Here is a 144,179-nt window from a genome sequence, read left to right as displayed (position 1 = left end):
AGGACCCATTACTTATGTACAGATGCTAGTTTCTAGCAACTATATCAATAAGCTCTTGAGCCTCTTCAATAGTTTTCCTCATGTGTATAGATCCACCAGCTGAGTGGTCTAGGGACATCTGAGCTCCTTCTGTAAACCCATAGTAGAAGATGTCTAATTGCACCCACTCCGAAAATATTTCAGAGGGGCATTTCCTTAGCATCCCTCTGTACCTCTCCCAGGCATTATAAAGGGATTCATCATCCTCTTGTTTAAAGCCTTGGATGTCCAGCCTTAGCTGTGTCATCCTTTTTGGAGGGAAATATTGATTCAGAAATTTGTCTGATAACTGTTTCCATGTCCTTATGCTTGCTGTGAGTTGGTTATTTAACCACCTTTTAGCTTGATCTTTTATAGCAAACGGAAACAGTAACAGTCTGTATACATCCTGATCTACCTTCTTGTCACGTACTGTGTCAGCAATTTGCAAGAATTGAGCCAGAAACTCAGTAGGTTCTTTCTGTGGAAGACCGGAATACTGACAGTTTTGCTGCACCATGACAATGAGCTGAGGATTCAGCTCAAAACTGCCTGCTTTGATGGGAGGTATACAGATACTACTCCCATATGCAGCAGTAGTGGGATTAGCATATGATCCCAGAGTCCTTCTGGACTGTTCATTTCCACTTAGATCCATAATGAAGAAAGGGAGATGATGCGGATTGCAAATAAATTTTTTTTTGAAAACCGAAATTAAAATAAAATAAAATAAAATAAATAAAAAATTGACTATAATTTCGAAAATTTGAAGAAAAAGAAATAAAAGAAAATTGAAAACTAAATTAATTAATTAAAAAGATTTGAAAAAGATGTGGGTGAGGATTTTCGAAAAAAATTGAAGAGAGAGAAATTGGTTAGGAAGTTTTGAAAAAGATATATCTTAAAATTAAAGATACTTGTAAGAAAATAAAATAAAATAAAAAAAGAAAAGATATGAAAAAGATTTGATTTTAAGATTTGAGATTAGAAAAGATAAAATAAGCTAGGTAAGAGAAGATAAGGAATTTAAATTAAAAAGTTTTGAAATTTGAAATTTGAAATAAAAAATTTTTAAAATTGAAATTTGAAAATTGAAATTTGAAAGTTGAAATTTGAAAATTGAATTTTGAATTTTCGAAAAAGTCAACAATATAAGATAAGGATCTAAAAAAGATTTAAATTTTGAAAAGATTTTATTTTTAAATTTGAAAATTAGATTTTGAATTTTAAATTTTGAAATTTAAATTTTTAAATTTTGGAAGTTGAAATTTGAAATTTGAAATAAGATAATATAAAATTTTGAAAAAGATATGATTTTTTTTGAAAAAAAATAAAATTTGAATTTTGAAATTTTTAAAACTAAGATAAGATAAAATAGAGATTTTAAAATAAAAATCTGAACTGTTTTTGAAAAAATTTCGAAATATTTGCTCAAAAATAGTTAGAGAAGATATTTTTTATTTTTGAATTTTATGATGAAAAATAAAAACACACAAAAGACACACAACTTAAAATTTTTAGATCTAATGCTCCTTGTTTTCGAAAATTTTGGAGGAAAAACACCAAGGAACACCAAACTTAAAAATTTTAAGATCAAAACACAAGGAAGACTCAAGAACACTTTGAAGACTCACAAGAACAACAATAACATGAAGAAAGAACACCAAACTTAAAATTTTTAGAAAACTAAAATAAAATTTTTGAAAACTAAAGAAAAGTTAACAGGAGAACACCAAACTTAAAGTTTGGCACAAGATTTATTCAAAGAAAAATTATTTTTGAAAAAGTTTTTAAAAAAGAAGAGAGCCAATTACCAAGAACATAAGCACAACGCTCTAGCCAATTGAGCTATAAATTTAACGTATTTTAATAAGGCATTTAATAAATTTTTTTTTTTTTTGAAAACTGATATTTTGAAAAAGCAAAAAAAAAAAACAAGAAAAATCACAAAACAAGAAAAACTAAAGATCAAACAAAGAAAATAAACAAGAACAACTTGAAGATTAAGAAAGAACAATGAACACAAATTCGAAAATTTAAAAGAAAATAAAAAACATGCAATTGATGTAACACCCTAACTACCAAAGCTCACACTTCCGGCTGCGTAACTCTGATAGCTCGAACATTACGACAACACTTATACTATTTAATACTAAAATATGAGCCTGTTTAAAACTTTAAACCGCAATACCGCTCCCAAAGATACTTTCGTTCGATAACGTACATTCATAAATACCATACAACTTACAAAAACTCATAAAGAGTACATCCATATATATACATAAATATATATAAATAATATTACAAACATAATACAATACAATTCCTATCCCTCTTACAGATTATATCAAGATAAAGGCGAGGGTGCAGTAAACCATAACTAAAACAATACAGAGCATCACAACAACAATTAAATAAGCTCTTCGTAACTTCTGCGCCCATATCCTGAAAGGGGAAAAATGTAGGGGGGTGAGAACATCATCCTCGAAAGGGTTCTCAGTAGAGGGTTTTTGGGAATTACTGTAATAGGATACGTGAAGATAACCGAACCAGTGATTAATAACTGTCTTATGCCTCTTTTCAAAAACAACAGTTTTCAATAAGGTAAAGTCGGAAATCTTTTCTGAAGGAGGAACCGTTCAATTCTCAAAAACACCAAAAGCCTTTCAAAAAGGTTTATCTATACTGAACCAAAATAGCCTTTTATATTTTTCCAAATCAGAAACACAAAACCGAAATCAACCATCGGTCCATCTCAATCCAACCACGGCCCTAGACCCAAACAATCCAACCATCAACCAAATCACCACAATCCAACAGAGTCCCAGATGCAAACACAGATAGGAAGTTCAAGCACAAACAAATAGTTATTACAAGTAGAACAGTTAGCAATTAATCACATAGGCAAACCAAGTATAATATGCACACCCAACCAATGTCACACAAATGCATATGATGCATGCCTGTCCCTAGTGGCTGATGATATCATCTGTCGGTTATAGAGCCAACCCGACAAGTCCTGGTAGCTAACCATTGGACTGTCCCTCTGTCGCGCATCCCCAACTCGAGTTATACTCAACATAAACTTGATCATAATCATGATCCATATCCATCACCTTCACTGGTGAATATTTACGGGGGCGAGCTCATCCGGGGCTTTCACAGTGCCCGGCCACACTTATGACATAGGGTCAACAGAGTATCAAGTCTCAACCTGGAGCACGTGGTGGCTAGCCACTGCTACTACCCAGGGAAACTCGTATCTCAGATAGTGGAAGTGCAACATTCACATTTATCAATGATTCAGCATAAACATGCATTCAATCTCATCCATGGATCAACATCCATCTCAGCCATCCGGCTCACGGTTCATTCCAGAACCAGCCAATATTCATATCATACACAGCCATTCCGGCTCACGGTTCAATCCAGAACCAATCAATATGTATAAACATACACAGCCATTCCGGCTCTCAACAAAACAGCACTTCCACATTCAAAATCATCAACTTCATGAAATCGGCATTCAAGCCATAAATCATTTTCTCAATTCATTTCACTTTGAAATCAAGTTTCAACTCTTTTCAGCCTTGGCTTTAAAGATCTCATTTCTCAAATTATCTCAGGCTCATAAGCCACTTTTACTCAAGGTAAATTCCCCTTTTAAAACAATGCCACTCTCGGCATCCTCTTTCCAAAACTTCCATAATCATGGTAAGTTAAAAGCCTCTTTGAGATATTCAAAATCACTCATCCAACAATGGGATTTTATAACAAAGGTTTCTCGGCAGAGTCCCAAGTCTTTAGGGGAGAATAACATAACTCATTTCGCCAAATTCATTTAAAATCATTAAAACATTGGCTTTCCGATTTAAGTAATAAAATAGGATCTAAGCCAAACCGAGTCACGTAATTATTTACTTCTTTCAAAGCCGTTTCCTTTACTTAGGCAAAACCAGCTTCAACCCCCATGATAAATTCTAAAGCGTTTCAACTGTTCAAAATTGTTTTAGTCTTGCAAAAGTTCAGAGTTCAAAGAGTACTTAAAACCTTTCTCAAAACATTTCAAAATAAAACTTGTCAATAGACATTCAGGTTCTTTCAAAGTCATTGAAACTTCTTTAATTGAAACCCCCAAGTCAAATTCAAAGGCATAAACCCTTTTCGCATTCAAACAGCTTTAAAACACAAGTTTCATCTAAATAACTTTCTCTTGAAAGAGATACAATGCCTTTCTTAAGAAGTAAGACTAAATCACAATTTCCTCTTTACTAACTCATTTTGAAAGCATGAATCATCCTTTTCTTGATAATTCAAATAAAATAGCAGAAGTCTTTAACTCATCATTTTCCAGACAACATTTCAATAAAGACTCAGACTTTATAGAAATTTCGGCAGCACCTCCCCTAAAACTTGGACTTTTGCCACCCGGTTCGGGTCCCAACTAAACCGTTTCTCATTCCTTTTCAACAGCTCAAAACCAGAAATCAATTTAAAAGCAAGCTAAATCCAACAGTCGCCTCAATGGCATACCTCAAGGAAACCATTTCAAAAATCAACTCAATATCAACCAATTTAACTCATTTATAAAGCTTTAAAGAATCGGTTCCGCAATAAATCATTTATCAAAACTAGAGCAATTAAAGCAACCCAGGCTGGATTTCAAGAGCATTCTATCTTTCACATCATCAAATAATTGACTCAATTCAAACCAATCCTCAACTGATTAAACTCATTTCAAATATTTAAAGAACCAACTTCAAACATTACATTTCACAAGCCACACAACAATTCAGCCAAGCCAACATCCATAATCGTTCGAGTCAATCAAATAATACATAAGGCAAATACAATCACTAATTACACCATATCTCACATCAGTATCCATATGTAATAATTCCAATAATAAACTGTAGTTTTCGGAAAGCGCCCCTACCTCAAAACGCAATTCCATAATCCAAGCGCCTCCTAAGTTCTTTTCACCTCAACTCAAAATCAAAGGCAGCTTCAAAGCGCAGCCCCACACATTTTCGCAGCAGCATAGACAGCTCTAAATTACAACAAGCAACCTCAGTTACTAACTCTAGGAACATTAATACCGTAAAGGCTTTAATACACGTACGGGACACTAATGTAGGGCTTTTGAAACATAATTTCTTACCGGAATTTCAACACGAAGCAGCTGCAATTTTGAACCGGCCCTGGCAACAGCTCCGGCGGCGGCCAGAAGCTCTGGTGGATCAACTATAGAAACCACGCAACATCAAAACCTTATCAAGATCCAAAATGACCGAAACAACAAATTAAAATCCTTACCGACAGAGTTCTCCGGCGACTGAGCTACATTCTCCGGCGGCAGAGACGGCGGAGCAGCTCGAACAGCCAGCTGCAGTGACGGCGCTAACCAGCACCAACATCCACCACCGTTACCGCCTACCTCTCCGATTAGATCCAACGGCCGCAACTCAGCCGCAGCAACGATGAAACGGCAGCAAAAAGGGTTAGCCCCAACCCGCGACGATGGTTCTCCGACGCGACACCAGCCACAGCAGGAACGGCGGCGGTGAGACCCCAACAGCGACGAGTTTCCCGGTGACAGAACAAGCAGGACTGTCGACGGCGTGGCTCACTCACCCATCCCTGTCGCGTTCATCTCTTCTCCCTTAGCTCAGGTCGCGAACAGAGAAGATCCATGGTGTGATGATGACATGGCGACGCGGCAACGTGAGCTTGCAGCAACGGCGCCCAGATGAGGCGGCGACAGCGTAAGACAGCGTCTTTTCTCCTCTTCTCTCGCGCCAGCTTCGATGGATCGACAGTGGTGGAGGCGGCGCGAGTCCTCTCTCACCTTCGCGATTCTCCTCAGGCGACGAGACTGAGTGCCGGATGGAAGAACTGCGACTGGGCAGGGACGAACGACGCTCCTCGTGTGCGGCAGTCCGTCGGCCACGGAGGCAGTACCCAACCGGCGGCGCCAAGCCCTTTCCCTCTCTGCTTCGTTCTTTTCCTTTGTTCAAGAAGGGAAGCTGTGTACGTTTAGGTTAGAGGGGCAGCAGCTTCTGCTGCTGGTTCAGGGAGGGGAAACATTGCTGCTGCTGTGCACCGAATTGGAGAAAGGGGGAGAGTGTGTTGCTGATGGGGAAACTGGGTAATCGGGTTAGGGTTTTAGGGTTTCATTTTGAAAATTAGGGTTAAGGGCATTGTGGTAATTTCACATAAAATTGGGAATAATATGGTAATTGAAACCCAAATTAAATCCAACACTAGATGTATATAGAAAATACTATTTGCTCATCAATTTTACAAATTACTTTCAATAAAATGCCCAAATCAAATAATTAGAAATAATATACTTAATTTCTTCATTTTTCCAAAATAGCAATATTAATATTTAAAATATTACTTATCTAGTCCAAATCATATAAAATCCTTATTATTTCATAACTACCAGCCTTATACCTTAAATATAGAAAATAATCCAATAATTATAAAATTGGATAATAATCATAACTTATCTCAAGTTCAATAAATCAAAACTTGCCTTAATTATCTTTAATAAAATAATCTCTGAAATTAAGGCTATAAATAACTATATGATTTGAGACTTGATCATAATAAGACTTTTCAAAAGTTCTGGATCTTACATCCTACCCACCTTATAAAAATTTTCGCCCTCGAAAATTGATACAAAATGAAAGAAATTCCATAACAGTTCACCCTTGAACACATTTAAGGAAGAAGCAAAAACATCTCACAATATAATCATATATACAATTTTCAAATACTTTGATTGTCATATGCATAAGGGTGCAAAGGTAGGAGTGTGATTGCAAAGCAAACGTTACAAGGTAGGCTCAATGCAAGAGATAACATGGGTCAATCATGTGATAGAAGGGCAAAGCATCAGAGGCTATAAAACAGGATGGGGTTAAAATGACGTGCTTAACATCCGCACACTAATCTCATATCAACCTCAAAGCTTCAACTTTCCAACTCCATCAAGCACTTTACAATTCCCATATCCGATCATAAGCCTAACGATCGCAAGCTCGTTTGCAAGGGACAAAACACCCACAACTTATCATAACGTCACACACCTACCGCTTCACCTTCTATATACACATATCACGTCTTAAAGAACTAACGCGTCGCGTTACTACATCTACAAGTCGCACGTGATATCAAAATAATTCTCGAGTCTACTCAGAAGAATACGAGGTCTAAAAAAAAAGAGACAAATGTCAAGGACAATACTCATAGATTTGAAGGAATATATCCAATTCCAAATGAACAAGGATGTTCAAACAATGAAGTTTGCTAGAAATAGATCAATTGACAACTTCAAAGATAACCCTTGGATCAAAAAAAAGTTCAACAAGATCAATAGGAAGAAAACCAGCGCACCAGTTGTGAAACAAACTCAAGCCAAGTCGAAGAAGTATAAGGTTTACACAAGAGAATATTTCAAACCCAAGGCAAAGCTCACAGAACTCAAGAGCACAATTACAAATACTTTCGAATACATTGTTCATGAAGGAACCGAAACTTGCGGAAAAATCACTTCGCAGTCTAAAAGAAAGGTTAAGTGACAAACATTCTCCAAGAGAATAACAAAAGCAATAACGTGGCTTTGCTGTAATACAATTTTATGTTGAAACAGATCATGTAGAATTCTAAAAACAAGGTGCACACAAGTTTGGCTAAAAGCTAAAATATTTCCTCAAATATTTTAGAAAGATAATTAGGTGCACAACTTAACCAAAGGCAATCATAAAACTCAGAAAAGAAATCAAATGCTTGTTCAAAAATTCCCAAAGTTCACATTCAAACAAGCGTGTATAAAATCATGGCAAAGACGAAAGAGAAAATTAAACTCTTTTTAGAAAAGAAACTCCGAAGTAGAAATTTGCTTACAATTTGGTAAAGGAAATAAGTGGTGCGTTACAAACGAACAGGTTTCCATTAAACCACGAAGCTATTCAAAATTTCATTTAAAATAGCACATGCCAACTTAAAATCAACTTTGTCAAAATTGAACAATGGTTTCAATATCCATCAAGCAACAGAAAATAAATTCCGTTTAATATTTCTTCAAAGATGATTCAAAACCCATTTAACCAAGGCTCAAAACAAGACTCCAAAAGTGTTCTTGAAATCACAATCTCAGAAGAACATCCAAATAGTTTAAGATGTACTAAAAAGGAGTCAAGCCATACTAGAAAGGATCTTAAATTAAAGTAGTTCAAACAAGAGCCATTAGACATGAAACATCAAACAAGTTTTAAATTGATCCAAAAGAATACAAAAGTCATAGAAAAAGACAACTCAGTCATTTGTAATTTCTCAATGATAAATCTTTGACTAAAAACTCTTGTAGAGATAATGGGAGAATAAACAATGCATAAACTTGAAACGAATTAAACTGACCCACATAAGGATGAGATTCACAAGAGGGGACAAACCAAGATCAACGGTAATGTTCACAAGATGTAAAAGATCAGTCAAAAACAAGGTCAAACATGACATTCATAGAGATGGAAGATTTAATAGAGAATTTAGTCCGTTCATAGGAAGAAAGCTATGAGTCCAACATTTTCAAAAGAACAACAATGGCATAAGCCATGTAGTATGCTAAATCAAACTCAAATCAAAATGAATTGAGTAAAGTTTATCAAACGAAACTCAACCGAGACAAAAGTGGTAAATCCTTTCTTTTCAAAATTTTGAAAAATATCCAAATACATAATCAAATGAAGATGTGCACTGGAGCTATAGTAGAATTACTAGAAAGTCAATTTACCTTTAAAATAAGTGCAGTTCCGTAAACCAGTAAAAGTACATGCGAGGTATTAGAGATAAATAGTTATTAAACTGTATAAGAAATCTTCAAATATTCATATATAGATAAGTACATATCTAATCAACAGCAACTTTATAAAAATCTCAAAATTGGCTTTAATTCACTGTCAAATAAGAGGAAAACTGAATCAACAAGTTCTCTAAGAATGAACACGGAACCCGGAGTTAAAAGTCACAGCACATTAAGACAAGTTCAAGACTATATCAAAAAATACTTGAATCAAGAAGAACTCAAACAGAGGAAGACAGATGCATCAAGGATTCCAAACAAGCATATGCAACTGAGGTCAAACAAGAATGCATATGAATAGAGAAATAGAGTGGAAACATCAAATTACTTTTCAAGAGGAGTACCAAACAAGAACTTCAAGTTAGGATATGAAAGAACAGGTAGACTCGAACAGAATTCAAGACACACAACTGAATAGCCTCGAGAAAAAGTTTCTAACGTTCCCCCAACCCACGATTCACTTTACTCAAAACTCGTATTTCATCTATGATAACCCATCAGTGCTTCCATATACATAATTCACTAGTATTAAGCCGGCCAAACTTAATATCAGGAATTATGCAATGCAAGACTAACAGCGTTAATCAATAGACCGTCATGTGCATAAAGCTCTAATTCTCGTCATTCAACAAGACCTAATACATGACAAACGCTCAAAGTATGCAACTGAAGCATAGTCAGTCCATTCCTCAGGCTCTACAGGAAGAACTGCTCTGATACCATAATGTAACACCCTAACTACCAAAGCTCACGCTTCCGGCTGCGTAACTCTGATAGCTCGGACATTACGACAACACTTATACTATTTAATACTAAAATATGAGTCTGTTTAAAACTTTAAACCGCAATACTGCTCCCAAAGATACTTTCGTTCGATAACGTACATTCATAAATACCATACAACTTACAAAAACTCATAAAGAGTACATCCATATATATACATAAATATATATAAATAATATTACAAACATAATACAATACAATTCCTATCCCTCTTACAGATTATATCAAGATAAAGGCGAGGGTGCAGTAAACCATAACTAAAACAATACAGAGCATCACAACAACAATTAAATAAGCTCTTCGTAACTTCTGCGCCCATATCCTGAAAGGGGAAAAATGTAGGGGGGTGAGAACATCATCCTCGAAAGGGTTCTCAGTAGAGGGTTTTTGGGAATTACTGTAATAGGATACGTGAAGATAACCGCACCAGTGATTAATAACTGTCTTATGCCTCTTTTCAAAAACAACAGTTTTCAATAAGGTAAAGTCGGAAATCTTTTCTGAAGGAGGAACCGTTCAATTCTCAAAAACACCAAAAGCCTTTCAAAAAGGTTTATCTATACTGAACCAAAATAGCCTTTCATATTTTTCCAAATCAGAAACACAAAACCGAAATCAACCATCGGTCCATCTCAATCCAACCACGGCCCTAGACCCAAACAATCCAACCATCAACCAAATCACCACAATCCAACAGAGTCCCAGATGCAAACACAGATAGGAAGTTCAAGCACAAACAAATAGTTATTACAAGTAGAACAGTTAGCAATTAATCACATAGGCAAACCAAGTATAATATGCACACCCAACCAATGTCACACAAATGCATATGATGCATGCCTGTCCCTAGTGGCTGATGATATCATCTGTCGGTTATAGAACCAACCCGACAAGTCCTGGTAGCTAACCATTGGACTGTCCCTCTGTCGCGCATCCCTAACTCGAGTTATACTCAACATAAACTTGATCATAATCATGATCCATATCCATCACCTTCACTGGTGAATATTTACGGGGGCGAGCTCATCCGGGGCTTTCACAGTGCCCGGCCACACTTACGACATAGGGTCAACAGAGTATCAAGTCTCAACCTGGAGCACGTGGTGGCTAGCCACTGCTACTACCCAGGGAAACTCGTATCTCAGATAGTGGAAGTGCAACATTCACATTTATCAATGATTCAGCATAAACATGCATTCAATCTCATCCATGGATCAACATCCATCTCAGCCATCCGGCTCACGGTTCATTCCAGAACCAGCCAATATTCATATCATACACAGCCATTTCGGCTCACGGTTCAATCCAGAACCAATCAATATGTATAAACATACACAGCCATTCCGGCTCTCAACAAAACAGCACTTCCACATTCAAAATCATCAACTTCATGAAATCGGCATTCAAGCCATAAATCATTTTCTCAATTCATTTCACTTTGAAATCAAGTTTCAACTCTTTTCAGCCTTGGCTTTAAAGATCTCATTTCTCAAATTATCTCAGGCTCATAAGCCACTTTTACTCAAGGTAAATTCCCCTTTTAAAACAATGCCACTCTCGGCATCCTCTTTCCAAAACTTCCATAATCATGGTAAGTTAAAAGCCTCTTTGAGATATTCAAAATCACCCATCCAACAATGGGATTTTATAACAAAGGTTTCTCGGCAGAGTCCCAAGTCTTTAGGGGAGAATAACATAACTCATTTCGCCAAATTCATTTAAAATCATTAAAATATTGGCTTTCCGATTTAAGTAATAAAATAGGATCTAAGCCAAACCGAGTCACGTAATCATTTACTTCTTTCAAAGCCGTTTCCTTTACTTAGGCAAAACCAGCTTCAACCCCCATGATAAATTCTAAAGTGTTTCAACTGTTCAAAATTGTTTTAGTCTTGCAAAAGTTCAGAGTTCAAAGAGTACTTAAAACCTTTCTCAAAACATTTCAAAATAAAACTTGTCAATAGACATTCAGGTTCTTTCAAAGTCATTGAAACTTCTTTAATTGAAACCCCCAAGTCAAATTCAAAGGCATAAACCCTTTTCGCATTCAAACAGCTTTAAAACACAAGTTTCATCTAAATAACTTTCTCTTGAAAGAGATACAATGTCTTTCTTAAGAAGTAAGACTAAATCACAATTTCCTCTTTACTAACTCATTTCGAAAGCATGAATCATCCTTTTCTTGATAATTCAAATAAAATAGCAGAAGTCTTTAACTCATCATTTTCCAGACAACATTTCAATAAAGACTCGGACTTTATAGAAATTTCGGCAGCACCTCCCCTAAAACTTGGACTTTTGCCACCCGGTTCGGGTCCCAACTAAACCGTTTCTCATTCCTTTTCAACAGCTCAAAACCAGAAATCAATTTAAAAGCAAGCTAAATCCAACAGTCGCCTCAATGGCATACCTCAAGGAAACCATTTCAAAAATCAACTCAATATCAACCGATTTAACTCATTTATAAAGCTTTAAAGAATCGGTTCCGCAATAAATCATTTATCAAAACCAGAGCAATTAAAGCAACCCAGGCTGGATTTCAAGAGCATTCTATCTTTCACATCATCAAATAATTGACTCAATTCAAACCAATCCTCAACGGATTAAACTCATTTCAAATATTTAAAGAACCAACTTCAAACATTACATTTCACAAGCCACACAACAATTCAGCCAAGCCAACATCCATAATCGTTCGAGTCAATCAAATAATACATAAGGCAGATACAATCACTAATTATACCATATCTCACATCAGTATCCATATGTAATAATTCCAATAATAAACTGTAGTTTTTGGAAAGCGCCCCTACCTCAAAACGCAATTCCATAATCCAAGCGCCTCCTAAGTTCTTTTCACCTCAACTCAAAATCAAAGGCAGCTTCAAAGCACAGCCCCACACATTTTCGCAGCAGCATAAACAGCTCTAAATTACAACAAGCAACCTCAGTTACAAACTCTAGGAACATTAATACCGTAAAGGCTTTAATACACGTACGGGACACTAACGTAGGGCTTTTGAAACATAATTTCTTACCGAAATTTCAACACGAAGCAGCTGCGATTTTGAACCAGCCCCGGCAACAGCTCCAGCGGCGGCCAGAAGCTCTGGTTGATCAACTATAGAAACCACGCAACATCAAAACCTTATCAAGATCCAAAATGACCGAAACAACAAATTAAAACCCTTACCGACAGAGTTCTCCGGCGACTGAGCTACATTCTCCGGTGGCAGAGACGGCGGAGCAGCTCGAACAGCCAGCTGCAGTGACGGCGCTAACCAGCACCAACATCCACCACCGTTACTGCCTACCTCTCCGATTAGATCCAACGGCCGCAACTCAGCCGCAACAACGATGAAACGGCAGCAAAAAGGGTTAGCCCCAACCCGCGACGATGGTTCTCCGGCGCGACACCAGCCACAGCAGGAACGGCGGCGGTGAGACCCCAATAGCGACGAGTTTCCCGGCGACAGAACAAGCAGGACTGTCGACGGCGTGGCTCACTCACCCATCCCTGTCGCGTTCATCTCTTCTCCCTTAGCTCAGGTCGCGAACAGAGAAGATCCATGGTGTGATGATGACATGGCGACGCGGCAACGTGAGCTTGCAGCAACGGCACCCAGATGAGGCGGCGACAGCGTAAGACAGCGCCTTTTCTCCTCTTCTCTCGCGCCAGCTTCGATGGATCGACAGTGGCGGAGGCGGCGCGAGTCCTCTCTCACCTTCGTGATTCTCCTCAGGCGACGAGACTGAGTGCCGGATGGAAGAACTGCGACTGGGCAGGGACGAACGACGCTCCTCGTGTGCGGCAGTCCGTCGGCCACGGAGGCAGTACCCAGCCGGCGGCGCCAAGCCCTTTCCCTCTCTGCTTCGTTCTTTTCCTTTGTTCAAGAAGGGAAGCTGTGTACGTTTAGGTTAGAGGGGCAGCAGGTTCTGCTGCTGGTTCAGGGAGGGGAAACATTGCTGCTGCTGTGCACCGAATTGGAGAAAGGGGGAGAGTGTGTTGCTGATGGGGAAACTGGGTAATCGGGTTAGGGTTTTAGGGTTTCATTTTGAAAATTAGGGTTAAGGGCATTGTGGTAATTTCACATAAAATTGGGAATAATATGGTAATTGAAACCCAAATTAAATCCAACACTAGATGTATATAGAAAATACTATTTGCTCATCAATTTTTACAAATTACTTTCAATAAAATGCCCAAATCAAATAATTAGAAATAATATACTTAATTTCTTTATTTTTCCAAAATAGCAATATTAATATTTAAAATATTACTTATCTAGTCCAAATCATATAAAATCCTTATTATTTCATAACTACCAGCCTTATACCTTAAATATAGAAAATAATCCAATAATTATAAAATTGGATAATAATCATAACTTATCTCAAGTTCAAAAAATCAAAACTTGCCTTAATTATCTTTAATAAAATAATCTCTGAAATTAAGGCTATAAATAACTATATGATTTGAGACTTGATCATAATAAGACTTTTCAAAAGTTCTGGGTCTTGCAATTGACACCAAATTTAAAACATGAAACTAAACTCAAACAGAAAAACTCAATTATCAGTTTATAAAATTTTTGAAAAATTTAAAAAGAGAAAATAAGGATTTAAAAAAAAGAAATTTCAACCAAAAACAATAATAGAAGACTCTAAACTAAAAAGAAAAATTTTTTCTAATCTAAGCAACAAAACAAATCGTCAGTTGTCCAAACTCGAACAATCCCCGGCAACGGCGCCAAAAACTTGGTGCACAAATTGTAATTCACACTTTTCACAACTCGTACCACTAACCAGCAAGTGCACTGGGTCGTCCAAGTAATACCTTACGTGAGTAAGGGTCGAATCCCATGGAGATTGTTGGCTTGAAGCAATCTATGATTATCTTGTAATTCTTAGTAAGGATATCAATTATAATTATCAGTTTGGATTGCGAAAGATAAAAGAGCATGAATTAAATACTTGTTATGCAGTAATGGAGAATATGTTGGTGTTTTGGATATGCTTTGTCTTCTGAATCTCTGCTTTTCCCCTGTCTTCTTCTTCACGCACGCAAGGTTCCTCCTATGGCAAGCTGTGTGTAGGTGAATCACCGTTGTCAATGGCTACCATCCGTTCTCTCAGTGAAAATGGTCCAGGTGCGCTGTCACCGCACGGCTAATCATCTATCGGTTCTCACTCATGCTAGAATAGGATCTATTGATCCTTTTGCGTCTGTCATTACGCCCAACCCTTGTGAGTTTGAAGCTCGTCACAGTCATTCAATCCCTAAATCCTACTCGAAATACCACAGACAAGGTTTAGACTTTTCGGATTCTCAAGAATGCTGCCAATGGATTCTAGCTTATACCACGAAGATTCTGATTAAGGAATCCAAGAGATATTCATTCAATCGAAGGTAGAACGGAAGCGGTTGTCAGTCACGCGTTCATAGGTTGAGAATGGTGATGAATGTCACGAATCATCACATCCATCTTATTGAAGTGCGAATGAACATCTTAGATAGAAACAAGCGTGTTTGAATAGAAAATAGAAATAATTGCATTAATTCATCGAGACACAGCAGAGCTCCTCACCCCCAACAATGGAGTTTAGAGACTCATGCCGTCAAAGAGTACAAAGTTCAGATCTAAAAATGTCATGAGGTGCAAAATAAATCTCTAAAGTTGTTTAAATACTAAACTAGTAACCTAGGTTTACAGAAAATGAGTAAACTAAGATAGTGCAGAGATCCACTTCTGGGGCCACTTGGTGTGTGCTGGGGCTGAGACTTGAGCTTTACACATGCCTAGGCTGTTTCTAGAGTTAAACGCCAGGTTGTAACCTGTTTCTGGCGTTTAACTCCAACTTGTAGCCTGTTTCTGGCGTTTAACGCTAGAATGCAACATGGGACTGGCGTTGAACGCCAGTTTATGTCATCTATCTTTGAGCAAAGCATAGACTATTATATATTGCTGGAAAGCCCTGAATGTCTACTTTCCAACGCAATTGAGAGCGCGCCAATTGAAATCCGGTAGCTCCAAAAAATCCATTCCGAGTGCAGGGAGGTCAGAATCCAACAGCATCAGCAGTCCTTTTTCAGCCTGAATCAGATTTTTGCTCAGCTCTCTCAATTTCAGCCAGAAAATACCTGAAATTATAAAAAAATACAAAAACTCATAGTAAAGTCCAGAAATGTGATTTTTATTTAAAAACTAATAAAAATATAATAAAAAGTGACTAAAACATATTAAAAACTACCTAAAAATAATGCCAAAAAGCGTATAAATTATCCGCTCATCAAGTAGCAAGGGTTTCAATCTACCCCTCCCCCTTTCTTTAATTTCCAGCGTGTGTGTGTGTGTTTTAGAGGGAAGAGAGAGCTGAGCTTTCTCATTAAATGAGAGTTGGTTGGCCCTTGGGCCCAACTTGGATCCGGTTGGCCCGGTTTGTCCCGTTCGGCCCAATCTTGAGCCGATTTCTTTAAAGTTTGTGTCAAAATTCTCGTTTTTAATTTCTCTATCACATTACACCATAAAAACCTCATTTCTCACTTTCTAGAATATATTTTAATGTATGGGTTAATTAGCCATTAATTAACCGGGTTTTACATTCTACCCACTTAAATGGGAATTTTGCCCACAAAATTTGAATTTAGTTAACTGAGAACAGGTGTGGGTAGTCTGCTCGCATCTCTGACTCAAGTTCCCAAGTGTGTTCCCCAACACTGGATCGACTCCATGCCACTTTCACTAATGAAACTTCTTTTCCGCGCAACTCCTTAATACTTGTGTCATCAATCCTGACCGGAGTCACCGGTAGAGTCAAATCTTCTCTTAACTGCACCGATTCTGGTTCTAACACATGGCTAGCATCAGGAGTATACTTCCGAAGCTGTGACACATGAAATACGTCGTGCAGGTTCGAAAGATGAGGCGGTAGAGCCATCCGATATGCCACCGGTGCAATTCTCTCAAGAATCAGAAACGGTTCGATGTATCGAGGGTTCAGCTATCATCTCGGGCCCTAAAAGACTCTCTTCCCCAGCTTCATACCAGCATAGGAGGGATTAACATTTCCCCCCATTCAAAGCCTCATACGGAGCCATTTCGATGCCCACATGGTAGCTATTATTGTACGCAAACTCCACAAGCGGCATATACCGATCCCAGCTTGCCGGCTGATCTAGAACACAAGCCCTCAGCATATCTTCTAGGGTCTGGATCGTCCTCTCAGATTGACCATCTGTTTGAAGATGGTACGCTGTACTTAAGCTCAAACGGGTTCCAAAAGCTTTCTGAAATGCACCCCAAAACCTCAAAGTGAAACGGGGATCTCTGTCGGAAATTATAGTCGTAGGCACACAATGACATCCCACAAAGTGAGCCGACTTTGTCAGCCGGTCCACAATTACCCAGACAACATCAAAACCGGTTCTAGTCCTCGGCAAGTTCCGGGTCATGCGTTGGGTAATTAACTTCGTGAGGTCTCAACTGTCGTGAGGCATAAGCCACCACATTCTGGTGCTGCATCAGCACGCACCCCAGGCCCTTTAGTGAGGTATCACAATACACCTCAAAAGGTTGATTCGGTTTAGGTAACACCAACACAGGTGCGGTAGTCAACTTTTGTTTCAACGCTTGAAAGCTCTCTTCACACTCAGAAGTCCAAACGAATGGTGCGTCTTTGCGGGTTAACTTTGTCAATGGCAAAGCCAAATGCGAAAAACCTTTGATGAACCTCCGATAGTAGCCTGCTAATCCCAGAAAACTCTGTATCTCAGTAACTGAGGTCGGTCGTCCCTAATCCATCACTACCTCCACCTTAGAAGGATCTATAGCTACCCTTGTTTACCCACTACTTGGCCAAGAGACTTCACTTTATCCTTGAAAATATTGTTCGCTCCATGAGTCTGCGTGAGTGGTTCCCTTCTCCACCTAGCCAATAGTCACTCGCGTTTTACCAATCTTTGCAGCGCCTCACCACTGAAGTCTCTCGCTTCCGCTGTGTCACTTTGATCGCGTTTTATTAAGGACCTACCTATTCATTTATGCTAGCCAAACCTTCTATTAAAATAACTTAGTGTCGTCTAGAACATATCATAATTATTCGACCATGTGTTATGAGTGAATACCAATCTCCAATATTGTCTAAAGTAGCAAAGAATTATGTTATCAGTTTTCTTATTACCTCAAATCTGAGGATCGGATCCGGCAGTACCTCGATCCCTCCTGTATGGGCAATCTTTGACCAAATGCCCTGATTTCCCGCAATTGTAACACAAACCCGAACCATAACGACACGGCCTATTTGGGTGATGACGTCCACATCTTTGACAGCTCAAAACATCTGAAGTAGCCGCTGTCTGTTTTCCCTTACCTTTTCCTCGTAAACCCTCGTTCGTCGCAAGGTCATTCCGTCCTTGGGGGTAATGCTGTGGGTATCCTCTTCTCTTAAACTCTTGTCCTCTTGTTGTGAATCCTTAGTTGTGCTCCCTGCGGTGGGATTCCCGATGGTCATACTCTGCCTCAGCAGCCTTCCTCACACATTCATCAGCGACACGGCTCTTGTTCACAAGTTTGGAAAATACTCTAATTTCCATCGGTCCAAGAAGTCCTCCCCCATACTTGATACACTTTCACTCCTCGAAGTCTCCCGGAACCCCTTAACACATGCGGGAGAATTTGAACAACTCCTCAAACTTATCCGTATACTCAGATACCGACATCGCACCCTGCTTCAGCTGCAGTAACTCCAGTTCCTTGGCCGTCCGGGCAGAATTCAGAAAGTACTTCTTGTAGAATTTCACCTGGAAGGCATCCCAGGTGATAGGATCATTGCCCTGTTGTATGAGACTTTGGGTTCCCTGCCACCAATGTGATGCTTCCCCAGTGATCAGATAAGTAGCAAACTCGACACACTGCTCTTCAGGCACCAGCTGTGCTTGCAGTGCCCGCTCTATAGCTCGAAACCAAGTGTCGGTCTCAGTTGGATTAGTAGTCCCCTTGAACTTTAGCGGATTGACCTTTAAGAAGGTCGCAAATGTCATTAGATCTTGAGTCCTGTTTCCACCATTCCCGCCATTATGGTTATTGTTGTTCATCTGCTGTCCAAGAGCCTCAGCAGTGGCCTGCATAGCAGTAGCCATATTTTGCAATGAAGTCATGAAGTCCACCGGATCATTCGGATTGGTTTCCGGCTCATGAGTGCCGGTACGTCCTCTCCCACGGCCTCGACCGCGTCCACGAGGCGCCATCTGGTTCCTATACATACCAAACAAGCGATATCAAGTTGATCAGTCTCAATATCGGAAGTCTAGTGCTCAAAGTCCCAAATGTATGCTCATGAATGTTTGTGCCAGTTATATCAGTCAGATATCCTAATAGCACAAAACACAGACACAGAGAATGCACAGAAGCATAGTCAGTCCGTCCCTCAGGCTCTATAGGAATGAACTACTCTGATACCATAGTGTAACACCCTTGATAAACCCATATTTTATGATATATTTTGTGCCTAATTTAAGTGATTTATTCAATCCTTCACTCACTTATTCATGTTAATTACATGGTTTTACTTTCCCTTCCTTATTATGTGATATATGTGAAATACATGTTTCCTATGCTTTAAAAATAATTATTTTAATTACTCTTTATTACCATTCGATGCCGTGATTTGTGTGTTAAGTAGTTTCAGATATTCTAAACGCAGGAATGACTTAAAGGATGGAAATGAAACATACAAAAATGGAAAGATAGCACAAAATGGAGTTTTTAAAGAAACTGGCAGCGACGCGAACGCGTGGACGACGCGGCCACATGCCCAGCGCGAAAAGACAGCGACGCAAACGCGTGACTGACGCGATCGCGCGCCACGAGCAAAACGCATATGACGCGGACGCATGACCGAAGCGAACGCGTGATAAGGAAAACTCCAGATAACGCGACCGCGTGACCCACGCGGACGCGTGACAGAGGCCACGCACCAGAAATTACAGAAAATGCTCCCAACGATTTCTGATGCCCTTTTTGGCCCAGATCCAAGTATAGAAAGCACAGATTATAGGTTATAAAGTGAGGGAATGCATCCATTGAAAAGAGAATCTCCAATTATTCACTTTTGATGATTTAGATGTAGTTTTTAGAGAGAGGTTCTCTCCTCTCTCTCTTAGGATTAGGATTTAGGATTTTTCTTGCTTTCTTGATTGTCCCTTTTTATCAGGTTCAACTTTCCTTTTTATTATTTTCTCAATTTAATTTATGAACTTTTCTATGTTACAGATAATTCTCTTAATTAATGTTATTTGAGGTATTTCAGTTTATGATCGCTCTCTTTTATTTATGTTACCGTTACTTCCAATCTGAAGATATTTTTATTCGAGTAGATTTACTTTTCCCCTTTTGGTCTTGGTTAAGAAATCAGTAACTCAGGAGTTATCAAACTCAACGTGATCGATAATTGTTATCTTTGCTAATTGAATTGAACTTCAATAATTCCAGTCCTTTCTTAGGAATTGACTAGAACCTGAAGATCAGACTAATCAATCCACTTGACCTTCCCTTGCTTTAGTAAAGGCTAACTAAGTGGGATTAAGAATCAATTCTAATCACCATTGATAAGTTTAATTAGGACAGGACTTCCAATTTCTCATACCTTACCAAAAGTTTATTTTACAATCATTTACTTATTTTAATTGCAATTGAAATTACTTACTCCTTACTTTCAAAACCCCAATTTACAATCTTCATAACCAATAATAAGAACATACCTCCCTACAATTCCTTGAGAAGACGACCCGAGATTTGAATACTTCAGTTATCAATTTTAAAGGGCTTTGTTACTTGTGACAACCAAAATGTTTGTAACAAAGGACTTTTGTCGGTTTAGAAGCTATACCTGCAACGAGGATTTATCTGCGAATTTCTAGACCACGCAAAAGTCTTCTCTTCAACCCTACCACACAGAGTCTTATGCTTAAGTCATGAAACAGAGGTGGCGAGGCATTAAGACCTATAAAAATAAAATTTAGTATGTATAGTATTGCAAGGATGTTCATAACTAGGAGCCTTTGAAGAAAAAGGGGTAAATTAAAACCGATAAATCAAAACGTGCAACACTCCGATCGGTAACGTAGATTAACAGATAGAGAGTAAGATGACGCTAAGAGATATACAAAAGAGTGCCAAAATACATATATCAAGACTCGGGACTCGGCTTGCGAAGATAACCGGTCCGAGCATATAAGTATACATACATATATATAAGAGAATTACCTAAACAACCCCAAAAGACAAAATACAAAACCTGCTTCTCCAAAATAACCTCTAAGAAGAGTAAATACAAAATACATATACAGTGGAGAATATAGTATCTAAACAAGTATATGATAACCAAAATAAAAACCCAAGATACTAAGGGTCTCTGCCAAAAGGAAGTCTCCAGCATGCCTTAGCGAGGAGCCTCATATCCTGCATCTAAAAACCACAAAATCCGCATAGGTGCAGCATGGTAACAGTGCCCAAATATCTAACATGTAATGTCATGGGAATGCCGAAGGCAATCCTAGAACTTCTAGATTATAATCAAAGCGTATAAACAAGTTTAGACCATAAGAATCAAACACAGGTAACTAACTAAGGGTCTCCAGTTTAACTACAAATCCCCATTCCAAGTCCTGCAAACCTCCCAACCGCCAACAGTAATTGAGAGGCAAACATAAGTATATCAAACAAAGAAATGCACAAGTAGGAAGCAGATAAGACAATTAGGCAATTAGCAAATAATGATGCAGTTAATTAGGCAATCCAGATAAATCACACATAATGCATATGATGCATGCCTGTCCTAGTGGCTGATGAGTCTCACCTGTCGGTTATCTAGCCAATCCGACGTGTCCGGTAGCTAACCCGGCCACAGTCTCTCTGTTGCGCGTCAATACCATTAGAGGAAATACGTGCCCTGTCACCGTTAGAGGGTATATGTGCCCTGTCGCCATTAGAGGGTATCTGTGCCCTGTCACCAATTTACCATTAGAGGGTATCTGCGCCCTGTCGCCCATTTACCATTCGAGGGTATCGGTGCCCTGTCACCCTTACAACCAGAGAGAAAACATACAAACATACTCACATCCAACCTTTTCCATTCATTGTTCATTTACTATATTATTCATGAATTACACATGCATATATCCTCAGCCATACTCAACATTCATCTCAGCCGACCGGCTCAAGTTCATAATTCACAATCAACCATAAACCATCATCGCACACAGCCATTCGACTCACATTATACTCAGCCTCTCGGCTCATATCACACTCAGCCATTCGGCCCATATCATATACAACACTCCACCATCCTCCTCAACAACTCATATCATCATCTTTCATTATAACTCATCATGACATCCCCTTTCTTCACCCACAAGTCACCCTCTTCCCTAGCTTACTCTCATTCACTAGGCATTCTATATTAATTTAAGATTAAGGGATGAAATTGGGGGTTTATAAGCCTGAAATAACATCTCAGAAGATTACGAGCTTGTTGGAAATGTGAAGAGCTTGAAAACAAAGGTATAGAAAAGAACTGGGTCGCGTGCGTACGCACAGGGGTGTGCGTGCGCACACCCATAAGTATTTTTAAACGTGTGCGTACGCACGGGCTTGTGCGTACGCACAGAAAGTAAAATCTCCAAGGTTCAGCACGCACACAAGGTGTGCTAGCGCCACCACCAGCATGCCATTCCCAACGTGTGCGTGCGCACAGGCCTGTGCGTACGCACAGCTCGCAATCCTTCATTGGTTTCGCGTGCGCACAGGGCGTGCTGGCGCTGCCACCAGTAGCCCAGTCTCTGCGTGTGCGTATGCACAAGGCTGTGCGTGCGCACAGAACCAAATTCTCACCGAGTGTGCGTGCGTACAGGGCTGTGCGTCCGCACACAAACTAGAAATTATAAATTCTGCAGAAGTTGCAGAATTTAGATTTTTTGCCCGAGCTTCCAACGATCATATCTCCTTCCACAAAATTCAGATTTCAAGCAAATTTAAACCATTTTAAAGCTTATGAAATTATCTTTTCATTGATATAAAAATCATCAAATTTTGAAAACAAAAGCTCAATATATGATCCGTTAAAGTTCATCAAAATCTCGATTTTACCAAAACTTATAAACTCCGCATTTTTAAACATACATTTACCCATTCCATATAAAATCAACCCAAAACTCATCCATTCCGATATCAAACATTTTCAAACCTTTTCCAATCAACAATCCACCAATTTCACCATATTTAACCAAACTTCAATTTAACAAGTTTCACCTCATAATCAACATTTCATAACTCAAGTTCCAAACAAATGTTCAATACATTAATTACCATATATACATACATATTTCAATATCACCCTTCAACACATGCTCACCAATAAATGCCTCAACATAATCATCAATTAAACACATTAATGCACATCACATACGACATCACATGCTTGCCCACCATTATCATCATAATTCACATATCCAATCCAAATCCAAATCACCCCACAATTACATCAACATTCCATAATTCATCAAATATATCAACATGTCACAACCCACCAATGTTCATGTATAACGACACAATTTACATCATTCATCAACTAACTCATTATTTCAAAAACCCTATCCTAAGGCCACTAGCCTACGTTTTTACACAACATTACATTTTAGATACAGGAAACCCAAACCATAACTTGGCCGATTCTCGTTCCACCCGGAACACTCTCAAATTCAACTTCCAAGGTTTCCAAAGCATCACCAACAAATTTCCCACACAAGGCTCCTTTCCAAACTTTCCAAAATCACCAATCAAGCTCCAAAACACACATATATAATGCCAAAGCCATAATATCACATAAAAACACAATAACTCAATCGCCAAATCACAAAATCTCAAGTCTTAAGCTTAGGATTGAAAATCTCACCTTACCCAAGGATCAAGGGAGCAAGAACAAGCATTCCCCTCAAGCTAATTTGATCCTATAACACAAAGGAGCTCAAAATCTCAACATTATTAACCAAGAAACTCGAAACTCAAGGCTGGAATTTTGAAGAAGAAAACATGGCTTACCTCAAGATTGTTTTTATGGGTTTTGTAAAGCTTGACGCCGCAGTCGTGTGGCCGTAAACGGTGCATCAATCGGAGCTCCGAATCAAAAGTTATGATCCATGGAAGTTTGAGGTGAATAGTAGCAAGGGTTTCAATCTTCCCCTTCCCCCTTTCTTTAATTTCCAGCGTGTGTGTGTGTTTTAGAGGGAAGAGAAAGCTGAGCTTTCTCATTAAATGAGAGTTGGCTGGGCCCTTGGGCCCAACTTGGGTCCGGTTGGCCCAATTTGGCCTGTTCGGCCCAATCTTGGGCCGATTTCTTTAAAGTTTGTGTCAAAATTCTTGTTTTTAATTTCTCTATCACATTACACCATGAAAACCTCATTTCTCACTTTCTAGAATATATTTTAATTTATGGGTTAATTAGTCATTAATTAACTGGGTTTTACATATGTTAATTGAAGTCTAATAAATGTATATCCTAAAAAAAGACAATCTATTTAAATAAAACAATTGGAGTTCATATTTATGCAAATATAACAATCTCAATCTGATTACATCAGTGTCCTATTTTATCTCTATATAAACTATGACTGGTAATAACGGTTTAGCATTTGGGCATAAACCGCAAGACCTTTATTGTGGTTTACAAAGAGCAACATTTGGGCATAAACCGCGATACTCCTACCGTAGTTTATAAAGAGGAGCATTTGTAGATAAATTGCGGGACCCCTACTGTGGTTTTCGAAGGCGGTAAGCTCTATATATACCAACTTCCAATACGTCATGATCATACTAAAAGTAAGGCGTTACTAACCAGTTTTCCTTACTAACTATTTAATATTGAGCCTTTAGTTCGATAGCGCGTTTCAATCTTTAAAAAAAAAAAGAAAATGTTTTCAACTCATTAAAAATCATACATCACACATCACCAAGTAATAATAATCACATAATTAATAATAATAAATCTTATACAAGTAAGTCAAAACAAAACTCAGATACAACACCTATCCCTCTGTATAAAATAAAAATTTTAAGCAACAAGCGAGGGAATTCTATGAAAGTAACTTAACTCATAAGTAAAGTCAATAATCGCCCGCAGCTTCAAATTGAGTTTTCAAACCTGTGTCACTGAAAGGGTAGAAGATATTGGGGTGAGAACAAACCACACGTTCTTTGTAGGGTCGAGAATACCATCAAAGCAAAGAAATACTTGCAAATTGAGTTATTTTCATTTTAAAAATAGTTTATCCTTGAAATAACCTTTTTAAAAATGCTTTATGGAAAGTATTACTTTGAAAAGCCGTAAAGAAACTTCTTTAGTTCACAAAATAGTACGGTTAATAGTTTAAAATTGAAAAAGACCACAAGCGTATCAAAAGGGGTTCTTACTCCATTCAAATCTGAAACCGGGTATAGTTACAACATACATTCTCAAGTTTTTACCCAACACTCCGTTCAGCCTATCTCTTTCCATTACCACAGTCTCTTAGCATATAACTCAGCAATTCAGCATTAAACTCAATTCTCAGCAAACATCTCATTATAAATATCAAGTACAACCCTCAGCATCACCACCACCAGCATGAGGGATCTCTCAGTTGTACAAACACAAGCAATACAGACAAGTAATACACAAATAGATTCAAGTAAGGTAAATAACACATAATCACATAGTATGGCATATACAATTAGGCAAACCAATACAATTAAGCAAACCCAAACAATTCAAACATATGCAAATGATGTATGCCTGCCCTATGGCTGATGATATCATCTGTCGGTTATCAAGCCAACCCGATGTGTCCGGTAGCTAACCCGGGCACAGTCTCTCTGTTGTGCCTTATTACCATTAGAGGAAATCCGTGCCCTGTCACCATTAGAGGGTATTTGTGTCCTGTCACCATTAGAGGGTATCGGTGCCCTGTCACCCTTACAACCAGAGAAAAAGCACAAGCATACTCACATTCAACATTTTCCATCATTATTCATTTACTACATTCATTCATTAGTCATATATGCATCTTCGACATACTCGCCACATGTTAAAGCTTCCTCAATCAATCATTATTGTTATCAAATCTCAAACATTAACCTGGAGCAAGCGGAACGAACCACAACCCTTGTGACTACCCAGGTATCACAAATACACATTCATTCATAATCACTCTTCAATATTACCAATTTTCAAATAATGACCCGGAGCAAGAGGGACGAACCACGGCCTTTGCTACTATCTAGGTATCACAGACATACATTCATTCAAAACTTCATAATTAAATTCATTTATCATAATTCTCCTTTTCCATCTCATACCCGGAGCAAGTGGACAACGCCACTGCCTACTATCCGGGCAGGTATATCTCACCATATCCCGGAACAAGCGAAATCACTCCACTGCATCTACCCAGGCAAGTGCATCATAATCAAAATCATATTCAATATCATTTCATAATCATAGTCAATCTCAATATTCAATCTCATTCTCGATCTCGTGTTCAATCTCATTCTCAATCTCAATATTATTAAACTCCCCTATCATCATCCTTCATCATCTTATTTAATTACTATTCATCGTCATAATCACTTTTAGTCTCAAGCATAACCTTCAAACTCACACTCCTATTCCCAAACCCCTTGAATTTATAATTAATTTACTTCTTAGTATCCTTGGCTAGTTAACCAAATCTCTTCTCATTATTATAAAAACCAAATAAGTTAAAATCATAAACCAACCAAATCATAAGAATCCGATCCTTTAAAATCCTTTAAAACATTTAAATCTTATCTCTTTTGATAATTAATTCAAACCAAACTCGGTTTTTAAAATCAAAACTAAATTAACTCCAAATTCTTAGAAAAATTTCAGTAGCACCTCCCCTAAAAGCTGGAGTTTGTCACCCATCACGGGTCCCTTCTTTTCAATCCTCAACACAACCAAAACCAGCCTTTCAATTTAACAAGTCCAAATCCATTACTCAAAATCGTTTATTATCAGTTTCTATCTAAATTCCAAAAATCAGTGCATTCAATCAATTTTACCAGAAGTTCAGGAATCAACCAATTCGATAACAAACACAACATATCAATCTCAATAGAAAATCATTTATATCACAGATATTTATCCATTTACATTAATCTACTAAACTTATCAGGTATTCAAAGTCCAAAATATTTTCTTATTAAAACAAACCCCTACCTCAAGGTCGAACCCCTTATAGGTTAACACGTCAAGAGTCCTCTTTCTATTCTTAACTCATGGCAGCAACCTTATTGATTCCCAGGCAATATCAACAGCGATAATCAAGGTTCACAGCAACGAAAATTTATCTGACGTAAAATTGAAATTAACGTGAAATGGATATTAAACGAAATTATAACATAATTGTCAATAAAGTATTGCGATAAAAAGGAACGGAACCAAATAGTCTCACCGTGAGAAACGAAGCAAGATGACACCGCATTGGCTTTTATTTTAATTATACAATTTTCGAAACTCGACCCTAGGATATGAATATCGCGAAATTCTCAATAATTTATAGCTGAATAATGGCGATAAGGGTTTCAAGGCTAGAATGACTCACTGCAGCTAAAGAGGAATGAGACAACAGAGCGACAGCAGCTCCGGCAACTACCTCGAGTGACGGTGGTAGCCCGAATCTCTGATAATAGCAGCTGTATGATAAACCCCATTTTTAGGGTTTATCTTGTATGGATTTTGAAGGTTTTATTAATGTTCTTTCACACTTATTCATAAAAAATGTATCGTTTTGTGTTTCCTTCCCGATTTTGCTTCATGGATGAAAACATGCCCCTTTTACACTAAATGTGTTATATTTGAATCCTCTTCTATTACCATTCGATGTCGTGATCTGTTTGTTAAGTGATTTCAGAGTTTATAGGGCAAGGATGGCCTAGAAGAGAGGAAGGAAGCATGCATAAATGGAAGGAGCATGGAAATTGGAGCTTTGGAGCTTAAGCAGCGACACGTACGCGTGCCTTACGCGTACGTGTGGATGCGCGCTACTGGGATCGGCACTAAGAAGCCAAAGCTAGAAGCCGGCACATTTGCATGGCTGAGCCAGAACCTCATGGACGCGCACGCGTGCTTTACACATGCGCGTGGATCGTAAAACCCCAGGGACGCGTACGCGTGCTGTACACGTACGCATCGGTGCCGGCACGTGATTTTTAAGTGAAATCATGTTGGGCAAATTCACAGAGGCTATGGGGCCCAATCTGAACCAACTATGGTGCCAAAACACTTAAGAGGACCAAGGGACGAAGGGATTTTCATTGATTCATACATTTAGATATTTTTCTAGTTAGTTTTGGAAGTTACATTTTGTAGAAAGAGAAACTCTAGCTTCTCTCTAGGGTTTTGCTTCTCAATTTGGAATTCTCTTGGATCCATTGGTGAGATCTTTTGTCAATTCAATTCTACATTGCTTCAAGTTGTAGATCTAATTCTCTTACTCTCAATCTAGTTCTTGTTACTCAAGTTACTTGTGGATCTTAGATTTGAAATTTTGTTACTTTGATTTTCATTAATGCTTGAGGAACTTTATGTTCATTGTTGCCAATTGTTTGATTGTTGTTAATCTCTTGTAGTGGATATCTTTGATTTCAAGTTTATTCTCAATTTTACAATGTCTTTCATCCTTGCTCTCCAAGTGTTTGAGAAAATGCCAACTTTAACTATGGAGTAGACTTTTTATTCTTGGCTTGGGGGTTGAGATATTGGAAACACTTGAATTATCAATGTCCTTTGTTGATTATAAATTAGAAATTTCTAATTGGTTTGCATGTCACTAAAGCTAGACTTCCCTAGGGTTAGACTAGGACTTGTGAATTCAAATTGATTACTTTTACTTGACTTTTCTTCATACTAGAGGTTAACTAAGTAAAGAAATAACTAATTGTGGTCACAATTGATGGAGATTATGATGATAGGAAGTTCGATTCTCACTTCTAGTCAAGGCTTTTATATTGCTTAATTGTCATTCATACTATTAGCTTGTTCCTTTCTTGCATTAAACTCCAAAACACCAATACAACTTCTAACCAATGATGTGCATCTTGGAGCACTCCTAGGGAGAACGACTTGGGACTAATACTCTTAGTTATTGAATTTAGACTATGGTGACACAATTTCTTTGTTTGATGTGGAATTGCGTGTCGGTTTAGACTATACTCACGATTGGATTTATTGATCAATTCTACACCGGCATAAAATCACTCATCACTATACAACCACGCAGTGTCAATAATCTTCCCGGAATCAAAAGAACAGTAACCAAACTCAAAACTCTTACCGACGGTGGAACTCGGCCGCGGTAGTGGCGTTTCCCAGCGCCAAAGATGCGGTGGCGCGGCTGATTTCTCCTCTGGGAATGGCTGTAACAGAATCAGCTTCTTCTCCCTTCATTCACAATCCCAACGGCAGCTACAGTGGTGGTTCTGGGCAGCTCTAGTGGCAGTGGGCTCTGGCAACTCGCATAATCCAGAGGCAGAGGCAGAACAGAGGAAAAATGAGCACTGACATGGATGAATTACTTCAGAACCAGAACAATATCCTCAGCAAGCTCTAACGACCTTTCCAGTGATAGCTACGGTGGCGCGGTGGCTCAACGATGGCGCTATAGCCCTTGTCGAGTTCTATCTTGCCATCTGAAAGAACGCTTCTCTTACAGACTTCAAACAGCAGATCCGGCAAGACACAACTCCACCGACGGCACCAGGAAGCACGATGATGATGACTTGGTGAGACGCGGCAGCGGCGGAGCATGATGACGGCGGCGACGACTTCGTGGTAGCGTTGCCCTTCACACACGCTCTCTCTCTCTCCTCTGTTCGAGGTTCACGGTGGTGGCAAAAGCTTCGTCAACGACGACGCAACAGTGGTGAGGGAACAGCGGTCTCTGACAACGAGCTCGGCGGTAACCAGGCACAACAGAGCCGGTGGCGTCCTCCTCATTGGTGACGGTGACAGACCTTTGTAGCGGCCACAGCAGGACGCGGACGAACGACAGCAACGTGGGCTCGGCTCCATGGACGAGACGGCGAGGACGTGCCGAGGTAGCCCACGAGGATGATGACGGCGGTGGCTCCATGGAACGGTGGTGACGGCGCAGGCAAGATGCGGCGGTGGTGGCGAACTGGACGACGTAGAGTGCGGTTCCTTCCCCTCCGATTCCGTGCTCTCTCTTCTTCCTCTCCATCTCTGCGTTTCTTTCTCTATTTTGTGTGTGTTGTGTGTGTTTGTTACGTTGAAGGAGGAGGGTGAGGCTGTATCTGTTAGGGTTAGGAATTGGAGAAATTAGGATTTAGGTAAAATTAGGTTTAAGGGTAGTTTTGTAATTTCAAATAAAAATAGGGATAATATAGTAATTAGAAATAAATTTTAATCCAATAATAATGTATAAAAATACTATTTGTTCATCAATTTTACAAATTATTTTCAATAAAATGTTCAAATCCAAGAATTAGAGATAATATAATTAATTTTTTTATTTTTCAAAACATCAGTATTAATATTTTAAAATATTAATTATTTAGTTCAAATCATATAAAATTCTTATTATTTCATAACTACTATCATTATAATTTAAATAGAGAAAATAACTCAATAATTATGAAATTAAGTAAAATCTTCATTTTAATTATCAAAACTTGATTTAATTATTCTTAATGAAATAATTTCTGAAAATAATATCTCTCATAAATAAATAAATTTGAAATCAATTCATAATAAGATTTTTCAAAAGTTCTGGGTCTTACGTTGCTGAAGCTTGGGGTATTTGGGACCAAGTGGGTGAAGAAGTTATTTTATAAGATCCATATTGCAGTTGTGTCAACTGGTGTGAAGTATGATACGCTTGTGATAGGATTGATAAAGATCTGTAGGCTTTGTTTTATTGTCGGAGAAATTTTTCGGAGGTCAAAACACACGAGTTGTATGCGAAGTTGGAGGATGGTGTCGACAGTTATGGGGCATCAACTCCAAATTCCTAGTCGACTGCCTTGGGGGATGCTTCTAGTTTGATACCTGTAGTTACACCGACTTGTCTGTTTGTTGCATCTCTATCCTTTGCGGTTGATTTGAACCGTATGGATGAAGATGGTTCTGGGGCATTGGAGAGCTGTTCATTCCGACAGCTGGCAGTTGAGATGGCTAGTTCTCCTGTCATAATTCTTGATTGTGTAGGTGATGCTGAACCTAATCAAGTTGGGAATGCAATACGAGAGGATGATTCGGACGAAGAACCTATCGATATAGTTGGGAACAGTGATGAGGATACAAGGAGTAATCCATGTACATAGTAGGGCCCATCCAGTTCTGGCACACAGCAATATCCTCCGCATTTTTCAACCCTAAACTTGGAGACTATAGGGCAACAGTCTGATGTAGATGCTGCCTTTGGGGGTCAAGGATTGCATCATGGAACCACTCCTACAGAATTTCAGATTGGGCAATCATTTCAAAGTAAAGAAAAAGTTATGCTGAGTGTGAAAGATTAAAACATCCATCGTAGAGTTGAGTATAGGGTGTTAGAGTCAGATCATCTTAAGTACCATGGAAAATACAAGAAATTCGACAAAGGTTGCACTTGGTTGATTCGCATCTCACTTTATGCACAAAAGGGTTTCTGAGAGGTTAGAAGGTATAATGGACTGCACACTTGCCTCACTACATCAATTTCAAGCGATCACCAACAACTTGATTACCACATCATTTGTGCGAAGATCTTTCTGTTGGTTAGAGCGGATGCTGCAGTTACGATAAAGGTGTTGCAAGAAGCAACAGAAGCAACTTATGGATTCAGGAATACTTACAAGAAGATTTGGCTGGCAAAACAGAAGGCAATAGCACAGACCTATGGATATTGGGAAGAGTCCTACGGCGAGTTGTCACGTTGGATGCTTGGAGTCCAGTCCACCATGGCTGGCACAATTGCTATGTTGAAGACTTCTCCAGTTAGATTTGGGGATCGGGTTGATGAATCTACAGTATACTTTCATCATCTTTTTTGGACATTTCCTCCTTGCATTGAAGCCTTTCGACATTGCAAGCCACCAGTGAGCATCCAAGGTACTCACTTGTATGGTACTCACTTTCAACATTGCGAGTCTCATTCGCATCCCCTGAGAGCACCCTAAACTTCTCATGGAACCATGTGAAGTAGATCGTCATTTGCTTGACCTTATTCAGTGGTGACAACTCACCGAATAACTCCTAAAACCACTCCCATGCTGGTCTCCCGTCCTCCATGAACTGTTTGAAGTCAGTGAGGCACCCACTAATGACCTCCATCAATGAACAACCCCAACCAATACACCACGTCTTGAAGTGTGATAATGCACTTTTCAAACAACATGTGGAAGGTGTATGTCTCAAGACGTCACCTCTTAATGAATGTGCCCACCAGAGGCTCATTCACCCAAAATCAATGACTATTCAGTCTAGCCAGGTGATACAAACCTAGTCAGCTGCATCATACAAAAAAAATTAAATTAGTACTAATCAAATTTTAGTAAAAGAAAAAAAGACTAACACCTAAATTATTTAAAATCAGATCTTTCACAGATAAAAGACTAACATATAAATTAATAAAAAAATTGATAATAATTAAATTTTAATAGAAAATAGACTAACACCTAAATTATTTGTGAACTAAATAATTCACAGATAAAATACTAACACATAACTTAACAAAAAAATTAAATTAGTACTAATCAATTTTAACAGAAAAAAAATTCACAGACAAAAGACTAACACATAAATTAACAAAAAAAAAGTTAAATTAGTACTAAAAAAATTTTAATAGAAAAAAGACTAACACCTAAATTATCTATAAATTAAATAATTCACAGATAAAAGACTAACACATAAATTACCAAACAAATTAAATTGGTACTAATCAAATTTTAACAGATAAATGACTAACATCTTCAAATTATTTATAAAAATACTCTAATCACACATAAGAGTGACAAAAGATATGAACAAAACAATATAAAAACAATTGATATATAGAGAGAACAACATATAAATAACTAACCTCTTCATTTATATTTCCGGCCATGTGATCAACGTCGTTCAATCGATACAAACGATTTTGTTCTTCTATGACCCCATCTAGCTAGAGTATCGCTGTCGCGTGATTCTCTCGCAAATCCTCTCAAGATTCTCTCACAAATCCTCTCAATACCAAACTAAACTCAAACACTAAATGAATGCAATCTGTCACTGGCTATCGCGGTTTTATAATGCCACTACACATAAATCGCACTAGAGGTCTCGCGGATTATGCAGAGTTCTTCTCCCTCCTAAATCGCTATAGGAGTATTGCAATTTATGGCCATTTCTTTTCCTGCATAAATCGCTACAGTTGTACCACGGTTTATGCTAATTTGGTGTTCTTCAAATACTGTTACAGGGTGTCGCGGTTTATGCTTAAATGATTTTTTCATAAATTGTTATAGGGGTTCCGCGATTTATGCTCAAATGCTAAAACGTTTTAGGCAGTAGCAGTTTATATATATTAGAATTAGGACACGAATGTAACCAATTTTAGATTGTTGTATTTGTGTAAATATGATTCTCAATTATTTTATTTGTGTCATTTGTTCCAAAAAAAACATTTTTTTCGCACTGGCTTTAGAAACTTACTAGTATATTTACCCGTAATAATATTACGGAAATATAAATTTTTTAAAACTACAGTCCACTTTGTCCTGACAGTATAGATTATGTATAGCACAAAAGATTTATAAAATCAAACTACTTTTACAAAAAAAAAGTCGTAGGTTAACAAAAATTTTCGACTAAGAAGACCAAGGTCTTTGTAGATAAAAAATCAAATAATAAGATTTATAGTTATTATTTTTATATGAAAAGTCTAATTTTTAATTAATAATTAATAATTAATTTTAACATTCGCTTAATTTTAACATTCATTATCTAAAATTTGAAATAATTTAACGTTTATAGTTTTACATTTAATTAGGTGTTTGATGAGCGCACAATTTATACGCTTTTTGGCATTGTTTTTAGTATGTTTTTAGTAGAATCTAGTTACTTTTAGGGATGTTTTCATTAGTTTATATGTTAAATTCACATTTCTGGACTTTACTATGAGTTTGGGTATTTTTTTGTGATTTCAGGTATTTTCTGGCTGAAATTGAGGGACTTGAGCAAAAATCAGATTCAGAGGTTGAAGAAGGACTGCTGATGCTGTTGGATTCTGACCTCCCTGCACTCAAAGTGGATTTTCTGGAGCTACAGAACTCAAAATGGTGCGCTTCCAATTGTGTTGGAAAGTAGACATCCAGGGCTTTCAGAAATATATAATAGTCCATACTTTGGCCGAGTTTAGACGACACAAAATGGTGTTGAACGCCAGTTCTACGCTGCAGTCTGGAGTTAAACACCAGAAACATGTCACGAACCTGAGTTGAACGCCAGAAACACGTTACAAACTGGCGTTCAACTCCAAGAATGACCTCTACATGTGTAAACTTCAAGCTCAGCCCAAGCACACACCAAGTGGGCCCCGGAAGTGGATTTATGCATCAATTACTTACTTCTGTAAACCCTAGTAACTAGTTTAGTATAAATAGGACTTTTTACTATTGTATTGACATCTTTGATCAGTTTTATGCTATCTTAGACTTTCATGGGGGCTGGCCATTCGGCCATGCCTGGACCATTATCACTTATGTATTTTCAAACGGTAGAGTTTCTGCACTCCATAGATTAAGGTGTGGAGCTCTGTTGTTCCTCATGATTTAATGCTCATGAACGTGTGCCTGACAAACACTTCCGTTCTACGTGCAAACAAGCTAGAATGAATATCTCTTAGATATCTAATACAGGGGACCGAGTCCGAGTTATTAGTATCTTCGTGGTATAAGTTAGAACCCATGGATGGCCATTCTTGAGATCCGAAAAGTCTAAACCTTGTCTGTGGTATTCCGAGTAGGATCTGGGAAGGGATGGCTGTGATGAACTTCAAACTCGCGAGTGCTAGGCGTAGTGACAGACGCAAAAGGATAGTAAATCCTATTCCAGTATGATCGAGAACCTCCAGATGATTAGCCATGCCGTGACAGAGCATTTGGACCATTTTCACAGAGAGGATGGGATGTAGCCATTGACAACGGTGATGCCCTTACATAAAGCTTGCCATGGAAAGGAGTAAGACTGATTGGATGAAGACAGCGGGAAAGCAGAGATTCAGAGGAACGAAAGCATCTCTATACGCTTATCTGAAATTCTCACCAATGAATTACATAAGTATCTTTATCTTTATTTTCTATTTATATATTATTTATTTTCGAAAACTCCATAATACAATTTAATATCAGCCTGACTGAGATTTACAAGATGACCATAGCTTGCTTCATACCAACAATCTCCGTGGGATCGACCCTTACTCACGTAAGGTTTTATTACTTGGACGACCCAGTGCACTTGCTGGTTAGTTGTGCGAAGTTGTGAAGTCATGTTTGGACCATGGTAATGTGCACCAGTTGTTGGCGCCATTGCCAGGGAGAGAACAAACAACAAATTTTACAACCTCAGCGTAACAATTTCGCATACCAAGTTTTTGGCGCCGTTGCCGGAGATTGTTCGAGTTTGGACAACTGACGGTTCATCGTGTAGCTCAGATTGGATAATTTTCTTCTTATTTTGTTTTCAAAAAGTTTTCAAAAAAATTTTTTTTCAAAAATATTTTCTTCTTTTTCGTTTTTCCCAATTAATATTTTCAAAAAAAAAATTTCTTCAGAATTTTTAAGAATAAATTCTAGTGTTTCATGAGGATTTGTTGAATCCTGGCTGGCTGTAAAGCCATGTCTAAATTCTTTTGGACTGAGGCTTCAACTAATCACTTCAATGCATGTAATTCCATACTAAAGCTTGGCTGGCCATTGGCCGTGTCTAGTGTTTTGGACCGGAGCTTTCATTGAAAGCTTGGCTGGCTAGTGAGCCATGTCTAATTCCTGGACTGAAGCTTTAGACTAAGTGGACAAGATTTCTGGAATTCATATTAAAAATTTTGAAATCCTTATTTTTCTTTTCCAAATTAATTTTTGAAAAAAAATTCCAAAAAAAAATTTAGAAAATCATAAAATCAAAGGATCCCTATTACATTCTGAACCCCCTCTTCCATCTGTGTTCGAATTTTCTCTTCTCCCTTCTTTACATTACATTCTTTTCTTCTTCTACTCACACAGGGGAACCTCTATACCTGGGTAAAAAGGATCCCTATTATTATTATTTTTCTATTCCCTCTTTTTCATATGAGCAGGAGCGAGGACAAGAACATTCTTGTTGAAGCAGACCCTGAACCTGAAAGGACTCTGAAGAGGAAACTAAGAAAAGCTAAAATACAACAATCCAGAGATAACCTTATAGAAATTTTCGAACAGGAAGAGGAGATGGCAGCCGAAAATAATAATAATGCAAGGAGGATGCTTAGTGACTTTACTGCACCTAATTCCAATTTACATGGAAGAAGCATCTCCATCCCTACCATTGGAGCAAACAATTTTGAGCTGAAACCTCAATTAGTTTCTCTGATGCAACAAAACTGCAAATTTCATGGACTTTCATCTGAAGATCCTTTTCAGTTCTTAATTGAATTCTTGCAGATCTGTGATACTGTTAAGACTAATGGAGTAGATCCTGAAGTCTACAGGCTCATGCTTTTTCCATTTGCTGTAAGAGACAGAGCTAGAGTGTGGTTGGACTTTCAACCCAAAGATTGCCTAAACTCTTGGGATAAGCTGGTCACGGCTTTCTTAGCCAAGTTCTTTCCTCCTCAAAAGCTGAGTAAGCTTAGAGTGGATGTTCAAACCTTCAGACAGAAGGACGGTGAATCCCTCTATGAAGCTTGGGAGAGATACAAGCAACTGACCAAAAAGTGTCCTTCTGACATGCTTTCAGAATGGATCATCTTGGATATATTCTATGATGGTCTGTCTGAATTAGCTAAGATGTCATTGGATACTTCTGCAGGTGGATCCATTCACCTAAAGAAAACGCCTGCAGAAGCTCAAGAACTTATTGACATGGTTGCTAATAACCAGTTTATGTACACTTCTAAGAGGAATCCTGTGAGTAATGGGATGCCTCAGAAGAAGAGAGTTCTTGAAATTGATACTCTGAATACCATATTGGCTCAGAATAAAATATTAACTCAGCAAGTCAATATGATTTCTCAGAGTCTGAATAGAATGCAAGCTGCATCCAACAGTACTCAAGAGGAATCTTCTGAAGAAGAAGCTTATGATCCTGAGAACCTGCAATAGCAGAGGTAAATTACATGGGTGAACCATATGGAAACACCTATAATCCCTCATGGAGAAATCACCCAAATCTCTCATGGAAGGATCAACAAAAGCCTCAACAAGGCTTTAATAATGGTGGAAGAAACAGGTTTAGCAATAGCAAGCCTTTCCCATCATCCACTCAGCAACAGACAGAGAACTCTGAACAAAATACCTCTAATTTAGCAAATTTAGTCTCTGATCTATCTAAGGCCACTCTGAGTTTTATGAATGAAACAAGGTCCTCCATTAGAAATTTGGAGGCACAAGTGGGCCAGCTGAGTAAAAGAATCACTGAAACCCCTCCTAGTACTCTCCCAAGCAATACAGAAGAGAATCCAAAAGGAGAGTGCAAGGCCATTGAATTAATTACCATGGCCGAACCTGTAAGGGAGCTTGAAGACGTGAATCCCAGTGAGGAAGACCTCCTGGGACGTCCAGTGATCAATAAGGAGTTTCCCTCTGAGGAACCAAAGGAATCTGAGGCTCATCTAAAGACCATAGAGATTCTATTGAACCTCCTTATGCCCTTCATGAGCTCTGATAAGTATTCCTCTTCTGAAGAGAATGAGGATGTTACTGAAGAGCAAGTTGCCAAGTTCCTTGGTGCAATCATAAAGCTGAATACTAATTTATTTGGTAAAGAGACTTGGGAAGATGAACCTCCCCTGTTCACCAATGAACTAAATGCATTGGATCAACTGAGATTGCCTCAGAAGAAACAGGATCCTGGAAAGTTCCTAATACCTTGTACCATAGGCACCATGACCTTTGAAAAGGCTCTATGTGACCTTGGATCAGGAATAAACCTCATGCCACTCTCTGTAATGGAGAAACTTGGAATCTTTGAGGTGCAAGCTGCTAGAATCTCATTAGAGATGGCAGACAATTCAAGAAAAGAGGCTTATGGACAAGCAGAGGACGTGTTAGTAAAGGTTAAAGGCCTTTACATCCCTGCTGATTTCATAATCCTAGATACTGGGAAGGATGAGGATGAATCCATCATCCTTGGAAGACCCTTCCTAGCTACAGCAAGAGCTGTGATTGATGTTGACAGAGGTGAACTAGTCCTTCAATTGAATGAGGACTCCCTTGTGTTTAAAACTCAAGGACATCCTTCTGTAAACATGGAAAAGAGGCACAATAAGCTTCTCTCAAAACAGAGTCAACCAGAGCCCCCACAGTCAAACTCTAAGTTTGGTGTTGGGAGGCCACAACCAAACTCTAAGTTTGGTGTTGAACTCCCGTATCCAAACTCTAAGTTGGTGTTGGGGAGTCTCAACAATGCTCTGAACATCTGTGAGGCTCCATGAGAGCCTACTGTCAAGCTATTGACATTAAAGAAGCGCTTGTTGAGAGGCAACCCAATTTTTATTTATCTAATTTTATTTTTATTTCTATTGTTCTTTCATGTTTTATTAGGTTCATGATCATGTGGAGTCACAAAATAAATCAAAAAATTAAAAACAGAATAAAAAATAACAGAAGAAAAATCACACCCTGGAGGAAGGACTTACTGGCATTTAAACGCCAGTAAGGAGCATCTGGCTGGCGTTCAACGCCAGAACAGAGCATGGATCTGGCGCTGAACGCCAGAAACAAGCATAGAACTGGCGTTCAACACCAGAAACATGCTGCATCTGGGCGTTGAACGCCCAGAACAAGCATCAGTTCGGCGTTTAAATGCCAGAATTGCATGCAAAGGCATTTTACATGCCTAATTGGTGCAGGGATGTAAATCCTTGACACCTCAAGATCTGTGGACCTCACAGGATCATCTCAGGATCTGTGGACCCACAGGATCCCCACCTTCCCTCCTAATAATCCTAGATTCTTCCACATCTTCTTCTTCTTCTTCTATTCCTTTCTTCTTTTGCTCGAGGACGAGCAAATATTCTAAGTTTGGTGTGGAAAAAGCATAGCTTTTTTTGTTTTTTCATAAGCATTGATGGCACCTAAGGCCAGAGAAACTTCTAGAAAGAGGAAAGGGAAGACAAAAGCTTCCATCAAGGGTCTATAGCTCAGTGGTAGAACATTTGACTGCAAATCAAGAGATCCCTGAGATACCTCAGGGGATACATTTTCCCCCACACAATTATTGGGAGCAACTAAGGGTGGAATATCAAGAGCACTCCATCATCCTTCATGAAATTAGAGAAGATCAAAGAGCAATGAGGGAGGAGCAACAAAGACAAGGAAGAGACATAGAAGAGCTCAATGAAATCATTGGTTCCTCAAGAAGGAAGCGCCATCATCACTAAGGTGGACTCATTCCTTGTTCTTAAATTTTCTGTTTTTGTTTTCTTTATGTTAAGTGCTTATCCATGTTTGTGTCTTATTACATGATCATTAGTATTTAGTAACTTTGTCTTAAAGTTATGAATGTCCTATGAATCCATCACCTCTCTTAAATGAAAAATGTTTTAATTCAAAAGAACAAGAAGTACATGAGTTTCGAATTTATCCTTGAACTTAGTTTAATTATATTGATGTGGTGACAATGCTTATTGTTTTCTGAATGAATGCTTGAACAGTGCATATGTCTTTTGAAGTTGTTGTTTAAGAATGTTAAATATGTTGGCTCTTGAAAGAATGATGTCAAAGAGACATGTTATTTGATAATCTGAAAAATCATAAAAATGATTCTTGAAGCAAGAAAAAGCAGTGAATACAAATGCTTGCAGAAAAAAAAAGCAAAATAGAAAAAAAATTAGCGAAAAAAATAGAAAAAAAAAGAGAAAAAGCAAGCAGAAAAAGCCAAAAGCTCTTAAAACCAAAAGGCAAGAGCAAAAAGTCAATAACCCTTAAAACCAAAAGGCAAGGGTAAATAAAAAGAATCCCAAGGCTTTGAGCATCAGTGGATAGGAGGGCCTAAAGGAATAAAATCCTGGCCTAAGCGGCTAAACCAAGTTGTCCCTAACCATGTGCTTGTGGCGTGAAGGTGTCAAGTGAAAACTTGAGACTGAGCGGTTAAAGTCAAGGTCCAAAGCAAAAGAAGAGTGTGCTTAAGAACCCTGGACACCTCTAATTGGGGACTTTAGCAAAGCTGAGTCACAATCTGAAAAGGTTCACCCAACTATGTGTCTGTGGCATTTATGTATCCGGTGGTAATACTGGAAAACAAAGGGGTTAGGGCCACGGCCAAGACTCATAAAGTAGCTGTGTTCAAGAATCAACATACTGAACTAGGAGAATCAATAACACTATCTGAAGTTCCTATAGATGCCAATCATTCTGAACCTCAATGGATAAAGTGAGATGCCAAAACTATTCAAGAGGAAAAAAGCTACAAGTCCCGCTCATCTGATTGGAGCTATGTTTCATTGATAGTTTGGAATTTATAGTATATTCTCTTCTTTTTATCCTATTTGATTTTCAGTTGCTTGGGGACAAGCAACAATTTAAGTTTGGTGTTGTGATGAGCAGACAATTTATACGCTTTTTGGCATTATTTTTAGTATGTTTTTAGTAGAATCTAGTTACTTTTGGGGATGTTTTCATTAGTTTATATGTTAAATTCACATTTTTGGACTTTACTATGAGTTTGTATGTTTTTTTGTGATTTCAGGTATTTTCTGGCTGAAATTGAGGGACTTGAGCAAAAATCAGATTCAGAGGTTAAAGAAGGACTGCTGATGCTGTTGGATTCTGACCTCCCTGCACTCAAAGTGGATTTTCTGGAGCTACAGAACTCAAAATGGCGCGCTTCCAATTACGTTGGAAATTAGACATCCAGGGCTTTCTAGCAATATATAATAGTCCATACTTTGGCCGAGTTTAGATGACGCAAAAGGGCGTTGAACGCCAGTTCTATGCTGCAGTCTGGAGTTAAACGTCAGAAACACGTCACGAACCAGAGTTGAACGCCAGAAACACGTTACAAACTGGCGTTCAACTCCAAGAATGACCTCTACACGTGTAAACTTCAAGCTCAGCCCAAGCACACACCAAGTGGGCCCCGGAAGTGGATTTATGCATCAATTACTTACTTCTGTAAACCCTAGTAAATAGTTTAGTATAAATAGGACTTTTTACTATTGTATTGACATCTTTGATCAGTTTTATGCTATCTTAGACTTTCATGGGGGCTGGCCATTCGGCCATGCCTGGACCATTATCACTTATGTATTTTCAAACGGTAGAGTTTCTGCACTCCATAGATTAAGGTGTGGAGCTCTGTTGTTCCTCATGATTTAATGCAAAGTACTACTGTTTTTCTATTCAATTCAACTTATTCCGCTTCTAAGATATCCATTAGTTCCCAAGAACATGATGAATGTGATGATTATGTGACGCTCATCATCATTCTCACTCATGAACGTGCGCCTGACAAATGCTTCCGTTCTACGTGCAAACAAGCTAGAATGAATATCTCTTAGATATCTAATACAGGGGACCGAGTCCGAGTTATTAGTATCTTCGTGGTATAAGTTAGAACCCATGGATGGCCTTTCCTGAGATCCGAAAAGTCTAAACCTTGTCTGTGGTATTCCGAGTAGGATCTGGGAAGGGATGGCTATGACGAACTTCAAACTCGCGAGTGCTGGGCGTAGTGACAGACGCAAAAGGATAGTAAATCCTATTCCAATATGATTGAGAACCTCCAGATGATTAGCCATGCCGTGACAGAGCATTTGGACCATTTTCACAGAGAGGATGGGATGTAGCCATTGACAACGGTGATGCCCTTACATAAAGCTTGCCATAGAAAGGAGTAAGACTGATTGGATGAAGACAGCGGAAAAGCAGAGATTCAGAGGAACGAAAGCATCTCTATACGCTTATCTGAAATTCTCACCAATGATTACATAAGTATCTTTATCTTTATTTTCTATTTATATATTATTTATTTTCGAAAACTCCATAATACAATTTAATATCCGCCTGACTGAGATTTACAAGATGACCATAGCTTGCTTCATACCAACAATCTCTGTGGGATCGACCCTTACTCACGTAAGGTTTTATTATTTGGACGACCCAGTGCACTTGCTGGTTAGTTGTGCGAAGTTGTGAAGTTATGTTTGGACCATGGTACTGTGCACCAGTTGTTGGCACCATTGCCAGGGAGAGAACAAACAACAATTTCGCATACCAGTGTTAATTCTGTTATACAAATAGAAATAATTAATTTTTATATTTGCTATTTAAAAATAATATTTTTTCTCTCTATGTATACAAAAATATAATTAGATATTAGCATAAAAAAATTATATTTATAGTTATAAAATTAACTCAAAATTAAATTTTTTTTAAACAATTGAATCTTGATTCTAACATTTAATTATAACATTAGTATTCTCTCTAAATTATATGTAATAAATATTTGAAAGAAGAGAAATAAAAATATAGATTAGAAAGATAAGCAGTAAAAATTTAAAACTAAATAAAAAATTAAAAAAATATATATATAATAATACCTTTTATTTAAATTATATTATTTTGTTAATTTTGTTTGCTGTAGAACATAAAAGTAGAAAAAATAGAGAATGGGAGAAAAGAGAGAGAAAGATAAAGATGAAGAATGAGAGTGAGAGTTTGTTAATTTTGGAAAAAAAATTATTTTAATTATAATAGAGTAAAAATGGTAGAAAGAAATAGAAAAATGGAGAGAGGTAGATGAGAGAATTTAGGAAGGGAGTTTATTAATTTTGGAAGAAATTATTTTTTCTCAATTTTAATAAGAGAGTGTCATGTGATACGCATTTAGTTATTAAGTTATATAGTAATATATTATACATAATATAGGTATATTTCAATTTCAATTTCAATATTTTAATTTAAATACAATTATGGAATGTCATGTTACACATTTTGATTATCAAATTTGTAATTAGTCATTGATAATGATATATAAAAGAGATAGAGTGGTTGAAAGAATAATAGAGATAGAGAAAGAAAGAGAAAAGAGGGAAAAATTCTTTAATTTTGGAAAGAAATATTTGATTTTAATTGCAATGAGGGAATGACATGTGACATATTTTGATTGTAAAATTAGAAAGAATGAGGGGAGAATTCATTAATTTTGGAGAAAAAAGTTTGATTTCAATTACAATAAAAAAGTGACATGTGACACATTTTGATAATAAAATTAGTAAAAATATATAATAGAAATATATAATAGATTTTTTAGAGTTTAATTTAGCCACTTATTTTGTGTTATTTAAATAAAAAACCTAATTAAAAATTGAAAACTACTAAAATACGTGAAAAAAAATAAAATAAAAGTAGAAACTAACCTTACCTGTTATATATTAAATTTGAGTGTGTAATCTAAGTGTTTAAATAGCATATTCTTTCCTAAAAATATGTAGATTTTACTAAAATAGTCGAATGATGCAGATATATTAAAAAACATCATATATTGTCACTCATCAACCAAAGACCAACTGCCATTTTCCATATTCTTTTAGTTAGGTAGGGTTAGAAGCCAAAATGGAACCAGCAAAATTAAACTCAAGCTCGGGTTACGAAAATTGAGTTTGCCTCACGACTCGATTTATTAGCATAATTGAGTCTATTTTTTTAAGCTCAAGTTTGACTCATCAAAAATTCACGAGTTGGCTCAAATAATAGAAACATATTTTATAATTCTATATCAATAAATTAAAATTTATATTTTAAAAAAAATTTTAAAAATATTAATTTTATATATTTTCTATCTATCAATAAATTATAAACTTTTTTTATTTATGTCCCACATCAAAATTATATATAAAAAATAAATATAAAATTTTAAATAATTAAAATTATTAATATATAATTATGTATTATTATTTCATATGTATATATATATATAATATTAAAAATATAAATTTTATAATATATATATATATATATATATAAATCAAATTAGCTTACGAGTTAATGAGCTGAATTTATTCAAAATTCAAGTTTGACTCATTTAATTTATGAGCTTAATTTTAAGTTTAAATTCAACTTATTATTTCACAAATTTAATTTATCGAATTATTAATGAGTCGAGATTGAATCTCTTGAACTCAGCCCTACATCTAGGTATCAATCAGGTTGAAAATGTAGATTCAGTGCATTTTTTATTTATTGATTAGATATGTTGAATTTTCATGATACATTTGTAACGTTCATAATGATAGGAGCCTAAGGTGATTTGGGAATTGGGAATGGAGGTGAGTGCGGTAGGAATAATATAAGTTAAGCGAGATTTTTTTTTTAATTTTGTAATTATTATTAAAAATTAGAATTTTTTAAATGAAAGCACCATTTTAAACGTTTATTGTAATGTTAAGAATAATTTTAAAAATAAAAAAATATTTGTTTGAGAATTAAAATAGTATTTTGTCATTTTTTATATTATCATGTTTATTAGTAGGATAAAAGTCGTGTGACTAAATAATATTTATAATTAAGTATAATTAAATATTTATAATTGATTTTTTGTAGGTTAAATTATTTTGTTAGTCTTTATAATTTTACTAAATTTATAATTAAATTTTTGTAATTTTTTTTTTAATTGAATTCTTAAACCATTTTATATATTGTAGTTGAGTTTTTAACGTGATAAAAACATTTAATTTAATAGAATATTCCATCTTTAAAATGAATTTATCATAACTAATTGCCTAAACTCTTATCTTATTTTTTAGAATGACAAAATAATTTTTTTTATCTTCTTTTTCACACTTCAATAAAAAATCTCTTCCTTCCTTATTTGAAATAATGTGAAAAAGAAGGAGAGAACTATTTTGTCATTCTAAAAAATGAAAATGAATGACATTTAGAACTTAGACAATTAGTGGTAATACCTTCAATTTGGAGATAAAATATTCCATTAAATCAAATATTTTTATAACAGTAAAAATTTAATTACAAAATATAAAATGATTTAGAAACTCAATTGAAAGGAAAAAAATAGGTACTTAAGTGCAAATTTGATAGAATTATAAAGATTAACAGAATAATTAAATTATCGGTTCTACTAGGTAAATAATGAAAGATGTAAACAACAACAATGGGCTACTACAAGCCCACTAAATATAAAAAAAAATATATTATCCATCCTTACTCCTAATTACACCTTTCTCCATTTTCATTACCCTATTTTCACCGCAGTCACTCCACTCCCCTCTCTCTCCTGTCACACTGCCAACAATGCTAGCAATGCCGGACTTTAGCGTTGCAATAAAAAAAAAGATCCATGTACAATAAAAAGTAACATCCATCGAATTTAAAAGAAACATCCACGGACAATAAAAATAAAATATCCATGTACAATAAAAAAAATCGGTAATGTACAACAAAAAGTAACATCCATCAGTCTTAAAAGAAACATTCATGTATAATAAAAAGTAAATATCCATGTACAATAAAAAGAAATATTTGTGAGGTTGTGCGACGTGATTGATGGAAGGTGGAGGGCGCTCTGCGTTGCGGAAGGAGAAAAAGAAAAAGACCGAGGATGGCGGAGGGACACGATTGAAGACGACGATGCGAGGGGTTCCGCAATCGTGTCATCGGCGCGACTTCTCCCTGCAATAGCAACGTAGAGCCCAACGATATAGTAGAAGCGGCATAGGGCAGAGACAGTCTCCATGGCGCGATGGAGGACGAAGCTAGGTTGTCTGCAGTGGCACGATGGAGGCGCGACGAGGCTGGGCTGCCTGCAGCGATAGGCGGGATGGAGGCGCGATGAGACTGGACTACGTGCGACAGCTGGTGAGGCGTGATGAAGCACGGATGCATGCGGTGGTTGCAGACTCATGAGGGAGCCAAAACGTGTGCGGTGTTTTGTGAGAGTCCGGTGGAGGTTGCGGAGAGCAGGGGTGGGGCGCGGTACAAGTGTAATGGAAAGGATTTATGGTTGTTGATGGGGGAAGGGAAAAACGTGATTATAGGTGGGTATTTTGCTAATCTTTGTTATTCAAAATGTATTTACTGTTGATTATTCAAATTTTAATTTTTAAAAAAATTTAAAATTATTATTAGTTGGTGTTGTTTATGTTATATATTTAATGGAAGTGTTGTTCCTCTACCATTTTCCTTAAACTATTTTTTATTTACCACGCGCTTTCCATCTAACTAACCACACACTCTTCTGCTTGTGTTTTCTCCTTCTATAACTTCTTTTCGCATTCCCTCATTTCCTTCTTTATCTCATTTTTTATTGCATCTTCTTTTTCTTTTATTTCTTTCTTTTTTTTTCTTTTGAATTTTTTAAATTTTATATAAAAAAAGAATTAAAAATAAGAGAAATTAAGCAAAAAATAAAGTGAAAAAAGCACAGTTTATTTTGTGATAAACATAAAAGTTTAGGAAGAGGAACGAAAAAAATACAAAACGATAAATGTATAAAATTTTTATGATAACTACCGAAATTTTGAAAAAAAAAAGCACATGAAGCAACATATTTAATATAATTATTTGGTTATATATATCTATTTTGTGTTTAGTTTTACAAATTCTTGTGTTTAGTCTTATAAATTTCTGTATTTTTGTTTTTAAAATTTGTGTTCTTCATTTTTTATTTTAGAGACAAATTTTTTTAAAAGAACATAGAAATTATTAGATGAAAATATAAAAATAATTTTACATTTTTTTTTATTTCATTTGGAGAAGCCAAAAAAAATAAAGCTCGAAAGAGAAGGAAGGGAGGAGAGTAAGAGTATAAGAAATAACCATTTTAATGAAAAAAAAAAAGGTACAAGAGTAAGTGTAGAGAAGACAATGCATACTGCATTTGAGAGTGGTAATATTTGATGGTTATTAGTGTTTTGGGTTATTGGTCTAATTTAAGTGTTTAACTGAATTTGATTAACAACGCTTGGTCATAGACTCTATCAGTATTATATATTTCAGATCTTTATTCTATGGTTTACTAATAATAAGGCCTAAGATGCCAACTTATGGGCAAACATGCATAATAAATTAATAATTAATATAAATCTTAAATACAATTTTTTAATTATTTTATTGTTCAAATAGATTGAACAACTTCTAATTTTAGACATTACACCATTATAAAATTATTCACGTTACATATTCTCACACACAACACTTTAACGATTCATATCCACTATTTGATCTGCAACATATTTAATAATTTTGATATTCTCTCTTCTCTAAGTAAGAAGAGTCCAAATTTAATGGATACAAATCTCTTGCAGAAGTAGACGAAGTAGTCCATGGATCCTCCGTTGAAATACTTTGATCTTCAAAACAATACAATCTCATTGCTTCCAATTTCTTCTCATCCAATGCCTCACTTGGCTTATCAAAAATTGGTTCTTGAACTATAATTTTGCCTTCTAACATACTTACCACTGAAGACATGTTTGGTCTAAGTGTTGCAGACACATTAGTACATAGGAGAGCCACCTTAATCATTATCATGGCTTCCTCTTTATCAAAGTTTGAGCCCAATCTTCTATCAACTAGCTCCATTAGATTGCCTTTCTCTTTCAACAAACGTGCCTGGTATAAATAATCATAAAAGAAGGTAGCTAACTTCAAAGTCAGTAATCAATTCGATTTTATCAAATTGAGTGATATAGAAGCAATTATAGACTTATAGTTGTGTATATTTATAACAAGTTGAGAAATTTTCGAAGAGTTTAAACCTCTAAATATTTTTATGGCAATATGCATGTCACATTTGTCCTTATAGAACCTCTAAAAAAAAGTTTGTTAGAAGTTAAAAACACAACATTAGTTTAGCAATTAATTATAGAAAGCTAATTATAAAACAACAATTTATTATATATATTTCAAATAACAAGTTATAATCTCAAAATGTTTTATATTTCTCTCCAGAAGAAAATGCAATCAGATTAATTCTATACAAACTCTTAAGAAAATACTTACCAGATCAAGCAGATAAATTACTTCTTCTTTCTGCCGCAGAGTAGTATTAGTCTTCCCAGTAATGATTTCCAAAGCAACAATTCCAAAACTATAGACATCTGCTTTGTCAGTTAAATAACCATGTATTGCATATTCTGGAGCCATATATCCACTACATAATAAATATGAAAAAGTTTATAGATTAATACATTGAATTTAGATACCTGCTGCATCTAATTCTATTTTTTGTTCTGTATATTAAACAACAACAGAAATAACCAAACCTAAAAATTATATTGCTTTGTTATATGTTACTCTATCTATTCCAAATACAAAAGCTCTTGTACTAAAAGCCTAGAACCTTATATTTAGAATAAAATTCAATTTATGTTTTAATCACTAGACGTTTTATCCATGATGACAAATTGACAATTGACAAGTTGGTTAAACTGAATGTCTTTCATATATATCATCACTATACAAGCTAATTGAGCAAGTTATATTTATTAGATAAATTTTGCAAGGAAAATTATTTTAAATATATGAATGTAACTCACTATGTTCCTGCTATTCGGGTGCTAATATGGGTATTGTCCTCTTCATCAAGTTTGGCCAAACCAAAATCAGATATCTTCGGATTAAGATCTCTATCAAGCAAGACATTTGTGGCTTTAATGTCTCTATGAACTATCTTCAATCTTGATTCTTCATGGAGGTATGCTAAGCCTCTAGCAATACCAATACAAATGTTCTGTCTTGTTGGCCAGTCCAATTTTATTTGGTGTTCCTTTGGACCTTTATATGTGAGTATAAAATATTATAAAATATTTGTCACCCATAAAATATTTATCACGAGATATGAAATACAAAAGTAAAAAAATACCCATAAGAACAATTTTTTCAACCCTAAATATTTGTCATAATATTTACAAAATTTTATTTTGACCAACATCATCATTGTTTAACTAAAATATTTCGAAAATGTTTATCAGTAAACTCCATCAAACAAGAAAAGATTGTAAGTGAAACGAATTCAAAATATGATCAATTAATAAAGATGTTTTTTAATCACATAAATAATCTATTTATATGTGTAATTAAAAATAGACATGTTTTTTGACCTGAAAGAATAATGTACAAGGTAGTAGACCAAAGTATTATAAGAATTACCAAATAAAGCACGAGCAAGACTATTATTTTGCATGTATTCATATACCAACAACAGTTGATCTCCTTCAACACAGCATCCATAGAGTTTAACGAGACAAGGATGTTGTAAAGCAGAAATCATGCCTATTTCATTTAAGAACTCTCGATTCCCTTGCCTTGATTTTGAAGAAAGCTGCTTTACTGCTATTACTATACCATTAGATAACTCTCCCTGTATATAATTTAAGTGTTGTTAAAAGAATATAATGCTCAAAAGTACTAAGCATGCATCTCATTACAATATAATAAAATCAAGATAGTGATGATTTAAAGATACCTTGTACACGGGGCCAAATCCTCCTTCTCCAATCTTGTTGGATATATCAAAATTATTTGTTGCTATTTTGATTTGGCGTAAAGAAAATAAACTTGTTTGGATATCTAAACTTGTAAATTCTGGAAATTAATTAAATCAAAAGAAAAATTAGAGAAATTATTTAAAAATTATAATGAAAATGACATATACAAAATGACACTTTGGATCAACAATCATATGATGAATGAAGAGAAAAAAGAAAGAAGGAAAGGATTTAAAGATTTTTCACTCTATCTTTTATTTTAAAATCACAGTCTTGTAAATTCACTTTAAAACTCTTCATAGCAAGTTATATAGTTAATTTAGAACATAATATGACTTGGTCACCTTAACTGAAAATTGCATTGTTTAATTTAAAAATAAAAATTGATGGTTCTAGTTGAACTTGAGAAGGGGGGGTTGAATCAAGTTAGCTTAAAACTTTAAGTTTCAAACTCTGTTTTTGCTGTTGCTCGAGTTGCAGGAGATTATTTGAAATAGTCTCATACGCAAAAAATTAAAAGTGCAGAGAAGAGGAGAAAGAGGCCAGCATGTATCCTGGTTCGGATTCTTTGTGCCATGAATCCTACATCCAGTCTCCACCACAAACCATGGTGGAATTTTCACTATAATTCTCAGGTTACATACACCAATACTATTGAATTACTCCCTAATTCAACTAGTATCTACCCCTAAGCTTTCTTCACCAAAGCTTAGCAACCCAAAGTGCTATCCCAACTTGGAAGGGGAATCTACACAGATTCAATTCTCACCAAGTGCTAACCCAACTTGGCAAGGGGAACTAATCCTAGTTCATAAACCCAAATTACATTAGAAAAATAAACAGTGGCTATTTCTGCATCACTCTTGTCTTTTCTCTCTTGGCTTTTGATCCTCACATGATTGCCTTTTTCAAAGCAAAGAATAACACAAGACAGCCATAACAATAAGTCAGAATTAAGCTTGAGTAGAAGAAAGAGATTTCAGCTCTATATTAGAGAAGGTGCTCTGAATTGGTGTGTGCTCTCTTTTCTTGACTTGAAATGATGGAATGAGTCTTCTTATATAATTTCAGCTAGGCTTTATTGTAGCTTCATCCTCTTTGCTTTTTCTTGCTGCCCGTTGGAGTGGTCCTTGATGGCATGCAGTCCTTTCTTCATTTTGCTCCACCTCCCCTGCTGTCCGAGGAGCTCTCCCACTACCTCTGCTGTCCTTGGTGTTTCTTTCTTCCTTGGCATGTTCCTCTTTTCCATTCTGCTCCATTTCCTTGCTGCTACTCTATGCAAGTTTGTGTTTTGCATAACCACGATCCATAGCAGTGCTTTTGGTGATGTCCTTGCTTGCTTTCTCAAAGCCACACTTGTCCTTGCATGATACAGCTGTCCTCATATTGCTTTTAGCAAATATTTACATAATCATTTAATGTTGCTGAATGTGCTATGAGGAATTGTTGGACTCGGTTACTTCATTAAGGAACAATGTGAGCTGCATTTCTATTTGCTTTGATGGGCTGCTGCAATATAAGCTAGTATGCTTGGGCCTGCCATAATAAAGCACACATTAAACACTATTGAGCTTTCAACCCAATTGAATGTTTGTCATCATAGTGTAACCTAAAATCAAACTAGGCTTAACAATCTCCCCCTTGATGACAAACATGATAAAATAGGGAAATTAAAGAAAAATTTAAATGAGTTAAGAATACTTCCCTTTGATGACATTCGGATTGTGAGTTGCTCCCCCTGAATGCTAGCATTGCTCCCCCTTGATCATGGCTTACATCTTTTCCTGAAAACTTGAAAGCAGCCAAGACCAATATATCCAAACAATATATCACAGTTATGGAAGCACAGAGCACAGAGCAATTAACACTAAGCACAATACTAGATAGATCATAGCACCACAAATCATTGTTCTTAACTATTACTATTAATCCCTAAGCCAAAACTAACATTCCTTTTCTTTTCTCCCCCTTTTGTCATCAAGGGAGGAAAGGAAAAAGCAACCTGTACAAAATTTGTTAGTGGCTGGTGCATATAGTTGAAGTAGCAGAGTAGTTAAAGTCTTTACAGTCATCCAGAATATTTAACAAGTTCAAAAGGAAACTAAGTCATAATCACAGATGAGATAAAATGAGCTAGGCATCAGAGTTGGATTCATCAGAGGTTCTATCGTCCTCCCCCTCATTGTCAGATGTGGTGAGGCCAACCTCAACATCCTCCACAAAGTCTCTCAGAATGCGAATCCTTCCTTTGGTCTTCTTAAGAGCATTCTCCTCCAAAACTTGATTCCTTTTGCGCTCAGCACCATGATGGAGAAGGAGGTCAGTCAGATTGATAAATTCTTCAAGCACATTCTTCAGAATGCGGGTCATGACCTTGATTGTAGTGGATGTGGAAGGGGGAATCAGAGGATCCTCATCAACAGAGGGAACATCAGTGCTGTCATCAGTTTGGCGACGCTTGGGAGCTGTTTTCTTTACTGCACCACCCCCTTTAATATATGAGTTACAATCTATGGCAATTTCAGCCCCAAAATCAACATTGTAATATTGAAAAATTTTTGTAAGAAGCATGCCATATGGTAACGCATTTTTGGTACTGACACAAGCATACATATGCCTTACAAGTAAGTAAGCAAAAGAGATGGGAATTTTTAAAAGCAGTGCATACAAAACCAGTGTGTCACAGAATGAGACGCGTTGAAAAGAGCCGCTCTGAGGCAAGATGACATGGTTCACAATCCTATGCAGCTGGGCACGGACTGGACCAAGAGACTTATGAGTTGGAGTGTTACCTTCTAAGAGAGGGATATTGATGCAGACAGTACTTAGGGCATCAAAGTATGAAACATTGAGTGTTTCGTCCCACTTACCAGAGGTGTAGACATCAGGGCCTCGATCCTGGTAATCTAGGGCTTTGCCTAGGTGATATTTGTCAAGAATAATCACTTTGCCTTTAACAAAAGAGGCGATTCTCCCTTCTTTGTAGGACATGTTGCTATAGAACTGTTTTACCAAATCAGGGTAAATTTTCTCTTTGATGGACAGTATGGATGTCCAACCTTGATATGCAAACAATGGGGTAAAGTTCAGGCCTTTCCTACGGAGTTTGTCAAGATTGACAAGCTTCGATGGACAGAGTTTACGCTTGTAAACATCTTTGCAGAAAAACAGATGGTTCATGAGAGATTGAAAACGACGACGATCAAAGGACTCATCAGGAAAATCAGCATAAAATGACTTGTAAGCAATAGGATTTGAGAGTCTAGGTTCAGCAACAGGACGGAGGTCAAAGCCAATGACTGTACCGCGAGTATGGCGATTCTGAGTGGGGCGAGTCTCTTCGTCTTCGTGAAGAGGCCTCTTTCCTCTGGAAGAGCTAGGTTTGGAAGAACTAGGCTGAGACATGTTTGGTGGAGGAGGAGGAGGTGTAGGGCGAGGGGCAACACCAGGGCGGCGAGCGGTGGTCTTCGTGCGGGCCATGTCAGGAGAAGGGTTTGGTGGTGGAGATGGAGAGGAATGAGTGGGGGAATGAGAGGGAGAAGAGTGTGTGTGATCAGAACGGTGGGTGCCGCTGTGGGAGCCTCTGTGAGCAACTCTCTTCTTTCGAGCCATATTTATAGAAGCACTGGTTCGGAGAAGATGAAAGAGTGGAGAGTGGTGAGTGTGGTGTGAATGGATGCATGCAGTGGGAAGTTATTATAAACTTAGAGAAGTGTAAAGGTTGCACCTTGAAAAAATAAAAATCCCAACTTTGAAAACGTATAGGAAGTAACAGCTGTAATTGTTGTACGTTGCAGATGGGAACAAAAGCAAAATAAAATTTGGATTTGAAAACAAATGTTAAATGAGGCCCAAAAACTTATTTTCAAAAAATGAAAAAGCAACTATGAAATGGGCTCAATTGGATTCAGTAAAGAAAGCCCATATGTCGAGACTGCTCCAGCACGTGATGTTCATCATTCAGGCTTGAATCCAGTAGGCTTCATAGTGACCCAATGAAGGTTACTCATCATCTGCCAAAGAAAATCTCACCGCGATTTATGAGACAAAATACAAAAGATCTCATTATCAGAAACATTAAGAAAACAGAGATGAAGTTAGAATGCCCAGTTCTGTTCTTAACTTGCAGAACCTCTCCTCTATCAGTGGTTTGGTGAATATATCAGCTAGCTGACCCTCAGAATTAACAAACTGAATATCTAAATTTCCATTTTGCACATGTTCTCTTATAGAATGAAAATGAACTTCAATGTGCTTTGTTCTTGAGTGCAAAACAGGGTTTTTGGAAATATTGATAGCACTCATGTTGTCACAAAATAATGGAATATTTGAGACATTCAATTTATAGTCAGCTAGTTGAGTTTTCAGCCATAATAATTGAGAACAACAAGAGGAGGCTGCAATGTACTCAGCTTCGGCTGTTGAAAGTGCTACCGTAGCTTGCTTTTTGCTAGACCAAACAATGAGGGATTTCCCAAGAAAATAGCACATGCCACTTGTGCTTCTTCTATCGATCTTATCCCCAGCAAAATCTGCATCACAGAAACCCACTAATTGAAAAGAATCAGTCTTAGGAAACCATAACCCATAATTAGTGGTACCAAGTACATATCGGATGATCCTCTTGACAGCAGAGAGATGTGACTCCTTAGGCTTTGATTGAAACCTTGAGCAAACTCCAACACTTTGGATGATATCAGGCCTTGAGGAGGTTAGATACATTAGTGATCCAATCATCCCTCTGTAACGAGTCTCATCAACATCTCTACCATGTTCATCCTTATCAAGCTTGATGTTAGGATGCATGGGGGTTCCCATAGGCTTAGCACATTCCAGCCCAAACTTCTTGACAAGTTCCTTTGCATATTTTTCTTGATGGATGAATATGCCTTCTGCAGTTTGCTTGATTTGCAGGCCTAGGAAGAAATTGAGTTCTCCCATCATGCTCATATCAAATTCATTGGTCATAAGCTTAGCAAAATCTGCACACAAATCCTCATTAGCCGAACCAAATATAATATCATCAACATAAACTTGCACAAGAATAAAATGATCATGATAATTTCTAATAAATAAAGTTGTGTCAGTGGCTCCTCTTTGAAAGTTATTTTTCAATAAAAATGAGCTAAGCCTCTCATACCAAGCTCTAGGAGCTTGTCTTAAACCATATAAGGCTTTAGCTAGTTTGAAAACATGGTTAGGAAAAGTTTTGTTTTCAAACCCAGGTGGTTGAGCCACATAAACCTCTCTATCTATTATGCCATTGAGGAAAGCACACTTTACGTCCATTTGGAACAATTTGAAACCACAATGAGCTGCATATGCAAGGAGCAATCTGATGGCTTCCATTCGAGCTACAGGTGCAAATGATTCATCAAAATCAATCCCTTCCTCTTGATCATATCCTTGAGCAACCAATCTGGCTTTGTTTCGGACTATGGATCCATCTTCACCCATCTTGTTTCTGAAAATCCATTTAGTGCCAGTGACTTTCTTTCCATTTGGATAAGGCACTAATGACCAGACCTGATTCTTCTCAAATTGCTGCAATTCCTCCTTCATGGCTAATACCCAAGATGGATCAGTAAGAGCTTCTTGGATGTTTTGAGGTTCAATCTTTGATAGAAGAGCAATGTTGTTGGATTCGGCTCTTTTCAAAGATGAACGAGTGGTCCTACCAGTGGAGGGATTTCCAATTATGAACTCTTCAGGGTAGTTTTTCAGAAACCTCCATTCTCTTGGTCTTCTTGACTGGTTTGAGGATTCAGATTCCTCTTGGTCAACAATGGTCTCTGCATCAGTATTTTCTGCAGAAACAGGAGATAATTCCAAATTGTCTCCTGCAGAATTGGGATTTTCGTTGCTAGCAGGTGCAGCTTCATGAGAACTTGGATTTTGTGGAACTGGTTCACTGTTCTTAGGTACTTCAACTTCAAAACCTGGACTATCATCAATGAAAACACTAGGAACAGAGTTAGATTCACAGAATGTGACAAGCATGGTTTCCTCAACGGTTTTGGAGTTCTTGTTATAAACTCTATAGGCCTTGCTATTAGTGGAATAACCAAGAAAAATTCCTTCATGTGTTTTGGGATCAAATTTTCCTAAATTTTCTTTGATGTTCAAAATGAAGCACTTGCAGCCAAACACATGAAAATAACTAAGATTAGGAGGATGCCCTTTCCAAAGTTCATATGGTGTTTTCTTCAAAAACTTCCTAATGATGGTTCTATTTAAAACATAGCAAGCTGTGTTCACAGCTTCAGCCCATAAGAACTTAGGGATTTCATATTCACATAACATAGCTCTAGCCATTTCTTGTAAACTTCTATTTCTGCTCTCAACAACACCATTTTGTTGAGGTGTTCTTGGACAAGAAAAGTTATGTGATATGCCTTGTTCATCACAAAAAGATTCAAAGTATTGATTTTCAAATTCTTTACCATGATCACTTCTTATTGAAATAATTTTTGAACCTTTTTCATTTTGAATCTTTTTGCTGAATTTTTCAAAAACAGAAAAGGCCTCATGTTTATGAGCAAGAAAGAACACCCAGCCAAATCTAGTATAGTCATCCACAATTACCATGCCATAACTCTTTCCTCCAAGACTTTGAGTTCTAGTAGGTCCAAACAGATCAAGATGCAACAACTCCAATGGTTTCTTAGTAGAGACATCTTCCTTGGGTTTGAAAGAGGTTTTAATTTGTTTACCCATTTGACAAGCATCACAAATGATGTCCTTATCAAATTTTATATTAGGAAGACCTCTAACTAAGCCTCTCTTTACAAGCTTAGAGATTTGGAACATGCTAGCATGTCCTAACCTCTTATGCCACATCCATTTTTCAGATTCCATTGAAGAGAAACAAGTTACATTTTGAACTTTTAGATCATCTAGAGTGATACCATAAACATTGTCACTTCTTTTGGCAACAAATAAAACAGCCCCTGTTTTCTCATTTATGACTCTACAATCAGATTTTCTAAAGGTTACAGCATATCCAAGATCACACAGTTGACTTATGCTCAATAGATTATGCTTTAACCCATCAACTAAAAAGACACTATCCATGCAAGTTGAAAAATCTTTGCCAACCTTACCAATGACAATTATTTTACCTTTACTATTATCTCCAAAGGTGACAAATCCTCCATTATACTTGTTGAGTTTAATGAAGAAAGTATCCCTTCCGGTCATATGCCTTGAACATCCACTATCAAGATACCACATGTCCATTTTTTTCTTGGATGCAAGGCAAACCTGTGTAACACCCTACCACACAAAGCTTTACGCTTAAGTCGTAAAACAGAGGTGATGTGGTATTACGACCTCTAAAATAAAATAAGTACATATAATAGCAGAAGAGTTATAATATGCTAGGAGCCTTGAAGGATAGGGAAAATAAAAATCACGAGATAAAAGCGCAACGCTCAAGGAACGAGTTAACTTGCATGCTAAGAAAACTGTAACTGTCAAACATAAGATAACAGAAGTAGGAATAGAGTGCCAAAGATACAAAATAACAAGCTCCTAACTCAGCCTGCGAAGTCAAGACTGGCCGGAGAATATTTACACATATATACATACATATCCAAAACCCAAAAGTACATACACACAATCCTGCCTCTCCATAAACCTCTAAGAGGATCAAAAAGGACAAGTTATGCGGAGAGAAAGCTAAGTACATATATATACATCACTGTACAACAAAACTATACAACAACACTATCCAGTAACCCCTCCGCTTTAAGAGTCCAGACGCCTAACGAGATGGCTCCCGACCTGCATCTGAAAAACAACAACATAGTATGGAATGAGAACCGGAGGTTCTCAGTATGGTAAAGGTGCCACACACATAATATATAAGGTCCTGGGAATGCCAGAGGCAATCCTAGAACGCCGACACTCAGATTGTAGAGCTTAAAGTATTAAACAGAAACCATAAAAGGTGGTTTCCTATAAATATTTAATCCTAACTTAACTTAACCTTAAATCTAAGTCCTATACTACCATTCCTCCATACCTCCAATTCCATCATGCATTTTCACAGACAAATAAACAGATAAAGGCAAACACAAGAAGGTTACAACTATTGCAGGTAACAAATACACATTTAGCATGGCAAATACAAATAGGCACACCCAATTAGAGCACAAGCAAGTAATTCAAGTAATATGCATATGATGCATGCCTGTCCTATGGCTGATGAGGCTCATCTGTCGGTTATCCAGCCAACCCGACAAGTCTGAATTGTCCTTAGACTGTCCCCCGACGTGCATCCCCAAGAGTCTATGCATAGATTTTTCTCAAATAATCAATATTGCTCAATGGGGGTAACATTCCCGGGAATTTATATAGTGCCCGGTCACACTTACGTCGTAGGGTCAACAGAGTATCGAGTTTTCAACCTGGTACACGTGGTGGCAAGCCACGGCACTTAATCCAGGGAATCTCGTATCTCAGATTATTCAAATTCATAAGCCATATAAATAATTCAATTATAATTCCTCAACATCCACATCATTCTCAATTGCATCTCATTCATCATCATACATTAAACATATTCAATCCTTATCCTTCATTATCACACCTCCCATTCCGTCCATAAATAGTTTCAATTCAAAACATAATTCATTCTTTTCTAAGAATCAAACTTCAAACTTAAAACATACTCACTTTCTTAATAACTCAAAATCAAACTATATAACATTTAAATCTAAATCTCTTTTAAATAATCATCTAAATAAAATCTCTGATTTTTTATAAAATTTCGGCAGCATCTCCTCTAAAACTCGGACTTTGCCACCCTTTTCGGGTCCAAACCTGCTTTCTTTTCAATTCAACATACCCTTCCTCATCATCATAACAATCACCACAATAAATCTACTTCAAATCAACAATTAAACTCATACAACATTCAAATCCAACAACCAAAATTCAACTAAGAATCATAGTTCACAAATCCTAGGCTTTTAACACAAATACCTCAAATCAATAATTCACCAAATCATTAGTTAATCAACAAGCACCAAACTAATCATGTTCATCAACAATAACATTCAACATCCAAAATTAATAACTAATTATCCAATAAACTTCAACCAATTATATTCATCGACAAATTACTAAATATTAAATATACACCTGCATTCCAACTTATCCTATGGTCATCTAGCCTAAGTTTTCACAGAACATTATATATTAAATGCAAGAAACCTAAACCATACCTTAGCCGATTTCCACGTAACGACCAAAGCTATTTATTCAACACCAAGACAGCCCCTCAAAACTCAACTAATCCGCTTCCTCCAAGTTCCAGTATTCACAATTTCAAGCTCCAATTATTTATTTTCAACCTAATACACATTCATAATACATATATACCCAATTTAATACTCAAAGCTCAAATTTAATGAAATTAAAATAGAATTATCGTATCCTCACCTTACCCAAGCTTCACATAAGCAAGAGTGAACGTTTCTCTCAAGCTAATTGGATCCTAAAACATCAGAAATCACAGAAATTCAATATTCCCACTTAAAATTCGAAAATTGGGGGAAGATGAAGCTGAGAGTGAAATAGCAAGTTACCTATGAAATTGTTCCGGTAGAAATGTAGAGCTCGACGCGGTGAACGCGTGGCCGCAAACGGTGCGGCGATTGGAGCTCGGACGGAGAAGTTACGGGGATCGGAAGTTAACGTAACAATTTTGACGTTCTTCCTTTCTTCTCCCTGATGCTCTTCGACGCTGCCAAAAATGGGGAGAAGAAGAACGTGGGTTCACTTAAAGGGCTGGTCCGGTTGGGCCCGGTTTGGGCCCGGTTCAACCGGTTCGGCCTGTTCGGTCTAATTTTGGACCGATTTCTTCGAAATTGGTGTCAAAATTCTCGTTTCGATGAGCTCTATCCTAATTTAATATAATATTCACATTTCTAATCTTCCTTATTAAAAATTAATTTATTGACTAATTATCTACTAATTTAACCGGGGTTTACATCCTACCCACCTAATAAAGAATTTTGCCCTCAAAATTCAAATCTAGTTACCTGAAAAGAGATGTGGATAGTCCTTTCGCATATCTGATTCGAGCTCCCAGGTATGTTCCTCGATACCAGCTCGACTCCAAGCCACTTTTACCAATGATACTTCCTTTCCGCGTAATCGTTTAATATTAGTATCATCAATTCTCACTGGAATCACTGGAAGTGTTAGATCTTCTCTCACTTGGATTGGTTCTGGTTCTAGAATATGACTTGCGTCAGGAGTATACTTCCGAAGCTGTGATACATGAAATACATCGTGCAAATTCGAAAGGTACGGCGGCAAGGCAATTCTATAAGCCACTGGTCCAATTCTCTTCAGAATCTCAAACGGTCCAATATAACGAGGATTCAGTTTCTTGGTCTTAATAGCTCTTCCCACTCCAGTGGTTGGTGTAACTTTCAGAAAGACATGTTCTCCTTCTTCGAATTCCAAAGGCTTTTGCCTCTGATCAGCATAGCTCTTCTGGCGGCTCTGGGCTATAAGCATTCGACTACGAATCTTCTTTATCTGTTCAGTCATTTCGGCTATCATCTCAGGCCCTAATAAACTCTTTTCTCCAGTTTCATACCAACACAACGGAGACTGACATTTTCTGCCATACAGAGCCTCATATGGAGCCATTCCGATGCTCGCATGATAGCTATTATTATAAGCAAACTCTACTAATGGCATATACCGGTCCCAGCTTACCGGCTGGTCCAAAACACAAGCCCTTAGCATATCCTCCAAGGTCTGAATAGTTCTTTCTGACTGACCATCTGTCTGAGGGTGATATGCAGTACTCAAACTTAACTGAGTCCCGAATGCACGCTGAAAAGCTCCCCAGAACCTTGATGTGAAACGAGGATCCCTATCAGATATAATGGTAGAAGGCACGCCATGCAACCTGACAATCTCTTTAATATACATTCGAGCCAATTCCTCCATTGTGCAACTTATTCGGATAGGAAGAAAGTAAGCTGATTTTGTCAATCGATCTACAACCACCCAAATAGTGTCATAACCTGATCGGGTTCTAGGCAACCCTATCACAAAATCCATTGCGATACTCTCCCATTTCCATTGTGGAATCTCTAAAGGCTGAAGGGTCCCTGATGGTCTCTGATGCTCAATCTTAACCTTCTGACACGTTAAATATTTAGATACATGCAATGCCACATCATTCTTCATACCTGGCCACCAGAACATCGCTTTCAGATCCTGATACATTTTAGTGCTCCCTGGGTGAATTGAAAACCCGCTCTTGTGAGCTTCCTTCAAGATACTTTGTCGTAGGTCTCCAACATCAGGCACAATAATCCGGTTCTTGAACCTCCATAAACCATCATGACCTTCTGACATTCTCCACTGTTTTCCCTGTTCAACTGCTGGTAATACCTTACGTAACGCTTCACTATCTTGATGAGCCTTCAGAAGTTCTGATTTAAAATCACTTGAAATCTGTAACTGACTCAAACACAAAATTCCAGATTCTTCTCTAACTCCCAAATTCAAACCTTGAAATGCCTTCAGTAACTCCTCCTCCCGTAGCATCATCCAAGCTGCATATAAAGACTTCCGACTCAAAGCGTCCGCCACAACGTTCGCTTTTCCTGGATGATAATTCAATTCAAAATCATAATCTTTCAGAAGCTCCATCCACCTCCTCTGACGCATATTCAACTCTTTCTACTCAAAAAGATACTTCAAACTCTTATGGTCTGAGAAAACATGAAACTTAACGCCATAGAGGTAGTGCCTCCAAATCTTTAAAGCAAACACAACAGCAGCAAGTTCTAAATCATGTGTCGGGTAGTTCATCTCATGCGGCCTTAACTGCCGTGAGGCGTATGCTACAACATTCTGGTGCTGCATCAAAACACACCCTAACCCTTTCAGAGATGCATCACAATACACTTCAAACGGTTCACTTGGTTCAGGTAATACCAATACAGGTGCAGTAGTCAACCTGTGCTTCAATGCCTGGAAACTCTCTTCACATTCCGGAGTCCAGATAAAAGGTGTATCCTTCCTAGTCAACTTAGTTAAAGGTAAGGCGAGCTGTGAAAATCCCTTAATGAATCTGCGATAATACCCTGCCAAACCTAAGAAACTCCTGATCTCTGTCACTAAAGTTGGTCGCTCCCAATTCATCACTGCTTCTACCTTAGCAGGATCCACAACTATCCCCTGCTTACTCACCACGTGGCCGAGAAACTTCACTTCACTCTTCCAAAACTCACATTTAGATAACTTAGCATATAACTTCCTATCTCTCAGAATTTGAAGCACAATCCGCAAGTGATCAGCATGTTCCTCTTCAGTCTTAGAATAAACAAGAATGTCATCAATGAAGACAATAACAAACTTGTCCAGATATGGTCGAAAAATCCTGTTCATATAATCCATAAATACTGCCGGGGCATTAGTTAACCCAAAAGACATCACTGTATACTCATAATGACCATAACGTGTCCTGAAAGCAGTTTTCGGAATATCCTCGTCTCTAACCCTTATCTGATGATATCCGGATCGCAGGTCAATCTTAAAAAACACACTGGCACCCTGTAGCTGATCCATTAGATCATCGATTCTAGGCAACAGATATTTATTCTTCACAGTGATCTTATTCAATTGCCGATAATCGACACACAGCCGCATACTCCCATCCTTCTTCTTTACAAGTAACACTGGCGCTCCCCACGGAGAAACACTTGGTCGGATAAAATGCTTACCCAACAGATCTTCCAACTGAGCTTTCAGTTCAGCCATTTCTAAAGGCGACATCCTATAAGGAGTAATTGAAATTGGACCGGATCCAGGTACCAACTCAATTGCAAATTCAACCTCTCGGTTAGGTGGGAATTCATTAATATCATCCGGAAACACATCTGGAAATTCACATACAACTGGAATTTGCTCTAAACTCAGATCATCACCTGATACTCCCGCAGTTAATAACATAATACCCTGACATTCAGTTCCAGAACAGTTTACTATCATAGAATTCAAATAGTAACTATTCACCACAACTGGTGCTTCTGACCCTTCCGGCATAAACTGTACTGACTTTTCAGAACAATCAAGTAAAACATGATTCTTGGATAACCAATCCAATCCCAAAATGAGATCAAGACCAGTCATAGGCAAACAAATCAAATCATGCACAAATTCACACTGTTGTATTCGAAAGGGAACTTGTGGACATTCTATCCTAGTCACCATAGCTTCATGAGTAGCATTATATACTTTCAAATCATAACCTAAGACCACCATTCTCAATCTTAATTCATGGGCCTTTTCAAATGCAATAAATGAATGACTTGCTCCTGAATCAAATAAAGCATTTAAGATTTTACCAGCCATTTCACAATTACCTCTAATAAGTGTCTCAGATCCCTCAGCACCAATGGTAGAAGTAGTGTATACTCTCCCCGGCTATTGCACCCTACCAGTCTCATACTTCTTCTTCTCAGGGCAATTACTGGATATATGCCCGGGCTGTCCACAGGAATAGCACACTCCAAGTCCTAATCTACACGGAACTCCAGGATGATATTTTCCACACTTCTGACAATTCAGATCCTGCTGTGGCTGCTTCCCAAACCTTTTTCCTTGATTAGCAGTAATATTCGGCCTTCTATAATTACCCTGACCCTGAGTCTGCTGCGGAACAAAGCCTCCACGCTTGAAATTCCTATCTCTCGGAGCAAAGTTCCTCCCTGAAGGCCTCTGAAAAGGCATCCTCAAACTCCCTTTCTCTGCTGCCGCCTTCCTCACACAATCCTCAGCCACCCTACTCTTATTCACTAATTCAGAAAACACCCTGATCTCCATTGGGGCAACGAAGCTCAGAATATCGCTCCGAAGACCTCCCTCATATTTAATACACTTCCATTCAGCAAAATCTTCAGGCGCACCTTGACAGATACGAGAAAAGCGACATAACTCCTCAAATTTACTGGTATACTCAGCAACAGTCATTTGTCCCTGCTTTAACTGCATTAATTCAAGTTCCTTGGCATTTCTAGCTGAATTAGGAAAGTATTTCTTATAGAACTCTGTCCGGAAAACCTCCCAAGGAATCGCAGCACCATCAGGCTGCAGGATACGTCGTGTTCCCTGCCACCAATACTGAGCTTCACCTTGCAACTGATAAGTTCCAAATTCAACCCATTGCTCTTCAGGAACCTGTTGTGCCTGTAATGCCCTTTCCATAGCCTGAATCCAACTATCTGCATCAGTGGGATTTGAGGTTCCCCTAAAAGTTGGAGGGCGAACTTTCAGAAATGTAGCAAGTGTCATAGGACCGTCCTCATCATTATTGTTCCCATGATTACCCTGATTTATCTGATTACCCAGTGCCTCAGCTGTTGCCTGCATAGCTGCAGCCATATTTCCCAAGGCAGCCATAAAGTCTACTGGATCAGTCCCTGTGGGTACAGGAGTAACGGTGCCTGTCCTACCTCTACCTCGCCCGCGACCGCGTCCGCGAGTCGACATCTGGTCCCTATACACACCAAACAAGTGATATTAAGTTGATCAGTCTCAATATCGCAGGTCTAATGCTTTAAGTTCCAAATGCATGCTCACAAACGTTTATGCCATATATATCAATCAGATATCCTAATAGCACATAAACACATATACAGAGAATGCACAGAAGTACAATCAGTCCGTCTTTCAGGCTCTATAGGAACGAACTGCTCTGATACCATAATGTAACACCCTACCACACAAAGCTTTACGCTTAAGTCGTAAAACAGAGGTGATGTGGTATTACGACCTCTAAAATAAAATAAGTACATATAATAGCAGAAGAGTTATAATATGCTAGGAGCCTTGAAGGATAGGGAAAATAAAAATCGCGAGATAAAAGCGCAACGCTCAAGGAACGAGTTAACTTGCATGCTAAGAAAACTGTAACTGTCAAACATAAGATAACAGAAGTAGGAATAGAGTGCCAAAGATACAAAATAACAAGCTCCTAACTCAGCCTGCGAAGTCAAGACTGGCCGGAGAATATTTACACATATATACATACATATCCAAAACCCAAAAGTACATACACACAATCCTGCCTCTCCATAAACCTCTAAGAGGATCAAAAAGGACAAGTTATGCGGAGAGAAAGCTAAGTACATATATATACATCACTGTACAACAAAACTATACAACAACACTATCCAGTAACCCCTCCGCTTTAAGAGTCCAGACGCCTAACGAGATGGCTCCCGACCTGCATCTGAAAAATAACAACATAGTATGGAATGAGAACCGGAGGTTCTCAGTATGGTAAAGGTGCCACACACATAATATATAAGGTCCTGGGAATGCCAGAGGCAATCCTAGAACGCCGACACTCAGATTGTAGAGCTTAAAGTATTAAACAGAAACCATAAAAGGTGGTTTCCTATAAATATTTAATCCTAACTTAACTTAACCTTAAATCTAAGTCCTATACTACCATTCCTCCATACCTCCAATTCCATCATGCATTTTCACAGACAAATAAACAGATAAAGGCAAACACAAGAAGGTTACAACTATTGCAGGTAACAAATACACATTTAGCATGGCAAATACAAATAGGCACACCCAATTAGAGCACAAGCAAGTAATTCAAGTAATATGCATATGATGCATGCCTGTCCTATGGCTGATGAGGCTCATCTGTCGGTTATCCAGCCAACCCGACAAGTCTGAATTGTCCTTAGACTGTCCCCCGACGTGCATCCCCAAGAGTCTATGCATAGATTTTTCTCAAATAATCAATATTGCTCAATGGGGGTAACATTCCCGGGAATTTATATAGTGCCCGGTCACACTTACGTCGTAGGGTCAACAGAGTATCGAGTTTTCAACCTGGTACACGTGGTGGCAAGCCACGGCACTTAATCCAGGGAATCTCGTATCTCAGATTATTCAAATTCATAAGCCATATAAATAATTCAATTATAATTCCTCAACATCCACATCATTCTCAATTGCATCTCATTCATCATCATACATTAAACATATTCAATCCTTATCCTTCATTATCACACCTCCCATTCCGTCCATAAATAGTTTCAATTCAAAACATAATTCATTCTTTTCTAAGAATCAAACTTCAAACTTAAAACATACTCACTTTCTTAATAACTCAAAATCAAACTATATAACATTTAAATCTAAATCTCTTTTAAATAATCATCTAAATAAAATCTCTGATTTTTTATAAAATTTCGGCAGCATCTCCTCTAAAACTCGGACTTTGCCACCCTTTTCGGGTCCAAACCTGCTTTCTTTTCAATTCAACATACCCTTCCTCATCATCATAACAATCACCACAATAAATCTACTTCAAATCAACAATTAAACTCATACAATATTCAAATCCAACAACCAAAATTCAACTAAGAATCATAGTTCACAAATCCTAGGCTTTTAACACAAATACCTCAAATCAATAATTCACCAAATCATTAGTTAATCAACAAGCACCAAACTAATCATGTTCATCAACAATAACATTCAACATCCAAAATTAATAACTAATTATCCAATAAACTTCAACCAATTATATTCATCGACAAATTACTAAATATTAAATATACACCTGCATTCCAACTTATCCTATGGTCATCTAGCCTAAGTTTTCACAGAACATTATATATTAAATGCAAGAAACCTAAACCATACCTTAGCCGATTTCCACGTAACGACCAAAGCTATTTATTCAAAACCAAGACAGCCCCTCAAAACTCAACTAATCCGCTTCCTCCAAGTTCCAGTATTCACAATTTCAAGCTCCAATTATTTATTTTCAACCTAATACACATTCATAATACATATATACCCAATTTAATACTCAAAGCTCAAATTTAATGAAATTAAAATAGAATTATCGTATCCTCATCTTACCCAAGCTTCACATAAGCAAGAGTGAACGTTTCTCTCAAGCTAATTGAATCCTAAAACATCAGAAATCACAGAAATTCAATATTCCCACTTAAAATTCGAAAATTGGGGGAAGATGAAGCTGAGAGTGAAATAGCAAGTTACCTATGAAATTGTTCCGGTAGAAATGTAGAGCTCGACGCGGTGAACGCGTGGCCGCAAACGGTGCGGCGATTGGAGCTCGGACGGAGAAGTTACGGGGATCGGAAGTTAACGTAACAATTTTGACGTTCTTCCTTTCTTCTCCCTGATGCTCTTCGACGCTGCCAAAAATGGGGAGAAGAAGAACGTGGGTTCACTTAAAGGGCTGGTCCGGTTGGGCCCGGTTTGGGTCCGGTTCAACCGGTTCGGCCTGTTCGGTCTAATTTTGGACCGATTTCTTCGAAATTGGTGTCAAAATTCTCGTTTCGATGAGCTCTATCCTAATTTAATATAATATTCACATTTCTAATCTTCCTTATTAAAAATTAATTTATTGACTAATTATCTACTAATTTAACCGGGGTTTACAACCTGCATGTTCTTCAACTAACCTTAGGTATCCAAATCCATTTGGATCCTTTGATGTGAAATCTTCTTGGTTGCCCAAGAGCATTAAAATCATGAACAACTTTATATAGCTTACTATCATTACCAAAAGACTTAAGAAAGATGAAACATTGAGGAGGATCATGACCATTTCTGTTGCACTTGTAGCAATGATTCTTGCTTACTGATTTTTTAGGTTTGCTGAATCCTTTAGGTTTGAAAAGCTTGGAAGAGGAGGCTTCAGATTTTTTAAAGTTTTGTTTGAAAACAGCCTTGTTTTCCTCTATGAATCCAAGTCCAGATTTTTCAGATCCAAACCTTTGACAAGCAAGTAGTTTGTTCAGATTTTGAGAACCTTGAACAAACTTTGCTAAGTCTTCATTCAAACTTTTTATTTGTTCATTCAGCCTTTTGTTTTCAGAAATCAAATCAGTGGAGGCAGAAACTTCATGCTTGAGTTTGAATTTTTCTAATTCAGTTTGCAAGACAATGTTTTCTTCTTTTAAAAACTTTTCATTGTCAGTTTCATTTGCCTTAACCTTTTTCAAAAGAAGATCATTTTCTGTCCTCAAAGTCTCATTTTCTTTCTTACATTTAGCATACTTATCCAAGAGTTTCTTAGAGCTCACAGAAATGTCTTTGATAATGTAGTGCAGTTCATCAATAGATAAGTCAGAGAGATCTACCTCATCTTCATCATCATGATCTGCCATCAGGCATAGTTGAGCTTCCTGATCTGAGCTTTCTGAGCTGGTGTCGTTCTCCAAGTCCTCCCATGTTGCCATCATCACCTTCTTTTTGTTTTTCTTGAAATTTTCGCCTTTCTTAAGTTGAGGGCAATCTGATTTGAAGTGACCAGGTTCCTTGCAGTGATGGCATGTGAACTTGACTTGATCTTTCTTGACCTCTTTGGATGAAGAGCTTCCTTTGCCTTTGTTTTTGTATCTTAGTAGTCTTCTCATTTTCCTTGCAAAGAGCACCATTTCTTCATCTGAGAAACTGTCATCAGATTCTTCTCCTTGGGCTGTCATTCTTGATTTTAGTGCTATACTTTTCTTTTTGTCATCTTTGTCTTGAGACATGTGAGTGGTTTCATAAGCCAGCAGTTTGCCTCTCAGCTCATCATAGGTGATTTTGATCAAATCATTCCTTTCAGAGATGGCTGTGCTTTTCACTTCCCATTTCTTGGTAAGACTCCTCAGAATCTTCCTTACCAAGGTTTCTTCAGAGTAGTTTCTTCCCATGGCGTCCAGATTGTTGATGATTATTGAGAACCTTTCGAACATTTGATCGATGCTCTCATCTTCCTTCATACTGAACATTTCATACTCCTTCATCAGCATGTCAATTCTGGTCTCCCTCACTTGCTTAGTGCCTTCATGAGTGAGTCTGAGCTTATCCCAGATTTCTTTAGCCGTTTTGCACCTTGACACTTTTCTGAACTATTCAAAACTAATTGCACAGTGCATCAGGTTGATTGCCTTGGCATTGAGTTCAACCTTCTTCTTTTCTTCTTCTGTCCATTCGCTGTCCTCCTTTGCCACAACTTCTCCATCAGCATTCTATTTGGTGGGAACGTCTGGACCATTGAGAATGATCTTCCAGATGTTGTAGTTGATCGACTGCACGAAGATTCTCATTCTCTCTTTCCAGTAAGAGTAGTTGCTGCCATTGAAGTAGGGAGGTCTGTTGTTGGACTGCCCTTCAGTGAGAGTGAAAGCCACGATGTTGGGATTCATGTTGTTGGCCATGGATCTTTACTCCAAGCTGTGAAGCTTGTCTTCTTGAGACCTTGCTCTTGATACCAATTGATGGTTCTAGTTGAACTTGAGAAGGGGGGGGTTGAATCAAGTTAGCTTAAAACTTTAAGTTTCAAACTCTGTTTTTGCTGTTGCTCGAGTTGCAGGAGATTATTTGAAATAGTCTCATACGCAGAAAATTAAAAGTGCAGAGAAGAGGAGAAAGAGGCCAGCATGTATCCTGGTTCGGATTCTTTGTGCCATGAATCCTACATCCAGTCTCCACCACAAACCATGGTGGAATTTTCACTATAATTCTCAGGTTACATACACCAATACTATTGAATTACTCCCTAATTCAACTAGTATCTACCCCTAAGCTTTCTTCACCAAAGCTTAGCAACCCAAAGTGCTATCCCAACTTGGAAGGGGAATCTACACAGATTCAATTCTCATCAAGTGCTAACCCAACTTGGCAAGGGGAACTAATCCTAGTTCATAAACCCAAATTACATCAGAAAAATAAACAGTGGCTATTTCTGCATCACTCTTGTCTTTTCTCTCTTGGCTTTTGATCCTCACATGATTGCCTTTTTCAAAGCAAAGAATAACACAAGACAGCCATAACAATAAATTAGAATTAAGCTTGAGTAGAAGAAAGAGATTTCAGCTCTATATTAGAGAAGGTGCTCTGAATTGGTGTGTGCTCTCTTTTCTTGACTTGAAATGATGGAATGAGTCTTCTTATATAACTTCAGCTAGGCTTTATTGTAGCTTCATCCTCTTTGCTTTTTCTTGCTGCCCGTTGGAGTGGTCCTTGATGACATGCAGTCCTTTCTTCATTTTGCTCCACCTCCCCTGCTGTCCGAGGAGCTCTCCCACTACCTCTGCTGTCCTTGGTGTTTCTTTCTTCCTTGGCATGTTCCTCTTTTCCATTCTGCTCCATTTCCTTGCTGCTACTCTATGCAAGTTTGTGTTTTGCATAACCACGATCCATAGCAGTGCTTTTGGTGATGTCCTTGCTTGCTTTCTCAGAGCCACACTTGTCCTTGCATGATACAGCTGTCCTCATATTGCTTTTAGCAAATATTTACATAATCATTTAATGTTACTGAATGTGCTATGAGGAATTGTTGGACTCGGTTACTTCATTAAGGAACAATGTGAGCTGCATTTCTATTTGCTTTGATGGGCTGCTGCAATATAAGCTAGTATGCTTGGGCCTGCCATAATAAAGCACACATTAAACACTATTGGGCTTTCAACCCAATTGAATGTTTGTCATCATAGTGTAACCCAAAATCAAACTAGGCTTAACAAAAATTACCTCTTGAAGGAGAGTTTTTGTTTCCTAGGTAGCCCTTCCACCAAAGCACACTTAGTACTAAGATGATGATGATAATTACCACTGCAGCAACAATTCCAATCACAGCCCCTGTTGATATGCTACCTCCATTTTCTAAGCGATGAAGTATATGTTTGCTTGATTGTTAGTAGACAATTATTATTCACCTTACACAATTATTATATATTATTAATTATTTTACTAATTTTACATATATTAAAATTATATATTTATATATATTATATATATACCGGACAGGTAGGGATAAATATTATCTAAATCCGACCCTACCCAAGATTTTGTCTCAATAAAAATTCGCCCTGCACTAGGATAGATAACTACCCACTCTGAACAGATAGAAACGGGGATGCATATCTGCAAGTTCGGATATTGTTGCCATCCATGCCCATATTAGTCCAAAAGGCATGTACTCCTATAACATAGATTAAAACTAGTATATCCAAACATAAATAATCTTTAAATGTGTTAATTTTTAAAAGAAACTAACCAACATAATAAAATTGAAAAAGAAATCCAAAGAGAATAACCCACCATTCTCCACAGATATGGCTGATATAAGAGGACCATACACTGATTTCTTTGGGATTATGGTTGTCCCTTTTCCAGCCCAATAAAATCGAATCTCAATGGTATTATTAATGACAGCTGCTGTGTAAGCTTTTATGATTGCCTTACCGACACCTCCTGCTTCTTTTGCAATATTAAAATCCTTCTCCACCAACGTTCCCTACAAAGTCATGAATCACATTAGTAAAGTGATATAAAAACACAGAACAAATACAGTTAGATTCTCGCTCGAAAAAGTAGCAATATATATACCTGAATGTAGATGTGAAATAGACGCCTTCCAAGGCTTTTATAGGTTTGATCATTGGTGAACATGATCTCAGCAAAATGGAGCTTGACTTTGTAGTTTCCATTATGAAGGCAAAATCCATAGTAAGTTAGAGAAATAGGAGAAACTCGTGCATCGTTGTATAGTTGGTGATAAGCATCATTGGAAGAGAGGGCAGAAGTGTCATTTAAAGAGGCAGTAGAATACTCTGCTTCTACATCCATGTAGTCACCGGTGGTGCTAACTGCCCAGTTTTTGTTTTGACCTCTGTCGAACAATGCTGTCCCATCACGTCCATCTTCATCATATGTGATTCCCTTCACTTTTACTGATGATGTTCCTCCACAATTTATGTGGATAGAATTGACTGACACAACAACCAGAATAGATAAAAATTATTACTTCAAAACAGACAGAAGCTCTTGCTTTTCATGCTATTTTAATTATTTTTTTAGAAATACCAAAGGGCCTAACTTTTTATTTTAGATAATATAACCTGAAAACTCACCTTTAGGACAACCAGAGACAGAGCTTCTCAAACAAGAAACAATTCCTCTGATAAAATAACGGAAGCAAAAAAATTGACAAATTAAATTAGCATAATATAACCTCATCAGGGTGAGATATTTAATGTAACAAGCTATGTGAATGAAATATAAAATTGAACAACTATTTTCAGAATTCAAAACTTACGAATTGTTAATTGTCGGAGAGCTAGCAGCAAACAAGTTCCTATGGCACGAAGTAAGAGAAGCTTATCACTAAATTAGTACTTAAATAGAATCTTAATATTCAATAACTACAACTACAAGTACAGAAATAATACTTACACTTTTCCATATTGACACTGCTGATTATCTTTGTTGAAGTTGTTATATGAAAGATCTCTACATACAAGGCATATAATGAGTTTCTCATCAAACACACACTGTAGCAATCATTGAAGAAGCAAACTAAAATGATAATTATAAAGTGAAGAAAAAAATGACATATAATATGCACTGTGTTTAATTAATCCAACCAATAAAAAGTAGCATTTGATAAAGAAGTTATTACAAGCTGGTAGCATCACTCTTCCATGAAGGCACTGATCCGTTGAGAAGATTTCCAGTTAAGAATCTACATTGCAAGACATGAAGAAGATAGATGATCAACATAAAAGAGTCTACATTATGCAAATTTCAATTGAATCTAATGGATACTATATAAAAATAAATTATTATATATGAATATGTAATGAAATCACTTTTTCTAAAGTTTAATTTGACAAGAAACGACATATAATGATTATATTTTTAATATACTTCTAAAATAAGAGTATTTTTTTTGAGTGAATTTTTGCATATTATGTTATAAAATCATTTCTACTAAAAATTTAAGTTGATTGATAAATAATTATATTTCTAACAAAATAGACATACAATTATTAGAACAAAAGTGTTATTTATACATACACTAACAGTTTAATTCATTTTTAATATATATTTTATATTTCAATAAATAGATACAATTATTAGAATGAAAAAATTATTTGTACACTAACAATTTAATTCAATTTTGTATTTATATTTTATACTATTAACTGATTTTGGTGTATACTTAGTATAATTGCTATTAGAAATACTACCTATATCCAAATTCCAACTAATTTATTTGTCCTTTAATTTCTTCATAGTAAAATTACAATGGAACCATGGTTAAGGTACATCCATTATATTCTAAATGTATACAGGGTGATTTTTTTTCAGAATAGATGTTAAGCCAATTGATCTATCATTATAATTTATAAAAGTATGCTCCAAATTAGCATTTATACTATCTCCAAGTATCAAGCATGATAATTTTAATTATTACATGTAATTCACTTTTATAAGCTCCTTATAGGAAGGTGGAATTGGTCCAGTCAATTTGTTAAAGCTGAGGTCTCTGAAAAATGAATAATAAAAAATGTGTTAAATGCTACTATATTAAAGATTACCACCATGACCAAAAAAAAAAATTCACCAAAAGTAAACATTAATAGTTCTTACCATCTTAAAGCATACTGATGTAATTGTACCAATTTGTGATAAAAATTAATAGTAAATTATTTAATATCATTTTAATTAGACAAGAGCCAAGAATAAATTAGTAGTGTGTCAGATCTTTTATATATATATATATATATATATATTGTTGTAATTATAAGCATACATTTCTACGTAATGCTATATCTAATAAAGAATTAATTCCTCAAATAGAATTAAAAGCTTCAAATTAAATGCAATTACAAGATTTGTGATATTTCTGTTGTTGAGAGGTAATCCTTTAGTGTTCCATGAATGTTGCAGTTCCTTAGAATCCTGGGAAATAATCAAATACTCAATCATGATGTTGTGAACAACTTTTCTTTTTTCAATTTCTTTTTTTCCATTATTTTTAATTTCCATTTTTGAAAGAGTCAAATGTATCAACTCACAGATACTTCATCGACTTATTACTAAGATCCGGAAAACTTGAAATTTCAGATCCACTCAGATCACTTATTCTCCTGCATATAAAATTAATTAGAACCAATGCTAATTAATTAACACATAATTCCTATAAAAAAAAAGAACCTATCAAAAAAAAATTAACACATACTTACAAGTCAGTTAAGTTTCTCAATTTTGAAATACCAGAAGGAATTGGTCCACTTAGTCCACTCCCTATAATATTTCTATAAAAAAGAATAGAACAAACTATTATTTGTAATTGAAGACTAATAGAAACGTTATTGAAAAAATAAAAAATTTAAAAGGTTCACACAATGCTTTGAGATTTGTCCAGCTTTCAATAAAATCAGGAATCTTTCCAGAGAATTGATTGTCCCCAAGTCGACTGCATAATTTAAGGAAAAAAAGAGAATCAATAATGTTCTTCCACTTTTCCATTTGTGATTATTTATTAATTAGTTTAATAAAGAAAAAAAAAAATCGAAGCTTACATATCCTGCAAGTTAGTGAGCTTGGCAAGTGTTGCAGGTAGCTCTCCCGTAAAATTGTTGGAGGAAAGTATCCTATATATATATTCAACAAAAGAGAGGAGCATCAGTCATCAACATCAATCAAGAAAATCAATTAGTCTGATTTCAATTAACATACACATATATATAGGATATATATTGTAAGTTTCGCATGAGAAGAATTAACAATATAATGAGTGAGAGTGGCCAAGATTATATTGGAGTCAATGAGTTGTTTGAGAGCGATTTGTTGTACATGCAAGTAGTTGTCTTTTGACAATGGCCATGGTTTTACCTCCCTCTAATTTTAGAGGTTTTATGTAATATTGTGTGTTAATTGTGCTCTTATATAGTATTATATTTTTGAGAAGAGTAAAGCTAGGAACCAAAAGCATATCAGCTAAAATCCAGCCAAATACCTTTGGATGAATTCAAAATCTCTACGAGTTAATATATATGGATGTTTCTTCTACTAAGTGCCAGAATGTTTCTTTTTCATATTAAATGGATGTTCTTTTATATATTTTTCGAATTTTTTTGTATTATAAATGTGAATGTCTCTATTTTTTTAAGAATTTTATATTTTTTTTAAATTTTATAGATATTTAATTATTTTTGTTAAAATATAATTAGATGTTTCTTTTGTTAAGTATTATGATTTTTTTTTTCATATTAAATTAATTTTTTTTTTATATTTCTATAATTATTCAAGGACTTCTTTTAGCTAAGATCAAGTATGTAGTTTATCAAAACAGCACCTAATATCCAAAAACAATTACGTACAAATTAGAATCTCTTCATACAATGTGATGAAATCTCAGAAAAGAGTGTGTCCAAACACAAAAGAACACATTCAATAGAAGAGAACTAGATCATAATAGTCAAGAAACTCCTAGAAGAACATAAAGAACCAAAAGAAATATGAATACAACCTCCCACATCACTGTCAACATCTATACCCTTTAACTACTAATATAATAACTATCCCTAGACCCTAATAAAAACAAAACCCAGTACACACGGATTCCAGCCCCTTCTCACTTGAAGTCGCATTACATTCTACTTATCACCAAACATGTAATGCTTCACATAAAACCTTGAACGCCACAGCCTCCCTTCAGCAATAACCATCGATAGTATCCATGCCACGTCCTATGATATATCTAAAAATCACACTCTTCTACCATGATTATCCAGTCCTTACGTTCCACAACATCTCCTTACGGTGGCGAATTCGACGAACCAGATGTCGGTGATAGAAGAGGAGTGGATCGCGGTGGGGAGGCGGAGAGGGCTGACGGTGAGAGAGAGGGGTCTGTGTGTGTGATTGTTAGAGGTGGGTAGGTTAATATGAGAGAGAAGAGGAAGGTTTTTATAGGTTTTAATTAGGTTTACTTAATCAATTTAAAAATTTTTAAATTTTGAATTTAAAAAATTTAAAATTAATTAATTATTAATATAAATTAATGTAGTTTTGTTTAGTTTTTGGCTGATAAGCTTTTGGTTCCTTATACTTTTCCTTTTGAGAAATAGCAAGGAGCCATCAGAATTAATTATTTTTATCTATTAATCTAATTTTTTTGTCTAATAATCTAAAAATATATTTTAACCCATATTTTTAAATTTGATAGCTAACTGTTAGCTAAAAACAATAAATTCTTATGTCTCTCAAGTATTTTTTATTATTTTTTGTTGTGAAAGTTAATTCTTAATAAAATCAAAATTGTAGAGTTATAATTACACTTTACTATATTTGAGTCAAATTCTCTCTTTTTTATGCAATTTTATTTATTGGTTTGTATTTTGTTCTCTAGTTGCAATATTTGATAAATAAGTTTTGATATTCATCGTGTTTGTAACATATTTTGTTTGAATTTTGTGTTGAAATACAGAATATTAACTAAGATAATATGCATCACATAAAGTTATAATGATTAGATTGAAACAATCTTGAAGTCATTAGAAAAAAGAATTTGATTTATATAGGAAAATAACTATTTGTTTTCATGAATTTTGCAAACACTGATAGATAAAAGTATTCATCAAATAAGGAAATTAAGGTTGTATCTATAAAAGATAGGTTCCATATGACAAAAGTATCATAATCCTAAATCTTTTGTTGACTTTTAATAAAATTTTCAAATTATCCTTACCCTTATCTTCAACTTCAACATTACCACCATCTCTTCTTTCTCAAATTCCAAACTTTCCAGCACCCCCTCTCTCTCTCTCTCTCTCTCTCTCTCTCTCTCTCTCTCTCTCTCTCTCTCTCTCTCTCTCTCTCTCATTGCATGATAGTGGAAGCTCCTCTATCTTCCATCGTTCTTCCCTCACACAGTGTTGCTGCCTCCGATCCTCTCACATCTCGGTTTTCATGAGCTAGTAACGGCAGCGCCGTCGATCTCCGATACTACCACCACTGCTTGCATCGCCTAGATTGGTCCTTCCACTATCTTTGCTCTTCGTACATGCTTCTCTTGGTCCGTTCTCAGCCTATTCCATGAGCACATAGTTCCAGGCCTGTTCACCATCCACTACTAGAAAAGTAGTTATTACAGACGGATATTTCTGACGGATTTTATCCCACGGAAATATAGACGGAATTTCAGAGGAATTTTTTGTCGGAAAATAAAAAAAATGAATTAGCATAAATTACAGACGGAAAAGAGAATCCGTCGATAATTCCGTCAGAAAAATTAATTTTTTTCGTAAGAAATAATTACAGACGGATTTTCCGTCTGTAATTAAATAGACAAAACGATGTGTTTTATTAAATTATTACAGTTTCCCTCGAAAATATTAAGTTAACCTAACTCACATCCTATCCTCTCGCGATGCATTCACACTCCACACTCTCCTTCATAGGAGCTTCTTCCTATCCTCTCAGAACCCATCCTCTCAGATCCTATCCTCTCAGAGCTTCTTCCTCTCTCCGTCCACGTTCTCTCCATCACAGGAGCTTCTTTCACCGCTGCCGCTTTCTCCATCGCTCCATCCACGATCTCATCACTGACAGCAACTGCCATTCGCTGGTCATCCTCATCCACCGGTTCAGGTATGATTTTGCATGGCTTTCAATTTTTGAATTCTTCTCATTTGAAATCATAGTTCCTGTGCTGTTCAGGTATGGCTTCAGGAATCGAAACCATTACACACTAACAAACCAACAAACCCTAGCAACAACATTATCAATCTTACTCTCACTTTGTAAACTTGTCTGTCTCTTCGAACCCTAGCTTTTCTTTCAAGACGACTTATGTATTTATTTATTTATTCACTCCCTGTTTCAATTTAATTTTGAATGATTTTTGTCTTCAGGAAGTGCAGCGATTAAAATCTTCTCTGGTTAGATTTCATTGTGGTGTATAAATGGTAGATGATGAAATTTGTACATTTGTGGTGGTCCTGCTTCATTGTGCTTCAAAATCTCCATCTTTTCCTGTTTACTGTTTGTGATCGATATATCATTCTTTCAAATAAATACTTGTTAGTTGTAATGTGTGCACCTGCATGGCTTCTACTTATTTTGATGGTGTTAACTTTCATGTTTATGTTGGAGATAATATTATAATATATTCACGTCTATCATGTGTTCGACGCAATGTCTCTGAGGGCCTTATCATGCTCCTTTCTTTCCTTTTTCTTTTTTTTTTTTTTGGGTTAAGCATAACTTTGTCAAGAATTTTGTTTATGTAAATGAAATAAACGAATTAATATGTTTACTATCTTAAAAAGAGAATCTAAACGCAATGTCATTAGTGCATGTTAAGTGCCTGTTTCTAACGGCCTTCCGTGGAAGAATTGGAAGAAACTGTGTTAGGAACAGCTCCAAATGGAATTCTTAATGCATCTATCTCAAATGCCTGGTTAGCAAGTCCTTATATTCTTAACCAAATTCACAAATAAACTTATTTGAGTCCTTAAAGAATCGACAATGAACTTGCCTATTATGAAAGTGTACTAGGAAGTTATATTTTGCAAGAATTAGTACAAAAGTGGGATTTTGTAGGGTAACAATCATTGCCTTCTAATGAAGTTATGGTCCATTGATTCCACATTTTTTTTATTAACCTGCTTTGAATTCTAAGTCATAATAGGTAAAGTTATAGCTTTTGTTTACTATATCTATTTTATGTGCCAGGTTAGAGTACCATTGCTTCTACCATTGAAAGAGATTATATATCCAACTTTACTGTTTGCCTGGTTTTCAGTTTCAAGTGGTGTAACTGAATTTCTAATGCACATATGTGATATCATGTTCTTGAGACTACACTTCAGGCTCTCATGTTCTTGCTTTTCTTCTTGTGTTGATGTTGAAAATGCAATTCTCACAGTGGATAGAGCAAGCTTCTGAACCTAACAAGGAAGCAGTTATTAAAGCATTGCTAGGTGCAAAGAAGCTATGCTTGGGATTAGATATCATATGCGCCTAATGGGTGAGGCTACAGGTGTTCCTGTAAGTTCCTTTCATTGATTTGGCACTTATTATCAGGCTTCTTCTACTTGAATGATGTTGATTATAAATATCTGCTGGTAGAATATCACTACTCTTTCCTTGCAATTCATGCAGATTGAACCAGAATCACAAACGAAACTTTTAGATGCTACACTGAACTTGGAAGGAGTGTTGTTGGCTGGAGTTCCAGGAGCAGGAGGATTTGATGCTGTCTTTGCTGTTACTTTGGGAGATTCAAGCAGCAATGTGACAAAAATATGGAGCTCACTCAATGTTCTTGCCCTTCTGGTTAAAGAAGATCCTTATGGCGTTTCTTTAGAAAGTGCTGACCCTAGAACAAATGAAATCACTTCAGCTGTATCTTCAATTCATATTGAATAATTTATTGTAAATATTGTTTATTTTTAATACGATGAATTTGTTTATTTTTTGAAATATTGTAAATATTCGAATATAAATTAGATAAAAATTTGTATTAAATTTATATTTATTTTGTATGAAAACAAGTTTATTTTGTAATTAGAAAAAGTAAAAAAAATTCTATTTTACCTTACAGACGGATTTTCTGTCTGTAATAATGATTTTCCAAAGATTAAATTACAGACAGAAAATCTGTCGAAAAATCCGTCTGTAATTACAGACGGAAAATCCGTCTGTAATTACAGACGGAAAATTCGTCTGAAAATCTGCCTGTAATTACAGACAAAAAATCCGTTTGAAAATCTATCTGTAATTACAGACAGAAAATTCGTCTGTAAGTTTGTCGCCTTCAGGAAATGGAGGGAGAATTTACAGAGGAAAAATCCGTCGGTAACTAGTAACAATCCGTCTGTAATTTTCCGACGGAAAAAAATCTGTCGGTAAATAATTTCCGACGGGGCTTTTACAGAGGGACAAAATCCGTCGGTAATTTCGTCGGTAACCAAAAATTCGTCTATAATAAAGACTAAATCTGTCTGTATTTATCCATTTTCTAGTTGTGATCAATTACTTTCATAAACTCACTTTCGGTACCATGATTGAAACCTTGAGCCCTAGACGCTGCATCACTGTGACTTCCGATTCAATCCAATTGAACGGCACTGCCTCGAAGGTTTTCATCGGTGGCGTAGAGATTAGGTAGCCAAATCTTTTCAACAACGGAATGATTGTCGTTCACGGTCTCTAAGGCTTCGTCTCTCTTCTGTCTTCGTTTTCTTGCACCTCACATGCTCAGGGATGCCATGCTCAGGAGGTGAATTTGGAAAGAAGAGATGGTGGTGAAATTGAGATTGAAGATAAAGGGTGTGGTTACTTTGCATTGGTAGATCCATGAACTATATGTCTATGGAGGTTATGAAGGTTATGTTATGGAGGAATGTGAAAATTTGGAATTTGGAGAAGAAGATATGGTGGTGAAGTTGAAATTGAAGATAAAAGGGTGAGATTAATATGGAAATTTTATTAAAAAGTAAACAAAAAATTAGGATTTGAGTATATTTGTCACATTGAACCTATCTTTCATGGGTACAACCTTAGTTTTTTTATCTGATGGGTACTTTTGTTAGCATTTGCAAAGTTCATGGGTACAAATAGTTATTTTTTCGATTTATACAATTTTCATGTTAATCACATTGTTTAGTTCTCCAATATTCGAATTGAAATTCTACAAAAAAAATTGATGCCAAGAATGCTTCTAACATTCTCAAATCATAACATCTCTCAATTCGCTACAAGAAATTAAAAATGCTGAGTACCATTGGATTTACCGTCGGATTTAGCGTCATAGAGTAGCGACGGATTTACCGTCAGATTTACGGGCAGTAACCACGTTGAATTCGTAAGGTTTTTTAATTACGGCGGATTCTGTTTTTCGTGAAGGAAAAATAAATTAAATTGGAATTGTTTAACCACGTTGATTAAGTTAGATTAGATTCAATACACATTAAGTTCTGAATTGTTAAAATGTTTGGAATTGTTTAATTGTGTTAATTGCTGCGTTGATGACTATTTTGCTGAGAAATTGTTGCTGAAATTGTTTGATAATTTGATATTTGCAGACATGTCGACACATAGAGGTGTTGCGGATCAAACTGCTGGTCGTAGTCGTAGCCGTGGTCGGGGTAGAGGGAGGGTTTCTTCCAGTATTCCAGGGACTTCTGGCTCCTCTCCCTCCACTCCGACCACTCCGGTGACGCCACAGGTTGCGAGTTTAGCGGACCAGCCGTTTGATGAGCGGATATTTTATACGCTTTTTGGGGATAATTTCATATAGTTTTGAGTATGTTTTAGTTAGTTTTTAGTCTATTTTTATTAGTTTTTAGGAAAAATTCATATTTCTGGACTTTACTATGAGTTGTGTGTTTTTCTATAATTTCAGGTATTTTTTTGGCTGAAATTGAGGGAGCTGAGCAAAAATCTGATTCAGGCTGAAAAAGGACTGCTGATGCTGTTGGATTCTGACCTCCCTGAACTCAAAGTGGATTTTCTGGAGCTACAGAACTCGAAATAGCATGCTTCCAATTGCGTTGGAAAGTAGACATCCAGGGCTTTCCAGCAATATATAATAGTCCATACTTTGCATAAGAATAGATGACATAAACTGGCGTTCAACGCCAGTTCTCTACCCAATTCTGGCGTCCAGCGCCAGAAAAGGATCAAAAGCTGGAGTTGAACGCCCAAACTGGCACAAAAACTGCCGTTCAACTCCACAAATGGCCTCTGCACGTGGATTGCTTAATTCTCAGCCCCAGCACACACCAAGTGGGCCCCAGAAGTGGGCCTCTGCATCATCCATCATAGTTTACTCATTTGTTGTAAACCTAGGCTACTAGTTTAGTATTTAAACAACTTTTAGAGACTTATTTTGTACCGGATGACATTTTAGATCAAACCCTTATATTCTCTGACGGCATGAGTCTCTAAACCCCATTGTTGGGGGTGAGGAGCTCTGCTGTGTCTCAATGAATTAATGCAAGTATTTCTGTTTTCCATTTGAACACGCTTGTTCCTATCTAAGATGTTCATTCGCGCTTAACTGTGATGGAGGTGATGATTTGTGACACTCATCACCTTCCTCAAATCATGAACGTGTGCCTGACAACCACCTCCGTTCTATATACGATTGAATGAGTATCTCTTAGATTCCTTAATCAGAATCTCCGTGGTATAAGCTAGAACTGATGGCGGCATTCATGAGAATCCAGAAAGTCTAAACCTTGTCTGTGGTATTTCGAGTAGGATTCAATGATTGAATGACTGTGACGAGCTTTAAACTCCTGAAGGCTGGGCGTTAGTGACAGACGCAAAAGGATAGTAAATCCTATTCCAACCGGATCGAGAACCAACCGGTGATTAGCCGTGCTGTGACAGAGCGCGTGAGCGTAGTTTTCACTGGAAGGATGGAAGGTAGCCATTGACAACGGTGATCCACCAACACACAGCTTGCCATAAGAGGACGTGCGTACGTGAACAAGAAGACAGAGGAAAGCAGAGATTCAGAAGACAAAGCATCTCCAAAACTCCAACATATTCTCCATTACTGCACAACAAGTAACCTTTAATTTATGCTCTCTTGGTTATTCGCAATTCAACTGATAAACATAATTGACTTCCTGACTAAGATTTACAAGATAACCATAGATTGCTTCAAACCAACAATCTCCGTGGGATTCGACCCTTACTCACGTGAGGTATTACTTGGACGACCCAGTGCACTTACTAGTCAATGGTACGAGTTGTGAAAAGTGTGATTCACAATTCGTGCACCAAGTTTTTGGCGCCGTTGCCGGGGATTGTTCGTGTTTGAACAACTGACGGATTATTTTGTTGCTTAGATTAGGAAAATTTTTCTTTTTGGTTTAGAGTCTCTTATTATTGTTCTTGGTTAAAAATATCCTTCTTTAAAACAAGTGTTACATTTACTGCCCAGTTGGCTAGATCATTAGTCTAAGCCCGTGGCAGTTGGGTACACTCTTTTTAAAATCTTTTTCATAAATAATATTTTCTCTATTAAATTTTGTGCCAAACTTTAAGTTTGGTGTTTTCTTGTTGATTTTTCAAAAAAAAAAATTTTTTCGAAAATTTATTTTGGTTTTCTAAAAAGAATTTTAAGTTTGGTGTTCTTCCTTCATGTTCTTGTGTTCTTGTGAGTCTTCAAAGTGTTCTTGAGTTTTCCTTGTGTCTTGATCTTAAAATTTTTAAGTTTGGTGTTCCTTAGTGTTTTTCCCTTAAAAATTTTTGAAAACAAGGAGCATCAGATCTAAAAATTTTAAATCTTGTGCTATCTTATTGTTTTTCTCTCTCCTCTTTAAATTCAAAAATATTTTTTCTCTCCATTTTTAAGCAATTTTTCGAAAATTTCCTTTAAAATTCAGATTTTTTTTTTAAATTTTAAAACCTTTTTCAAAAATCATCATATCCTTTTCAAAACTTCCTAACCACTTTCTCTCTCCTCATTTTTTCGAAAATCTTCACCCATTTTTATTTATTTTATTTTAATTTATTTTGTTTTTGAAATAAATAAATAAATTAAATAAATAAAAATATTTTCTCTATTTTACATCATCTCCCTTTCTCCATCATGGATCTAAGCGGAAATGAACAGTCCAGGAGGACTCTGGGGTCATATTCTAACCCCTCTACTGCTTCATATGGGAGTAGCATCTGCATACCCTCCATTGGAGTCAGTAGCTTTGAGTTGAATCCTCAGCTCATTATCATGGTGCAGCAAAGTTGCCAGTATTCCGGTCTTCCACAGGAAGAACCTACAGAGTTTCTGGCACAGTTTCTACAGATTGCTGACACAGTACATGATAAAGAAATAGATCAGGATGTCTACAGACTATTACTGTTTCCATTTGCTGTAAAAGATCAAGCTAAGAGGTGGTTGAATAACCAACCTAAGGCCAGCATAAAGACATGGAAACAGCTGACAGAAAAATTCCTGAATCAGTACTTTCCCCCAAAACGGATGACACAGCTAAGGCTGGACATCCAAGGCTTTAAACAAGGAGATAATGAATATCTTTATGATGCCTGGGAAAGATACAGAGAGATGCTACGAAAATGCCCCTCTGAAATGTTTTCAGAGTGGGTTCAGTTAGACATCTTCTATTATGGGCTTGCAGAAGGAGCTCAGATGTCTCTTGATTACTCAGCTGGTGGATCTATCCACATGAGAAAGACAATTGAAGAGGCTCAAGAGCTCATTGATACAGTTGCCAGGAATCAGCATCTGTACCTAAGCAGTGACCCTTCCATGAAAGAAGAGGTTAAGACAGCAACTGCTGAACTCAGTCCTGTAAAACAAGCTGCTGAATTCAATCAGCAATTGGACTTTCTAACAAAGCAGTTAGCCGAATTCAAAGAAAGGTTACAAGAGAAAAGGATGGCTAATATACATATGGACAAACAGTTTAAGCAAACAAAGCAGCAGCTGTCAAAGCAAATAGCAGAAGAATGCCAAGCAGTTCAACTAAGAAGTGGGAAAACATTAAATACCCCACCTCAAGGCAGCAAAAAGCTAAGAAATGAGCAAACCACCCAAAATTCACCTGAGGACAGTAAGAGCCCAGGGAAAAATAATTCTGGCACTAAAACGCCAAAAAATTGGTGGAAGGCTGGCACTGAACGCCCAGACCATGCCCAAAACTGGCGTTCAACGCCAGAAACAAGGCAAAACTGGTGTTGAACGCCCAACTTGGGCAAGATCTGGTGCTGAATGCCCAAAATGGGCACAATTTTGGCGTTCAGACGCCAGGAACAGACAAGGAGTTGGCGTCTAACGTTGCTCCAGTTTCTAACTCTGGCACTCAATTGCCAGTGAGGGATCAGACACACACAAATGCTGATAACAACCCCTCTAAAAAGGCTTCTTCAACCACTTCTGTAGGCGATAAACCTGCAGCAACTAAGGTTGAAGAATATAAAGCCAAGATACCTTATCCTCAAAAACTCCGGAAAGAGGAGCAGGATAAGCAATTTGCTCGCTTTGCAGATTATCTCAGGACTCTTGAAATAAAGATTCCATTTGCCGAAGCACTTGAGCAAATACCTTCTTATGCCAAGTTCATGAAAGAGATCTTGAGTCATAAAAAGGATTGGAGAGAAACAGAAAGATTTCTCCTCACTGAAGAATGCAGTGCAGTCATTCTGAAAAGCTTTCCTGAAAAGCTTAAAGACCCTGGGAGTTTTCTGATACCATGCATATTAGAAGGTAATTGCACCAAGACAGCTTTATGCGATATTGGGGCAAGCATCAACCTAATACCTGCATTCACTATCAGAAAGCTTGGCTTAACTGAAGAAGTTAAACCAACCCGGATATGTCTCCAACTTGCTGATGGTTCTACTAAATACCCATCAGGCGTGCTTGAAGACATGATTGTCAGAGTTGGGCCATTCGCCTTTCCCACTGACTTTGTTGTGCTGGAAATGGAGGAGCACAAGAGTGATACTCTCATTCTAGGAAGACCCTTCCTAGCAACTGGACGATCCCTCATTGACGTCCAACAGGGGGAAATAACCCTGAGAGTCAATGATGATGAGTTCAAGTTGAACGCTGTCAAAGCCATGCAGCATCCAGACACACCAACAGACTGCATGAAAGTTGATCTTATTGACTCTTTGGTAGAAGAGATCAACATGGCTGAGAGTCTCGAATCAGAGTTGGAAGACATCTTTAAAGATGTTCAGCCTGATTTGGAGGATTCAGGGGACATGAAAGAGCCGCTGAACTTTCTTCTGAAAGAGGAAAAACCTCCTAAACCCGAGCTCAAGCCACTACCACCATCCTTGAAATATGCATTTCTGGGAGAAGGTGACACTTTTCCAGTGATCATAAGCTCTGCTCTAAATTCACAGGAAGAGGAAGCACTTATTCAAGTGCTAAAGACACACAAGACAGCTCTTGGGTGGTCCATAGGTGACCTTAAGGGCATAAGCCCAGCCAGATGCATGCACAAAATCCTATTGGAGGATAATGCCAAACCAGTGGTTCAACCACAGAGGCGGCTAAATCCAGCCATGAAGGAAGTGGTGCAGAAAGAGGTCACCAAGTTACTAGAGGCTGGGATTATTTATCCTATTTCTGATAGCCCCTGGGTGAGCCCTGTTCAAGTCGTCCCAAAAAAGGGAGGCATGACAGTGATTCATAATGAAAAAAATGAACTGGTTCCTACAAGAACAGTTACGGGGTGGCACATGTGTATTGACTACAGAAGGCTCAATACAGCCACCAGAAAGGATCATTTTCCTTTACCATTCATAGACCAGATGCTGGAAAGACTAGCAGGTCATGATTATTACTGCTTTTTGGATGGCTACTCAGGCTATAACCAGATTGCAGTAGATCCCCAGGATCAAGAGAAAATAGCATTCACATGTCCCTTTGGAGTGTTTGCTTATAGAAGGATGCCATTTGGGCTATGTAATGCGCCTGCAACCTTCCAGAGATGCATGCGCTCTATTTTCTCTGATATGGTAGAAAAATTTCTGGAAGTCTTCATGGATGACTTCTCAGTATATGGAGACTCATTCAGCTCCTGTCTTGATCACCTGAAACTTGTTCTGAAAAGATGCCAAGAGACCAACCTAGTTTTAAACTGGGAAAAGTGTCACTTCATGGTGACTGAAGGAATTGTTCTTGGGCATAAAATCTCAAACAAGGGAATAGAGGTGGATCAAGCAAAAATAAAGGTAATTGAAAAATTACCACCACCTGCCAATGTTAAGGCAATCAGAAGCTTTCTGGGGCATGCAGGATTCTATAGGAGGTTTATAAAGGATTTTTCAAAAATCGCAAAACCTCTAAGCAATCTGCTAGCTGCTGACACGCCATTTGTGTTTGACACAGCATGCCTGCAGGCGTTTGAGTAAGGGTACCACTAACCAGCAAGTGCATTGGGTCGTCCAAGTAATACCTCACGTGAGTAAGGGTCGAATCCCACGGAGATTGTTGGTTTGAAGCAATCTATGGTTATCTTGTAAATCTTAGTCAGGAAGTCAATTATGTTTATCAGTTGAATTGTGAATAACCAAGAGAACATAAATTAAAGATTACTTGTTGTGCAGTAATGGAGAATATGTTGGAGTTTTGGAGATGCTTTGTCTTCTGAATCTCTGCTTTCCTCTGTCTTCTGATTCACGCACGCATGCCCTCCTATGGCAAGCTGTGTGTTGGTGGATCACCGTTGTCAATGGCTACCTTCCGTCCTCCCAGTGAAAACTACGCTCACGCGCTCTGTCACAGCACGGCTAATCACCGGTTGGTTCTCGATCCGGTTGGAATAGGATTTACTATCCTTTTGCGTCTGTCACTAACGCCCAGCCTTCAAGAGTTTGAAGCTCGTCACAGTCATTCAATCCTTGAATCCTACTCGGAATACCATAGACAAGGTTTAGACTTTCCGGATTCTCATGAATGCTGCCATCAGTTCTAGCTTATACCACGGAGATTCTGATTAAGGAATCTAAGAGATACTCATTCAATCGTATATAGAACGGAGGTGGTTGTCAGGCACACGTTCATGATTTGAGGAAGGTGATGAGTGTCACAGCTCATCACCTCCATCACAGTTAAGCGTGAATGAACATCTTAGATAGGAACAAGCGTGTTTGAATGGAAAACAGAAATACTTGCATTAATTCATCGAGACACAGCAGAGCTCCTCACCCCCAACAATGGGGTTTAGAGACTCATGCCGTCAGAGAATACAAAGTTTAGATCTGAAATGTCATGAGATACAAAATCAATCTCTAAAAGTTGTTTAAATACTAAACTAGTAGCCTAGGTTTACAAAAATTGGATAAACTATGATGGATGATGCAGAAATTCACTTCTGGGGCCCACTTCTGTGTGCTGGGGCCCACTTGGTGTGTGCTGGGGCTGAGACTTAAGCAATTCACGTGCAGAGGCCATTTGTGGAGTTGAACGCCAGTTTTTGTGCCAGTTTGGGCGTTCAACTCCAGTTTTTTATCCTTTTCTGGCGCTGGACGCCAGAATTGGGCAGAGGACTGGCGTTGAACGCCGGTTTACGTCATCTATTCTTGTGCAAAGTATGGACTATTATATATTGCTGGAAAGCCCTGGATGTCTACTTTCCAACGCAATTGGAAGCACTCCATTTCGAGTTCTGTAGCTCCAGCAAATCCACTTCGAGTGCAGGGAGGTCAGAATCCAACAGCATCAGCAGTCCTTTTTTAGCCTGAATCAGATTTTTGCTCAGCTCCTTCAATTTCAGCCAGAAAAATACCTGAAATTACAGAAAAACACACGACTCATAGTAAAGTCCAGAAATATGAATTTTTCCTAAAAACTAATGGAAATAAACTAAAAACTAACTAAAACATACTCTAAACTATATGAAATTATCCCCAAAAAGCGTATAAAATATCCGCTCATCACAACACCAAACTTAAACTGTTGCTTGTCCTCAAGCAACTTAGACAAATAAAATAGAAGACTAATAAGTTGAGAAGCAATAATATCTCAGAGTTTTTTTTTTTTTTTTTTTTGCATGAAGCTCAGATTCTAATTAGATGAGCGGGGCTAGTAGCTTTTTGCTTCCGAACAGTTTTGGCATCTCACTTTATCCATTGAAGCTCAGAGTGATTGGCATCTATAGGAACTTAGAATTCAGATAGTGTTATTGAGTATCCTATTTCAGTATGATGATTCTTGAACACAGCTATTTTATGAGTCTTGGCCGTGGCCCTAAGCACTTTGTTTTCCAGTATTACCACCGGATACATAAAAGCCACAGACACTTAATTGGGTGAACCTTTTAGATTGTGACTCAGCTTTGCTAAAGTCCCCAATTAGAGGTGTCCAGAGTTCTTAAGCACACTCTTCTTTTTGCTTTGGACCTTGACTTTAACCGCTCAGTCTCAAGTTTTTACTTGACACCTTCACGCCACAAGCACATGGTTAGGGACAGCTTGATTTAGCCGCTTAGGCCAGGATTTTTTTCCTTTTTGGCCCTCCTATCCACTGATGCTCAAAGCCTTGGGATCCTTTTTATTACCCTTGCCTTTTGGTTTTAAGGGCTTTGGCTTTTTTTTTTTCTGCAAGCTTTGTTCTTTGCTGCTTTTTCTTGCTTCAAGAATCATTTTTATGATTTTTCAGATTCTCAATAACATGTCTCATGTTCATCATTCTTTCAAGAGCCAACATATTTAACAGTCTTAAACAACAAATTCAAAAGATATATGCACTGTTCAAGCATTCATTCAGAAGACAGAAAGCATTGCCACCACATTTAACTAATTAGAATTTCTCTTATTAAAACTCGAAATTTTATTGCTTCTTATTCAAAAGATCTACTACTTTATTCATGTTTGCTGATGATGAGAAAAATAAACTATAGCTTAATTGGAGATAAAATCAAAATAGATACTAATTACTACTATATGACTCCTAAGGTAAAATTAAAATAAGAACAGTTATCACAGAGTTAAGGCTAAGATTAGAACTCAACAACCTTGAGGTTTGGGAAGTGGATGTTCCTCTAGTCTGTGAGGTGCTTGGTCCTTCAAGAGAGAATTTCTGGCGCTTCAGTTCCTTTAAATCACGCCCTTGCTCCTCTTGGAGTGGGTTGTTTTCCTTTAGGGGCCATGATCTTAGTGATCACGGATAAGCACACCAAACTTAGAGCTTTGCTTGTCCTCAAGCAAAAGAAAAAGAAGGAGATGGGTAGAAGGAGAGCTCCTCCCCACCATCCTGGCGTTTGAACGCCCAAACACTGCCTGTTTTGGGCGTTCAACGCCCAAATGCTGCTCTCCTGGGCGTTCAACGCCCAGTTGTTGCCCTTTTCTGGCGTTGAACGCCAGATAGCTATCCTTACTGGCGTTCAGCGCCCACTGGATGCCCATTTTGGGCGCTGAACGCCCAAAATGGCCTTCACTGGCGTTTTCTTGCCAGTAAGCTCCCTATCTCTGTTTTGTGCGTAGGTTCCTTCTGTAACCCTGTAAACTTATGCAAATGATTCTTTACCTTAGTGTCAGTGAACTTTATATAAACAAATAAAAATAAAAATAGGGCAAAATGCTTAGAGGATTGTTGCCCCATGGCTAGGTTGCCTCCCAGAAAGCGCTTCTTTATTGTCTTTAGCTGGACCTTGCTGAGCTTTTAATCTAGCTTCAGCCTTGAGCATTCTTGCTCAATGTTGCCTTCAAGATAATGCTTGATTCTTTGTCCATTGACAATGAACTTCTTATCAGAATCAATATCTTGAAGCTCCACGTAACCATATGGTGACACACTTGTAATCACGTATGGTCCCCTCCACCGGGATTTCAGTTTCCCGGGGAATAGCCTGAGTCTAGAGTTAAACAACAGGACCTTCTGTCCTGGTTCAAAGATTCTAGATGACAGCTTTCTGTCATGCCATTTTTTTTATTTTTCTTTATAAAGCTTGGCATTTTCGAAAGCTGTGAATCTGAATTCCTCTAGCTCATTTAGCTGGAGCAATCGTTTTTCTCCTGCTAATTTGGCATCTAAGTTTAGGAATCTGGTTGCCCAGTAGGCCTTATGTTCCAGTTCCACGGGCAAGTGGCATGCCTTACCATACACGAGTTGGTATGGAGAGGTCCCTATAGGGGTCTTGAATGCTGTTCTGTAAGCCCACAGAGCATCATCCAAGCTCCTTGCCCAATCCTTTCTATGGGTATTTACTGTCCGTTCCAGGATTCTCTTTAATTCTCTGTTAGAGACTTCAGCTTGCCCGTTGGTTTGTGGATGATATGGAGTGGCCACTTTGTGGCGAATTCCATACCGAACCATGGCAGAGTAAAGCTGTTTATTGCAGAAGTGAGTGCCCCCATCACTGATTAACACTCTAGGGACACCAAACCTGCTAAAGATATGTTTCTGGAGGAACTTCAGCACTGTTTTAGTATCATTGGTGGGTGTGGCAATAGCCTCAACCCATTTTGATACATAGTCAACTGCCACCAGAATATAAGTGTTTGAGTATGATGGTGGGAAAGGTCCCATGAAGTCAATTCCCCATACATCAAACAACTCTATTTCCAAGATTCCTTGTTGAGGCATGGCGTAACCATGAGGCAGATTACCAGCTCTTTGGCAACTGTCACAATTACGTACAAACTCTCGGGAATCTTTATAGAGTGTGGGCCAATAGAAGCCACATTGGAGGACCTTGGTGGCTGTTCGCTCACCTCCGAAATGGCCTCCATATTGAGATCCATGGCAATGCCATAGGATTCTCTGTGCTTCCTCTCTGGGGACACACCTACGGATAATTCCGTCTGCACATCTCTTAAAGAGATAGGGCTCATCCCACAAGTAGTACTTTGCATCAGTAATTAGTTTCTTTTTTTGTATTCTATTGTACTCCTTGGGTATGAACCTTGCAGCTTTATAGTTTGCAATATCGGCAAACCATGGTGCTTCCTGAATGGCAAATAGATGCTCATCAGGGAACGTCTCAGAGATCTCAAGGAAGGGGAGGGACGTCCCTTCCACTGGCTCTATCCGGGACAGATGATCAGCTACTTGGTTCTCTGTCCCTTTTCTGTCTCTTATTTCTATATCAAACTCTTACAGAAGCAATACCCATCTGATGAGCCTGGGTTTTGAATCCTGCTTTGTGAGTAGATACTTAAGAGCAGCATGGTCAGTGTACACAATCACCTTTGATCCTACTAAGTAGGATCTGAACTTGTCAATAGCGTAAACCACTGCAAGTAATTCCTTTTCTGTGGTTGTGTAATTTTTCTGGGCATCATTTAAAATGCGACTGGCATAATAAATGACATGCAGAAGCTTGTCATGCCTCTGTCCCAATACTGCACCAATGGCATGATCACTGGCATCACACATTAGCTCAAATGGTAATGTCCAGTCTGGTGCAGAAATGACTGGTGCTGTGACCAGCTTAGCTTTCAGCGTTTCAAACGCCTGCAGGCACTCTGTGTCAAACACAAATGGCGTGTCAGCAGCAAGCAGATTGCTTAGAGGTTTTGCGATTTTTGAAAAATCCTTTATAAACCTCCTATAGAATCCTGCATGCCCCAGAAAGCTTCTGATTGCCTTAACATTGGCAGGTGGTGGTAATTTTTCAATTACCTCTATTTTTGCTTGATCCACCTCTATTCCCTTGTTTGAGATTTTATGCCCAAGAACAATTCCTTCAGTCACCATGAAGTGACACTTTTCCCAGTTTAAAACTAGGTTGGTTTCTTGGCATCTTTTCAGAACAAGTTTTAGGTGATCAAGACAGGAGCTGAATGAGTCTCCATATACTGAGAAGTCATCCATGAAGACTTCCAGAAATTTTTCCACCATATCAGAGAAAATAGAGAGCATGCATCTCTGGAAGGTTGCAGGTGCATTGCATAGCCCAAAGGGCATCCTTCTATAAGCAAACACTCCGGATGGACATGTGAATGCTGTTTTCTCTTGATCCTAGGGATCTACTGCAATCTGGTTATAGCCTGAGTAGCCATCCAAAAAGCAGTAATAATCATGACCTGCTAGTCTCTCTAGCATCTGGTCTATGAATGGTAAAGGAAAATGATCCTTTCTGGTGGCTGTATTGAGCCTTCTGTAGTCAATACACATGCGCCACCCTGTAACTGTTCTTGTAGGAACCAGTTCATTTTTTTCATTATGAATCACTGTCATGCCTCCCTTTTTTGGGATGACTTGAACAGGGCTCACCCAGGGGCTATCAGAAATGGGATAAATAATCCCAGCCTCTAGTAATTTGGTGACCTCTTTCTGCACCACTTCCTTCATGGCTGGATTTAGCCGCCTCTGTGGTTGAACCATTGGTTTGGCATTATCCTCCAATAGGATTTTGTGCATGCATCTAGCTGGGCTTATGCCCTTAAGGTCACCTATGGACCACCCAAGAGCTGTCTTGTGTGTCCTTAGCACTTGAATAAGTGCTTCCTCTTCCTGTGAATTTAAAGCAGAGCTTATGATCACTGGAAAAGTGTCACCTTCTCCTAGAAATGCATATTTCAAGGATGGTGGCAGTGGCTTGAGCTCTGGTTTAGGAGGTTTTTCCTCTTTCAGAAGAAAGTTTAGAGGCTCTTTCATGTCCCCTGAATCCTCCAAATCAGGCTGAACATCTTTAAAGATGTCTTCCAACTCTGATTCGAGACTCTCAGCCATGTTGATCTCTTCTACCAAAGAGTCAATAAGGTCAACTTTCATGCAGTCTGTTGATGTGTCTGGATGCTGCATGGCTTTGACAGCGTTCAACTTGAACTCGTCATCGTTGACTCTCAGGGTTATTTCCCCATGTTGGACGTCAATGAGGGATCGTCCAGTTGCTAGGAAGGGTCTTCCTAGAATGAGAGTGGCACTCTTGTGCTCCTCCATTTCCAGCACAACAAAGTCAGTGGGAAAGGCGAATGGCCCAACTCTGACAATCATGTCCTCAATCACGCCTGATGGGTATTTAGTGGAACCATCAGCAAGTTGGAGACATATCTGGGTTGGTTTAACTTCTTCAGTTAAGCCAAGCTTCCTGATAGTGGATGCAGGTATCAGGTTGATGCTCGCCCCAAGATCGCATAAAGCTGTCTTGGTGCAATCACCTTCTAATATGCATGGTATCAGAAAACTCCCAGGGTCTTTAAGCTTTTCAGGAAAGCTTTTCAGAATGACTGCACTGCATTCTTCAGTGAGGAGAACTCTTTCTGTTTCTCTCCACTCCTTTTTATGACTCAAGATCTCTTTCATGAACTTGGCATAAGAAGGTATTTGCTCAAGTGCCTCTGCAAATGGAATCTTTATTTCAAGAGTCCTTAGATAATCTGCAAAGCGAGCAAATTGCTTATCCTGCTCCTCTTTCCGGAGTTTTTGAGGATAAGGTATCTTGGCTTTATATTCCTCAACCTTAGTGGTTAAAGAAGCCTTTTTAGAGGGGTTGTTATCAGCACTTGTGTGTGTCTGATCCCTCACTGGCAATTGAGTGCCAGAGTCAGAAGCTGGAGTGACGTTAGACGCCAGCTCACTGTCTGTTCCTGGCGCCTGAACGCTAGAAATGTACCCATTTTGGGCGTTCAATGCTGGATTCTGCCCCATTTAGGCATTCAACGCCAGATTCTTGCCCATTTCTGGCGTTGAACGCCAATCCTGCCTTGTTTCTGGCGCTGAACGCCAGTTTTGGGCATGATCTGGGCGTTCAGCACCAGCCTTCCACCCATTTTCTGGCGTTTTAGTGCCAGAATTATTTTTCCCTGGGCTCTTACTGTCCTCAGGTGAATCTTTGGTGGGTTGCTCATTTCTTGAATTTTTGATGCCTTGAGGTGGGGTATTTAATGTTTTCCCACTTCTTAATTGAACTGCTTGGCATTCTTCTGCTATTTGCCTTGATAGCTGCTGCTTTGTTTGCTTAAACTGTTCGTCCATATGTATATTAGCTATCCTTGTCTCCTGTAGCCTGTCCTTGAATTCAGCTAGCTGCTTTGTTAGAAAATCCAATTGCTGATTGAATTCAGCAGCTTGTTTTACAGTACTGAATTCAGCAGTTACTGTTTTAACCTCTTCATTCATGGAAGGGTTGCTGCTTAGATACAGATGCTGATTCCTGGCAACTGTATCAATGAGCTCTTGAGCCTCTTCAATTGTCTTTCTCATATGGATAGATCCACCAGCTGAGTAATCTAGAGACATCTGAGCTCCTTTTGCAAGCCCATAGTAGAAGATGTCTAACTGAACCCACTCTGAAAACATTTCAGAGGGGCATTTTCGTAGCATCTCTCTGTATCTCTCCCAGGCATCATAAAGAGATTCATTATCTCCTTGCTTGAAGCCTTGGATGTCCAGCCTTAGCTGTGTCATCCTTTTTGGAGGGAAATATTGATTCAGGAATTTTTCTGTCAGCTGTTTCCATGTCCTTATGCTGGCCTTAGGTTGGTTATTCAACCACCTCTTAGCTTGATCTTTTACAGCAAATGGAAATAGTAATAGTCTGTAGACATCCTGATCTATTTCTTTATCATGTACTGTGTCAGCAATTTGTAAAAACTGCGCCAGAAACTCTGTAGGTTCTTCCTGTGGAAGACCGGAATACTGGCAACTTTGCTGCACCATGATAATGAGCTGAGGATTCAACTCAAAGCTACTAACTCCAATGGAGGGTATGCATATGCTACTCCCATATGAAGCAGTAGAGGGGTTAGAATATGACCCCAGAGTCCTCCTGGACTGTTCATTTCCACTTATGTCCATGATGGATATATGGATATAACTTGGACTGATTTATCTTTTTATTTATTTTATTTTATAAGAAGTAAATACTTAAATAAAATAAAATAACTAAAAAGAATTTGAATTTTGAAATTAAAAATATTTTTTTTTTCGTAAAAGAAAATAAGAATTAATTAGTTAAAAAAAAGAAATTTTTGAAAAAGAGGGAAGATATTTTCGAAAATTAGAGAGAAAGAGTTAGTTAGGTGGTTTTGAAAAAGTTAAGAAACAAACAAAAAGTTAGTTGGTTAGTTGAAACAAATTTTGAAAAGATAAGAAGTTAGGAAGTTAGAAAAGATATTTTGAAAAGATATTTTTGAATTTAGTGAGGAGAGAGAAAAACAATAAGATAGTACAAGATTTAAAATTTTTAGATCTAATGCTCCTTGTTTTTGAAAATTTTGGAGGGAAAACACCAAGGAACACCAAACTTAAAAATTTTAAGATCAAGACACAAGGAGAACTCAAGAACACTTTGAAGATTCACAAGAACACAAGAACATGAAGAAAGAATACCAAACTTAAAATTTTTAGAAAACCAAACCAAAATTTTCGAAAACCAAAGGAAAATCAACAAGAAAACACCAAACTTAAAGTTTGGCACAAGATTTAATAGAAAAAATATTATTTATGAAAAAGAAGGTTTTGAAAAGAAAATAAAAGACTCTAACCCAATTACCAAGAACACAGATTAACGCTCTAGCCAAATGAGTTATGAAAATTTTCGAAAATTTTAAGAAAGATTATTTTTGAAAACACCAAACTTAAAGTTTGGCACAAGATTTAACAGAAAAATTATTTTTGAAAAAGGTTTTAAAAAATATGATAGCCAATTACCATGAACATAAACACCACGTTCTAATTAACTGAGCTATAAATTTAAAGTGTTTTAACAAGGGATAAATAATAAAAGACTCTAAACCAAAAAGAGAAAATTTTTCCTAATCTAAGCAACAAAATAAACCGTTAGTTGTCCAAACACGAACAATCCCCGGCAATGGCGCCAAAAACTTGGTGCACGAATTGTGAATCACACTTTTCACAATGCGTACCACTAACCAGCAAGTGCACTGGGTCGTCCAAGTAATACCTCACGTGAGTAAGGGTCGAATCCCACGGAGATTGTTGGTTTGAAGCAATCTATGGTTATCTTGTAAATCTTAGTCAGGAAGTCAATTATGTTTATCAGTTGAATTGTGAATAACCAAGAGAACATAAATTAAAGATTACTTGTTGTGCAGTAATGGAGAATATGTTGGAGTTTTGGAGATGCTTTGTCTTCTGAATCTCTGCTTTCCTCTGTCTTCTGATTCACGCACGCATGCCCTCCTATGGCAAGCTGTGTGTTGGTGGATCACCGTTGTCAATGGCTACCTTCCGTCCTCCCAGTGAAAACTACGCTCACGCGCTCTGTCACAGCACGGCTAATCACCGGTTGGTTCTCGATCCGGTTGGAATAGGATTTACTATCCTTTTGCGTCTGTCACTAACGCCCAGCCTTCAAGAGTTTGAAGCTCGTCACAGTCATTCAATCCTTGAATCCTACTCGGAATACCACAGACAAGGTTTAGACTTTCCGGATTCTCATGAATGCTGCCATCAGTTCTAGCTTATACCACGGAGATTCTGATTAAGGAATCTAAGAGATACTCATTCAATCGTATATAGAACGGAGGTGGTTGTCAGGCACATGTTCATGATTTGAGGAAGGTGATGAGTGTCACAGTTCATCACCTCCATCACAGTTAAGCGCGAATGAACATCTTAGATAGGAACAAGCGTGTTTGAATGGAAAACAGAAATACTTGCATTAATTCATCGAGACACAGCAGAGCTCCTCACCCCCAACAATGGGGTTTAGAGACTCATGCCGTCAGAGAATACAAAGTTTAGATCTGAAATGTCATGAGATATAAAATCAATCTCTAAAAGTTGTTTAAATACTAAACTAGTAGCCTAGGTTTACAAAAATTGGATAAACTATGATGGATGATGCAGAAATTCACTTCTGGGGCCCACTTCTGTGTGCTGGGGCCCACTTGGTGTGTGCTGGGGCTGAGACTTAAGCAATTCACGTGCAGAGGCCATTTGTGGAGTTGAACGCCAGTTTTTGTGCCAGTTTGGGCGTTCAACTCCAGTTTTTGATCCTTTTCTGGCGCTGGACGCCAGAATTGGGCAGAGGACTGGCGTTGAACGCCAGTTTACGTCGTCTATTCTTGTGCAAAGTATGAACTATTATATATTGCTGGAAAGCCCTGGATGTCTACTTTTCAACGCAATTGGAAGCACACCATTTCGAGTTCTGTAGCTCCAGAAAATCCACTTTGAGTGCAGGGAGGTCATAATCCAACAGCATCAGCAGTCCTTTTTCAGCCTGAATCAGATTTTTGCTCAGCTCCTTCAATTTCAGCCAGAAAAATACCTGAAATTACAGAAAAATAAACGACTCATAGTAAAGTCCAGAAATATGAATTTTTCCTAAAAACTAATGGAAATAAACTAAAAACTAACTAAAACATACTCTAAACTATATGAAATTATCCCCAAAAAGCGTATAAAATATCCGCTCATCAACGTCCCTCCCTTCTCTTGAGATCTCTGAGACGTTTCCTGATGAGCATTTATTCACCATTCAGGAAGCACCATGGTTTGCCGATATTGCAAACTATAAAGCTGCAAGGTTCATACCCAAGGAGTACAACAGGATACAAAAGAAGAAATTAATTACTGATGCAAAGTACTACTTGTGGGATGAACCTTATCTCTTTAAGAGATGTGCAGACGGAATCATCCGTAGGTGTGTGCCTAGAGAAGAAGCACAGAGGATCCTGTGGCATTGCCACGGCTCTCAATATGGAGGCCATTTCGGAGGTGAGCGAACAGCCACCAAGGTCCTCCAATGTGGCTTCTATTGGCCCACACTCTATAAAGATTCCCGAGAGTTTGTACGTAATTGTGACAGTTGCCAAAGAGCTGGTAATCTGCCTCATGGTTACGCTATGCCTCAACAAGGAATCTTGGAAATTGAGTTGTTTGACGTATGGAGAATTGACTTTATGGGACCTTTCCCACCATCATACTCAAACACTTATATTCTGGTGGCAGTTGACTATGTATCAAAATGGGTTGAGGCTATTGCCACACCCACCAATGATACTAAAACAGTGCTAAAGTTCCTCCAGAAACATATCTTTAGCAGGTTTGGTGTCCCTAGAGTACTAATCAGTGATGGGGGCACTCACTTCTGCAATAAACAGCTTTACTCTGCCATGGGGCAAGCTGAAGTCTCTAACAGAGAATTAAAGAGAATCCTGGAACGGACAGTAAATACCCGTAGAAAGGATTGGGCACGGAGCCTGGATGATGCTCTGTGGGCTTACAGGACAGCATTCAAGACCCCCATAGGGACATCTCCATACCAACTCGTGTATGGTAAGGCATGTCACCTACCCGTGGAACTGGAACATAAGGCCTACTGGGCAACTAGATTCCTAAACTTTGATGCCAAATTAGCAGGAGAAAAACGATTGCTCCAGCTAAATGAGCTAGAGGAATTCAGATTCACAGCTTTCGAAAATTCCAAGCTTTATAAAGAAAAATAAAAAAAATGGCATGACAGAAAGCTGTCATCTAGAATCTTTGAACCAGGACAGAAGGTCCTGTTGTTTAACTCTAGACTCAGGCTATTCCCCGGGAAACTGAAATCCCGGTGGAGGGGACCATACGTGATTACAAGTGTGTCACCATATGGTTATGTGGAGCTTCAAGATATTGATTCTGATAAGAAGTTCATTGTCAATGGACAGAGAATCAAGCATTATCTTGAAGGCAACATCGAGCAAGAATGCTCAAGGCTGAAGCTAGATTAAAAGCTCAGCAAGGTCCAGCTAAAGACAATAAAGAAGCGCTTGCTGGGAGGTAACCCAGCCATGGGGCAACAATCCTCTAAGCATTTTGCCCTATTTCTATTTTTGTTTTTAATTGTTTATATAGAGTTCATTGATAACAAGGTAAATAATCATTTACAGAAGACCTCGGCACACAAAACAGAGAAAAAAATCTCACTGGCAAGAAAACGCCAGTAAAAGAACATTTTGGGCGTTCAACGCCCAAAATGGGCATCCACTGGGCACTGAACGCCAGTGATGGTAGCAGCTGGGCGTTCAACGCCAGAAAGGGGCACCCACTGGGCGTTGAACGCCAGTAATGGCAGCAGCTGGGCGTTGAACGCCCAGGAGAGCAGCAATTGGGCGCTGAACGCCCAAAACAGGCAGTGTTTGGGCGTTCAAACGCCAGGAAGACAGGGAGGAGCCAAATTCATTTTTTCCACACGTATTTCCATTTTAATTTTAATTTTTATGCTTCAATGCATGATTTTTACATGAACATGTCAAGAACCCTGATTTCTAAAATCCTTAATTTCTAAAATTCCATCTTTCCAAATTCAATCCAACTCTTTTCAAATCTTTTCTGAAAACAAATCTATCTTTTTCACTCAAAAATCTTTTCAACTAATCTATACATTTTTCAAATCTCTATATTATCTTTTTCAAAATTCAGATTTATCTTTTTCAAAAATCTATCATATCTTTTCAAAATTAAATTATATTTTCTATCTTATCTTTTTTTCAACTCAATCTTCTTATCTTATCTTTTCCAATTTTTCGAAACCCCCCCCCCATCCCTTTAAATTTGGGTTCGGCCTCCCTCATCCTCCATCAACAATTGCACCTAGCTCTCCTTCTACCCCTCTTCTTTCTTTTCTTTTGCTTGAGGACAAGCAAACCTCTAAGTTTGGTGTGTTTATCCGAGATCACTAAGATCATGGCTCCTAAAGGAAAACAACCCACTCCAAGAGGCAAGAAAGAGAGCATTCCAAAACCACTTTAGAATCAAGGGAAGTTCTTATCTAAAGAACATTCAGACCATTATCTTAAAGTAATGGGTCTGAGATCAGTGATCCCGGAAGTTAGATTCGATCTGAAAGAAGATGAATATCCGGAGATCCAGGAGCAAATTCGAATCAGGAACTGGGAAGTCCTAGCTAATCCTGAAACGAAAGTGGGAAGGAACATGGTCCAGGAGTTCTATGGTAATATGTGGCAGACTGACAAGCAAAAACTATCTGGTGGAACTGCCTTCTATGAATTTCGGACCATGGTCAGAGGGAAGATTGTTCATACCACCCCTGACAAGATCAGAGAGATCTTAAAGCTACCTCAACTAAAGGATGATCCAGACTCCTTCAACAGGAGGATGATGAGAGCAAACATTGACCTGGATAAAATTCTAGAGGACATATGTATCCCTGGAGCCAGGTGGACCACCAACACAAAGGGTGTCCCAAATCAACTCAAGAGAGAGGATCTCAAACCAGTCGCCAGAGGATGGCTGGACTTCATTGGGCGTTCTCTGTTGCCCACTAGCAACCGCTCTGAAGTCACAGTTAAAAGAGCAGTGATGATCCATTGCATCATGATGGGGAAGGAAGTGGAGGTTCATCAGCTGATTTCAACTGAACTCTACAAGATTGCCAACAAAAATTCAAAAGAGGCCAGATTGGCTTATCCAAGCGTGATTTCTCTACTCTGCAAGGACGCTGGAGTAAGGATGGGAATAACTGAATATATCCTAATTGAAAAGCCAATCACCAAAGCATCAATGGAAAAACAACAAGCACAGGAGGATCCCATCAAGAAAAGAGCACAGGAATTCCTCTCAGAGATCCCTCAAGCTGAATACTGGGAATATCTTGAGACGTCCGTTACCAAGATACGGGAAGCTATGGAGCAAATAATAAAAGAACAGAAGGAACACAGTCAAATGCTGACCTATATGTTTAAAGAACAAGAGGAGCAGGGGCGTGACTTAAGGGAATTGAAGCGCCAAAAGTCTTCTCTTGTAGGACCAAGCACCCCAAGGATCAGAGGAACCCCCGTGCCCCCAGAATAAAGGTTGTTAATTTCCAATTTCTGCCTTAACTCTGTGACAGTGTCCTTATAAAAGTTTACCTTAGAAGTCATATAGTAGTAATTAGTATCTATTTTGATTTTATCTCCAATTAAGCTATAGTTTATTTTTCTCATCATCAGCAAACATGAATAAAGTAGTAGATCTTTTGAATAAGAGGCAATAAAATTTCGAGTTTTAATAAGAGAAATTCTAATTAGTTAAATGTGGTGGCAATGCTTTCTGTCTTCTGAATGAATGCCTGAACAGTGCATATGTCTTTTGAATTTGTTGTTTAAGACTGTTAAATATGTTGGCTCTTGAAAGAATGATGAACATGAGACATGTTATTGATAATCTGAAAAATCATAAAAATGATTCTTGAAGCAAGAAAAAGCAGCAAAGAACAAAGCTTGCAGAAAAAAAAAAGCAAGCAGAAAAAGCCAATGACCCTTAAAACCAAAAGGCAAGGGCAAATAAAAAGGATCCCAAAGCTTTGAGCATCAGTGGATAGGAGGGCCTAAAGGACTAAAATCCTGGTCTAAGCGGCTAAACCAAGCTGTCCCTAACCATGTGCTTGTGGCGTGAAGGTGTCAAGTGAAAACTTGAGACTGAGCGGTTAAAGTCAAGGTCCAAAGCAAAAAGAAGAGTGTGCTTAAGAACTCTGGACACCTCTAATTGGGGACTTCAGCAAAGCTGAGTCACAATCTGAAAAGGTTCACCCAGTTATGTGTCTGTGGCATTTATGTATCCGGTGGTAATACTGGAAAACAAAGTGCTTAGGGCCACAGCCAAGACTCATAAAGAAGCTGTGTTCAAGAATCATCACACTGAACTAAGAGAATCAATAACACTATCTGAATTCTAAGTTCCTATAGATGCCAATCACTCTGAGCTTCAATGGATAAAGTGAGATGCCAAAACTGTTCAGAAGCAAAAAGCTACTAGTCCCGCTCATCTAATTAGAATCTGAGCTTCAATCAAAAACTCTGAGATATTATTGCTTCTCAACCTATTAGTCTTCTATTTTATTTATCTAGTTGCTTGAGGACAAGCAACAGTTTAAGTTTGGTGTTGTGATGAGCGGATATTTTATACGCTTTTTGGGGATAATTTCATATAGTTTTGAGTATGTTTTAGTTAGTTTTTAGTCTATTTTTATTAGTTTTTAGGAAAAAATCATATTTCTGGACTTTACTATGAGTTGTGTGTTTTTCTGTAATTTCAGGTATTTTTTTGGCTGAAATTGAGGGAGCTGAGCAAAAATCTGATTCAGGCTGAAAAAGGACTGCTGATGCTGTTGGATTCTGACCTCTCTGCACTCAAAGTGGATTTTCTGGAGCTACAGAACTCGAAATGGCATGCTTCCAATTGCGTTGGAAAGTAGACATCCAGGGCTTTCCAACAATATATAATAGTCCATACTTTGCACAAGGATAGATGACGTAAACTGGCGTTCAACGCCAGTTCTCTGCCCAATTCTGGCGTCCAGCGCCAGAAAAGGATCAAAAGCTGGAGTTGAACGCCCAAACTGGCACAAAAACTGGCGTTCAACTCCACAAATGGCCTCTGCACGTGGATTGCTTAATTCTCAGCCCCAGCACACACCAAGTGGGCCCCAGAAGTGGGCCTCTGCATCATCCATCATAGTTTACTCATTTGTTGTAAACCTAGGCTACTAGTTTAGTATTTAAACAACTTTTAGAGACTTATTTTGTACCGGATGACATTTTAGATCAAACCCTTGTATTCTCTGACGGCATGAGTCTCTAAACCCCATTGTTGGGGGTGAGGAGCTCTGCTGTGTCTCAATGAATTAATGCAAGTATTTCTGTTTTCCATTCGAACACGCTTGTTCCTATCTAAGATGTTCATTCGCGCTTAACTGTGATGGAGGTGATGATTTGTGACACTCATCACCTTCCTCAAATCATGAACGTGTGCCTGACAACCACCTCTGTTTTATATACGATTGAATGAGTATCTCTTAGATTCCTTAATCAGAATCTCCGTGGTATAAGCTAGAACTGATGGCGGCATTCATGAGAATCCGAAAAGTCTAAACCTTGTCTGTGGTATTCCGAGTAGGATTCAATGATTGAATGACTGTGACGAGCTTCAAACTCCTGAAGGCTGGGCGTTAGTGACAGACGCAAAAGGATAGTAAATCCTATTCCAACCGGATCGAGAACCAACCGGTGATTAGCCGTGCTGTGACAGAGCGCGTGAGCGTAGTTTTCACTGGAAGGATGGAAGGTAGCCATTGACAACAGTGATCCACCAACACACAGCTTGCCATAGGAGGACGTGCGTGCGTGAACAAGAAGACAGAGGAAAGCAGAGATTCAGAAGACAAAGCATCTCCAAAACTCCAACATATTCTCCATTACTGCACAACAAGTAACCTTTAATTTATGCTCTCTTGGTTATTCGCAATTCAACTGATAAACATAATTGACTTCCTGACTAAGATTTACAAGATAACCATAGATTGCTTCAAACCAACAATCTCCGTGGGATTCGACCCTTACTCACGTGAGGTATTACTTGGACGACCCAGTGCACTTGCTGGTCAGTGGTACGAGTTGTGAAAAGTGTGATTCACAATTCGTGCACCACCGTTCATCATAGTTCATAACCTCAACTACGTGCCTTTGTCTATGGCGACGACGTCGCCTCCTACTGCTCAGCAGTCCACATCCACGTCAAAGCTGCCTCTGGTGGCAGATGCCGAACCCCGGAGTCCAGCTCTAGCAATGAGGCAGCAGCTGATGCCCCACCACCGCTTTCCATCGTACGGTTGAAAATCTGGCTTGATGGCGGCACCATGGGAGTCGAACAAGGTACCTCAATTTCTTTCGAGTTTGGGTTGGTATTGCCCCTACATAAAATTGTGTCGACATTGACAAGGTGCTTTGATAAAGTAGTTGTGATATTCTGGGTCTTAATATCATCGATCTTGCGTAGCGAGGATTGAGCATTAAATATTGTTATGATCATGAGATGTATCCTTATTGTACAAAACCTTGGGATTTATTACAATGGTTGGGTTCAAATGAATATTTGTATATATCACAGGCATAGGTGGATTTAGGGTGTGTTTGGCAAACACGTTGGGGAGGAGAGAAGCCCGTTTGAGTTTCTTGAAAGTTTCACTTTGATGTTTGGCAATTTTTATCTTTCTGAACATAGAATTGATTCTGCCTCTGAACCCACGTTTAGGAGAAGCTAAAATTTGTAGCTTCTGCGTTTCACGTTCATGGTTGTTGATTATCATTAGAAAATTAGGTAAAAAATTTATTTCTTTTTTACCAACCCTACCCTTCATTTTCTTCTATAAGAATGATACCAGTAACTATTATCTTCACAATCGTTCTCTGTAGTTCTTCCACTTCTTCATAGTTTTTTCGTTCCAATTTTTTTCATCAAAATCGTTCAGATTTATTTCAATCACTAGCAAATTGAATATTTTAATTTTTTATTATTTTTAGTACTCATTTTCATATTTTAATTTTTATATTTTTTATTATATTTTTTATTTATATTTTTTATTATATTTTTATTTATATGATAAATATTTTTATATTATTTGTGTAAGTCTTCAGATTTCTCATGTTATATTTTTATATGAGTTTTTTTTATCATTTACTATATTATTTTTTATATGTATATTTTTATAAAATCTTTTTTTTTAATTTTTGGTTGGCTTTGTTTATATGATTTTTTATTTATTTTATTGTATTTCTTTTATTCATATGATAAATATTGTTGACTTTTTTTTTTATTTTTTTATAGTGTTCTGATTTTTCAGGTATTTTATTAATTTTTATGATATTTTTATTATTTTTTCATATGAATTCTTTTTTTTTTCTATACTTTACTGCATTGTATTTATGTTGTGTATGAAATTTTTTTATTTTTTATTTGATTTTATTCATATGAATTTTATTTACGTTTTATGGTATTTTTTTGTTCATATGATATATGTTGTTGGTTTTATGGAATTTTTATTATTTCTTATCTATATGATTTTTTTCTTTTCTTTGATGTACTCTATTTTTGTTTTGTATTAATTTTTTTATTTTTTATTAATTCTATAAATAATAAAAATTTATAGTCTAAAATAATACTAAATTAAAGAGTACTGATGATACTAAAAAAATTATGGAATATTTTTTTTGTCTGACATTATAAAATTTATAATTCTCTCTTTTATAATTTTATTTTTTATTGTATTTATTTTATTTATATGATAAATATTTTTTATATTATTTTTTATAGTATTCGGATTTTGCAGGTATATAAAATTGATGTCTCTTTTAGTAATTTTTCATTTAAAAATGATTTTGAGTAGTATAATCCAAACAACATTTATTTTACTATAATCAATTTTGATATAAAGATTGCCAAACATAAATCACGTTAACTCAAACTAACTTATCATCAAAATCAATTTTACAAAATTAATTTTATACAAATTTCTGTTTGCAAACTGTAATCCAAACACACACTTAATTTATTACAATGGTTGGTTCACTTGCTGAGCTATTGCTAACTCCGATTATTAAGTTTTTTCTGTCATTGACTGTTGAGATTTTTTTTATTGTGACTATTGAGATATTTGACTCTTTTGGTGCCTATGGTTACGACTTACGATAGCTAAACAGCTTTAGTAGCACTTAAATAATATTGCTAAAATTAAAGTGATAATTTTTTAAATTTTGTTAATTAATATTTTTATTTTTCAAATTAAAATACGTTACTATTACTTTAATTTTAGAAATACTTTTTAAGCGTAGCTAAAATTATATAGCAATGGTAGCCACTGTAACCATAAGTACCATATTGAATGTAAATATTGGCAAATAAAACTTAAGGTAAAGTAATTAATTAAGGTGCTTACAGTCTTTGAATCTGGGTCAGATTCCCAAGCTCAGGAGGAAGATCTCCGTACAGTTGATTGGACTCCGCAACACTATATATCCGTTGCAAATTAAATTAAATTAATTAGGCTAAGTCCCATTGAATACATAAATTTCAATTAAGCTTTTACTTTGGTAGCTATAAGGTGGATAAAAAGAAACTCACAAACTTTTGAGTGTGGATATGTTGGCTATCTCTTTTGGTATTGGACCCGTTAACCGATTTCCTCCAAGAGTACTGTGTCATATATATTATAGTATTAGTATTTTTAATATATTTCAGGATCATATGACGAATAGGACTGATTTATGTATACAGTATTAACATTGTCAATTAATTTTATTCTATTGAATTAATAGAACTGTAAAATATTTTGGCGATACATGTTGAGAAGATTCAAGGAGCCCCATTCTCTAGGAATTGTGCCATTCAGGTAGTTTAAAGTAAGATCACTGCACAAAGATAAAATGTTCATATCATAAAAATAGATAAATAATGTCGTTGAAGAAATGAAACAACAAATTGCAAAAATGAGGATTGTAATGGGAATAAAGTTGTAGAATTAAACATACATTTCTTGAAGGTAAGGCAATCTCACTAGCTCAGGCGGCAGGGTACCCGGGAGATTTTGACGTTTCATACATCTGTTTATCATTCATTTAACCCATCCATGGAGAAATATTTTAAGAATAATGAAAATTTAAAAGAAAAAATAAATTATTTTAAATTTTATATACATCACAAAACTGTCATATATGATATAACATATGTATTATTATTTTATGTACGGCTGCAAAAATGAGTTGACGTGGCTCCCTTCTTCAGTCGGCCGTCGCCACGTGTCGACCTTTCCTGCTAACATGGCTGCTGATGTGGCATCTGATGTGGTAGCTGATGTGGCAGACAGTGGGACCCTCCTTAAGATTTTTTGGTGAAATCTTTTCGATTCTGCTGTCGGTTTTCTCATTTTTGGCCCCGAATTTGCAGTTTTCTTTCATCTCTTTGATCTTTGTATCTACTATTATAGAAAAATTGGATGTTTTTGCTGCCACAAACAGAAAGGTAAATTCTGTTGAAACTGTAACCATTCTGGACACCTATTCTTAGTCTATCTTTCTGTTGAATGTTGCAAATGCCAACAGAAAGATCACATTGGCTACAATTGTTCACAACTATTCTGCTATTACTGCAAGCTCTCGAAACATTTTATTACTACCTGTCCTACTCGCCCTCCACGTCCTGATCACCTCAAGTATCATTCTCATCCCACCTTCTCCAAGAATGTGTTTGCTTGTGCTGTTGCTGCTACTACTGAATCTACCACCTCTGCTCCTATCAACCCGTCTCTTGTCTCTCTATCAACCCGTCTCCTGTCTCCTATCAATCTCGGATTTACTTGCAGCCCTCATAAGAATGCTCTCTTTATTCGTAAAAGTGAATGTGGAGTTGTTCTTCTGCATTTGTATGTTGACGACATGAGTATTATTGGAAATGATATTGATGGTATCTCTGATCTCAAAGCATCCCTTCACCATCCTTTTGAGATGAAAGATCTTGGTTCTCCCAGTTATTTTCTTGGTCTCGAGGTCATATCCACAGATGCTGGTATCTATCTCTCTCAAGCTAAGTATGCTTCAGATCTTCTTGCTCGCACTGGGATTACAGATAGTCGCACTGAGTCTACTCTACTTGCGCCTAATGTTCGATTTACCCCTATGGATGGCATTGTTTTGGATAATTCTACTCTTTATCGACAGTTAGTTGGAGGTTTCGTCTACTTGATTGTCACACGCCCAGACATCGCCTATCCAGTTCATGTTCTTAGCCAATTCTTGTCTGCTCCTCGTACTACTCACTATGCGGCCGTTCTTCGCATTCTTCGCTACATCAAAGGTGCTCTATTTCATGGACTTCATTTTTCTGTCCATTCATCTTTATCCTTTCAGGCGTACTCTGATGCTAATTGGACTGGTGATCCCACTAATCGTCGTTCTACTACTGGTTATTGTTTGTTTCTTGGTGACTCTCCCATTTCCTGGCGAGCCAAGAAGCAAACGTTCACTGCCCACTCAAGCACAGAAATTGAATACTGTGCTCTCGTTGACACCACTGCTGATGTTGTCTCAATTCATTGGCTTCTTAAAGACTTGGGTGCTCCTCAGTCGTCCTCGACTGATATTTTTTGTGACAACCGCAATGTTATTCTGATTGCCCATAATGATGTTTTTCATGAACGCACCAAACACATTGAGATTGATTGTCACTTTGTTCATCAACGTCTACTTATTGATGTTGTTCGCCTCATAGCTGTTAGAACTCTGGATCAGACTGCAGATATCTTCACGAAGGCTCATCATCCTACTCGTTTTTGAACTCTAGTATCCGAACTCAAGATGGTATCTTTAGATCTCACTGGAGTTTGTGGGGGGATGTTAGAGTATAATTAGGATCAGTTAGTATCACTTATATTTATATAGCATATCTATGTATTTATTGTAGGATTTTGTTCTTTTATTACTTTGATTCTTCTAACACCTATATATACCCTTGTACATTGTACCTTTGACAACAATCTGATGAATAATACACTCTTCAGATTACTCTCTTGTTTCTAACAATTAAAAATAAATAAAATTTATTAAAATAATATTCATTAAATATATAAAATTTAAATTGTATATTTTTATAACAATTTAAAATATTTTATATTATTGATAAGATATTATAATCAAATAAATGTTTTACATCAATAATCGAAATATATAAAAAAAATTTAATTTATATCTTTGTAACAAGTTAAAATGTTTTATGTAATGTGATAACATATTAAAAATAAATAAAATCTAATACAATTTAAAATATGTATTTCATATTATTATTATTATTTAATTAATTAAATAATGATTACTATTATATATATAATTATAATTATAATAGCTATTGATGGGTATTTTAGTCAAATAAAATAAAATTTATGTTATTTTAATCTTGTAAAAGAGAAGAGTGTATATTTTATTATAAATAAAAAGAATGGGAATGTTATTTAGACATCTTTTAAAGGAGATGAGTGTCATTTTCTCCGTTTTTTTTTTAATTCAGTATAAAAAATATCCTATATCATTTAAAGATAGATTTATTATATGCAAATTTTTTGATAAATAATACGTTCTTATGAATTTTAAAGAATTATTATTAAGGGAATTTGAAATTAAATAAAAATTACTTGTATTTGAAATAAATATTTTGAATTCTAATTAAGAATATATTTTTTTTCAGATGCAATGAAGAAACAAAATTGTTTATGCTTGTAAAAATACTAAAAGGTGACAGGATATTTAAAAAAGATAGAAAAGTCAAACACAGATATAAGAATGTATAATACACGGAAAATACAAAACAAAACAAAACAAGAAAAAATTATTTAATGAAGGCAAAATTCAAAAGATATTTAAAGTTATTTTTAGCTAAAGTAAAAATAAAATATTCTTAGTTTCCATAAAACAATTACCTAAAGGTATCCGATTATTCATACAGATATGCAAATTTAATCACTTTTTAGAACAATGCTATGCATGTGTACATTTGATTCATCTTGTTCAGGACCACAATTTACCCCTATATATCATAAAACAAAAAAGTGATTTAATTTGTATACTAAAATTAGTAACTAAAATTAATTATTAATATATTTATGTATAAATATATATATGTGATTTAATTTATTTTTAATGTATATTTATATTTTAATATATATTTTATATTAGTAATTAATTTTAGTGTATATATAACATGATTAATCATAAAAATATGGCACATTAAGAAACTTGATACCTTATAATAATAATAATAATAATAATAATAATAATAATAATAATAATAATAAAAAGAAAAAAAGGTGATAGTATAAAAACGATAGATTAAAAAAATTAGTATAATATTTTAAGTGTATAAATATAACCCTTGGACTTCTCCTACTCTTAAAACCCCTCTATATGTATACATATAATCATATATCAAGAGAATAAAACAAATTAAACAAATAAATCACGTACAAATTAGTGACATGACAAACAGTGTCAATGGAGCAATTGCAGATGACAACATTCTGATATTCATCATCTTTAAATTCCCAACATGAACTCCAATTGTTTCTTCCCTGCCGCTTATTGCATTCATCAACGCTAGGATTCCAATTATTGATCCCAAGTGTCTTTGCTATGCTTTGCAGAGCTTGCACTGATATACATAATTCAACAAACAAGTAAGGAGTGCGATCAATATATTATGTTCACTAGTAATACTAAGTCGAAAAAAAAAAAAAAAAGTCTAAACTTGCATTGTCTTATTTAATATTTATTAATTTCAATAATAATTAATAAATAATAAATAAAATAAATTTAAACTATTTTTGATTTTTTTTTTGTTACAGAACTTTTTCATTTATTCATTATTGGACAGGATTCAAATAGATAGAGTCCATATTTTAATTTGTCTAATCATGAATATTTATGAGAATTAATACACTATTCAAATCATATAGGGTAGTGCTAGGTAGCCAAAAAGTAATTACAATATAGAAATGTTACGAAAAAATTTTCATTCTCTTGATAAGCAAGTGAGATACACCTCCTTATTACCACTTTCCTTATCATTCACATTTATTCTGCGTGGTTAGAGTCATTAATGTTCTTTCTAAAATTAGTTTCAGTTTCTCTCAAATCAAATCCCTAACATCCCTCAATCACATTATTACTTATTAAAATGTAATTTCTCTACAGAAATTATGGAGTTTAAATTAAAAAATTTTAACTACTTTTACTATACAACTCATATTTTACATATAGACTATTAGAAAGTAAAAAATAAAATATAAAATATAAACAAAAATTAAAAAATAAATTTTTAGAAATAATTATTAACTTGTTATATTAAAATCAATAAATAAGCATACATATGAATATTAAATAAAAAATATTAATAATTAAAATTATGACTTATTAGTGCACATGAAATAATTTGAAGAATACAATAAGATGCATAGTTTAAAATTTGGTAATATTAATTATAAAAATTTATTAATTATAGACATCATAAGTATGAAATTATGAATATTATGTGCACAAAATTATGGATGTTATTAATATGAAATTATGGATGTTATGTGTATAAATTTATGGATGTTATGAGTAAATTTATCAATTAAATAAATTAATTTAAGAATTTGACATTTTTTAAATTCAATTATGATAAAATTTAAACATTTGTAGTAACTTGATAGTTACTTATGCAATAACTAAAAAATGATATGTGTATGGATGTAATATCTAATAAACATGAATTTAATTTTTAGATGTTAGTTGTATGTAATTATAGATGTTATGTATATGAACTTATGAATGTTATGTGTATGAACTTAGTTAGTACAGTATAATTATAAATGTACATAAAAACACAAAAAAATTATATCAGTTTATTACCATACCTCATCAAAGTTAATGTAATATTTTCGAAAATTGGTTGACTGACAACAATTTCATTGAATAAGTCCGTATGTTGTTCAAATTATTCTTCAATTCCTTCTGACATAAGTACCGTGTTAAGGTCGATTTCAAATATCATACTATTTACAATGATAAAAGCGATTTTTTGTAAATTTCCTTGGCCTATCCCAATTATGCTTGTAATTGAACTAGAATTGTGTTTGTTGACTTCTAACCTATACGACCTACAATTCATGATCCTTGTAATAATGATAAAGGTATTAAACAAGGTTTTCCCGTTTTCTAATTTCTGAAATGGTAATAAATGAATTAAAGGAAATAAAAATTAAAGTCAATTACAATTATTTAATGTAATTGATATTATAATTACCATTCTTAAATATAATTATTATTAATTTTTATTGTATTTTTATATATAAAAATCAAATTATAAAAAGAAATATTAAGTATTGATTACAATAGTGTCTAATAAAAAAGGATATAATTTTATAATTAATATCATTAGTAAGCAGATTTAATAAGAACGGTGATAAGTAAAATGATAAGAGAGTGGAGTAAAAAATAAAACTGTTATTAAGTGATATAAATGAAGTAAAATATAGAAAATTTTGGCTAATTATGGCTGAAAAATTTTGGTTACCAAACTTTTTCCATAATTTTTTGGAGAATCCATGTCTACGATTAATCTCATATCATTTAGATTATTTAATTTGTATAGTAGTATTTACTCTCAATATGACATATATTTTTATTGAATACATAAACAAATTTATAAAAATAAATAAATTAATGAAAATTGAATACACTCACCTTCATTTTCTGGCAGCTGGGTAGCTCCAAAACCTTGAGAGTAAAAGCCAAAGGCAGCAAGAAGCAAAAGCAAGAAGAAACAATAAGGGGAGATCATGTTCATGCTTTGCTGATGATGAAATTGAAATGATTATTAAAGCAGTTCGGTAATTATATATAGGAACATATTATTATATTATATCATAAGTAGGAAGAGTTTATATATATATATGTTGAAATAGCTGGTGAATGAAGTTAAAGCCGTAAGGATCAAATTGAATTAATTAATAGAGGTAGATGGAGGAAATGAAAGGCAGGGTCCTTCAAAGTACATCGTTATTATTGAAGACTTCAAACAAGTCAACAAAATGTATCATACACTAAAACATGCATGTTTATGGATGTGAATTGTAGTTTTTTTTTTCTTTTCCTTTTTTTATATATTATATATAGCAACCACACTCAAATAAAGGCAGCAAAAATAATTTTTTTCTAAAGTTGTTTATTTAGCTACAGTTAAAAAATATGTTTTAAAAGAACGTAGGTTAATAATAAAAACATAAACTAGGAATAAAATTGAATCAACAAGTAAATTAAAAAAATTTAAAAAAATAAATAATTAAATTATAAAAAATAATAAAAAGATAAAACAATTTTCTAATAAAAATTTTGTTAAAAATTAAATTTTAAACAAATTAAAAAAATTAGTATCATAGCTAAAATAACGATTTTAAAAGATAACAATACTTTAAATAATAATGATAATACTTTTAATTTAGATTACGTGTCAAAAATTTAATTCATGATAATCTATTCAATGAACGAGATCAAACATTCTTATTTAAAGATGTTTTAAATATTTTTGTTCGAATCTCTGCTATTATATATATGTGTGCATATGTGTGTTTGTTATTTTTTATTTAAAAAATATAATTATTGAAAAAGATAGTTATATGAAAAATTTAAATGTGAATATTACTATACAATAAGTTCATCAATACGCAAAAAATTGAAGGTTAAATTTTCATCAATAATATGTTGAGTTATATAATTTATATCTAATTGAAATGTTATTGACTTTTAACTCCTTAGGAGTGTAAAAAAAAAAATTTACAATCCAGTTATAATGTAATCTAGTTTTTTAAAGTATGATACAGAAAATTTTCATTTGTATTTTAACATTTTAAAGCTTATTAATTTGTTTGTCGTTCACTCATGATGGATCTATTAAATTCAGATACTAATAATGAAGACAAAGATAAAAGATGAGAAAATACAGAGAAATAACATTTTTTTAACGATGCAAATAATAAGTTAAAAAAAATTAATTTTAATTTTTAAAATTAAATTTTGAATTAATTAGATATAATCTTTATTAGTGAGCCTGAAATATGATCCGTTATTCATGTTGGTTGCATCTCTCATTATTCTCATTATTCACCTAGCAGGATTGATAAAAGATATGTATATAATTGATGATGAAAAATATTAATTATGTTATAGATTAATAGTCTAAATTATCAGTGTAGTTTTTTTTTTACGGTATCTTTTAGTTTGATAGAATAAATATTAATTCACTGCAAATTAGAATTTTATTTAAGAATTTGTTATTAGTCAATAAATTATTATATGTACAAAGAAAAATTCAAACTTTTGACATTTATTTAAACAAACTAGTAAACTAACTTTGTTAGCGCAGTCTGATTTGTGTGTTTAGTATTACAGGCTTAAAACAAAGCAAATAATTGTAGCTCATTCAGCAAGCAAGACAGATCATATCATAACAAATAAGAAAAACAAAATTAGAATCAGCTAAGTCTAGAATACAAGCATAGCATATCAGATCAAGCGTATATGAAAAGAAAGTGTAATCAGCCCATGCCAAAAGGATCACACATTAGTATAAGCAATTTGTGGCCAAAAGAAGAAATTAAAGAATGCACAGAAATTATAGTACAATCACAAAATTGACTAGATGAAATCAAGACTTCACATTTGATACTCATTGAAAGAGCAAGGACAATAAGAAAGGTGCTGCCACAGCTGGCAGATTTTCCCAAAATGTTTCTGCTACAATGGCCTTGTTTTAGAGAAGAATCGATTTTTGTGGATTGACCTCTACTTTATAATTGACAATCAACTAGAATTTGTTTCTATATAAAGTTTTGCAAAATTTTATTCTTCTATTTAATTATATAGTTAAAAGTTTCATAAAATTTTAAAAATTTTAATGCATTAACATCGTTTAATTATATTTGTTGCTTTAAACGACTATTCACACATTGATTGTTGAAAGTAATTATTTTTACTGACACAATAATATATAATTAGATATACGTATAAAACTCTTTTATACTGTCAGGTATTAGAATTAAATTCATTTTAAAATGTTAAATGAAATGTAATAACTGTAAATGAGAGAAAAGATAAAGATTTTAAATCTTTATTCATAACAGAATTAGAGAAGTAGTAGAGAAGTAGTTAGTTTTGTTTTGTAGTTTTATTTTATTTGGTGGTATATTCTATTTTGAGTAAGTTTTGGTATAGGACAATTATATATATCTTTATCTTGTGTATATATATAAGCTACTGCTGTAACTTTAGAAGAGCTCTATTGTTTTTCAATTTTAACTTCTGCCTTTTATTTTTCTTTTTTCTATCTTTTCTTTCTTTCTTTAGTGTTCTGCTCTCTCTCGTTCAAAATTCACCGTTCTAAAACTTCTTTATAGTATCTAGAGCCTAGTCTTTCTCTCTTTTTGAAGATCCATGACCTCACCTTCCGATAATTCTGCTATCTCTAGCACAAAGATCCAAATGCTGTCAACTCAACTTTTAATCAGATTCCATTTCAGATTTTTAATCAAAGGCCCTTTCATCCGATTCAAGATAAGTTGGGAGAAAATAACCACAAGATTTGGGAGCAACAAGCCCTAGCAGCTATTAGAGGACAAGCATTGGAAGATCATTTGCATTAAGAAAAGATACCTACACGTTTTGATAACTCCAAAAATTAACTTGCTAGGATTGAATCTTCTCAATACACACAATGGATCCAAGATGACCAAAACCTAATTTCCTGGTTATTGGCTTCTATGGACTCAGTTTTCAAACAAAAAATGGTTGGATGTGTCTATAGCTATCAAAGTTGGCACAAGATTGAGGCTTATTTTGAGGAATCAACAAAATTTAGAATCAAGCAATTGAAGGCACAACTCAAGATTATCAAGAAACACAATCTCACAGCGCCAGAGTACATTCTCCAAAATCAAAATCATTGCAGATTCTCTCGCAGCCTTGGGAAAGCCTCTCAAACCAGAAAAATAGGTTAAAGTTATTCTTGAAGGACTTAACGAAGATTATCAAACGCTTATGACTACTGTCAATTCAAAACCAGAAATATTTAGTTTTTGTGAGGTTGAAACTATGATGCTAACTCATGATGAAATGCTTGATAAGTATTGAAAGCCAGAAAATCTGGTGATGCAAGCGAACCTCACACAAACATTCTTTCCATCCATTCTAAATTTCAATCGTGGAGCTGGAAGAAGACGAGAAAGAGGAAGACAAACCAGAAGGGGAAGGTCATTCTATACTTCTCCTAGACCTCAATGTCAAGTATGTGGCCATTTTGGTTACATTGCTTGGCACTGCTTCCATCGATTTAACCAAAAACTTCCACCCCTTTCTCAGTCCCAATCATTCAGGCCACACACTTATGGTTTTCACTCTGCATCTCCCTCTTCAACACAAAGCAATTCCACAGCTTCCACTCATCCACCACCAACTCCATCTTTCCATAATCTACAAGCCTTTTTTGCTGCACCATCCACCATATCTAATCTAGCATGGTATTCAGATACAGGAGCTTCGCATCTTGTGACTCCAAATTAATCTAACATGCTTTCTTGCTTAGAGTATACTGGCCCTGATCAGGTTCAAATTGGCAATGATTCAGGTATATCTATATCTTATATTGAAAATTCATTTTTGTATTCTTTTGAATTCTAAACGATAATTTTCATTACAACAACTCATACACACACCACACATCACTAAGAACCTAATATGTTTATCCAAATTTGCTCAAGATAATTTTTTTATTTTGAATTTCATGCAACTTATTGTGTTGTTCGTTGTCAGTTCACCAAGAGAGTTCTTCTGCAAGGTTTTAGAAGAGGAGATTTTTATCAATTTATGAATGTTGCTATGCCTGAATCTCCATCAGCCCCTAATATTCTTTATGTTTTTTCTATTTCCTGTTCTAATTTTGATCTGTGGCACAAACACTTAGGTCATTCTACCACCAAAACAGTTCAATTAGTTCTCAATCAATGTAATATAGCTTATAATAGTTTCAGTTTTGATTCAATTTTCAAGATCTGTAAAAATTGTGCTGAAGCTAAAATGCATAAACTACATTTTTCTGATTCTAATACATCTTATGATGTACCTTTACAACTTGTTTCTAGTGATGTTTGGGGCCCTGTCCCTGTTATCTCTCATCTTGGTTATCAATACTATGTGACTTTTATAGATACATTTAGTAGGTATACTTGTACCTTTTTGCTTGTTAACAAATTTCAGGTGTTATATGCTTTTAAACAATATAAAAATATCATAGAGAACCTTACTAATTGTAAAATTAAGGAACTCCAATATGATAATGGAGGTGAATACAAATCTCTTACTTTTGCTAATTTCATGGCACAGGAAGGTATTTCACATTTTTTTGTGTCCCTATGTTCCTGAGCAAAATGGATGTCCAGAGAGAAAGTATAGACACCTCATTGAAATGAGTTTGTTTATGCTATCCACTACGGCTATACATTTAAACTATTGGGATGAAGCTGTTATTACCTCAACATATTTAATTAATAGATTATCTACTATTTTGGCGAATAAATCACCATATGAAGTTTTATTACCTCAGAAATCAGATTATAATTTTTTTAAAAAAATTTGATTGTTCTTGTTATCCATTACTGCAACCTTATTCTAGCAATAAACTTAAATCTAGATCCCACAAAAGTTTATTTTTAAGCTATGCCACAAATTATAAAGGCTACAAATGTCTTGATTCTACTGGCAAGATTTATATCTCTAGGCATGTGAAGTTTAGTGAATTTGACTTTTCATATCTTGAATTATTTCACAAATTTCTTTTTGAGAATTTTTCACAGGTTCCTGACAGTAATGATCAGGTATTAAGCACTATTTGTCCTTCAATGGTTACTGTTTCATTATTACCAAATAATACTAATAATATTATTACTTCTATTGATAATTGTGCTGTTAATTCTGCTTCCCAAAATAACATTGTCACTGCCAATTATAATTCCAATGCTTTTGATACTAACAATCATCAAGATTTTGATACTAAACTTAACAGTCAGCATTTTAATTCTTTCCCCTTAGCTACTGATTCTCCTATACTTCCATCTCTTGAGCGAAGTGAAATTCAATATACTAAGTCAAGTAAAATTAAAGAATCTCATAATATTCATCCTATGGCTACTAGTTCTAAAACTGGACATTCTAAACCAAAGACCTATACTACTATTGTTAATAGTACTTCTCACGCAGATTATATACCAAAAACTTCCAAGATTGCTCTTAGTATTTCACATTGGCAATTTTGTATAGAGCTATGATTGAAGAGTATAATGCTCTTATGAGAACAAAAATCTGGGATTTAGTTCCTATACCATAGAATGCCAAAATCATTGGATGTAGATGAGTTTATACTATTAAAAAGCTATCTGATGGGTCTATTTAAAAGTATAAAGTTAGGTTAGTTGCTCAAGGATTTCATCAGCAAGAGAAATTTGATTTTGAACAAATTTTTAGCCCAGTTATCTGACCTACTACCATTAGACTAGTTTTAATTATAGCTCTCTCTAGAAATTAGGTCATTAAACAATTTAATTTCAACAATGCTTTTTTAAATGGGAATTTACAACATATTATTTACATGTCCTAACCTATTAGTTTTGAACACTACAAGAAAATAAGCTTTCTGCCACGCTTTAAAAGTGTGCTGAAAAGTGCAAAAAAGCATGCCGATAGCTTTTCACCACGCTTTTTAAGCTATCGACACGCTTTTGAAAGGGTCACATCTGCCAGCGTGCCAGTTGCTCTATCGCCACGCTTTTGTGGATCTATCGGCATGCTTTTTTTGTTGGCACGCTTTCATCTCTTGCCACACTTAAAAAGCGTGGCCATAGGTCTTAACCTATAGGTACGCTTAAAAAGCGTACCGAAAAGTACACATATCGCCACGCTTTTAAAACGTCCCAGAATGTATGCTTTGGGCACTCTTTAAAACCGTGCCGATAGGGGAAGATATGGCTACACTTTTTAAGCGTGCCGATAATTGAAACAATGGCCACGCTTTTAGTAGCGTGCCAAGTTTGTGGGATATGGCCACGTTTTAGTAGGAGTAACAAATCTACTATTCTACTACATAATTTTATATGATCTGCCTAATTAAAGAGAAGAATAGAAGGAATAGAAGACAGTAGAATGAGAAGCAGTGAATTCCATTAATGTGAAAAATTTAGAAATGTAACAACACTCCAACTTTACATATGCTTAAAACCAAACCAATGAAATCAAAATTATTATTAGAAATGCAATATATATATATATATATATATATATTCAGCCATATATATATTTCTTCATAATAATAATCTTGAATCCCAGCCACACATACTTTAACACAGCATGCATTCTCCATTTTTAAAACACTGGTCCAGTAATAGTGAAGAAATTGTGTCATGTGGTTAGGAATTTCACACAAAATAATTCTCGGTGATAGCATAGATCCCAAATAATTAACAATACGCAAATAAAAAATTTGGTTTTGTCATAAGTACAAACCCCCGACAAGAATTAACCGAAGTATTAAAATCTCGGGTCGTCTCATAAGGAATTGCAATGTAGTGATGAATTATTAGCTATGAAGGAACAAGGGGTTTGGTTGATAAAAGGGCAAGAAATTAAATGGGCAAGAATTTAAATGATAAGAAGAATAAATCAAGAATTAATAAAGGCAAGGTAAAGAACTCTTGGCTAGACATAGGTAATTGAGATCACCATCCTTGTCTACAAACTATGTATTGACAATTATGAGGAACCAAGCTCATTAAGTCTACTTACAAAAGTCTTAAGTACGTAATATCTACTCCTAGGCTCGAAGTACGTCAAATGGCTTGATCAACATCAATCCATAAGTCCTAACCTAGCTACTAATTAACTTAGAGTCAATGGTTATCAAATTGACCACTAAGGGTTCTCAAATCACCAATTCAATGAGACCCAATGACTCAAGATTACTCAATTCCCTTAGCCTAGGCCAAAAATCAAGAAAACTACTCAAAAACTAGAGGAAACATTCTATCAAACATCTAGTGTACAATAAAAGTAAACATCACAAAATGCAAGAATTAACAAGATTCATAACCATCATGAGCAAGAAATATAAACCTACCAACTACCAATTTCAAGGAAAGTAAGATCACAACTCAAATCAATAAAAAAAGAACATCAACATCAAATTTCATTAAAAGAGATCCAAATCCAATATGAGTGCATGAACATAAAAGAGGCATAAAAGTAAAATTAACATCACAAACTAAGGGAATGAAGGTGTAGAAGCAAGAATTCATAAAGAAAACAAGATGAAAACATGAAATTGGACCTAGATCTAAGAGAAATTAACCTAATCCTAACCTAATTCTTGAGAGAAGACGGAGCTTCTCTCTCTAGAAAATTAACTAAAGGCTCATCATGACTAACTAAGTGCTCCCCCCTTTGCTCAATCTTCAATTCTGCATCAAATACCCTCAGAAATGAGTTGGAATTGGGCTTGGGCAGCTCAGAAATCACCCCCAGCGATTTTACTTTAAGTGGGTCACGTGCCGAACGTCACGCGTACGCGTGCTTGATGCATGCATGTCGCTGGAAAAATCTCTACTCACGCGTACGCATGCTTGACGCGTGCGCGTGGCTTGTGAATCTTCAATGCACGCGTACGCGTGCATGACGCGTGTGCGTGGCCCTCAATTCTCCATTTTGCTCATTTTTTCATGAATTCTCCACTTGCATGCTTTCCTCTTCATTTCTTCTATCCAATATTTGCCTTATAAACCTGAAATCACTCAACAACCACATCAAGGCATCGAATGGAATTAAAGTGAATTAAAATCACCAATTTAGGGGCCTAAAAAGCATGTTTTACAATTAAGCACAAATTAAGGAAGAATTACAAAACCATGCTATTTCATTGAATACATGTGGGAAAAAGTGATAAAATCCCCTAAAATAAGCACAGGATAAACCACAAAATTGGGGTTTATCAAACCTCTCTATACTTAAACTAAGCATGTCCTCATGCTTAACCAAGGAAGACAAGAAAATGGGTATGAACATTTATTCAATGCAAATAAACTATATGCTCCTATCTATATGAATGCAACTAAACGCATGCAACTACTTAGTCAAAATAAATCAATTTCCAAGAATACATATACAAGTACAAGGGCTAAAGGTATTAACAACCTAATCAAATCCACAATTGAATTAAATTATTGAAAAGAATTTTACAAACTTGCAAGAAATATGATCATTAGTGGAAACATGTAATTGAGCAATCGAACCCTCATTGGATGTGTATCCGCTGTAGTCACTCAAGTGTATAGGGTTGTGATGACATGTCATCATGTCATGTTTTTTATGCTTTTTCATACAAGAAATTGATGATTAATGCTTAATTATTGTTTGTGCTTAAATAGTATATTGCTTTGATCTTTTGATTCTATAAACTTTGTAGGAAATAAGTGGAAAAAAAAGTAAAAAAGCACAAAATAAGCTAAAAAGGAGAAAAGAGAAATTCTGGGGCACATTTTGGAGTTTTGGGACGCTCTGGAGCCTTAGGCCATGCTTTTAAAAGCGTGGCCCATGATTTAAACAAGGAGCGCTCTTGGCGCGAAAATGTCACGACGCGCACGCGTACAAGACGCTGATGCGTGGGGCAAGGATTTATGAAGACCCACGCGTACGCGTGCATGACGCGTATGCGTGGAAGTGGTTGGTGCTCATTTGGAAATAAAGTGCTACGTTGCATAAGTGAGCATTTTCGAGCAAAATCTAAAATGGGAATGGGAGTTCAGCCATCGACGCGTACGCGTGCATGACGCGTACGCGTGGATGTGACTTACCTGAAGAAGGACACGCAAGCGTGAGTTGAGCGGCAGCGTGGCAGTAGCATGTTTGAAGACCCACGCGGACGCGTAGGCGACCCGTACGCGTGGGGTAGCGCTCAATTGAAGAACGCTACACTCTTTTGGTGAACGCTTCAAGGGACGCGAACGCGTGGGTGACGCGTACGCGTTGATGTGCTAGATTGCCAAAGTACGCGTAAGCGTGAGGAACGCGTATGCGTGGAGGGCCCAAAACGCGAAAAGGACACGCACGCGCAGAGGACGCGTACACGTGGGTTCAAAAGCGTTCTGCTCACTTAATGAACGCTACGCTCTCCTTGAAGTGAATTTCTGCTCAATTAAATTTGATTCCAAGCCCATTGACACACCAAAGCAAGCAGAGCCCATTGCCATCACTCAAAGACACAAGAAACAGTTAGAATAGGAATTTCATTTAAATTGTAATTTGTTTTCAATTTCAATTTCATTTTCATTCTGTAAAGCCTATATAAAGGCATCAGTTTCATTTCACAAGGGACACGCACAGTAGGAGTAGGAGTAGAGTAGAGGCTCAGGCTGGAGGATTAGAGACTCCAGAACTCTCTTGGAGGATTAGAGACTTCAGAGAGCTTAGGATAGTTGATACACTTTTTCTTCCTGCACTTTTACATTTCAATTGTACTGAATTCAGTTTACTTTCATTGAAAATCTCAATTTTCTGCACTTTTATTTTTCTGCAAATTAATAATTCTGTTAATGATTCATCCTGATTTAATTTTCCTACAATTTAAATTTCCTGTTATTTGTTCTCAAGTTCTTTTCAATTACTTGATCTACTGCTTTCTTTAATTTTCCTGCACCCAAGTCCCTTTACATTTGCTGCAATTTCTGTTTCTTGCTCTTTAAGTTTCTGCCAATTTACCTTCTGCACTTTATACCTTCTGCGATTTACATTCTGTCAACACAATTTCACCCAATTCACCACTGTTAGCTTGACTAGACTAATCACCTCACTAAAGTTGCTTGATCCATCAATCCCTGTGGGATCGACCTCACTCCTGTGAGTTATTACTACTTGATGCGATCCGGTACACTTGCCGATGAGTTTGTGTGGAATCATTTTTCTCTCATCAAGTTTTTGGCACCGTTGCCGGGGATTGATATAGATCGACAATGATTAAGTGGGTGAGAAGTCTAGATTAAGCATTTTTCTTTGTTTTTTTTTATTTTTTGTTTCTACTGATACCAAGGTGTTTGAGTTATTGCCTCACTAAGAAATTCTTCTCTGTGACATGAATTCAATTTTCATTGGTGACTGTGTTTTACAAAATTCAAATGGAGTTCAAATCATCTTGTGATCAAACAAATTTTATGGCATATTACCCACCATCACCAATTGACTATACTAATGGTGGCTGGGAGTATCACCAAGAAATCACAGATTCTGAGCACTCCAATCAATGGAGATATGCTTCAGAGCCACAAGATGAACAAGACAAATTCATGGGATATTACCCACCACAAAATAATTCATATCAGTATCCTAATGATGGCTGGGAGTATCACCAAGAATTAACAGATTCTGAGCAACCCAATCAATGGGGATATGCTTCAGAAAATGATCAAGACAATTTCATGAGATCTTGCCCACCACCACAAGATGATTTAGGTCATTATCCTCATGGTGACTGGGAATATCAACAAGGAATGAGGGAGTATGAACAATCAAGTGAAATGAACTATTTCCCAGAGCCACAAAGTGACTCATATTGTTATGACACTGTGATGCGTGGCGTAAGTTTGACCAATTAAGAAATTATAATATAAGAACAACGTTCCGAGTATAGCTCTTAATCAGCAAAAATCCGCCTCATCAATTTAGAAAGGTTGTCACAAAAGTTTAGAATAAAAATACTGGGAGTATGAGTCCCAGGTCGTCTCCCAACGAGTTGCTAGAAAGGGTGCTAAGTTATTAATCAGGAGTTTTCTGGGTAATTTTGAGTTTGGGCAATGAGTAAATAAATAATTATAAATTAAAGCAATGAAAATTAAAAGAGATTTATATATTCAAATTAAAAAGCCTTGATTGGGGGAATGATTAATCGGAAGTTCTATCCTTGTTGGAATTCTCTCAAGTGTAGTATAAAGAGGTTGTTATTTTCACTTAGTTAACCCTTACTAAATAAAGGAAAGTCAAGTGATTGAGCTAACTCTTATTTGCAAATCCTAGTCCTCTCCCTTGGGAAGGTCTAGCGTTAGTAAATACAGAATTAGCCAACAACTTCCAATTTAACTAATCACTTGAGCATTCCAACTCAAGTGTCTCCTTTTAATCAACCCCCATGTCAAGTTGGGAATCTACTCCATTGACATGAGAATTACCTGCATAGAATTAAATAAGGAATAAAAGAAAGACATGATAGACAATAACTGCAATTTAATTAAAAAGTAAAAGTAATCCTTTGCATTAACAATCCATGAAAATAATCCAATTGTAACTCTAAACAAGAATTAAGAATATGGAATAAATAAAAGAGTAAGGAAACAAACTAGAATAGTATCTTCAACGGAGGTGATGACTCTTCAATATCCAAAGCAAAAGCAATAAACTATGAAATTATGAAAGTAAAGAAAACCTAGAGGAAGAGTAATTTTCTCTCTAGATTCAGATCTAAAAACTAAAACTATGCTAATGAGAATGTGTGTTGAGTCTCTGCATGTTTCCTGGCTCTAGTCTGTGTTTCTGGGCCGAAAACTGGGTCAAAACTCGGCCTGAAATTGCCTCCAGTATTTTCTGTTATTTCTGCATATCGCGCATGTCACGCGTACGCGTCAGTCACGCGTGCGCGTCATTTGGCAAATTTCCTTGTCACGCGTACGCGTCAAGCACGCGCACGCGTCATCTTGCAGAACTCCAATCCACGCGTACGCATCAGGCACGCGCACGCGTCGCTGCAAATTTCTCCATATCGCGCGCTCGCGTGAGAAATGTGTGCGCGTCGGTGCTCGCTGGTTATCTCCTTGGTTTCTTGTGTTCCTTCCATTTTTGCAAGCTTCCTTTCCATTCTCTAAGCCATTCCTGCCCTATAAAGCCTGAAACACTTAACACACGGATCACGTCATCGAATGGTATAAAGGAGAATTAAAATATACAAATTAAAGATCTCTAGGAAGCAAGTTTTCAACCATAGAACAAAACTAGGAAGGGATTGTAAAATCATGCAAATCATATGAATAAGTGGGTAAAGACTTGATAAAAACCACTCAATTAAACACAAGATAAACCATAAAATAGTGGTTTATCAACCTCCCCACACTTAAACATTAGCATGTCCTCATGCTTATCTCAAGGAGATTAAAAGACTAAATAAAGGAAAGTAAGACTCATGCAATGCAATGTAACCTATGAATGCAACTATATGCTAAAATGATTTTGCCTACTTGGTTAAAAGTAAATAAGTTCTTTAAGACAAATATAAATCAAATATCACTAATTAAAATCACACAGTAAAAACAAGTAAACTTGTAAGAAGACAACTCATGAAAGCAGGGAACATAGAATCAAGCATTGAACCCTCACTGATAGTATATGTGCACTCTAATCACTCAAGTGTATAGGGTAATCACTCTACTCTTCCCTAGTCATGCTTTCTAAACTTTGTTCTTCACCTAACCAATCAACAAGTATTTAATGTACCAATGCGAACATCATGAGGTCTTTTCAAGGTTGTAATGGGGCCAAGGTAAAGGTGAGGGTATATATATGGCTAAGTGAGCTATACATTGAATCCTTGATCAACCTAAGCTTTCACCTATACATACTCTATATACTTTTAAATTCATGCCTAGCTACCCAAAATTTCCACTTTTGCATTACATACTCATGCATCAACTTTTCTTTTAATTTGTATCACATATGCATTGATCTTTTCATTAACTGAACATTGGGGTAATTTTGTCCCCTTATTTATTTACCTAATTATATATATATATATATATATATATATATATATATATTTTTTTTTTTGAATAGAGAAAATTAAACATAACTTATCAATGCACATGGATTTTAAATTTTTTTCTAGTCTTACATGAGTAGGTACCCAAATTTCCAATATTTTTATCATGATACATTCCCTATTAACCCATGTTCCCACAATTTTCTCACACTTAATTGAAACACAATCTCTATTTTAAGCTAACCAAAGATTCAATTTGGGGTATTTAATTGTTTTTCTGCTTAAGGCTAGTGATGTGGTAAAATATAGAACAAATGGGATTAAAAGGCTCAAAGTGGCTAACAAAGATAATTGAAAGGGTAGGCTATTTGGGATAAGTGAGTTAATAATCAAATAATGGCCTCAATCATATGCATGCATATAACACATTAAACATTGGACATATAGACTGGAACAAAATATAGATTACAATCATAGAGAAGAAAAACACACAAGAATAAAATATTATGGTTAAATAATGTAACCATGTAATTAAGCTCAAATCTCACAGGTTGTGTGTTCTAGCTTTAAACTATATTCCAATTTACAATCTTCAAATAAGTTTTAACACAAAAGTTTTGATTTAAATTAGTGAAATTTTTCAAAATAGTCTTAAAAAGAAACTTATTATTTTTCAACCAAATAGAACATGCATGCAAATACCTATTACTATGCAATCTATCCTATCCTAAACAAAAGAAAAATAACTAATTTATTAGTGTTAAGAAAGAGAAATTACCTCTGGAAGTCAGGTACTGACCGATCTCCCCACACTTAAAGCTTGGCACCGTCCTCGGTGCCATCAGTCAGGAACAAAGGGGGGCTGGTAACAGCATTTCCACAATCGAGACCGTCATGGCTCCCTATGCTGGTAAATGAAGTGGAGTCCGGGGTGTCTGGGTCTTCTTCAGGTGGGTGGTTGCCAACAAGCAGCTCCTTGAGGTATGTAAATCGGCGCTTGTTACGGCGCTCTCTTCGTTTTCCCTGCCGGTCAAGCCGGTCTAACCTCTCAAGTATCTGAAGGAGTAGCTGATTTGTTGAAGGTTCTTGTGATGTGGAAGGAGGAGGGATATCTTCCGCTGGTTCTGTGCTTCGGTTGATAGTGGCTGCTGGAGGTCTGATATACTTCCCGTTAGGGACGTACTGATCATCCCGTGGAATCATGACCTTGGTGTCCCCAACTCTATAGGAGACTCCGACTACTGAGACTAGATCTGAAACCAAGGCGGGAAAAGGTAGGTTGTCCGCAATTTGTATGTGTCCCATAGGATGCCGAAGGTGTCTTAGTAAATTGAGAGGTTGGTTTGTAAGGATACACCAGAGGAGAATAGCCATATCTGCAGTGAAGGAGGACTCGTGAGTGCTTGGAAAGACGTAATGGGACATGATCTGTGCCCATACTTGAGCCTCCAAGGTGAGTGCTGAAGCCAATATGCCCTTAGGTCGGGATCGATGGTATCCATAGATCCATCTGCTGCTAGGTTGTGCTATAACTCTGAGAACGGCGTCCCAGTCAAATTGGTATGTCTGGCGTTAGAAGGAGGCTTCTTAGAATGCGTCCAATCCTTCTGGAGAAGGGGGAAGATCTAAAGCTTGCTGAATGGCCTCTTCAGTTATGGGGACTTGCTTTTGACGGACAAAGACAGACTGCAGTGTTGGCATGCGAAAATTGGAGTAGAATTCAACTACCCATGAAAGATTGACCTGTCGTGGCTGTCTTCGTAAGAATCGCCATTTTCTTCATTCAATTCGGGGCTCAACAAATTCAACAATGTGGGTTGGGAGGATGAGTAGGTACTCATTGTTATAGTTTCTCTCAGCCAGGATGTGGAACATCTGCTCACAGTAGCGGTTAGGGAATCGCGCAGTGTCCTTTGCTGGAAAGGCTTTCTCTTTTTCATCGACCTTGATGATCCTCTTGACTCGCTTTGTTGAGGGCTTTACTGCTGTTGAAGATGGCTCCGCAGCTAGTGCTCTTTTTGTTCCTTTCCTTGCCGGTGGTTTGGGAGTAGCTTTCTCTTTACCTTTCTTAGTGGCCATCCTAAAAAGGGAAAAAGAAAGTAACATTTAAATCTAAGGGTTAGAGCAAGGAAGAGGATGGTACAAGTGATAATCATTGCACGGTAAAGAAGGATGTCATTAACACATGGTCGCGACTACATGTGAAAAATTCATCAATGGAAATATAGCAAGTGCATATAATGGCAAGTAGATGCAAGATGTTTATTGGCATGCTGGCAAAGGCATGAGTAGCATAAATCAAGGATTAATTGCCCAATTTGATTATCAAGTGTTTCAAACTAACAATTTATTTGTATTGACAATTATATTCAATCAATAAAATATTGAAAGGGGTTTTGTGAAAAACAGGCAATAGAGTAGAAGAATAGAATAATTTAAAAAAAATGCACAATTCCATACGGGCTTTTTCACAAACACTTAGCATGCATGGTAAATATGTTATTGAAAGTATTAGTTTCGAACATGCAAAAAACCCTAAAATAATTACTGAGAATTGTCAAACAACTCCTTACTAATCCACAAGCAAAATATAGAAGAAAACAATCACCCAATTAAATTTCTAACACCAATTAAAAGAATGTAAAAAGAAAAAGAAAGACTAAGAAAACATAGATAATGAAATTAAAAGAAAAAAGAAGAGGAAAACATAAATTAAAATAATAATTGAAGAGTAAAAGTGGAAGAGAAAAAAAAGAAAACCTTGATGAAGAAGATGAATAAGGGGGAAGAAAGTAGTAGAAAGTAAGAAAGAATAAAGAAGAAAGAAGGAAGAAGAAAGAAATAAGAAGGAGGAAGAAGAATTAGGATTAGGGAAGAAAAGAGAGGAATTCTGGCGCTGATCTGGATAAACTGTGCGGCACAGGCGACGCGGACGCGTGTATCACACGTTCGCGGGGTTGTGATATTTTCAAGTGACGCGGACGCATCAAGGACGCGAACGCGTGACCTGAATTGTGCTATTGGCGCGAGAGCAGCCTCGCGTACGCACAACTCTCTGTTTTAATACGCACATTGCCAAAATTTAGGGTGACGCGTGCGCGTGAGGGACGCACACGCGTGAATGGCCTGATTTGGAAAACGACGCGCACGTGTGAGGGTCGCGTACGCGTGATAGGGCCTGTGCTTCCAGCACAATTCCAGCCCCACACCATCATGACTTTCTGGCCATACACCCTTTTACGTCGATTTTTCAGGGTCACGCGTGCGCGTGAGTAACGCGCACGCGTGGAGGGCTGATTTCGCAAGCGACATGGACGTGTCAAGGACGCGTTCGCGTGGGTGTGTTTGTGCCTAAGGCACGCCTCCAGCCATGCTCCCGCGTAACTCTCTGTTTCTTTTCTTCTTTGCTTCGTATGCACACATGACACGGACGCGTCAGCGACGCTCGCGCGTCGCGTGTATTTTTTTTAATGCAGAATGCAAATGCAAATGCAGACTATATGCAGAGATTATGAGAAGAGTCATTAAGAAAAATAATGTAGAATAAAATAAAACAAAACTAAGACTGAAACAGAAGATCATACCATGGTGGGTTGTCTCCCACCTAGCACTTTGCTTTTACGTCCTTAAGTTGGACGGTCTTCAGGCTCATTCTGCTTCTGTTGGTGGGTCTTCCAAGAGGAAGACCTCTAACTCTTTGTGTTCCTTCATCTTCTCACCATGATAATGCTTTAAGCGATGTCCATTGACCTTGATTCAATTGTAACTTGAAGGAAGACGCAGGTGGAAGACTCCATATGGCTCTGCTTTCTCCACTCTGTAGGGACCTTCCCATTTGGATCTCAGATTTCCTAGCATGAGTCTCAACCTGGAGTTGTAAAGGAGAACCAGATTTCCTGGTCTGAACTCTCTTCTCTTGATATGCTTGTCATGCACAACTTTCATCTTCTCTTTGTATAATCTGGATTTGTCATATGCTTCGAGTCGAAGGGTCTCCAGTTCTGCCAGTTGCAGCTTCCTTTCAGCACCAGCTTGTTCGAAATTCATGTTGCACTCCCTCACAGCCCAGAAAGCCTTGTGTTCCACCTCTACTGGGAGGTGGCAAGCTTTTCCGTACACTAAGCGGAAGGGGCTCATCCCAATGGGTGCCTTGTATGTTGTCCGATATGCCCAAAGCGCATCTTGTAGCCTGGCACTCCAGTCCTTCCTATGAGGCTTTATGATGAGCGGATAATTTATACGCTTTTTGGCATTGTTTTTAGTATGTTTTTAGTATATTTTAGTTAATTTTTATTATGTTTTTATTAGTTTTTAAATAAAAATCACATTTCTGGACTTTACTATGAGTTTGTATATTTTTCTGTGATTTCAGGTATTTTCTGGCTGAAATTGAGGGACCTGAGCAAAAATCTGATTCAGAGGCTGAAAAAGGACTGCAGATGCTGTTGGATTCTGACCTCCCTGCACTCGAAGTAGATTTTCAAGAGCTACAAAAGCCCAATTGGCGCGCTCTTAATTGCGTTGGAAAATAGACATCCTGGGCTTTTCAGCAATATATAATAGTTTATACTTTATTCAAGATTTGATGGCCCAAACCGGCGTTCCAAGTCAGCTTAAGAATTCTGGCGTCAAAACGCCAGAACTGGCACAAAAGCTGGAGTTAAACGCCCAAACTGGCACAAAAGCTGGCGTTTAACTCCAAGAAAAGTCTCTACACATGGAAACTTCAATGCTCAGCCCAAGCACACATCAAGTGGGCCCGAAAGAAGATTTCTGCATTAATTACCTATTTCTGTAACCCTAGGCTACTAGTTTTCTATAAATAGGACCTTTTGCTATACACTTTGATATATCTTTTGATCATGTTTTGATGATTGAACCCTCTTTGGGAGGTTGGCCATTCGGCCATGCCTAGACCTTGTTCTTATGTATTTTCAACGGTGGAGTTTCTACACACCATAGATTAAGGTGTGGAGCTCTGCTGTTCTTCATGAATTAATACAATTACTATTGTTTTTCTATTCAATTCACGCCTACTTCTTCTCTAAGATATTCATTCGTTCTTCAACTTGATGAATGTGATGATCTGTGACACTCATCATCGTTCTCATCTATGAACATGTGCCTGACGACCACCTCTGTTCTACTAGCAATGGCTTGAATGCGTATCTCTTGGGTTTCTAATCTAAGATTGGAACCTTCGTGGTATAGGCTAGAATTATTGGCGGTCATTCTTGAGATCCGAAAAGTCTAAACCTTGTCTGTGGTATTTCGAGTAGGATCTGGGAAGGGATGACTGTGACGATCTTCAAACTCGCGAGTGTTGGGCGTTTGACAGACGCAAAAGGATCAATGGATCCTATTCCAACATGATCGAGAACCGACAGATGATTAGCCGTGCGGTGACAGCGTGCGTAGAACATTTTCACTGAGAGGACGGGAAGTAGCCATTGAAAACGGTGATGCCCAACATAAAGCTTGCCATGGAAGGGAGTATGAATGATTGGATGAAGGCAATAGGAAAGCAGAGGTTTAAGAGGAACAAAACATCTTCATACGCTTATCTGAAATTCCTACCAATGAATTACATAAGTATCTCTATCTTTATCTTATGTTTTATTCATATTTTAATTATCAATCCTCCATAACCATTTGAATCCACCTGACTGAGATTTACAAGGTGACCATAGCTTGCTTCAAGCCGATAGTCTCCGTGGGATCGACCCTTACTCACGTAAGGTATTACTTGGACGACCCAGTGCACTTGCTGGTTAGTTGTGCGGAATTGTGATAAAGTGTGATTCACGTTTAAGGGCTCCAAGTCTTTGGCACCATTGTTGATGATCACAATTTCGTGCACCAAGTTTTTGGCGCTGTTGCCGGGGATTGTTCGAGTTTGGACAACTGACGGTTCATCTTGTTGCTTAGATTAGGTAATTTTACTTTTTATTTTCAAAAAAATTAAAAAAAAAATAAATACAAAATTTTTTTTCTATTTTGTTCTTCAGAGTTTCTAAGAATGAATTCTAGAGTTTCATGATGATTTGTTGAAGTTTGGCTGGCTGTGAAGCCATGTCTAATCTTTTGGACCGAGGTTTCAACTTATCATCACAAGAGCTTGTTGATTTCTATCAATCTTGCTGTTGAGAGCAATGATCTGCTAAAGCTTGCCTGGCCATTGGCCATGTCTAGTGTTTTGGACCGGAGCTTTCACTGAAAGCTTGGCTGGCTAGTAAGCCATGTCTAATTCCTGGACCGGAGTCTTAGACTAACATTGCAATGATTCCGGGAATTCTTATTAAAAATTTTGAATCCCTTTATTTTCTTTTCCATATAATTTTCGAAAAATTACAAAAAAAAGTTATAAAATCTTAAAATAAAAAATATTTTTTGTTTCTTGTTTGAGTCTAGGGTCTAATCTTAAGTTTGGTGTCAATTGCATGTCTTTATTCTTCTTGCATTTTTCGAATATATGCATTGTGTTCTTCATTAATCTTCAAGTTGTTCTTGATGATTTTCTTGCTCTGATCTTTAAATTCTCTTGTTTTGTGTGTTTTGTTGTTTTTCATATGTATTCTAAATTTGTTAGTGTCTCTACTATGAAAATTTCCAAGTGTGGTGTCTTGCATGCATTATTTATTTGATCTTAGTTTTACATGATTAGTTTTATTTTGTTGTTTCTCATCATTAAAAATTCAAAATTTTTTTAAAATTATGTCTTTTCAAGTCAATAATACAGAGAATTGAAGATTCAGAACATGCAGCAGAGGAATTACATAGAAAAAGCTGGGCATTCAAAACGCCCAGTGAAGAAGGAAAACTGGCGTTTAAACGCCAGTCAGGGTACCTGGCTGGGTGTTAAACGCCCAAAAAGGTAGAATTTTGGGTGTTAAACGCCAGAATGGATGCCATTCTGGGCGTTTAACGCCAGGAGGACACTAGAGGGAAGATTTTGTTTTTAATTCAAATCTTTTCCAAATTTTCATAATTTTTCAAAATCAATTCTTTTTCAAATCATATCTTTTCAATCATATCCTTTCAAAATCAATTTCTTTCCATTTTTTTAATTATCATTATTTTCGAAAATCCTTGCTACAATTAGTGATTCAATTCAAAATTTTCAAGTTATTACTTGCCTATTAAGAAAGGATCAAAAATTTTAATTCTAGAATCATATCTTTTAATTTCTTGTTAGTCAAGTAATCAACTTTAATTTTAAAAACTTTCTTCTTTTAAATTTGATTCTCAATCATATCTCCTTAATCATATCTTTTCAATCACATCTTTTTCAAAAATTAATTTTCAATCGTATCTTTTTTATTTCTAATTTCAAAATCTTTTTCAAAAATCACTTTATTTCTTTCCCAATATTAATTTTCGAAAATCATCAATCAAATTTTCAAAATTTCTTTTAATTATTTCAAAATATTTTACTTTAATTTCGAAAATTCTTCCCCTCTTCTCACATCCTTCTATTTAAGGACTAACACTCCTCCACTATCAACAATTCGAACTCTATCCCTCTTGATAAGTTCGAATTCTTCTCTTTTTACCTTCTCCTTCTATTCTTCTTTTCCTCTGACACTTCAAGGAATCTCTATACTGTAACATAGAGGATTCCATACTTTCTTGTTCTCTTCTCTTTCATATGAGCAGGAGCAAGGACAAAAGCATTCTTGTTGAGGCTGATCCTGAACCTGAAAGGACCTTGAAGTGAAAGCTAAGAGAAGCTAAAGTACAACTCTCTATAGAGGACCTAACAGAGCTTTTCAAACAAGAAGAAGACATGGCAGCCGAAAACAACAACAATGCCAACAATGCAAGGAAGGTGCTTGGTGACTTTACTGCACCTACTCCTGACTTCTATGGGAGAAGCATCTCAATCCCTGCCATTGGAGCAAACAACTTTGAGCTTAAGCCTCAATTAGTTTCTCTAATGCAACAGAATTGCAAGTTTCATGGACTTCCATTGGAAGATCCTCATCAGTTCTTAGCTGAATTCTCGCAAATCTGTGACACTGTCAAGACCAATGGGGTTGATCCTGAGGTCTACAGACTTATACTCTTCCCTTTTTCTGTAAGCGATAGAGCTAGGACATGGTTGGACTCACAACCTAAAAAAAGCTTGAACTCTTGGAAAAAGCTAGTTAATGCCTTCTTGGCAAAGTTCTTTCCACCTCAAAAATTGAGTAAGCTTAGAGTGGAAGTCCAAACCTTTAGGCAGAAGGAAGGTGAATCCCTCTATGAAGCTTGGGAAAGATACAAGCAATTGATCAGAAGGTGTCCTTCTGACATGCTTTCTGAATGGAGCATCATATGTATCTTCTATGATGGTCTGTCTGAACTGTCCAAGATGTCATTGGACAGCTCTGCTGGAGGATCTCTTCATCTGAAGAAGACGCCTACAGAAGCTCAGGAACTCATTGAGATGGTTGCAAATAACCAATTCATGTACACTTCTGAAAGGAATCCTGTGAATAATGGGGCAAGTCAGAAGAAAGGAGTTCTTGAGATTGATACTCTGAATGCCATATTGGCTCAGAATAAAATATTGACCCAACAAGTCAATATAATTTCTCAGAGTCTGTCTGGAATGCAAGCAGCAACAGGCGGTACTAAGGAAGCTTCATCTGAAGAAGAAGCTTATGACCCTGAAAACCCAGCAATGGAAGAGGTGAATTACATGGGAGAACCCTATGGAAACACCTATAATCCTTCATGGAAAAATCATCCAAACATTTCATGGAAGGATCAACAGAGACCTCAATAAGGCTTCAACAACAGTAATGGTGGAAGAAACAGGTTTAGCAATAGCATGCCTTTTCCATCATCTTCTCAGCAACAGACAGAGAATTCTAAGCAGAGCCACTCTGACTTAACAACTATAGTCTCTGATCTAATCAAAACCACTCAAAGTTTCATGACTGAAACAAGGTCCTCCATTAGAAATTTAGAGGAACAAGTGGGTCAGCTGAGTAAGAAAATTACTGAACTCTCTCCTAGTACTCTCACAAGCAACACAGAAGAGAATCCAAAGAGAGAATGCAAGGCCATAAAGACGTCTCACATGGCCGAACCTGGAGATGAGGAAGAGGCAGTGATTTCTACTGAGGAAGACCTCAATGGATGTCCACTGGCCTCCAAGGAGTTCCCTAATGAGGAACCATGGGAATCTGAGGCTCACACTGAGGCCATAGAGATTCCATTGAATTTACTCCTGCCATTCATGAGCTCTGATGAGTATTCTTCCTCTGAAGAGGATGAAGATGTTACTAAAGAGCAAGTTGCTAAGTACTTTGGAGCAATCATGAAGCTAAACGCCAAGTTATTTGGTAATGAGACTTGGGAGAATGAACCTCCATTGCTCACTAAAGAACTGGATGACTTGACTAGGCAGAAATTACCTCTGAAGAGACAAGATCCTGGAAAGTTCTCAATACCTTGTACCATAGGCACCATGACCTTTGAGAAGGCTCTGTGTGACCTAGGGTCAAGCATAAACCTCATGCCTCTCTCTGTAATGGAGAAGCTAGGGATCATTGAGGTACAAGCTGCAAGAATCTCACTGGAGATGACAGACAATTCAAAGAAACAGGCTTATGGACTTGTAGAGGATGTCTTGGTAAAGGTTGAAGGCCACTACATCCCTACTGATTTCATAATCCTAGAGACTGGGAAGTGTATGGATGAATCCATCATCCTGAGCACACCCTTCCTAGCCACAACAAAAGCTGTAATTGATGTTGACAGAGGAGAATTGATCATTCAAGTGAATAAAGACTCTCTTGTGTTTAAAGCTCAAGGATATCCCTCTGTAACCATGGAAAACATGAAGAGCTTCTCTCAATACAGAGACAAACAGAGCCCCCACAGTCAAACTCTAAGTTTGGTGTTGAACCCCCACATTCAAACTCTAAAGTTTGGTGTTGGGAGGTTCCAACATTGCTCTAAACATCTGTGAGGTTCCATGAGAGCCCACTGTCAAGCTATTGACATTAAAGAAGCGCTTGTTTGGAGGTAACCCAATCTTTAATTATCTATGTTAAATTTCTATTTTCTTTTGTTATTTTATGTTTTCTGTAGGTTGATGATCATGTGAAGTCACAAAAAATAATTGAAAAAGCAAAAATAGAAGGAAAAACAGTATTAAAAATAGAACACCCTGGAGGAGAAACTTACTGGCGTTTAAACGCCAGTAAGGGTAGCAGAATGGGCGTTAAATGCCTAGTTTGGCACCATTATGGGCGTTTAATGCCAGAAATAGGCACCAGACTGGCGTTTAACGCCAGGAATGGGCAAGAAGCTGGCATTAAACGTCAGAAATGGGCAGTAGCCTGGCGTTTAATGCTAGGATTGGCAGAAAGGGGCATTTTTGCACGCCACTTGGTGCAGAGATGAGATATCCTTGACACCTCAGGATCTATGGACCCCACAGGATCCCCACCTACCCCACCTCTCTCTCTCTTCTTCACCCATTCACCAATCACCTCAATATCTCTTCCCCAAAAACCCCTCACCTATCAAATCCCACCATTCTCTTTACCACTCACATCCATCCTTCATAAAACCCCACCTACCTCACCATTCAAATTCAAACCACTTTCCCACCCAAACCCACCCATAATGGCCAAACCATACCCCCCTCTTCACTCCTCTATAAACCCATCTTCACTCCTTCATTTTCACACAACATACACACTACCTCTCCCCCTTGGCCGAAACACTAACCCCCCTCCATCTCCTCTATTTCTTCTTCTTCTACTCTCTTCTTTCTTCTTTTTCTTGAGGACGAGCAAACCTTCTAAGTTTGGTGTGGTAAAAGCGTTGCTTTTTGTTTTTCCATAACCATTTATGGCACCTAAGACCGGAGAAACCTCTAGAAAGAGAAAAGGGAAGGCAAAAGCTTCCACCTCCGAGTCATGGGAGATGGAGAGATTCATCTCAAGGGTGCACCAAGACCACTTCTATGAAGTTGTGGCCAAGAAGAAGGTGATCCCCGAGGTCCCTTTCAAATTCAAAAAGGGTGAATATCCGGAGATCCGACATGAGATTCGAAGAAGAGGCTAGGAAGTTCTCACCAACCCCATTCAACAAGTCGGAATCTTAATGGTTCAAGAGTTCTATGCCAATGCATGGATCACCAAGAACCATGATCAAAGTGTGAACCCGGACCCAAAGAATTGGCTTAGAATGGTTCGGGGGAAATGCTTAGATTTTAGTCCGGAGAATGTAAGGTTGGCATTCAACTTGCCCATGATGCAAGGAGATGCACACCCCTACACTAGAAGGGTCAACTTTGATCAAAGGTTGGACCAAGTCCTCATAGACATCTGTGAAGAGGGCGCTCAATGGAAGAGAGATTCAAGAGGGAAGCCAGTTCAACTAAGAAGGCATGACCTCAAGCCCGTGGCTAGGGGATGGTTGGAGTTCATCCAACGCTCAATCATTCCCACTAGCAACCGGTCTGAAGTTACTATAGACCGGGCTATCATGATCCATATCATCATGATTAGGGAGGAAGTAGAAGTTCATGAAGTTATATCCCAAGAACTCTACAAGGTGGTGAACAAGTCCTCTACTTTGGCAAGGTTAGCCTTCCTTCATATCATTTGTCACCTCTACAATTCAGCTGGAATTGACATAGAGGAAAACATCCTCATTGATGAGGATAAGCCCATCACTAAGAAAAGGATGGAGCAAACAAGAGATCCCACTCATGGACATGAGGAAATTTCTCACCATGAAATCTCTGAGATGCCTCAAGGGATGCATTTTCCTCCACAAAACTATTGGGAGCAAATCAACACCTCCCTAGGAGAATTAAGTTCCAACATGGGACAACTAAGGGTGGAGCACCAAAGGCAAGGAAGAGACATTGTGGAGCTCAAGCACTCCATAAGATCTTCAAGAGGAAGAACTAGCCGCCATCACTAAGGTGGACCCGTTCTTTAATTTTCTTGTTCTTTATTTTTCTGTTTTTCGAATTTTTATGCTTTATGTTTATTTATGTTTGTGTCTTTATTACATGATCACTAGTGTCTAAGTGTCTATGCCTTAAAGCAATGAAAATGAATCCATCACCTTTCTTAAATGAAAAATGTTTTTAATTGAAAAAGAAAAAGAAGTGGATGAATTTCAAATTTTAAAACAGTTTAGTTATTTTGATTTGGTGGCAATACTATTGTTTTTCTGAATGAATGCTTGAACAGTGCATATTTTTTGAATTTGTTGATTCATGAATGTTAAAATTGTTGGCTCTTGAAAGAATAATGGAAAAGGAGAAATGTTATTTGATAATCTGAAAAATTATAAAATTGATTCTTGAAGCAAGAAAAAGCAGTGAAAAGCTTGCAATATATATATATATATATATATATATATATATATATATATATATATATATATATATATATATATATATATATATATATATATATATATATATATGCGAAAAAAAAAGAGAGAGAAAGAAAGAAAAAGCAAGCGGAAAAAGCCAAAATCCCTTTAAACCAAAAGGTAAGGGTAAAATAAAAAAGGTATCCAAGGCTTTGAGCATCAGTGGATAGGAGGGCCCACAGGAATAAAATCCTGGCCTAAGCGGCTAAACCAAGCTGTCCCTAACCATGTGCTTGTGGCGTGAAGGTGTCAAGTGAAAACTTGAGACTGAGCGGTTAAAGTTGTGGTCCAAAAGCAAAAAGAGTGTGCTTAAGATCTCTGGACACCTCTAATTGGGGACTCTAGCAAAGCTGAGTCACAATCTGAAAAGGTTCACCCAGTTATGTGTCTGTGGCATTTATGTATCCGGTGGTAATACTGGAAAATAAAATGCTTTGGGTCACGACCAAGACTCATAAAGTAGCTGTGTTCAAGAATCAACATACTTAACTAGGAGAATCAATAACACTATCTGGATTCTGAGTTCCTATAGAAGCCAATCATTCTGAACTTCAAAGGATAAAGTGAGATGCCAAAACTGTTCAGAAGCAAAAAGCTAAAAGCCCCGCTCATCTAATTAATACTGATCTTCATAGATATTTTTGGAATTCATTGTATATTCTCTTCTTTTTATCCTATTTAATTTTCAGTTGCTTGGGGACAAGCAACAATTTAATTTTGGTGTTGTGATGAGCAGATAATTTATACGCTTTTTGGCATTGTTTTTAGTATATTTTTAGTATATTTTAGTTAATTTTTATTATGTTTTTATTAGTTTTTAAATAAAAATCACATTTCTAGACTTTACTATGAGTTTGTGTATTTTTCTGTGATTTCAGGTATTTTCTGGCTGAAATTGGGGGACCTGAGCAAAAATCTGATTCAGAGGCTGAAAAAGGACTGCAGATGCTGTTGGATTTTGACCTCCCCGCATTCAAAGTAGATTTTCTGGAGCTACAGAAACCCAATTGGCGCGCTTTCAATTGCGTTAGAAAGTAGACATCCTGGGCTTTCCATCAATATATAATAGTCTATACTTTGTTCAAGATTTGATGGCCCAAACCAGCGTTCTAAGTCAGCTTAAGAATTCTGGCGTCAAAACGTCAGAACTGGCACAAAAGTTGGAGTTAAACGCCCAAACTGGCACAAAAGTTGGCATTTAACTCCAAGAAAAGTCTCTACACATGAAAACTTCAATGCTCAGCCCAAGCACACACCAAGTGGGCCCGGAAGAAGATTTCTGCATTAATTACCTATTTCTGTAACCCTAGGTTACTAGTTTTCTATAAATAGTACCTTTTGCTATACACTTTGATATATCTTTTGATCATGTTTTGATGATTGAACCCTCTTTGGGAGGCTGGCCATTCGGCCATGCCTAGACCTTGTTCTTATGTATTTTCAACGGTGGAGTTTCTACACACCATAGATTAAGGTGTGGAGCTCTGCTGTTCTTCATGAATTAATACAATTACTATTGTTTTTCTATTCAATTCACGCCTACTTCTTCTCTAAGATATTCATTCGTTCTTCAACTTGATGAATATGATGATCCGTGACACTTATCATCATTCTCATCTGTGAACATGTGCCTGACAACCACCTCTGTTCTACTAGCAATGGCTTGAATGCGTATCTCTTAGGTTTCTAATCTAAGATTGGAACCTTCGTGGTATAGGCTAGAATTATTGGCCGTCATTCTTGAGATCCGAAAAGTCTAAACCTTGTCTGTGGTATTCCAGGTAGGATCTGGGAAGGGATGACTGTGACGAGCTTCAAACTCGCGAGTGTTGGGCGTGTGACAGACGCAAAAGGATCAATGGATCCTATTCCAACATGATCGAGAACCGACAGATGATTAGCCGTGCGGTGACAGCATGCGTAGAACATTTTCACTGAGAGGACAGGAAGTAGCCATTGACAACGGTGATGCCCAACATAAAGCTTGCCATGGAAGGGAGTATGAATGATTGGATGAAGGCAATAGGAAAGCAGAGGTTTAAGAGGAACAAAGCATCTTCATACGCTTATCTGAAATTCCTACCAATGAATTACATAAGTATCTCTATCTTTATTTTATGTTTTATTCATCTTTTAATTATCAATCCTCCATAACCATTTGAATCCGCCTGACTGAGATTTACAAGGTGACCATAGCTTGCTTCAAGCCGATAGTCTCCGTGGGATCGACCCTTACTCACGTAAGGTATTACTTGGACGACCCAGTGCACTTGCTGGTTAGTTGTGCGGAATTGTGATAAAGTGTGATTTACGTTTAAGAGCTCCAAGTCTTTGGCGCCATTATTGATGATCAGAATTTCGTGCACCACTTTACTATCTTCTCTAGAATACGCTTTATTTCTCTATTAGATACCTCTGCGTGACCATTGGTCTGGGGATGGTATGCTGTTGCTACCTTGTGAACAATCCCATGCTTCTTCAGTAATCCTGCTAATCTCCTGTTACAAAAGTGAGTGCCTTGATCACTCACGATTGCTCGTGGTGATCCAAAGCGACAGATAATATAGTTTCTAACAAAGGAAACAATAGTGTTAGCATCATCAATACGGGTAGGAATCGCTTCCACCCATTTAGAGACATAATCTACAGCTAACAGTATATAAAAGTAACCACTAGAGTTTGGAAATGGACCCATGAAGTCAATGCCCCGAACATCAAAAATATCACAGAAAAGCATAATCTATTGAGGCATCTCATCCCTCTTGGATATATTACCAAACCTTTGACATGGAGAACAAGATTTACAAAAGGCAGCAGCATCTTGAAAAAGAGTAGGCCACCAGAATCCATAGTCTAAAATTTTCTTAGCTGTTCTTTGAGAGCCAAAATGTCCTCCATTCTCAGAAGAGTGGCAGGCCTCTAAAATGGACTGGAATTCTGATTGGGGCACGCACCTTCTAATTACCTGGTCAGCACCACACCTTCATAAGTATGGATCATCCCATATATAATATTTAGACTCACTTTTCAGCTTGTCCCATTGATGCTTAGTAAAATTAGGAGGGAAAGTATGGCTGACTAGATAATTAGCTACAGGTGCATACCAAGGAACTACTTCAGATACTGCATGCAAGCTATCAGATGAAAAAGTATCATTGATAGGAGTGGATTCATCCTTAATGTGCTCAAGGCGACTCAAGTGGTCTGCCACTAAATTCTGGTTACCACTCCTATCCTTAATTTCTAAATTAAATTCTTGCAGCAACAGTATCCAACGTATCAACATTGGTTTGGATTCTTTTTTAGCTAATAAATATTTTAGAGCTGCATGGTCTGAGTACACTACCACCTTAGTACCAAGTAGATAGGCTCGGAATTTATCCAGAGCAAAAACAATAGTCAGAAGCTCTTTTTCAGTGGTGGTGTAATTAGACTGAGCAGCGTCTAAGGTCTTAGACGCATAAGCAATTACGAAAGGATCCTTACCTTCGCACTGAGCCAGTGCCGCTCCTACTGCATGGTTGGAGGCATCACACATAATCTCAAATGGCTGGCTCCAATCTGGTCCTCTCACGATTGGAGCTTGAGTCAGGGTGATCTTCAGCTTATCAAATGCTTGCATGCAATCCTCACTGAACTCGAACTCAACATCTTTCTGTAATAGTCTGGATAAAGGTAATACTACCTTATTGAAGTCCTTAATGAATCTCCTGTAGAAACCTGCATGGCCAAGGAACGAACGGACTTCCCTCACGGAGAAGGGGTAAGGTAAACTAGAAATGACATCTACCTTTGCTGGATCTACAGAAATACCAGTATTAGAAACAACATATCCTAGTACAATCCCTTGTCTTACCATAAAATGATATTTTTCAAAATTCAATACAAGGTTTGAACTAACACACCTGTCTAATACTCTAGCTAAACTATGCAAGCAAAGGCTAAAGGAATCACCATATACGCTAAAATCATCCATGAAAACTTCCATACAGTTCTCAATAAGATCTGAAAAGATACTCATCATGCATCTTTGGAAAGTAGCCGGTGCATTATATAAGCCAAAAAGGCATCCTTTTGCATGCATACGTTCCAAAGGGACATGTAAAAGTAGTCTTCTTTTGATCTTCAGGAGCTATATGAATTTGAAAATAACCTGTATAACCATCTAAAAAGCAGTAATGGGATTTACCTGATAGGCGATTGGTGTGGGAAATCGTGATTCACACTTTTCACAATTCTGCACAACTAACCAGCAAGTGCATTGGGTCGTCCAAGTAATAAACCTTACGTGAGTAAGGGTCGATCCCACGGAGATTGTCGGCTTGAAGCAAGCTATGGTTATTTTGTAAATCTTAGTCAGGAGATTATAAAAATGATTTTTATCTATGAAACGTAAATAACATGAAATAAATGGTACTTGTGACTCAGTAATGAGAAACAGGCTGAGGTTCCGGAGATGCTCTGTCATCTGAATCTCTGCTTTCCTATTGTCTTCTTCTCCAAACACGCATGGCTTCCTTCAATGGCAAGCTGTATGATCCTCTCGGATGAAAAATACCAGGTACGATCTCTGCACGGCTAATCAACTGTCGAATTTCTCGTCTCGGATGAAAAATACCATGTATAGCTACCGCACGGCTAATCATCTGTCGGTTCCCACTAGCGTCAGAATAGGACCCTTGTCCTTTTTCATACTGTCACTGCGCCCAACATTTACAGGTTTGAAGCTCTTCACAGTCAAATGAAAATAGTAATAATCTGTAGACATCTTGATCCATGTCCTTATCACATACTGTGTCAGCAATTTGTAAGAACTGTGCCAGAAACTCAATAGGTTCTTCTTGTGGAAGACCGGAATACTGACAATTTTGCTGCACCATGATAATGAGCTGATGATTTAGCTCAAAACTGCTTGCTCTGATGGGAGGTATACAGATACTACTCCCATAGGAAGCATTAGTGGGGTTAGCATATGACCCCAGAGTCCTTCTGGACTGTTCATTTCCACTTAGGTCCATGATGGAGAAAATAAAATATTTTTGTTTTTATTTTATTTAATTAAGGATAACCGAATTTAAAAGAAAAAAAATAAAATAAAATAATTGGAAACAAAAAAAATAAGTTTTCGAAAACTAAAAGAAAATAAATAAAATAGATTAAAATAAATAATAAAAATTCGAATACTAAAATGGCTAATTAATTAAAAAGATTTGAAAAAATTTTGGATATGATTTTCAAAAATTGGAGAGAGAGAAGGTGGTTAGGGAGTTTTGAAAAAGATATGTCTTAAAATTAAAGATACTTGTAAAAATAAACAAATAAAAGAAAAGATTTGAAAAAGATATGATTTTAAAATTTGAAGATTGAAACTTTCTTAGTAAGGAAACACCAAACTTAAAATTTTTCAATCAAAATAATTAAATAGTACAAGTAATTCGAAAATTATGAATAAGAAAAGAAAAAGATTTTGAAAAATTTTATAAAGGATTTTTGAAAAATAAAAAAAAAAGACAATTGAAAAAGATTTAAAAAGATAAATTTTAAAATTGAAATTCTAACTTAACTAACAAGAAACTACCAAATTTTAAAAATTTTGACTAAATCAACCTAGGTAATTCGAAAATGATAAGTAAATAAAGGAAAAGATATTTTATTGAATTTTTGAATTTAATGAGGAAAGAGAAAAACAATAAAATGACACCAAACTTAGAATTTTTTAGATCAAAACAAAGAAAGCAAATAAGAAAACTTTGAATGTCAAGATGAACACCAAAGAACACTTTGAAGATCAAGATGAACACCAAGAACAAATTTTGAAAATTTTTAAGAAAATAAAAACACAAAGGACACCAAACTTAAAAATTTTTATACTTTGGACACTAATAATTCAAAAATGCACAAGAAAAACAAGGAAAGACACAAAACAAGAAAAACTAAAGATCAAACAAGAAAAATAAACAAGAACAACATGGAGATCAAGGAAGAACAAAGAACATGTATTTCGAAAAATTGAAAGAAAAATAAAGGCATGCAATTGACACCAAACTTAAAACATGAAACTAAACTCAAACAGAAAACTAAATTATGAAGTTATTGGTTTAAAAATTTTCGAAAAGAAATTTAGGAAAATAAAATAAGAATTTTAAAAAAATTTTAGCAAGAACAATAATAAAGACTCAAAGACAAATCACAGATTAATAAATAAAAATAAAAATTTTTTGAAAGATTTTTAAAAGAAAATAAAAGACTCAAATTTAGTGACTCTAAACCAACCAAAAAGGTAAATTCTTCCTAATCTAAGCGACAAGATGAATCGCCAGTTGTCCAAACTCGAACAATCCCCGGCAACGACGCCAAAAACTTGGTGTGGGAAATCGTGATTCACACTTTTCACAACTCCGCACAACTAACCAGCAAGTGCACTGGGTCGTCCAAGTAATAAACCTTACGTGAGTAAGGGTCGATCTCACGGAGATTGTCGGCTTGAAGCAAGCTATGGTTACTTTGTAAATCTTAGTCAGGAGATTAATGATAAAAATGATTTTTGTCTATGAAACATAAATAACATGAAATAAATGGTACTTGTGATTCAGTAATGAGAAACAGGCTGAGGTTCCGGAGATGCTCTGTCATCTGAATCTCTGCTTTCCTACTGTCTTCTTCTCCAAACACGCATGGCTTCCTTCAATGGCAAGCTGTATGATCCTCTCGGATGAAAAATACCAGGTACGATCTTTGCACGGCTAATCAACTGTCGGATTTCTCGTCTCGGATGAAAAATACCATGTACAGCTACCGCACGGCTAATCATCTGTCGGTTCCCACTAGCGTCGGAATAGGACCCTTGTCCTTTTGCATACTGTCACTGCGCCCAACATTTGCAGGTTTGAAGCTCTTCACAGTCATCCCTTCCCAGATCCTACTCGGAATACCACAGATAAGGTTTAGACTTTCCGGATCCCAGGAATGCTGCC

General features: G+C 36.8%; 3 protein-coding genes, 2 non-coding genes and 1 pseudogene across 6 annotated transcripts; 1 reads left to right on the top strand and 5 right to left on the bottom strand.

Moving 5' to 3' along the window:
* Positions 1 to 36,582: 36,582 nt before the first annotated feature.
* Positions 36,583 to 36,690, bottom strand: LOC148547699 (small nucleolar RNA R71). The gene has a single exon (XR_015897649.1). It is a non-coding gene; the product is annotated as a small nucleolar RNA R71 (small nucleolar RNA).
* Positions 36,691 to 47,000: 10,310 nt separating this feature from the next.
* LOC107610866 (putative leucine-rich repeat receptor-like serine/threonine-protein kinase At3g14840) lies at positions 47,001 to 112,024 on the bottom strand. Its single transcript, XM_021109250.2, has 24 exons — positions 111,669 to 112,024; positions 109,410 to 109,593; positions 105,930 to 106,001; positions 105,741 to 105,809; positions 105,523 to 105,594; positions 105,338 to 105,409; positions 73,805 to 73,876; positions 73,627 to 73,698; positions 73,466 to 73,537; positions 73,298 to 73,369; positions 73,110 to 73,181; positions 72,694 to 72,765; positions 71,896 to 71,958; positions 71,670 to 71,726; positions 71,533 to 71,571; positions 71,348 to 71,394; positions 70,824 to 71,206; positions 70,536 to 70,731; positions 69,966 to 70,097; positions 49,382 to 49,500; positions 49,066 to 49,276; positions 48,453 to 48,690; positions 47,917 to 48,067; positions 47,001 to 47,526 (listed from the first exon to the last, which is right to left on the bottom strand). The coding sequence occupies exons 1-24, from the start codon at positions 111,769 to 111,771 to the stop codon at positions 47,149 to 47,151; spliced, it is 3,018 nt and encodes a 1,005-aa protein (XP_020964909.1). The 5' UTR covers positions 111,772 to 112,024; the 3' UTR covers positions 47,001 to 47,148.
* Positions 53,481 to 54,209, bottom strand: LOC148547698 (secreted RxLR effector protein 161 pseudogene; annotated as a pseudogene).
* Positions 62,868 to 66,242, bottom strand: LOC148547697 (uncharacterized). Of its 2 annotated transcripts, none has more exons than XM_088496909.1 (2): positions 66,114 to 66,132; positions 62,868 to 63,939 (listed from the first exon to the last, which is right to left on the bottom strand). In XM_088496909.1, the coding sequence occupies exon 2, from the start codon at positions 63,930 to 63,932 to the stop codon at positions 62,868 to 62,870; it is 1,065 nt and encodes a 354-aa protein (XP_088353035.1). In that variant the 5' UTR covers positions 63,933 to 63,939; positions 66,114 to 66,132. The 2 variants fall into 2 exon arrangements, 1 of the variants encoding a protein (XP_088353035.1); XR_015896458.1 differs by lacking the exon at positions 62,868 to 63,939 and adding an exon at positions 64,388 to 64,674 and having other exon boundaries at positions 66,114 to 66,242.
* On the top strand, positions 78,225 to 78,659 carry LOC107612965 (phosphomevalonate kinase, peroxisomal). The gene is made up of 2 exons (XM_016314770.3): positions 78,225 to 78,278; positions 78,393 to 78,659. The coding sequence occupies exons 1-2, from the start codon at positions 78,225 to 78,227 to the stop codon at positions 78,657 to 78,659; spliced, it is 321 nt and encodes a 106-aa protein (XP_016170256.1).
* A 20,976-nt stretch (positions 112,025 to 133,000) lies between the features above and the next one.
* LOC148547696 (small nucleolar RNA R71) lies at positions 133,001 to 133,108 on the bottom strand. Its single transcript, XR_015898076.1, has one exon. It is a non-coding gene; the product is annotated as a small nucleolar RNA R71 (small nucleolar RNA).
* Positions 133,109 to 144,179: the final 11,071 nt, after the last annotated feature.

The sequence above is a fragment of the Arachis ipaensis genome, chromosome B8 (genome assembly GCF_059453495.1).
Source record: "Arachis ipaensis isolate K30076 ecotype BB chromosome B8, ASM5945349v1, whole genome shotgun sequence".
NCBI lineage: Eukaryota > Viridiplantae > Streptophyta > Magnoliopsida > Fabales > Fabaceae > Arachis > Arachis ipaensis.
The sequence above is the reverse complement of the archived record's forward strand: the minus strand, read 5'-3'. Positions and strand labels throughout refer to the sequence as shown.

Bases quoted from the DNA above. Each gene is read 5' to 3' on its own strand.
- LOC148547697 (XM_088496909.1), bottom strand. From the start codon at position 63,932: ATGTCGACTCGCGGACGCGGTCGCGGGCGAGGTAGAGGTAGGACAGGC.
- LOC107612965 (XM_016314770.3), top strand. From the start codon at position 78,225: ATGCTTGGGATTAGATATCATATGCGCCTAATGGGTGAGGCTACAGGT. The intron at 78,279-78,392 runs GTAAGTTCCTTT...CAATTCATGCAG, and splicing joins GTGAGGCTACAGGTGTTCCT to ATTGAACCAGAATCACAAAC.
- LOC107610866 (XM_021109250.2), bottom strand. From the start codon at position 111,771: ATGAACATGATCTCCCCTTATTGTTTCTTCTTGCTTTTGCTTCTTGCT. The intron at 72,766-73,109 runs GTAATTGCATTT...TTCATTTTTCAG, and splicing joins ACAGAAATATCACAAATCTT to AGACCTCAGCTTTAACAAAT. The intron at 70,098-70,535 runs GTGGGTTATTCT...TTCATCGCTTAG, and splicing joins AGCCATATCTGTGGAGAATG to AAAATGGAGGTAGCATATCA.